The 142,786-nt window shown below is 38.9% G+C and overlaps 10 protein-coding genes and 2 non-coding genes across 13 annotated transcripts in view; 7 read left to right on the top strand and 5 right to left on the bottom strand.

The window, feature by feature from the left end:
• Window positions 1-58,984: 58,984 nt before the first annotated feature.
• Window positions 58,985-61,450, bottom strand: odam (odontogenic, ameloblast associated). Its single transcript, XM_063477241.1, has 8 exons — window positions 61,391-61,450; window positions 61,268-61,303; window positions 61,133-61,180; window positions 60,738-60,986; window positions 60,552-60,608; window positions 60,338-60,460; window positions 59,172-59,255; window positions 58,985-59,029 (listed from the first exon to the last, which is right to left on the bottom strand). Exons 1-8 carry the CDS (start codon window positions 61,448-61,450, stop codon window positions 58,994-58,996), a joined length of 693 nt encoding a protein of 230 aa, XP_063333311.1. The 3' UTR covers window positions 58,985-58,993.
• Window positions 61,451-67,735: 6,285 nt separating this feature from the next.
• Window positions 67,736-74,445, bottom strand: sparcl1 (SPARC-like 1). Its single transcript, XM_063475284.1, has 11 exons — window positions 74,423-74,445; window positions 73,315-73,370; window positions 73,114-73,179; window positions 71,974-73,011; window positions 70,875-70,983; window positions 70,061-70,182; window positions 69,459-69,579; window positions 69,220-69,356; window positions 68,984-69,132; window positions 68,091-68,239; window positions 67,736-67,831 (listed from the first exon to the last, which is right to left on the bottom strand). The coding sequence occupies exons 2-11, from the start codon at window positions 73,366-73,368 to the stop codon at window positions 67,803-67,805; spliced, it is 1,974 nt and encodes a 657-aa protein (XP_063331354.1). The 5' UTR covers window positions 73,369-73,370; window positions 74,423-74,445; the 3' UTR covers window positions 67,736-67,802.
• A 4,029-nt stretch (window positions 74,446-78,474) lies between these two features.
• Window positions 78,475-80,811, top strand: scpp1 (secretory calcium-binding phosphoprotein 1). Its single transcript, XM_063477240.1, has 8 exons — window positions 78,475-78,528; window positions 79,497-79,550; window positions 79,666-79,692; window positions 79,804-79,902; window positions 80,101-80,133; window positions 80,218-80,277; window positions 80,377-80,605; window positions 80,672-80,811. Exons 1-8 carry the CDS (start codon window positions 78,475-78,477, stop codon window positions 80,809-80,811), a joined length of 696 nt encoding a protein of 231 aa, XP_063333310.1.
• A 941-nt stretch (window positions 80,812-81,752) lies between these two features.
• trnai-aau (transfer RNA isoleucine (anticodon AAU)) lies at window positions 81,753-81,826 on the top strand. Its single transcript has one exon. It is a non-coding gene; the product is annotated as a tRNA-Ile (tRNA).
• Window positions 81,827-83,257: 1,431 nt separating this feature from the next.
• Window positions 83,258-87,343, bottom strand: aptx (aprataxin). Of its 2 annotated transcripts, XM_063475282.1 has the most exons (7): window positions 87,140-87,343; window positions 86,055-86,101; window positions 85,655-85,933; window positions 85,504-85,563; window positions 85,182-85,408; window positions 83,855-83,958; window positions 83,258-83,746 (listed from the first exon to the last, which is right to left on the bottom strand). In XM_063475282.1, exons 1-7 carry the CDS (start codon window positions 87,267-87,269, stop codon window positions 83,592-83,594), a joined length of 1,002 nt encoding a protein of 333 aa, XP_063331352.1. In that variant the 5' UTR covers window positions 87,270-87,343; the 3' UTR covers window positions 83,258-83,591. The 2 variants fall into 2 exon arrangements, with proteins under 2 accessions (XP_063331352.1, XP_063331353.1); XM_063475283.1 differs by lacking the exon at window positions 86,055-86,101 and having other exon boundaries at window positions 85,655-85,816.
• A 50-nt stretch (window positions 87,344-87,393) lies between these two features.
• On the top strand, window positions 87,394-95,338 carry dnaja1 (DnaJ heat shock protein family (Hsp40) member A1). The gene is made up of 9 exons (XM_063476218.1): window positions 87,394-87,472; window positions 88,429-88,575; window positions 88,670-88,859; window positions 90,475-90,579; window positions 90,685-90,912; window positions 91,008-91,122; window positions 91,345-91,460; window positions 92,066-92,166; window positions 92,403-95,338. The coding sequence occupies exons 2-9, from the start codon at window positions 88,444-88,446 to the stop codon at window positions 92,634-92,636; spliced, it is 1,221 nt and encodes a 406-aa protein (XP_063332288.1). The 5' UTR covers window positions 87,394-87,472; window positions 88,429-88,443; the 3' UTR covers window positions 92,637-95,338.
• Window positions 95,339-96,313: 975 nt separating this feature from the next.
• LOC134629162 (WD40 repeat-containing protein SMU1-like) lies at window positions 96,314-107,472 on the bottom strand. Its single transcript, XM_063476217.1, has 12 exons — window positions 107,362-107,472; window positions 106,093-106,303; window positions 105,862-106,014; window positions 105,665-105,781; window positions 104,486-104,608; window positions 103,031-103,150; window positions 102,791-102,907; window positions 102,521-102,648; window positions 101,068-101,194; window positions 100,760-100,921; window positions 99,328-99,477; window positions 96,314-97,553 (listed from the first exon to the last, which is right to left on the bottom strand). Exons 1-12 carry the CDS (start codon window positions 107,385-107,387, stop codon window positions 97,455-97,457), a joined length of 1,533 nt encoding a protein of 510 aa, XP_063332287.1. The 5' UTR covers window positions 107,388-107,472; the 3' UTR covers window positions 96,314-97,454.
• A 943-nt stretch (window positions 107,473-108,415) lies between these two features.
• On the top strand, window positions 108,416-108,497 carry trnas-cga (transfer RNA serine (anticodon CGA)). The gene has a single exon. It is a non-coding gene; the product is annotated as a tRNA-Ser (tRNA).
• A 386-nt stretch (window positions 108,498-108,883) lies between these two features.
• On the top strand, window positions 108,884-111,197 carry LOC134629717 (perilipin-2-like). Its single transcript, XM_063477239.1, has 6 exons — window positions 108,884-108,904; window positions 109,072-109,276; window positions 110,027-110,109; window positions 110,213-110,426; window positions 110,486-110,646; window positions 110,922-111,197. Exons 1-6 carry the CDS (start codon window positions 108,884-108,886, stop codon window positions 111,195-111,197), a joined length of 960 nt encoding a protein of 319 aa, XP_063333309.1.
• A 5,668-nt stretch (window positions 111,198-116,865) lies between these two features.
• On the bottom strand, window positions 116,866-121,684 carry rps6 (ribosomal protein S6). The gene is made up of 6 exons (XM_063475281.1): window positions 121,583-121,684; window positions 120,839-120,970; window positions 120,270-120,480; window positions 118,790-118,936; window positions 117,437-117,594; window positions 116,866-116,994 (listed from the first exon to the last, which is right to left on the bottom strand). The coding sequence occupies exons 1-6, from the start codon at window positions 121,586-121,588 to the stop codon at window positions 116,899-116,901; spliced, it is 750 nt and encodes a 249-aa protein (XP_063331351.1). The 5' UTR covers window positions 121,589-121,684; the 3' UTR covers window positions 116,866-116,898.
• A 1,844-nt stretch (window positions 121,685-123,528) lies between these two features.
• On the top strand, window positions 123,529-140,663 carry LOC134629161 (alkaline ceramidase 2-like). The gene is made up of 6 exons (XM_063476215.1): window positions 123,529-123,910; window positions 124,306-124,420; window positions 127,215-127,356; window positions 128,457-128,594; window positions 136,900-137,037; window positions 138,224-140,663. Exons 1-6 carry the CDS (start codon window positions 123,797-123,799, stop codon window positions 138,405-138,407), a joined length of 831 nt encoding a protein of 276 aa, XP_063332285.1. The 5' UTR covers window positions 123,529-123,796; the 3' UTR covers window positions 138,408-140,663.
• A 1,980-nt stretch (window positions 140,664-142,643) lies between these two features.
• The window catches only part of LOC134629160 (tetraspanin-5), an 11,280-nt gene continuing 11,137 nt past the window's right edge, over window positions 142,644-142,786 (top strand). The window contains exon 1 of the mRNA XM_063476214.2: window positions 142,644-142,786. This exon is cut by the window's right edge and continues 304 nt beyond it. The gene's annotated coding sequence lies outside the window, so the exon portion shown is untranslated.

Below are 142,786 nucleotides of genomic sequence, written 5' to 3'. Positions count from 1 at the left end.
ATTTGTCACGGGCTGCGTGGCAGACCGTGTGGATGAGGAAAATAGGACCCAAAATGCAGGACTCTTCACTGCAAACGGTGCATTTATTTACAGTGTGAAAACAGACAATAAATCCACGTGCTCTCCCTTCACTCCCGTGCCATGTCTTCTCTGAAAAGTCTGTGTCTTTGTGTTCTCCGCTCCCGTGTCTCAGCACTCCCTGTGCTGGCTGCTGTCTGGCGCTTCACACTTCTCCTGGGGAAACAACAGAAGCAGCCGTCAAGACACTTTACAACTCCGGGCATACACACACTAACTTAACTGAGTTGAAGACTAACGTGGAGTGTCACCCAATAATCCCGCGTCGAGGAGCTCTCAGCTACACCCCTACGTAGCTCCCCCGACGAGCCAGATCAGCTGCAGGTGTGTGGAATGTTCCTCTGCAGGTGTAGCCAGGCTCTTGACAGACACACCCACACACACCCACCTAGAGACAAGAACCTGGAAACAGGGAACAGCAGCACCAAAAACACACATGTCCATAACGTCTTGCAGGCCCTGGGTCACCCAGACCCAGGTCCCATGACAATATCTCCCTGCAGCAACTTCTCTCTGCCCTCCTACAAGCACCTGCTAAAACTACTACAACAGCTCCATCCACTACAAAATCGAGCCAGCATTGCATTTATTGTACTGTCGCCAAAAATGCAATGCTGGCTTGATTTTTGGTTTAATTTCAGATTTCAAGGAGTTGTAGTGGGTGCAGCTGTTGTAGCTGCTAATTCTGCGAAGAAGATTGGGCCATCCCCCAGCGATGTTAAAGACTCATTGCCTGCTATCACAAATGCTTGATTGAATTTCTTGGAGTCAAAAGTGGCACAACCAGTTATTAGGTTTAGGGTGTAATTACCTATTCACACAGGACCACATAGATTTGGATACACTTCTTCATTCTACTGTTTCTATGTCACCAAATACACCTTTTCAGATCTTTTTTTTGTTTTAGCTCAGAATGTAGTAGCATAATTTTCAAACAATAAGTAAATTATACCATTACTTAAGAATAGCACATGACTTTAACAAAATAATAACATAAGAAATCAACAGTATAAAATAACACAAAATGCTGGGTCACAGACCCACCCCTGAACAGTGGTAATATACAACACCTGATTATTTTCTAGTTTCTTTACATTTTCTAAAAAGCCAGAAGATAGATAGATAGATAGATAGGACCTGGTGACCATTACCCCTACATTTTAAAGGGTAGACAATTATACTTAAAGGAACATACACAAACAACGTTTAGTTTTGACTCATACCTGGTCAATCTCACATCACTGTGTTGCAGCAAAAAGATTAATCAGGTGTGTCCCTGATTGTTGCCCAATTGTGTTTACCCTTGTTAAGATGAGAATGTTTTCTAAGAGTTACAATTTCCCAACAGTTACGCAAATGAGATTAAATCATCTCTTGCAACTGTGTATAAAAAGCTCCACTGTCAGTACAGCATTACCACAATCATCCACATCTCTGAGACAGTCTGCTGAAGTCGGTAACATTTCTCATCAATCTCTTATTGCTTCTCTGTTTTCAGTATAATGTTGGTGGAATGGTGATTTTGCAGATGTTTTTGACCACATCTCATCTGAAATATTGTTAACAGGTTAAATCACTGAAACCATGATCAAGGTTGTGTTTCTGCTTGGATGCCTGCTGAGCCTTGCTCTGGCAAATCCTGTAAGTGTAATATGACTGTAGACTGTACTAGTCATGTTATCTGTAATATATGAATATATCTTGCACTGTGTGTGTAACTGTGTAACCAGAGACTGTATCGGTGCTCCTATCCTATCATATCCAAACAATTCACTTGCATGTTTTTTTAAACAGGACGACTCAGCACACGAGCGCGATGCACGTTCTTCATCTAGGGAGGGGGTGAGTCTCATGTTTGTCTTTCTAGGTTTGAACATTAGACACACTTGACTCTCTATATTTACATATCTCTAAGAAGTTATTCACCAGAGAATGCATTATCACATGTAATAATATATATTACTGATTCTCTTGCAGACTACTGGGACTTCCCTAAATCGTCTTACCCTGCTACTACCTCTTCTACAGAATCCAGCACTTCTGCAGAATTCAACGCTCCTTGCTTTGCTTCTTGCTGCTATACGATAAGCTGCTCCTTAACCAACAGCTACAACTGCCACAAAGGATGAATTGAAAATGAACCAAAAATTAATAAAAACCTATGTTGAATTGCACTGGGGTTCTTTTGTCATTTATTTACAGGATTATTGAAACTCCCCGCTTATTTTTGAGTGACTCTGTCTTAAAAAAGATTAAAAATGTTGTTGTGCCAACTGTGCAGTGTAGCTAGCTGAATGCTACTTCTTCACTACGTACAACTCTGGATACTGTAGCTCTTCTGAAAAAGAAAGGCTTCAATCAGTACCTGATTCCCTGGTATACCTCTCAAATTTGCACCTTAAAGCACATAATGTTGCTTGTTTGCTTTAGTTTTTCTCTTTTCTAAACTGAATCTTGACTTTTTCTTTAGTCTTTCTGCTCACTGTTGTGTTTGGTAGCTGCAAAATAAAGTTCATCAGTGAAAATCAGGCAGACACAAAATTTGTTTTGGGTTTTTCACAAACACCTTTTTATTGTACAGTTTGGCCCATAAGTTTTTGGACGAGGTTTTTGTCATTTTTCCTGAATTATTTCCTACTGAAAGTAGCTGTACATAATGTTACATCTGTGAGATAATTATGGGCAATTTTTTCTTCAATGTTTAAAATTTTACATGTGAAGAAATTCATAAAGTCATCACTAGTTGACGTTAAACGACTGTTGGCTCAACAGAGCCCCGGGTTTTCTCAGTCTGGCTAGAGTGTTATAGAGAAACCTAGTGATGTAAACTGGCTTTCCAGGCTAAACGATAATCTTCTAAATTAGTAAGTCGCAATTTCCTCTGCAGCATACGAGTTACAGCGGTCCCTTGCTATAATGTGGTTCACCTTTCGCGGCCTCGCTGTTTGGCAAATGTTTTCTGGTGCAATTTTGCATAGTTTGTTTTTGTTTTTGTTTGCACAGCGCATTGTGTTCTGCATCCAATCTTGTGCCGGGTTTCCTGTACAGTACAGAATGCGTTCAGTTTGTCAAATTTACAAAAATCTTCGATTGCTAGCAGTGTGACTCTGAAGTGCTGTACTATATGTTTGTAAGTTTTCTCCCCAACAAACACAACAATGTTGGCGAAACATTTTGCACCGTCAAAGGCACCTGCGGTAGCACCCAAAAGGCGGAGGAAGCTGCTAACCATCGCACAAAAAGTTGGATTTCTGGATATGCTAACGGAAAGACATCTACTATGATGAAATATATTCCCCACTGCTGTGTAATCCATTATTGTATATTTAAATGTTATTGGGTAATGATCAGAAAAAGGTGGGGGGTTTTTTTAGGAAATACTGTTGAATGTTATGTTTCTATAACATATGGTTGAACAAGGTCTAGAGTGGGATTAAAGTGGTGTGTCGGTGTCTGAAAAAAACAGGTTTTTGACTTTTCCAGCTAGGGTGGAAGGCTAAGTAAGCATATTTACTGATGTAAGCATATTTCAAGTTCAATAGTATTTGCATTGTGAATTAAGTTACATTTGCTTGTAAGCCTTAAGGATGAATGTCGCTCATTGCTATGACTGTTTATATTACTGTTTAAGCTGCTGATGTTCTTTATTGTGATATAATTTTGATAAAATAGTTGATACTGGTACAAACAAGTTACTGTAACTCTTGTAACTTGGTATAGCTAAAGGGATTGCCAATTGTTATTAATACATTTGGAAAAGAAGTTAATGAGCTCATGTTAAGAACACAAGATGGGAAAGAAATTCATTGTTCTGCACTGTTTGTGTAGATTGGTTTTTTGAACTACCAGAAAGGATTTGGAGAACCACTGACGGCGAGAACAGCCCAAATGAGATCCTGGATGATCGTGAAATGGTGTGGCCAGCCATGCGATTGTATTGTGGAACTTGCCTGAGAGACTGATTCAAGCAACCCTGGATTTCAGATAAGCCCTATGCACTACTTTTCCTACCCAGATAATAGGGTCTGCACACTGACAATTCCCCTACAGTACACCTGTTTGGGTTTCAACAACTTTAAAGGACAATTCAGACTGGACAATTCAAACTTCACAACGGGAACACTTTAATCTGTTTCATTCATTAAAAAGAGCTCTGATACAGTTCAGTATAAGTCTTCCATTTAAGTGTCTTTATTTTATTTTGTTCTGTTTTACATCTATTCACCTTTAAAATGCACTATTAGTGTGCAATTTGGTTTATTGTGTTGTACATGTTTATGAATGGTATTGAGGCAATAAAGGTCCCAGTTATTCACTTCCAAGCCAACTCCTTTTGTGAGTCTCCAAAACAAAACCTCCTTCTGAACCTAGTAAGATGTCTAGGGTCTCTATTTGAAGTGAAAGTGTACTGGTCCTAGAGGCGCTACATATAGTATATATAGTATTGTATCGTACTCTGGTTCTCAAACTGTGCTACGCGTACCACTAGTGGTACTTGAGCTCTCTCTGGTGGTACGCAGGAAAGCTCCAGTTTTTTTTAAAGTTAAATAATATACCATTATAGAGTTATGCAAAGACAACACAAGAGTTCCCGAGGGTCTTCTGGGAGCCGGAGTCGACCAGGAAACGTCTCCCCGAGCATGAGTCCTCTATGAAGAGCGGCCTTTCCTTATCGCTAGCGGTCGCGGCCGCTACAGAGTGCTGGCGGGCTTGTTTCCTGGGCCTTAAAACTGCAAAGGCGGAGGACAGCGCCTTGCTGCGGCACCAAAATGCTGATGGTAAAAACACAGCCATTTTCCTCAACGATTGTGGTTGGGATTGCGGTGCCGCTGTGCCGCGATGCCAGACACCATGAGTTGGATGAGTTATAGGCCCCCACGAGAATCGGTGGGGGCACGGGAGATGCTGTCGTTAAGTCAGGAAGTATCGCCTGGATGCCGAAGCTCCTGGTAACCAGGAGAATGCGATCCGCTTCTTCTGCAAGTGAGCGGTAATCCTTCACGGCCAGAAGCGGGGAGTTGGCGTGGCCAGCTCACACCAGCAACTGTCGGAGGAAGATGAGAGTAAAGAGAAATCAGACGTCATCTGTTCCTAGCAAGGACAGCGTGCTCTCTGTGAGCTCGAGAGCGGTACCATCATCCAGACCAGAGAGAGAGAGGAGTTTCTCAGCCGGCTCTGCATCGGAGAGGCAGCAGCGGCTTCAGTATGATGTATTTCCCTTGGGTGGGAGGATGTTGCGAAAATACAATTAGCAGCAAATCTACTATTTCGCGCAAGGTAATCAGTGCCATACCGGACAACTGTAGTTTTAGTAAAACTCTATATTTTATATATTTTCTCACAATTAATGTTTTTTTTTTTTTGAAGAAAATATCTTAGCCTTGCCATCTAAAACAAGCTGTTTCTGTATTCTCTTTCTTCTGGACTGGAGGGATGATGAATGATACTGCAAAACATCTGTGCCCTCTCCAGGCAAGCATTAATCTAATCTCTACTTGTATGGTTTTTAACAAACATAGGTATCTATAAATATGCTACATATTCTGTGATAATGCATACTGAATTATTTGGTTGATTTGGAAGAAACTGCATGAACAAGGAGATATTGTTTATATTGACTAGAATAATCTGTTTGTTTGTTTTTTTTTTTTAACTCTTTGTACGACCGAATCACTCAGAAATAAGCGGGGAGTTTCAATAATCGTGTAAATAAATAAAAAAAATCCCAGTGCAATTTAATAAAGGTTTTTATTCATTGTTTGTTTGTTTTCAATTCATCCTACATATCAGTAATAGCTGTTGGTTAAGGAGCAGCTTATCGTATAGCAGCAAGAAGCAAAGCAAGGAGCGTTGAATTCTGCAGAAGTGCTGGATTCTGTAGAAGAGGTAGTAGCAGGGTAAGACGATTTAGGGAAGTCCCAGTAGTCTGCAAGAGAATCAGTAATATATATTATTACATGTGATAATGCATTCTCTGGTGAATAACTTCTTAGAGATATGTAAATATAGAGAGTCAAGTGTGTCTAATGTTCAAACCTAGAAAGACAAACATGAGACTCACCCCCTCCCTAGATGAAGAACGTGCATCGCGCTCGTGTGCTGAGTCGTCCTGTTTAAAAACAAACATGCAAATGAATTGTTTGGATAGGATAGGATAGGAGCACTGATACAGTCTCTGGTTACACAGTTACACACACAGTGCAAGATATATTCATATATTACAGATAACATCACTAGTACAGTCTACAGTCATATTACACTTACAGGATTTGCCAGAGCAAGGCTCAGCAGGCATCCAAGCAGAAACACAACCTTGATCATGGTTTCAGTGATTTTACCTGTTGACAATAATTCAGATGAGAATGTGATCTAAACCATCTGCAAAATCACTATCCCACCAACATTATACTGAAAACACATAAGCAATGAAAGATTGATGAGAAATGTTACCGTCAGGTCTTCACAACTTCAGCAGACTGTCTCAGAGATGTGGATGATTGTGGTAATGCTGTACTGACAGCAGAGCTTTTTATACACAGTTGCAAGAGATGATTTAACCTCATTTGCGTAACTGTTGGGAAATTGTAACTCTTAGAAAACATTCTCATCTTCACAAGGGTAAACACAATTGGGTAACAATCAGGGACACACCTGATTAATCTTTTTGCTGCAACACAGTGATGTGAGATTGACCAGGTATGAGTCAAAACTAAACGTTGTTTGTGTATGTTCCTTTAAGTATAATTGTCTACCCTTTAAAATGTAGGAGTAATGGTCACCAGGTCCTTTCTATCTATCTATCTATCTATCTATCTATCTATCTATTGTAATATTTAAAGAAATTAGGTCACTGCTGAACTGTATATAACCATCATCCTTAACATTACATTAATTATCATTTCATCAAAGTGTTTATTGAAGCTGCTGGCATTATGTTATAAGTTATATTATAGGGGTTATCATAATCAAATATTAACATGTTTATGACAGGTGCAGTTATAACCACTTTAAAATGATTGAGTTAATATATATATATATCATAACTCAGAGCCTGAGTATATTGTTACAGTAAAATAGTAGCTGAGCAAAGGCCTGAATGTATTCAGCTTCTTGTGGTATTTGAGTTTGCTTAGTTACAGGTGACACAAGGAGGACAAGTCCATGGAGACCTCAAAGGCCTGAGATCATCACCATATTTTGATGGATGCCAGAAAGGGGAATTTCTGTGTTTGCAGTTATCTCTTAAAATACATGAATGTTCTGTATATGCAAATTATGTGACTGTAAACGCATGAGGGGGCGTCATAATACCCTGATGTTATAAAAGCAATCTAGAGTGTATTTTGGGCAGAGATGTACAACTGATGTTTTGCAGTTTACACCTCTCCACGCTGCGTGCATTCATTAAAATCAATTGTTTGACCGACCTCTTCTGGACCATCATTGTTTTACTCTCGTCCTCAATTTCGAACCCGTAACACTATCTATCTATCTATCTATCTATCTATCTATCTACTGGCTTTTTAAAAACATGTAAAGAAACTAGAAAATAATCAGATGTTGTATATTACCACCGTTCAGGGGTGGGTCTGTGACCCAGCGTTTTGTGTTATTTTGTACTGTTGATTACTTACGTTAATATTATGTTAAAGTCATGTGCTATTCTTAAGTAAGGGTATAGTTGAGTTATTTTCTATTTTGTATTACTTATGAGACAATGTTAAGTTCTAGTAGTATTATTATTAGTTGGTCTTTGTTGGGTTTGGTCTGGTTTATGTTTTTTCTATGCTTCCTCGTCTATGTAGGTCCCCTTGTGTCTCTCTCCTCTGTGTCCCTCTGCCTCTCTCGCTCCCTCTCTCTGTTTTGTCAAGCTTTCATGTCCCAGTTCATGTCTGTCGATATTTCCTGTTTCATTTTGAAAGTCTTGTTTCTGTGGTTAATGTGCTTAGTTTTACTTACCCCCTGTGGCGTCATGGTCATTTGTGTCAGATGTTTCTCCCCAGGTGTTTACACTTCCCTTATTACCCTTCTGTGTATTTACGTCCTCAGTCTCTTTCTGTTCTTTGTCGGGTCATCTGTGTGTTCATGTTCATGTTCATGTTCATGTTTCATGTCAGTGATTTGCATGGTCCTGTCCAGATGTGATAGCAGGCAATGAGCCTTTAACATCTCTGGAGGATGGCCCACTCTTCTTTGCAGAAGGTTGGAGTAGAAGGTTAATCAGTGTTCCAACTTTTCTCCATTTGCGGCTTACTGTTCTTTAATTGATGTTTTTTTTTTCTTTTAAAAAAAAAACTCACCTGGGTGTTGTCTGTTAACTGCTTAAGCTGCTAAGTCTTCTGATTTGTAATCATAGCAAGGTATTTCCATCTGTTTACCAGTTTGCAAACACTAAAGGGTGGAGACCGACATTACAGTGCATATGCAATGTTTTCTGATGACATAAAGATTAATGTTTACTTTAACTACTGGACAAATCTATTAAAATGTGTTATTTCTGATACTTGTGCTTAAATGAGTGCAGCATAATCATATCAGCTTTGACCACAAAATAATTGCCAGAAATGTCTACGTTTTGAAAATTGAGTGTTTGTTGAACCTTCTCATGAAAGGTTTTCAAAAACACATTAAATGTTAATTTGCATACGTATTTTCATTTGTATTATATTTGACAAATCTATTTTTGTTTTGTTTGTGAGCGGGGTTTCAATTTCTGGCTTAAAAACTATTTATTTAGGGGCTTTTTTGGCAGGGGGTCAAAGTAATAATGTTGAGGATGGACATAGAGGACCATTTCTAAACAAAGCTGATCCAGTAAGTGTATATAAAAAGCACTCAACATTTGGAACATCACTACAACAACCTCTTTCTCTCTCTTTTTTTTTTTTTTTAGGAAATACTGTTAAATGTTATGTTTCTATGACATATGTTAGAACAAGATCTAGATTGTGATTAAAGTGGTGTGTTGGTTCTTTTACATTTTGAGAAAAGCCAATTGAGTCTAATGATACATTAAATGCCATGTTAAGGCTGTCATTTTTAGCATCTACATAAATAGTCAAATCCCCCACAATAATTACTTTATCTGAGCTGAGTACTAAATGATATAAAAAGTCTAAGAATTCAAACAGAAACTTTGAGTAAAGGCCAGGTGGATGATAGATAAGACCAAATAAAACAGGTTTTTGACTTTTCCAGCTAGGGTGGAAGGCCAAACATCAAGTTTTGAAATCAGTTTAAACTCTGTCTGGGTTTTGAGAAATAATGATTAAAAAAAAAATCCAGCAAGACCTGACAAAGGTCTTTAACAGACATTGTCCGGTAACAGGTAGCCCTGACACTTACTCTCTCTGATAAGCATTAGAGACCATTCATGTTATGCATTCACTTAAATCTCAGGAAAAATTCTATACTGATTGCTAGTTAGGTGCTTAAGGGTAGACAGTACTAGATCTAGCATGCTAGCTAGATAATGTCATACAATTCACCTTCATAGCTGTTGATACAACTGGTTATATATATATATATATATATATATATATATATATATATATCTCAAACCTTTTGCCCTTTTGGAGCTGATCTAGGAACTTGTACTAGACTATGTACATCACTAGTCAAGTCAAGTGGCTTTTATTGTAATTTCAACCATGTAAAGTGGTACAGTACAGAGTGAAATGAGACAACGTTCCTCCAAGACCCTGGTGCTACATATGAAATATGTAATAATGGACAAAGACAGGACTACGTAAAGTGCAATGTGCAAGAATTGCAAAAAAAAAAAGAAAAAAAAAGACAAGGCAGTGCAACACTAGACAGATCAGGACGGTACAGACAAAAGACAGTGCAATGGAAGTGTGCAAAATACTGAGTATTGTTCAAAAGTAACTTGGTGTCTGAAGGTGTGTGAGTGTGAGATATTGCACATAAGTGCTTGGTAGTGACGTGTATGAAGGTGTGTGTGTCTGTGTGTCATTCTACTCACTGAGTGTTCAAGAGTCTGACGGCTTGGGGGAAGAAACTGTTCCGTAATCTGGCAGTGAGGGTTCAGATGCTCTGGTACCTCTTTCCAGAAGGCGGCAGGGTGAAGTGTGTGTGAGGCCTCTGTGGGGTCCTCCGCAATGCTGGTAGCTTTGCGGATGGAGCAGGTGCTAATATAACTGGAAATATCTGGTATCTGGTAAGCTTTAAATTAACCAAGGGTTAATAATAATAATAATAATAATAATAGTAATACATTTTATTTAAAACACTCAAGAACACTGTCCACAAGCAATAACAACAACAAACATAACAATTTACAAAATAATAAGGATAGAGCAAATAAATAAAATAAATTACAGTAGCAGGATGGAAAAGTTTATGTGGAATAGGCTATTGTGAACAGGTGAGTTTTGAGTCTGGACTTAAAAAGAGGGAGGGAAGTGATGTTTCTTATCTCAGGAGGAAGGGAGTTCCAAAGACGGGGGCAGAGCAGCAGAAAGCCCTGCGCCCCATGGTGGTTAGCCGGGGGGAAGGGACGGAAAGAGAAAGAGAGGAGGAGGATCTGAGACACCGAGAAGGAATGGTGATTTGAACCAGGTCAGAGAGGTATGAAGGCGAGAGATGATGGATAGCCTTGAATGTGTACAAAAGTATCTTGAAATTGATGCGGTATTCAACCGGAAGCCAGTGAAGCTGCTGCAGGGCAGGGGTGATGTGGTGCATAGAAGGGGTCCTGGTGATAATACAGGCAGCAGAGTTCTGGACACGTTGAAGCTTATGGATAGATTTTTAATTAAGACCAAAAAGAAGAGAGTTGAGATTAAGACGGTTAATGTTACGGAGATTGGAAATATGCAGGCCGAGTGATGTTATTGATGTGTGAGTTAAAAGATAGAGTACTATCAAGGATGACACCCAGACTTTTCACACATGGGGAAAGGGAGGTCGACGAGTTATTGTTATAGAAAAGCTACTAGTTCTGGATAGTGTTTGTTTAGTGCCTACCAGGAGAAGCTCAGATTTGTTACTGAGCTTGAGAAAATTGGAAGAGAACCATGAATTTTGTTCGGCTAAACAGAGGGTGAGAGAGGACGGGGGGAGAGCAGAATCAGGTTTAGTGGACAAATAAAGCTGGGTATCATCAGAATAACAGTGACAATGAATATTGTATTGTATTTATGAAAAATGTAGAAGGTAGATAATGAAAAGAAGAGGCCCCAGGACAGATCCCTGGTGCACGCCTGCGACCAGAGGAAAGGGCTGAGAAGTGAAGGATTTAAGTCGAATAAACTGAGTGCGATCAGACAAGTATGATTTAAACCAGGCTAGTAGGATGTGGGAGAGACTGATGGAGGCTAGCCTACTGAGGAGAATTGAATGAGAAATAGTATCAAAAGCGGCCGTCAGATCAAGAAGAATAAGAATGGAGAGTAAACCAGAGTCAGCAGCCATGAGAAGATCATTGATTATTTTTATTAGCGCAGTTTCAGTGCTATGGAAAGGGCGAAAACCAGACTGGAACTGTTCGTACAGATTATTATTAGTTAAGTATGAGTGGAGCTGTGCGGCAACTATCTTTTCAAGAGTTTTTGATAGAAATTGTAAATTGGAGATAGGACAAAAATTATCAAGGTTATTGGTATCTGAGCATTTTTTGTTTTTCAGTATTGGGGTGATTACCGCAACTTTGAAGGGAGCAGGAATAGTTCCAGTGGTAAGTGAGGAGTAGATGATAGCAGATATGAGGGGAAGCAGAGAGGGTAGACCTCAATCCATATAGAAGTGAAAAAAGAAATCAAAATAGAAAAGACTGACTGTCAAGTGTTCTCTGTCTGTGAGGTGCCCACACTTGAAAAGACCAGACTTTGAATTTCACTCAATTTTTGACCAGTTTCAGGTTCATTCAGTCAATCAGGTAGTTAGCTAGCTGTTTTGCTAGGTAGGTAGGTGAAAAACCTTTAAACAAAAAAGAACATTTCATTAATCATTCAGATAAATTAAATGCATTATACAGAATACAAACAACAATATATACACTTCAGTAAAGCCATTTAACAGACAAAAGTTCAATATAATTTTTTAAACTTAAATGCAGTAACTATTTCCCAAAGCATAAACACATTTCCACAATTGAGCTTCCATAGTTCCCAAACATATAAGCAACAAATATGAGTCCAAGAGCTTACGGATAGCCCGTCTAGCTCAAAATCCTCCTCACAGTGGAAAGTGGATTGTGCTTTGTTTGCTGTCCTCTCAGTATGTCGCACCCGGGTCAAATGACTGCTGCATGCATTTTAAGGTCTACTGGGCACGCCAGCCCTTGATTGCTCTAATTCAGCTCACCTGGCGGAGTGGCGCGCACCAGGCCGCGCTTAGTTGTAGATTGCACACAAGGTCTAATCAGCGGCCACGCGCAAGTAGCAGCACAGAGCAGGTAGTGGACAGGAGGAGGAAGAGAAGAGTAACAGCCACACCTACTAGGTCAGCGCGACAATGACAGTGAGTCAACGTGTCAAAGCAAGGGATTTCCTTCGGGATTCCCTAATTTCCTTCGGGATTAATAAAGTGTTCTGATTCTGATTCTGATTAGACAGGCTTTGACCAAAACTGTAGGAATGGGGTCTAGCTGACAAGTAGAAGATTTCGTCTTACAGATGAGATCTGAAATATCAGTGACAGAGGGAAGTTGGAAAGCAGAAAAACAGTGTGATGGGAGAGGAATTACAGAGGGAGAACTACAGGCAACTTCAGAGGCCAGGACTTGGTGTATTTTGTGGATTTTCTCAGATAAAAATAACATTAGAGAGTCGCAAAAGGAAGATGAGTAAAGGTGAACAGGGAGAGGATCTGGTGCTCTAAAAGAGGAGTTAAACAGTGAAAACAGTATCTTAGGGGAATCTTTGTTCGAACAAATAATGGTAAAGTAGTATGCAGATTTTGTTTGACTGATACATTCCTTATAATGCAAAACATGATTATTAAACATTTCCTTGTGGACAGAGAGACCAGTTTTCTTATAGAGACGCTCAAGCTGTCGACCTTGTGCTTTCAGACGCCTGAGTTCAGATGTAAACCAGGGTGCTGAGTGGGAAAATGATACAGATCTGTTTTTTAGTGGAGTAACAGAGTTTAAAATATTATTGAGACTGTGGTTACAATAGAAAACCAAATCCTCTAGGGTGAGCACGTTATTAAAATGCAAACAACCAGAGAAGGCAGTAGAAAGGGTATCAGGGTTAATTTTCTCAATATTCCGGAAAGAGATGGAGCAAGGATTTTTGGTTATAGAAAGTGTCATTTTAATATTGAAAGAGAGAAGCAAATGGTCAGATTTGGTACTTCATCAGCTTTGCAGTTGGAAGGAGTAAGTCCAATAGCACAAGAACAATAGCAACAATACTATATAATAAAACATGGCAAAATAAAATTTAGACATAAGGTAAATAAGAGAGAAAAAAAAAGCATGAAAGTATAAAAGCAAGTATAAAAGCTGAGCAACGTAAAAATGGACTAAGACAGAATCAGGTGTATGCAATTTTGAATAGATGGGTTTTGAGACGTGATTTAAAAGTGGTCAGAGAGTTTGTGGTCCGGAGATCTGGTGGAAGTGCATTCCAAAGTCTTGGGGCAGAACAACTAAAGGCTCTGAGTCCTATGGTAGTCAGGCAAGCACAGATGTACTATGAAAAAATATACAAATGTGCTACGTATATACAGATGTATCGATGTGTGGTAAACAGATCTACAGAGTGCTATTAATATATTTACAGTAGTGGAAGCGTAGTGCTCTGAATAGACTATAACAGTGAACAGTGTGCGTACTATAACAGAGACTATGCTACGTCAGTGTCCTAAACTGTGTCCTAATATATAGTATAGTATTTAATAAATATAGTATAGGAAAGCAGTGTAGTATCAGCATACTGCGTACTATCTTACAGAATTAAGTGGACTGTAGCAATATTGTGGTGTTGTTCTGAGCTTTTCGTAAACTGTAATCTAGTTAGCATAATGCATTCTTTTGGGGAAAATATATCTAGTACCAAATCTACTATTTCTACTATCTACAGAAATGAAGCAGTGGGTAGAGCCATGACTACTCACACTGTGTTTATTGAACACAATATGGATAAAATCATGGAAAAACCCATGACTCTACAACATGAAATAAATTGATCTGGGGACCAGTGATGGACATTAGATCAACTGCGAAATTGGAATGCAGTTTTTCGCCCTAAATCCAACCCGAACAACCACTATCTGAATGCAGTCCCCCCTTGCCAGCTGGAAGCCAAGGCCAAGGCCGAAGCAGGAACAACCCTATCCTCCTACTTCCTCAAGGTCACCTGTGTCGGCTAGGGGATTGTTGACTTTCGCTTAAAACTGGGTGAAAGGACACTCTCTCTCGAGATGGAGTGTCCACCCTCCCCCCCAATGCTTAAACCCACCCGATGCAGTCTGTGGCCAGCGCCTCACTGCCTACCTGTCCAGGCAAGCCTTAATCTTTTCTCTACACTTTGGTTTATAAGAAACATAGGTATCTATTAACACGCTACATATTCTGTGATAATGCATACTCTGGTTGATTTGGGAGAAGCTGCAATGAACAAGGAGGTTTTATTCATATTGACAAGAATAATCTGTCTTACAAAGAGTTAAAAAAAAAAGAGTCACTCAGAAATAAGCGGCAATTTTCAATAACCCTGTAAATAAATTGTAAAAGATCCAAGTGCAATTCAACAAAGGTTTTTATTCATTGTTTGTTCATTTTCAATTCATCTTTTGTGGTGTAATAGCTGTTGGTTAAGGAGCAGCTTATCGTATAGCAGCAAGAATAGCTGCAAGGAGCGTTGAATTCTGCAGAAGTGTTGGATTCTGTAGAAGAGGTAGTAGCAGGGTAAGACGATTTAGGGTCCCAATAGACTGCAAGAGAATCAGTAATATATATTATTACATGTGATAATGCATTCTCTGGTGAATAACTTCTTAGAGATATGTAAATATTAGAGGGCAAAGTGTGTCTAATGTTCAAACCTAGAAAGACAAACATGAGACTCACCCCCTCCCCAGATGAAGAACGTGCATCACGCTCGTGTGCTGAGTCATTCTGTTTAAAAACAAACATACAAATGTGTTGTTTGGATATGACAGTACAGGAACACTGATACAGTCTCTGGTTACACAGTTACACACACAGTGCAAGATTTATTCATATATTACAGATAACATCACTAGTACAGTCTACAGTCATATTACACTTACAGGATTTGCCAGAGCAAGGCTCAGCAGGCATCCAAGCAGAAACACAACCTTGATCATGGTTTCAGTGATTTTACCTGTTGACAATAATTCTGATGAGATGTGGTCAAAAACATCTGCAAAATCACCATTCCACCAACATTATACTGAAAACAGAGAAGCAATAAGAGATTGATGAGAAATGTTACCGTCAGGTCTTCACAACTTCAGCAGACTGTCTCAGAGATGTGGATGATTCTGGTAATGCTGTACTGACAGTGGAGCTTTTTATACACAGTTGCAAGAGATGATTTAATCTCATTTGCGTAACTGTTGGGAAATTGGAATTCTTAGAAACCATCCTCATCTTAATATAAGAGGAAACACTATTAGGCAATATTTAACCTGATTAAATCCTTTTGCTACAACACACTTAAATAGCAACAAGCTGCAGCAATGCTGAGTCTCCATTTCAACTCCGTTGTTGTTGAAAGTTCCGATTTCAAACTATGTGCCAGTTTTTAAATTTTTCTGATAGGCCACTAAAACCAGAGTTTTGATTAAAAACAAAAAACGGGATACTTTTTTCTGAATACTATCGTCACGTTCAGTGTGTGAAGAAACTGTAAAAAAAGGCATCTTCTAAGGACATTGAAAAAAAATCCCAACCCTTTCCTATTGGTTGATTTGTATCCTGTCAACCAATCAAAAGATTATATGGCAACACGTGATATTTGTTTTTTTTAGGAACCCCTGAAAATTTTGGAGGTGACGGCAGTGAAAGAGAGAAAGAAATTACCAGAGAGATTAAAAGAGCGATAACAATAGCGAGCGGATTCCATAAACCAGGACCTGCTCTTGATGTTCTTTTAATTGATTTTTGTCTTCTTATCTATTAGATAAACTTAATTTACCTTTGTGCTATAACAGCAACTCATTTAAAAAAAAAGAAAAAGAAAAACACTGTCAGACTGGGTGTTGTCTGTTAACTGCTTAAGCCGCTAAAGCTCCTGATTTATAATCATAGCGAGGTATTTCCATCTGTTTACCAGTTTGCAAACACTATAGGGTGGACACCTACATTACAGTGGTAATATGCATTGCTTTCTAGTTATATGAAGCAGTGTTTCCCAAACTTTTGGAGCCACGGTCCATATTTCACATTAGAAAAATCACACAGCACACCACCAAACAAAAATGTCACAAAAAGCATATTGATAATTTTCCCAGGAGCACCCGTAGCGGAAAGTATTCGGTTCGTCCCTAGTTCGTCACTAGTCATGTTATGGCCTTCATCTTTGTCAGAATTTTCTCCAGGACCCAGGTCAGATTGACTACTTTTTCTTTTCAAATATTCATCTATTGCTATGTAATTGTAATTTCTTCTCCCTGTCCTTCTGTTTTACTGGGAGTTGACAGCCTATTTAATTAGAGCAGGTAGTTGTACTGCCCTCTAGTGGAAGAGAAAGTAATTGTTCTGCCTGTTACTCATGCCCATTGCTTAGAGTACTAATCAGGTGGAACCAGATAATCTTCCAGGGCACACCTGATCATTTCTCCAGTGGTTGGCAAACACTGATATTGTCAAGGGAAACGGGGTGAGCCGTGTAGAGGAATAAATGAGGACCCAAGAACAGGCATTCGCTGAGATGTGAAGGAGGTTTATTGCAAAATAAAACACAAGGAGAGAATGGCAAAATAGTACTAAACATAAACTAAACTGGGAGAAACTAAACTACAAAACAGCAAAGCAGAACATGAAGGAAGGTGGGCGAAGGGACACACGGTAGATACACCGACGGACCAGCAATCAGCACACAAGTAGACACGACTTAAATACACACTGAAGAACACAGGGAGAGTACACACATGTGGGGAACACAGCTGGACCTGATGAGCCTGATGAGACAGGGGGAAGCAAAACTGAATACATTGATGTAAAACATGGACCTTCAAAGTAAAACAGGAAACAAGAAACAGTTCACAAAGACGCAGACTTGACACTAAACTAAAGCTACACTAAACACGAGGGCACAAGACACAAACCCTAAGAACAAAACCCTAAACCAGAATAAACTGAAACATAGAATTATAGTATTCAAAACAGGATAACTAAAGAATCATGTTGGCGACTGTCAAACCTTTGAGTCGCTGAGCAGCTGAATAGGGGAATAATGTTGACGTGCCCTCTCTTTAAAACGTAAGTCAAAGTTCCAGTTTAAAAACTCCTTTATTTGTTATTCAAATCCTTAAATTCCATAGAAAAAACAGTGATCAAAACAGCAAAAGTCGACTTCCCCCATCACCCACTCATTCACAGAAATTCCCTTGGGCCGCGAACAGTTGATATAGCAATCACTACTACTATTACCGACACCACGTGACCCAAAGCTACGCCTATCCACAACATTCCGGCCCCTAATTATTACATCCTTACAGTAATAATTACACATTGACACCATAACTCAAGACATACACTACATCACATCACATCACAGGCACCCAGTGAAACAGCATAACATAGTCAAAAGTCCACCAAAGTTATTTTCTCCTTTCTTCTCTTCTGTCTGCACATGGTCAGTCATTCATAGGCCAGAGGTTACCAGCACTTAGCCTAAATATAGTCAGTCTGTGATGTACATCTCATAACGTTAAAATCAATTCAAAGTTAGTTATGTCACGCTGTGTCAAAATGTCATCGTCATGGGTCAGAGGCCTCCTGAAGAAGGCATATCTTTGTGATGGATCTGCACTCATGGCTGGTTGGGGTCTTAATCCAGACCTGACATACAAGCCCCCTTTTGTCTGGCACAGCTCCTCTGACTCTGCCAATGATCCACAAACCGTGTGGTTCAGAGTCATCCACTATGAGAACCACATCTCCAGGAACAAAGCTGCGTTTAATCCTTCCCCATTTCTGGCGCTGCTGAAGTTGTGGCGAGTATTCTTTAGTTCATCTTTTCCAAAACGGGTCAGATATATATTGGACTTGTCTCCATCGTTTACATGCGTAGACATCATCTTTCTGGAACTGACCAGGTGGTAAACACGGGTTGGATTTGAGAAGGAGGTGGTGGTTTGGTGTCAAGGCTTCTAAATCACATGGATCGGTGGATTCCAGCGTAATTGGTCTACTGTTGAGGATTGACTCCACTTCACAAAGAGCAGTTTGGAGCCTTTCTTTGTCCAAATGCTGTGTTTGCACAGTGGAATTAAGGACCTTTCTGACAGAACAAATCAACCGCTCCCATGCTCCACCATGATGCAATCCAGTTGGAGGATTAAAGATCCATTTCACTTTCATTCAAAGATAGTGCATCAGAGATCTTTTCCTGATTCCACTCTTCCATAGCTTGTCTCAGCTCGCGCTCTGCGCCTACAAAGTTGGTCCCATTGTCAGAGCCCAGTTCTTGTACCTGCCCATATGGAAAAGATATATATAAATCTTACAAAGTTTGTATCTGTCTTGTGTGAAACTTATATGAAAAGCATACAAGAGTGAAAACAGATATAAGATCCCTTGAAAAATTATATAAATGAAACTTGTATGTTTTGGATACTTACTAAAACAATATATGAAAGTATTGAGAAAGTGGCCACTTTCATATAAGCCTTATATGATTCACTATATGAAGTAAGCCAAATCTTAATGAAAGAGTCAGTGTCAACAGATGAGGCAACCTCAATATGTACTGCTCTAATCACCAAACAAGTAAAAATAACACCATACCACTTCACAAGACTTCTCCCACGCTTCACTTCAAATGGACCAAAATAGTCCACTCCAACAAAGCTAAATGGGGGTTTCTCAGGGGTCACTCTGCTTTCAGGCAAGTCAGCCATATGCTGCTGGCCTGCAGCTCCATGAAACCTTCTACAGGTCACACACCTCGACATAATGTTTCGAATCAAAGTACCAGCACCAGGAATCCAGTATTTTTGATGCAGCTTCGACAGTATGTGGTTCCTTCCACCATGACCCACCTCTTTATGAATATGCTGTAGAATGAGATTAGAAATGTGAAGCTCTTTAGCGATTATGACAGGATGCTTGGAATCTTCTGACATGACAGCCCTACTGAGACGTCCGCCAACCCGCAGCACATCATCCTCCAGAACAGGATACAACTTATATATGTGGCTGCTTTGTTTCACAGACTCTCCCCTTTGGAGACAGGAAATTTCTTCAGCATATCTCTTCCTGTGACAGAACTTGATTACTTGCATTTCAGCATCCTCAATCTCTCCAAATGAAAGAAAGCCATGCCAGAACTCAACCTTATGTTAAGCACCTTCAGACTGAATTGTATCAGATGCAGACTGGAAATGTATCTTCCTACGATGCAATAGCAATGTCTTGAACTTCAAAATCCAACCCATCACCCTGATGAGACGAGTCCAGGATGAGGCACGATGGATTAAAAGGGTCAGAGGATGATCATCATGTGCTTGTGAGACATCGATAGCAGCAGACACCTTGTCTTCAGGATCTTCATGTTCTTGCAAGTTCTCTGGATTCACAGGCCAATTGTCCTCTGGCTGTGTAAGAAATGCACGACCAGATATCCATTCAGTGTCGCATAGAAAGGTCTCTGCCTTCATACCTCTGGAGGCGAGGGCTGCAGGGTTATGTGTGGTGTTCACATACCTCCATTGGGAGGCACCTTGAGGATTTCTGACACTCTGTTCGCCACAAAAACACAGAACCTGGAAGTCTCATTGTTTATATATTTCAACACTGCCGTGCTGTACGTCCAAAACACAGTTTAGGAGAGGTAGTCTCAACTCCCTCCTCCACATTCTATCCATGCGAACTGCTACCACTGCTGCTGTCAATTCCGTGCGAGGGATTGTGACTGGTTTTAAAGGTGCCACCCTGGAATTTTCCATTATGAAGGAACTGTGTGTCTGTGAGCGACTTTTGTGCAGCAACAGGTAGGTAACAACGCCATAGCCCTTCCCACTCGCATCTGCAAAGTGGTGCAACTGAGAAGTGGTCGTCTATCCAAAATCAGGAGGTTTTAAACATTGTCTGATGCTGATGTTGTCCAACAGATGCAATTCTTTTACCCAGCTTTTCCATTCTTGAGCAACTGCTGATGGTATAGCATCATCCCATCCTATCCCCCTCTGGCACAAATCTTGAAGGTTCCTTTTGGCTGTGAAGATAACAGGAGCAAGGAACCCCAGAGGGTCATAGAAGGAGCTTACTGTGGATAGGATCCCTCTCCGAGTCAATGGCCTGTTTGGGATGGATATGCAGAACTTAAATGCATCTGACTGTAGGCACCACCTCACTCCCAATGCTCGCTCAACAGGTAAAAGATCACAATCCAGGTCTACGTCCTTAACTTCATTTGCTCTTTCCTCCTCAGGTATAACTGCCAGAACGCTGCGGCTATTACATATCCTCTTTGTTAAGTGGAAGCCACCCCTGGCACAAATGTCTCCGAGGTCCAAATAAAGATTGATGGCTTCTTCTTCAGAGCCTATTGAAGCAAGGCAGTCATCCACATAAAAACTATACAGAATGATGTCAATCACCTGCTGGCTGAAGTATGCTTTGTTGTTCTCTGCGCATTTCCACAGGGCATAGTTAGCACAGATTGGAGAGGACGTTGCCCCAAACAACTGAACACCCATCCTGTACTCTTGCATGCTCTGATTGAAGTCACAACTGGGCAACCGGAGAATTCTCAATAGGTCAGCATCTTCCTCTGGCACATGCACCTGGTGAAACACAGCCTCGATGTCAGACATCAAAACAATAGGCTCTTTTCGGAACCTCCTCAGTATGCCAACCAAACTATTTGTTAAGTCAGGACCACTCAGGAGCTGCGCATTAAGAGAGACACCCTGGAATAATGCTGCACAGTCGAAGACGACCCGCATCTTCCCCTTGGTAGGATGGTAAACCCCGTGGTGAGGGATCACTCCGCTCTAATTCTGCGACTGGCACTCTCTTCGCGTATCCTCTAGATATGAGATCTCGCATGAAGACAGTGTAGTCTTTGTGAAAGTCTTTATCTCTGATGAACCTTTTCTTCAAACCTTGCTCAGCAATTGCATGGTTATCAGGCATTCTTATGTCTCGGTCTTTCAATGGCAGGGCAATGCTGTAGTGCCCATCCCGCAAGGTCACTGTCTTGCCGGCCAACTCCAGGAACTTTAAATCCTCCTTTGACAGCCCCATCTGCTCATCATGGCTGCTCTCAGGAAAGTCCATCTTGACCTGCTGTTTCCATAGCTTGTCCAGTTTGAAAGCAGAAACTCTGTTAGCAGTAACTTTTGCCAAACATTCTGGCCTTCCACAGCATTCTCAATTAAGTGGCCCATTCACTGTCCAGCCAAGCACAGTCTTAACCCCATGGGGTCAACGGAAGTGCCGGCACGTCAAAATCACATGACCCATTTAAGACGACACAGCAACAAGATGCAGCAACCCAGAATCTCCATTTCAACTTGGGTCGAAATTGTGGACTTCAAACTATATACCAGTCAGTGTTGGGTAAGTTACTTTAAAAAAGTAATTAATTACTAATTACTAATTACTTAGTCAATATTGTATTTAAAATACTTATCTAATTACTGTGTCAGAAAAGTAACTTAATTACTCAATAAGTAATTTAACTAAATACTTCTTAAAAATCCCTATAAACCTTGAGTGGACAAACAATAGAAATTAAACTCTTTAAATAATAAATATTTTTTTTAAAGACGGAGACGCTACCCCATATGGAAAAGATATATATAAATCTTATAAAGTTTGTATCTGTCTTGTGTGAAACTTGTATGAAAAGCATACAAGAGTGAAAACAGATATAAGATCCCTTGAAAAATTATATAAATGAAACTTGTATGTTTTGGATACTTACTAAAACAATATATGAAAGTAATGAGAAAGTGGCCACTTTCATGAGTAAATCATATAAGTTTTTACTATTTCTTTTCCATATGGGACAGTACGCAGCGGTAGCATCTCTTCCAAAATGTAGCCTGCAATCATTTTTTTAAGCTCACCTTCAGATACTTTCTATGCTGCTGAAGTAAAATCAAGTTTTGCCTGCTTAGCAGGAGTTGCCGCGGTGTTATCCATGGATGATGAACAAGGATCACTCAGAAGTGATCGTCTATGCTCTCGTGTCAGGCGCTTCAGTAGATTACTTGCGCTATTAACAGCAGCCGATAGTTTTTTCTCCCCAGGACATAGCTTACATGTTACTGTAATGTTCTTGTCTGCTTGTTTCAGAAACGTGAAGAGACAGGAATATGTCCACTTCATAAAACAGCCACTCGCTTCAGCCAATCCGACATCTTCCGCTTTAGAATACGACTATGCAGCAAACTGGCGCAAAATGACGTGCAGCTGCACTACAGCGACGTTAAAGCGGCAGAGTTTACTTCTATGTTTAGAAGATAAATTATTGAAATTAAATAATGATATTCAGCGAGTTTAATTATTTTACAATGTACTTAGTAACGCATTACACCCAACACTGATACCAGTTTTTAAATTGTGCTGATAGGCCACTTAAAACCAGAGTTATGATAAAAAAAATACATGCAATGTTTTTTTCTGAACAAAACAGTGGTGTTTACAGCGGGAAGAAACGGTAAAAACACTCTCTGCTAGCCAGTGAAAAAAGAAAAAGAAAAAACACCCCTTCCCTATTGGTGATAAAGCTTACCATGTCAGCCAATCAAAAAAATGATATGGCAACATGTGGCATTTGGTTGTTTAGGAAGAGGGGGCAGTTTCAGGAGTGACAAAAGAAAGAGAGAGAGAGCGAGTTTTCACAAGTGAGACATTAGTGACATTTAGCGTGTTTGCAGGCTATAGTTAGTGGCATTGAAAGGCTGCTTCAACAGAACTTATGCCACATTCACCCATATTAACTTTCCTAGCTAACATTCACACTTGGGCCAAGTATTTTGCATGCAGACTGGGGAAGCCAGGGATTCAACCACTAACCTTCCTAATCAGTAGATGACCTGTGCTGCCTCCTAAGCTACAGCCACCCCTTTTTCAGTCTGTTTTTGCACTGTGACACATTAATCAGCTGAGCAAGAGTAGAGAGTAAGACATTTTTCATTGAAAATGGTCTGCTTTCTGAAAATAATTCAGAATTTCAAAAGATTTTTGTTTTTCTGTTAAGCCACAACACTGACCTATGAATCGTGCAAGCTTTTTTAAACTCTCTATAAGACCAAGTCATTCAAAAATAAGTGGAGATTTTCAATAATCTGTGTGAATAAATTATGAAAAACAACAATGCCATTCAACATAGGTTTTTATTCATTGTTGGTTCATTTTCAATTCATTCTTTGTAACAGTAGTAGCTGTTGGTGAAGGAGCAGCTTATCGTATAGTGGCAAGAAGCGCTGCAAGGAGCGTTGGATTCTGCAGAAGTGTTGGATTCTGTAGAAGAGCTGTTAGCAGGGCAAGAGAACTTGTGGTAGTCCCAGTAGTCTGCAAGAAAATAAGTAATAAATATTATTACATGTGATAATGCATTCTCTGTTAAATGGCTTCAGTGAGTCCAGTGTGTCTAATGTTCAAACCTAGAAAAACAAACATGAGACTCACCCCCTTCTCAGATGAACGTGCATCGCGCTCGTGTGCTGAGTCATTCTGTTTAAAAAATAAACATGCAAATGCGTTGTTTGGATATAATAGAATAGGAACACTGATACAGTCTCTGGTGACACGATTACACACACAGTACAAGATATATTCATATATTACAGATGACATCACTAGTACATTCTACAGTCATATTACACTTACAGGATTTGCCAGAGCAAGGCTCAGCAGGCATCCAAGCAGAAACACAACCTTGATCATGGTTTCAGTGATTTCACCTGTTAACAATAACTCAGATGAGAATGTAATCTAAACCATCTGCAAAATCACCATTCCACCAACATTATACTGAAAACACAAAAACAAAGTTTGATGAGAAATGTTACCGTCAGGTCTTTACAACTTCAGCAGACTGTCTCAGAGATGTGGATGATTCTGGTAATGCTGTACTGACAGTGGAGCTTTTTATACACAGTTGCAAGTGATGGTTTAACCTCATTTGCGCAACTGTTGGGAAATTGGAATTCTTAGAAACCATCCTCATCTTAATATAAGAGGAAACACTATTAGGCAATATTTAAGGACACACCTGATTAAATCCTTTTGCTACAACACACTTAAATAGCAACAAGCTGCAGCAATCCTGAGTCTCCATTTCAACTCCGTTGTTGTTGAAAGTTCCGATTTCAAACTATGTGCCAGTTTTTAAATTTTTCTGATAGGCCACTAAAACCAGAGTTTTGATTAAAAACAAAAAACGGGATACTTTTTTCTGAATACTATCGTCACGTTCAATGTGTGAAGAAACTGTAAAAAACAGCATCTTCTAAGGACATTGAAAAAAAATCCCAACCCTTTCCTATTGGTTGATTTGTATCCTGTCAACCAATCAAAAGATTATATGGCAACACGTGATATTTGTTTTTTTAGGAACCTCTGAAAATTTTGGAGGTGACGGCAGTGAAAGAGAGAAAGAAATTACCAGAGAGATTAAAAGAGCGATAACAATAGCGAGCGGATTCCATAAATCAGGACCTGCTCTTGATGTTCTTTTAATTGATTTTTGTCTTCTTATCTATTAGATAAACTTAATGTACCTTTGTGCTATAACAGCAACTCATTTAAAAAAAAAGAAAAAGAAAAACACTGTCAGACTGGGTGTTGTCTGTTAACTGCTTAAGCCGCTAAAGCTCCTGATTTGTAATCATAGCGAGGTATTTCCATCTGTTTACCAGTTTGCAAACACTATAGGGTGGACACCTACATTACAGTGGTAATATGCATTGCTTTCTAGTTATATGAAGCAGTGTTTCCCAAACTTTTGGAGCCACGGTCCATATTTCACATTAGAAAAATCACACAGCACACCACCAAACAAAAATGTCACAAAAAGCATATTGATAATTTTCCCTGGAGCACCCGTAGCGGAAAGTATTCGGTTCGTCCCTAGTTCGTCACTAGTCATGTTATGGCCTTCATCTTTGTCAGAATTTTCTCCAGGACCCAGGTCAGATTGACTACTTTTTCTTTTCAAATATTCATCTATTGCTATGTAATTGTAATTTCTTCTCCCTGTCCTTCTGTTTTACTGGGAGTTGACAACCTATTTAATTAGAGCAGGTAGTTGTACTGCCCTCTAGTGGAAGAGAAAGTAATTGTTCTGCCTGTTACTCATGCCCATTGCTTAGAGTACTAATCAGGTGGAACCAGATAATCTTCCAGGGCACACCTGATCATTTCTCCAGTGGTTGGCAAACACTGATATTGTCACGGGAAACGGGGTGAGCCGTGTAGAGGAATAAATGAGGACCCAAGAACAGGCATTCGCTGAGATGTGAAGGAGGTTTATTGCAAAATAAAACACAAGGAGAGAATGGCAAAATAGTACTAAACATAAACTAAACTGGGAGAAACTAAACTACAAAACAGCAAAGCAGAACATGAAGGAAGGTGGGCGAAGGGACAGGAAGGTTGACAGCAGGGAGAACACACGGTAGATACACCGACGGACCAGCGATCAGCACACAAGTAGACACGACTTAAATACACACTGAAGAACACAGGGAGAGTACACACATGTGGGGAACACAGCTGGACCTGATGAGCCTGATGAGACAGGGGGAAGCAAAACTGAATACATTTATTTAAGACATGGACCTTCAAAGTAAAACAGGAAACAAGAAACAGTTCACAAAGACGCAGACGTGACACTGAACTAAAGCTACACTAAAAACGAGGGCACAAGACACAGACCCTAAGAACAAAACCCTAAACCAGAATAAACTGAAACATAGAATTATAATATTCAAAACAGGATAACTAAACAATCAGAACATAAACCATAATAAAATTTCATCTAATCTAATCTGATACATGTAAATACCAAAATACAAGAAACTGAAAATGCTGGATCAAATGACCCAGGACTGTGACAGATATAAAAATTAATGTTTACATTGAAGTATTGGACAAATCTATTGACCTGTATTATTTCATCAAGAACATCCAGAACACCACTACAACAGCCTCCTTCTCTCTGAGGCAGGTAATTAAATCTTTACACTCAGTGTTTCTCATGTAAGGATTGTGAAAGATAATTGTTTCTTTGATTTGATGTATTTGTCATTTTAGTATATCTTATTGTCTTTAATGTATTTATTATCTTTTTTTCAACAGGTATAATAACTGAAACCATGCTGAAGGTATTTCTGCTTGGATGCTTCCTGCACTGAACATTCAATATGTCACTACAACAACCTCCTTCTCTCTGAGACTGTCACAGTCCTGGGTCGGTGACCCAGTGTTTTGTATCTGTTTAATTTGCGTTTCTTGACAATTTGTTATTCATGGCTTTCACTGTTAGTGTTTTGGTTTCTGTCCTAGTATTTCTAGCTCCCTAGTTCAGTAGCGTTTCCTGAGTTCTAGTTCTTAGGTTTTGTTATTTGGCTTCCCTGTGTTCTGTGTTGTCTACTCTGTGCCTTCCCATCCCACGTTTCACGTTCCTGTGTTCTCTGTCTCCCCGGTCTCTTTGTTAAGTTTACGTATCTTGGATTCAGTCGCTATGTTTCCTGTTTTACTTTGAAGGTCTGTGTCTTATGTCATTGTATTCAGTTTTCCTTCCTCCCTGTCTCGTCATGTTAATTAGGTTCAGCCATATCTCCTTCCTGTGTTACCTCTGCATGTCTTTCCGCATGTCTCTCTACAGATGACCAACAACAACAACTTCTCCCTGCAGCAGCTTCTCTCTGCTTTCCTACAAGCACTTGCTACAACTACTACAACAGCTGCACCCACTATAACTCCCTGAAATCATAAAGGAAACTAAAAAAAACAAAGAGTGGTTTTAAGCCAGCATTGCATGTATGACGCCAGCACAATGTTGCTTGTTTTGCTTTACTTTTTCTCTTTTCTAAATTGAATCTTGACTTTTGACTTTCTGATCACTGTTGTTGATAGGTTTGTAGCTTGAACCTATTCGCTGGAACGTTGAAGGCAATGTAATTACACAGCAAGCAAGACACGAGTAGGCAACATTCTTTATGTTTCACGTGCACGGGAGAGAACTGGACAGGCGCCGTTCCTTCGCTTGACCCCAGTTGCTCTCGTCCGCTCCCCCGTAACACTGCTCTTTTATTGTGGTTACATGAATATGCATAGCTTCATTAACATATGACATCTTATATAGGTATGCATGTGAACAAAGAATACCTTGTGTGTGTGTGTGTGTGTGTGTGTGTGTGTGTGTGTGTGTGTGTGTGTGTGTGTGTGTGTGGGGTCAAAATGTGACCCCGTGAAGACTCCCCAAAGCTGGTGCCAGGAGTCTAACGGTACATCTGAACAAAAGGCTCTTAGACTCAAACAGATATACGTGTGTTTGCTATACCATATATCAGCAAGAGAAGATACGACCTCTCCTAGGAGGTGTGTGATCTATGCCAGAACACTCTGAAGAGGAGTGAACACACTCCCCTCTTCATGCTACACAGAGTTGTTACAGACCTCCTAGGATGAGACATTCTTTCAATCTACAAATGATTATATACTTCTAAGCATATATGAGTAAATATCTCTAAGCATAAATGACAATCACAATACAAATCTAACAGTTGTGTTTAGTAGTTGCCAAATAAAGTTCATCACTGAAAATCAGTTAGACTCAAAATGTGTTTTTTTTTTTTGTTTGTTTTTCACAAACACCATTGTATTGTATGGTTAGGCAATAGTTTTTGTACACAGATTTTGCCATTTTTTTCTCTGTACACAATCACAGGGAATTATAAATCAAACAATTGAGTTAATATTGCAGAATTACAGATGTTCACCTTTAATGTGGGTGGGTCTTTACAAAAATATGGAATCAACTGTTTAAGTATTACAAACATTTGTATCTTTAGTGCCCAATTTTCAGCAGTTCAGTAGTAATTGGATGGCCTGACATCATTTTATATACATTTTATACACAAACATCACTTTTTATGACTGAAATACTTAAATCTATACACTATGAACATCACGAATACTGTGTTTTCTCCCTTCAGATGTTCTTCTTGGCATTTACTACAGGGTCTTCGGTTGCTGCTTCTCTTTGGTTCTCTTTATCTTCAGTTTTGTCTTTAATAGCTGCTGTATTGCTTTGGTAAGTGGACTGATTCTTATATAGTGCATTTCTACTCTCCCTGCTTTATACAACATGCCACATTCACCCATATTAACTTTCCTAGCTAACATTCACACATGTTCATACTCCAATGGATGCATCAGGGTAACTTGGGGTTACTAACTTGGGCCAAGTATTTTGCATGCAGACTGGGGAAGCCAGGGATTCAACCACTAACCTTCCTAATCAGTAGATGACCTGTGCTGCCTCCTAAGCTACAGCCACCCCTTTTTCAGTCTGTTTTTGCACTGTGACGCATTAATCAGCTGAGCAAGAGTAGAGAGTAAGACATTTTTCATTGAAAATGGTCTGCTTTCTGAAAATAATTCAGAATTTCAAAAGATTTTTGTTTTTCTGTTAAGCCACAACACTGACCTATGAATCGTGCAAACTTTTTTAAACTCTCTATAAGACCAAGTCATTCAAAAATAAGTGGAGATTTTCAATAATCTGTGTGAATAAATTATGAAAAACAACAATGCCATTCAACATAGGTTTTTATTCATTGTTGGTTCATTTTCAATTCATTCTTCGTAACAGTAGTAGCTGTTGGTGAAGGAGCAGCTTATCGTATAGTGGCAAGAAGCGCTGCAAGGAGCGTTGGATTCTGCAGAAGTGTTGGATTCTGTAGAAGAGCTGTTAGCAGGGCAAGAGAACTTGTGGTAGTCCCAGTAGTCTGCAAGAAAATAAGTAATAAATATTATTACATGGGATAATGCATTCTCTGTTAAATGGCTTTCTGTAGATATGATAATATCAGAGAGTCCAGTGTGTCTAATGTTCAAACGTAGAAAAACAAACATGAGACTCACCCCCTTCTCAGAAGAACGTGCATCGCGCTCATGTGCAGAGTCAATCTGTTTAAAGAACAAACATGCAAATGCGTTGTTTGGATATAATAGAATAGGAACACTGATACAGTCTCTGGTGATACGATTACACACACAGTACAAGATATAGTGTACATTATATATTAAAACATTAATACAGCCTACAGTCATATTACACTTACAGGATTTGCCAGAGCAAGGCTCAGCAGGCATCCAAGCAGAAACACAACCTTGATCATGGTTTCAGTGATTTTACCTGTTAACAATAACTCAGATGAGAATGTAATCTAAACCATCTGCAAAATCACTATCCCATCAACATTATACTGAAAACACAAAAACAAAGTTTGATGAGAAATGTTACCGTCAGGTCTTCACTACTTCAGCAGACTGTCTCAGAGATGTGGATGATTGTGGTAATGTTGTACTGGCAGTGGAGTTTTTTATACACAGTTGCAAGTGATGATTTAACCTCATTTGCGTAACTGTTGGGAAATTGTAATTCTTAGTAAACATCCAAATCTTAATAAGGAGAAACACCATTCCATAATAATCAGGGACACACCTGAATTACACCTAACTCATAGCAGGTATGATTTCTGTCAGAAATTATATACCATGGTTGGTTTTGTCTAACATTCAAAGGTGAAACTGTGGTGTACATTGTCCTTACTTGATGTCAATTTTTGTCTGACATACTTAAAACTAAAGGGTTAAGTACCGGTCTTCCAGTCAGCATTCAGTGATATTTTCTTTTGTCCTAGAGGTCTTGAATGTGAAGAAATGTTGTATTTCATAGAATAATACTGGGGATTTGTGGTCTGTTGTGTATGCAAGAGCTAATCTTGTTGCTGCACCACAGTGATATGAGATTTGCCAGGTATGATTCACATACAGAACTAAAATATGTTTGTGAATGTTCCTTAAAGTACAACTGTCTACACGTAAAAATATATGAAGAATGGTCACCATGTCCTCTCTATCTTTATATCTTCTATATAATAATGCTTTGTGTATTACCACTGCAGTTTCAATTAAAAGAATTTTTAAAAATGCAAGTATCCATGACCATTTTTAGTTATCTTCTAACATCCAGGGATCCTCATGATGTGTTTCACAGTGTCTAACAAGCTTTGTAAAGTATCTTGATGCATGCTCAATCATCCTGGTAAGGAAGTCCAAAAACTGAATCTGTTCATCTTGATGTGGCGTTTAGAGTAGGAGAGCGCAGTGTTTAGAGAAAATGCTTCTCAGCTGTTCCGATGCTCGTAACACCTAAGCAATCAGTAAGGACTTTCACTTGAAAAAAAGTAGTTGTCCTACTCTCCTGTCTTGCCTGGGGCATTCTTTAATGAAAATCAATGGAGTTTGAGGACATGAACTAATAACTTTCTCCTTCAGGATTTTATGGTAGAGAGAAAAGAAGTCACTACCACTGTCACAGTTTTATCACTGTCACTGTTTTACTTTTGCACCAAAGGGACTGGCCTAATGCCTCAAACCTCTCAAAAAGGTCAACCTTTGTCTCATCAGTCCAAAGAAGATTTTACCAAAAGTTAGACGCAACAAGTCCGATACAACTTTATGAAGCTCACTTCTGTGTGATGACAGCGATACTGCGGTGGGTTGTTGAAGATATCCTGAACTTTTGTCTTTGTAACTGCTGCTGATTTTAGCTGTTAACTGATGTTAGCCAGCATTAGTGAAACTTTCTCTGAAGTTGATGTAACAGTGTTGGACTCAGCCTCTTGACAAATAAACTCTCATACAATGTGAGAATGTAATGAAACTGCTTATCAGCGGGAAAGTGTGATATATGTAGTGTGATAGGGTATTCGAACCTAATCCTAGCAAAATGTTAGCTTATGACCTGGCTGTTTTTGTTGTTTAGTCAGCTCTTTTTTGGTGTGGTATAGCTCTAATTTCAAAAACACAAGCAAGGACCCACCTTTCCTGTTCTTTAATTAATAATAATAATGGATTGCATTTATATAGCGCTTTTCAAGACCCTCAAAGCACTTTACAATTCCACTATTCATTCACACACTGGTGGAGGCAAGCTACAGTTGTAGCCACAGCTGCCCTGGGGCAGACTGACAGAAGCGAGGCTGCCATATCGCGCCATCAGCCCCTCTGACCATCACCAGCAGGTGAAGTGTCTTGCCCAAGGACACAGCAACCAAGACAGACAGAGCTGGGGATCGAACCGGCAACCTTCCGGTTACAAGATGAGCTTCCCAACCCCCTGAAACACGGTCACCCAAATTGATTAACTTTTAAGTTTTATGTCTTCTTATCTATTAAATAAACTCAAAGCTATAACAGCGACTCATTTCCCAACAAACCCTGATGCCACACTGGGTGTTGTCTGTTAACTGCCTAAGCAGGTAAAGCTCCTGATTTGTAATCATAGCGAGGAATTTCCATCTGTTTACCAGTTTGCAACCACTACAGGGTGGAGACCTACATTACCATACTTTGGATGATGGTGAGTGCACACGGACACTATGGTGACTCTCACCACAGCTCACATGAGGCGAGTGCTTTCTTTCGCCTCCACATTCAAATCACAGATGAACTGTAAAAGCTTTGGGGGGGTTTTCTCTCTACAGATGACCAACAACAACAATATCTCCCTGCAGCAGCTTCTCTCTGCTCTCCCACAAGCACTTGCTACAACTACTAAAACAGCTGCACCCACTATAACTCCCTGAAATCGTAAAGGAAACTAAAATTCAATGGGTGGTTTTAAGCCAGCATTGCTTTTATGATGCCAGCACAATGTTGCTTGTTTTGCATTAGATTTTCTCTTTTCCAAATTGAATCTCGATTTTTTTATTAAATCTTTCTGCTCACTATTGTGTTAAGTCACTGCCAAATAAAGTTCATCACTGAAAATCAGACTCAAATTGTTTGTATTTATTTTTTACATACACCTTTCTATTTTTAAGCCCACAAGTTTTTGTACACAGATCTTTTTCATTTTTCTCTGTACACAATCACAGTGAATTTTCAAACAAACCATCAAGATAATGTTGAATAGCAGACTTTAAGCTTTAGTTCAAGAGTCTTTAGAAAAATACTGCATTTACTGCGTAAGAACTACAAACCTTTTGTCTGTAGACCCAAATTTTCAGCAGCTCAAAAATAGCTGGATGAATTGACATCATTTTATATACAAACATTATTTTTTTATACTTTGATGGAAATAACACAAACCATAAGCATCAAAAATACTGTTTCCTCTCTTCAGATGCTTTTTAGGCCTTTACGACAGAGTCTTCAGGTGCTGCTTCTTTGTGGGTCTCTTTTTCTTCAGTTTTGTCTTCAGTATCTGCTGTGTGGGTTTGTGTCGGGTGACTGACTTGGCCATTGATGAATATCCCATTTCTCTGTATTGAGAAAATCTTTTCAGTATGTGTTTGCACTGTGAGAGAGGAAGAAAAAAATTCTGGCATTGGCTGCTTTCTGAAATGAATTCAAAATTTCAAAAGATTTTTGTTTCAAGCCACAACACTGAACTGTAAATCATGCAAGCATGAAAACACACCTCAATAAACGGACGAACCAGTGCTGTGTCTACTCATTACCAACAAATGTGCAAAGAACTAACGATTAAATTGTATCTATAGGCACTTTGTTACTAGCAGTCTAGCACAGATACAGTTCATTTGTACTATACTGCTATGGTAGCCAATGTTTCAAATGCAGGTTTAACAGGTTTGTGAGTGTACACTTTATCCAAAACCTAGTGACAGTTTACTCATTTTTGCCAGTGGGTGGCTGTAGCTCAGGAGGTAGAGCAGGTCACCTACTGATCGGAAGATTAGTGGTTCAATCACTGGCTCCTCCAGTCTGCATGTCAAGAGTATGAATGTAGTTAGGAAGCACTCAGTTTAGAGAAAGCGTGTGATTTGTGAATGGGGCATGTTGTATAGGGCACTCTGAGAAATCTGGGAGAGTAGAAAAGCGCTGTATAAGAGTCAGTCCATTCACTGTCTGAACAGAGTCTCGTCGTGTTACTTTTGCACTATTATGTTCCGGCACATGTTGTTATTACATGGCTTGACTGAGGTACACATTAGGCTGACATCTGGGGCCAGAGCTGAAACTGTTCTGGGCCAGCACAGGGCCAGCAGTGTGTCTGCAACTGGCCCGTGGTCGCACACAACTTACACATGGCCCACATACCGCAAAGAATGACGGCCCTTTGGTGGCCCAGATCAGTTTTGCCAGAGGTAATCCACACATGGGTCAGCACAGGACCACCAGTGTGTCTGCAACTGGCCTTGTGCTGGCCCATGTGTGGAGGGTCGTCCATCTGCCAAAACCGGTTGGGGTAAGGGGAGGAAGACAGGAAAGGCTGAAGGCTCTGCCTCCAATTCTACATGCTAGCTTACCATAAGTAAGCCTGCAGTCTAACAGCGAAGTCCTCTAATTAGGTGATACAATTCTATGAGATAAAATGGCGCCTAATTATTTAACACTTTGTATGAGACGAGCAAGATTTTGAATTCGATTTTGGATTTAGAAGGGCACTAATAAAGAGAAGCCAATATAGGAGAAATATGCGCTCTCTTTCTAGTCCCTGTAAGTACCCTTGCTACAGCATTTTGGATTAACTGAAGGCTTTTCAGGGAGTTTTTTTAGGACATCCTGATAATAACAAATTACAGTAGTCCAGCCTAGAAGTAATAAATGCATGAACTAGTATTTCAGTTTCACTCTGAAAGAGGATATTTCTAAATATAGGCATATTGTGCAAATGGAAGAAAGCAGTCCTACATACAGTGACTTGCAAAAGTATTCGGCCCCATTGAATTTTTCCACATTTTGTCACATTACAGCCACAAACATGAATCAATTTTATTGGAATTCCACGTGAAAGACCAATACAAAGTGGTGTACACGTGAGAAGTGGAAAATCATACATGATTCCAAACATTTTTTACAAATAAATAACTGCAAAGTGGGGTGTGCGTAATTATTCAGCCCCCTTTGGTCTGAGTGCAGTCAGTTGCCCATAGACATTGCCTGATGAGTGCTAATGACTAAATAGAGTGCACCTGTGTGTAATCTAATGTCAGTACAAATACAGCTGCTCTGTGACGGCCTCAGAGGTTGTCTAAGAGAATATTGGGAGCAACAACACCATGAAGTCAAAGAACACACCAGACAGGTCAGGGATAAAGTTATTGAGAAATTTAAAGCAGGCTTAGGCTACAAAAAGATTTCCCAAGCCTTGAACATCCCACGGAGCACTGTTCAAGCCATCATTCAGAAATGGAAGGAGTATGGCACAACTGTAAACCTACCAAGACAAGGCCGTCCACCTAAACTCACAGGCCGAACAAGGAGAGTGCTGACCAGAAATGCAGCCAAGAGGCCAATGGTGACTCTGGACGAGCTGCAGAGATCTACAGCTCAGGTGGGGGAATCTGTCCATAGGACAACTATTAGTCGTGCACTGCACAAAGTTGGCCTTTATGGAAGAGTGGCAAGAAGAAAGCCACTGTTAACAGAAAACCATGAGAAGTCCCGTTTGCAGTTTGCCACAAGCCATGTGGAGGACACAGCAAATGTGGAAGAAGGTGCTCTGGTCAGATGAGACCAAAATGGAACTTTTTGGCCAAAATGCAAAACGCTATGTGTGGCGGAAAACTAACACTGCACATCACTCTGAACACACCATCCCCACTGTCAAATATGGTGGTGGCAGCATCATGCTCTGGGGGTGCTTCTCTTCAGCAGGGACAGGGAAGCTGGTCAGAGTTGATGGGAAGATGGATGGAGCCAAATACAGGGCAATCTTGGAAGAAAACCTCTTGGAGTCTGCAAAAGACTTGAGACTGGGGCGGAGGTTCACCTTCCAGCAGGACAACGACCCTAAACATAAAGCCAGGGCAACAATGGAATGGTTTAAAACAAAACATATCCATGTGTTAGAATGGCCCAGTCAAAGTCCAGATCTAAATCCAATCGAGAATCTGTGGCAAGATCTGAAAACTGCTGTTCACAAACTGCTGTCCATCTAATCTGACTGAGCTGGAGCTGTTTTGCAAAGAAGAATGGGCAAGAATTTCAGTCTCTGGATGTGCAAATCTGGTAGAGACATACCCTAAAAGACTGGCAGCTGTAATTGCAGCAAAAGGTGGTTCTACAAAGTATTGACTCAGGGGGCTGAATAATTACGCACACCCCACTTTGCAGTTATTTATTTGTAAAAAATGTTTGGAATCATGTATGATTTTCGTTCCACTTCTCACGTGTACACCACTTTGTATTGGTCTTTCACGTGGAATTCCAATAAAATTGATTCATGTTTGTGGCTGTAATGTGACAAAATGTGGAAAAGTTCAAGGGGGCCGAATACTTTTGCAAGCCACTGTATGTGTTTAATATGTCCATTGAAAGGCTTTTTCTGGTCAAAAATGAATAAGATATTATGGTCAACAGTATCGAACTGTTGTGCTTGTCCTGAGGTCTAGCAGGACAAGCACAAAGATGAGTCCACTGTCAGAGGCCAGAGCTAATGGTAAAGGAGATATTAAAAATTGTGAGATATTTAGATTTCTGAGTATCACAACAAAGCATAAAAAGAGTTACTCAAGCCTAGTTTTAGCACCTTAATATTTCAAACAAACTGTGAGCCACTTATAAGGCTTGTGGTCATGATGAGCCAGAGTGAGAATTCATCTTATATATACACACAAACACACATTTCACTTTGAAAGCTTTTTGAATGATCTGAAGGATAAAAATTTACTATGCAAAAGAAATAGGTCAAGAGTTAATACAGATCTTTCTGGGTGTGACACACCACACCAATTATAATCTAAAATCTTTCACTCAGTGCTAATGGACTATTTTTGTTTAACTCCTTGAATTAAAGGTGAAAGTCTGCACTTCAATCACATTTGATTGTTTGATTTAAAATTCACTGTTGTCGCTCATAGGGGGAATATAAATTGTGTCATTGTCCAAATATGTGTAAATTTGGACTTAGAGTAACACAGAGGTAGAGAGAGAAAAAACAAAAAGACAAAAAACGAAATCTGAATCTACGTGATTTTCACATATGAACTTTATTTGACAGCTAAAGACAATAGTGACCATAAAGACTGATTAAGAAGTCATGATTAAATTTTTTTAAACAAAAAACAAAAACATAACAGGCAAACACAACATGGTGCCTATGTCAGAAATTCGACACAAATGCAAAGGCTTAAAACCACTCTTTGATCTTTGGTGTCCTTTTATGTAGTGGCTGCAACTATTGTAGTTGTAGTGGGTGCAGCTGTTATAGTAGTTGTAGCAAGTGGTTGTAGAAGGGCAAGCTAGAGCTGCAGGAAATCAATAAAATTGTTGTTCACCTGTAAAAAAAAAAATGTTTTAGAGAAAGTGACGCTCCTGTGTGATTTAAATGCGGAGGATAAAGAAAACACTCACCTCATTTGAACTGGAGCCAGAGCGGACCAGGCATTCATGTGCCTTGTCCATCTGTAGAAGATTCAAAAGCATGGTATTACTTGTACATACTTATACTCTTATAGTGTCTGCATATAGTTTCCCTTATAATGTAATTGAATCATGCCTAATGATAATACTTACAGCCTGAGGCAGAGTGAAGCACAGGAGGCATACAAGCAGAAATACCTTCATCATTGTTTCAATGATTGTAAATGTTGAAAAAGATAATGAGGATAATAAAGATGCAAAATGAAAACACTCTTCTACAATCCTGACGCAGAAAATACTGAGAATAAAGATTTAATTACCTGAATCTGTACAGCTGCAGCAGACTGTCTCACAGTGAACGAGGTTGTTTTAGTGATGCTCTGGATGTTGAGTGCTTCTTATATACAGTTACTGGATCAGCTTTGTTAAGAAATCCTCCTCCTCCCCATTTGAAGGTGTGGCTGATGATTAGAGACAGAAATCCCACTTAGACAGGATTATATGAAACTGTTGCACTAATTTCATCACAAACATCAGAAATAATAGAGTTTAATTGATTTGTCTAAGGTTTTTCTTTATGAGTGTTAATTTTTACACAATCAGAAAACATTTTATATTACTACTTTAATGTACGTCTCCACCTTCTCGTGTTGTCAGACAGGTAAACCAATGAAAAAGTTGGCTATGATTAAAAGTCAAAAGACTTAGTGGCTTAGGCATTTAAAAGGTAACACCCAGTGAAGTTTGTATTTCTGTCTGACTTTTCTCTTAGGAAATGAGTTGCTATTATGGGCTTAAGCTACTGCACTGTACCTTGTACAGTAAAGTCATGTAACAGGACATTTTTAGATCTATCTATCTCTCTATCTATCTCAAAAACAGTTTTATTTGTTGTTATCTATCGTCTACCTGGGCCTTACACAGAGATTCGGACTGAATTCTCAGACTTTTTATCTGATTTAGTGCTCAGCTCAGAAAAGATAATTATTATGGGTGATTTGAACATGCACATAGATGCTAAAAATGACAGCCTAAACTCAGCATTTAATCAGTTATTAGACTCAAATGACCTCTCAAAATGTTAAAGAAACTACACAACACTTTAATCACACTCAAGATCTGTGTTTGCTAATAGCATTTAAATTTACAATAATGGATTACACAGCAGTGGGGAGTAGATTTCATCACAGCAGATATCTTTCTGTCTCTAATCATCAGCCACACCTTAAAATGTGGAGGAGGAGGATTTCTTCTTTCTATGTTTTCTGACTGTGTAAAAATTAACACTCCAACCAGCAGGACATGACCTGCCGCAACACCTTACTCAGGAGGCGACAGCTTTGGGCTACATCCACACTGGCCCGGATAGATTTGAAAACGGCGTTTTCATCTGAAAACGCTCCGTGTCCACACTAGCGTTTTCAGTCGTTTTCACAGAGTTGTGCGTCCACATTGAAACGGCCGAAAACGCTTACGTTCCAGTACTGCGCATGCGTGAAACGCAAGAAGATTCGACCTGCCTCATTTCTGTCTGCCGTTTATTTACTTTCCAGCTCTTTGAAAGGTTGCAGCAAAATGTTGAGGAAAAGCACAGAGTTTTTTAAATGGACTAACAATGAGCTGGAGTTGCTGCTGCGAGTAACACAAAAGTATAAAGTTGCAAAAGCGAGTGAGAATTAAAGAATTTGAAGAAAAGTTAACTGAAGCATGTACAAACTGATATTAATCGTTAATAGGGCTGTCAAAATTGAGAGCAAACAAAACAACTGCTGTATAATGCCCTCCGCTATCTTTGTTTAATTGGTCACATGACTGCATCACATGACTAACATACGTCATTGTTTTTGAAAGTCTCCGTTTTCGCTGTCCACACTATGACGAATAAGCACCGTATTCAAATGTATGCGTTTTCGAGAGCGTTTTGAAAACGCTGCATTTTCCTTCAGGGAAAATCCCATTTCAGTGTGGACGGGAGGCCAAAATGGAGAGAAAACGATGGGTTTTCAAATGAAAACGCATTAGTGTGGATGTAGCCTTAGCCATCTCCTTTCGATGTGGATGGTAGCTACTTTTGGAGTGAGTTAATTTCCACCACTCCACATGTAGGTGATTTAAAATGTTATCTGAATCTGAAATCTTAATCTTAAACTCTTTCCAGTATATAAACGGTCTTAAATAACGAGGCATACTGACACTTTTATGTCCTAACTTGCCCCTTGACCCTCCATTGCTAAACTGTTTGACTATGAATGTTCCTACTGAAAAAAAACCGCCAGGAATATAACTTTCATGTTAATGCTACCAACCTCGGCAGCAGCTTCTAAATATTAGGGAAGCACAGTCTACTCAATTTTAGAAAACTTAAGAAAGTTTATTATGTAATATCGTTGATGTACCATAATTTAAACTCTATTTTAGATCAACAGTGTTCATTAGTAAACACCTAAATAGCTGCTCACATCACATGTGATGTAAACTCTTGATTGAAAGGGGAATATAATGGTTAGCTGAGGGACTTAAATTTCTTACAAACAGAAAAACACACATTTTCTATTCATAAATTTTATTTGGTAGACACTGCTATGTCTCATTAAAATATCACAAATTGACAGTTGCACCGCATGCTAACTTTCATTCAATAGTTAAATGTCAGTTTTTAACCAGTTACAGCTGGAGCAGGGGTGGTTGCAGCTGTTGTAGTGGTTGCAGCTGTAGTAGTGGTTGTTGATGCTAGGCTGGCAAGTAGTAATTGCATGAGTAGCTGCAGCTGTTGATTGTTTAACTGTGGCAGTTGATTGGCTTCCTGAAAAACCACAAATAAAAATATTTATTATCAAATGCAGAGAAACGTTACATCTGAAAAACTAAAAACTTAGATATTTAGGAGGTTTGATAAATCACAAAGCAATAATCCACAATCTAATTCAAATCACAGTACTCTGACTTGTGCATCAAAAATCATTTGTCATTTTGTAATGGCAAAAAATAAGAAAAGCACTCACCCCTGACCCAGAGTAAGATTCAGAGCTTGAGCGGACAAGTCTTTTGCGCGCCATACCCATCTGTAGACAATGATCAAGTTCAATACTGCCTTCATTTTATTGTATTACAGTATTATTAATGGTATCTGAATGCATAAGTGCAAATAAATACGTAAAAATATGTGATAATGTCAGACTTACAGGTTGAGTCAAAGTGAGGCTCAGGAGGCATCCAAGCACAAATGCTACCTTCAGCATGGTTTCAGTGATCGTACCTGTTGAAATAAAAATGGTAATAAAGATTTAATCAAATCAAATATCCTATCCTGGCAAAGAAAATTTTGACAACAAAGACTCATGTAATTACGTCTAGTCCACTGCTGCAGCAGTCAGTCTCAGAGTGAAGGAAGTTGTTGTAGTGATATTCAGAAAGTTGAGCTCTTCTTATATACAGCTACCAGAGCACCTTTGTTAAGAAATGTCCCACCTCCACAAGGTGTAACTAATGATTAGAGCCAGAAACCACATAATAATCTTGTCAGCACCCAGACACGGTAAACAAAAAGCAAAAAAACAAAACACTATGCTATATGAATTATAACTGGATCAGATTATTAGGAACCAAACTGTCAGTCAGTAATTAAACAACACACCCTGAAATTGTTCAAGTTTGTGCTCAAATATTGCACTGAAAATGAAGAAAAGCACAGAATAATCTGCCAAATTGTATTCAGAGGTTGTTTGAAATTAGAGCGGTACAGTATGACTCAAGCATGTTTAAAAAGGTATGCTGTGAATTAAAATCTTCTCTTCTTGTTCAGTATGTAAATGAAAAAAACAATTGCGATAGTAAACAATCAGAATACTTTATTAATCCCTAAGGAAATTATGAAAATAAACTGAAATCTGATAGTTATTGCTTAAGAGACAATACTTTTTGTCTTTATTTGTTGAGAACATGATGTATGTGAAAAGGTGTAATATATTAAAGGTCATTCATTATGACTGGCACTTTTTACTAAGTTGTTCTTGTTGTTTTTTTTGTTTTTAAATATCATCATTAAAATTATCATGTGAATATGTTGCACTTATTTTACATTCACCTGCATCAGAATAATGCATTTTCTTAGACTGAAATATGAACATAATGGAAAGATTACAGGATTTCAGGAAATTAATTGCCGTTATGAATCAAGCTAGTCAATCAAGTTTAAACAGTAAACCTACTTAGGTATTAGCAAACACCTTGTCAAACTGTAATCGTAACTAAAACCACAGAGAAGACTTTGGTAAGGCATTAAGTCCAAAATAGCAATTATTGTTTTACTGCAAGAGGGGCTGTTAGAATCATTAGGAAATATGTGTTTCTTAATATGTCTGATACAAGTATCAACACATGATATCACCAGATTGGCTTAAAAAATATTTTTGTATTTTACTTTGCTTGTTCTCATGTCTTTATTAAGCTGTTGCTTGTGCTCAATATTAAAGAATATATTAGATAATTAATGTTGCAGTGGATATGCTGAAGATTGCAACAGCATGTTAAATTGTATTCATTATATTAGTTGATTTGACTTACCGTATTTTTCTGACCATGAGGCACACCGGCTTATAAGGCGTGCTGTCAATGAATGGGTCTGTTTTATACATAAGGCGTAGCGGATTATAAGGCGCATTAAGCGAAACAAAACAGTCAGATAAGTCAAACTTTACTGAACTCATTCTTCTTGCTTTCTCCATTTCCGTACCATTGATTCATTAATGTTGAACTCTCTCACAGCTGCTCTATTCCCATGTTGTAGCAGTATATTAATGACTAACCTCGTATTGTGGATGGATTATCTCAGTTGTTCTCCTAACTGAAGTTTGGTCCATTTACAGCAGCGGTCCACAACCTTTTTTGCACCAGGAACCGGTTTATGTCCGACAAGACTTTCATGAACTGGCCTTTAAGGTGTTGCAGCTAAATACAACAAAATAAAACCAGTACCAGCTAGTCCAACTTAGTAACCCTACAAACGTCACTGCTGTTTAGTTTTCTCTCTTCATTTATGTTGGAAGTGATAGCAGAGCTGCTGTACGTTTTAATTTTTCTGAACATGGTATATCATGTTTGGGTGGAAACTAGCAAGCTAACTTTCTGCTAACTTCTAGCTCCGTTAATTTAATAAATTCTGTTTTCATGGACACCTGGATGTTAAACTTAATTGTTACACCTGGTTAAGCAACAACGCTGATCATGATATTAAAGATGAAAGAATTTAGACAGTTTTTAACTCTCAGTGGCGCTGCAGTGTTCGTTTGACTTTGGGACCTGAAGCAGACAGAGGCTGTATCCCAATTCAGGGTCTGCAGCCTTAAAGTACGCAGCCTCAACGATCCTCAAAGGCCGCGTACTCAAAGACCGCTAAGCCGGAAGTGCGAGGCTTGTGAAATGGGACGGTCTAGCCTCCGTCGCGCTGCCCAGGTTGCCTAGCAACCATAACACCAACCGCTGGAAACGTTTCATACAGCTTTGACGGAAATGAAGGAGAACATATTTTGTTCGTGTGTTTGTTTCTACACGAGCTTTGTGTGATTTAATAAGTATCTGAGGCTGAGACCACAGGACTGTAAAATATGATTGTTGGCCTTCATATGTGTACTGAACAGTCATTTAAGATTAGCTAGTAAATAACAATTAGCTAATGTTGTTCATGAGACTAAAGTCAGTGTAAATATGATATGGCCAATATTATAGTTATTATATTAATCATTATAAGTTATTACAGCAGTGAGTTTGAACTCTCAAATCAAATCACTTCTACTGTCACATCACATGTGCAGGTACACTGGTACAGCACATGTGAGTGAAATTCATGTGAGTGAACTCTGTGTCAAATACTGAGCTTCAGTAAAGATTCAAGTTGCAGTTATTTATATTTCCTATCACCTTAAATCTTCACTCAAAGACAAGTATCTTTGACAGTGTATATGTAGATGTATTATATATAAGAGACAAATATTGTCCGTGTAATATGTTGGCATTACTAAATTTGGCTCAATGCTTACATATATGTGTAAAAAGGAAAATGTACGAGCTGTGAAAACTGTTTCTGATAAACAAAGAGTAGACTGATATATTAAATATTCCTTTATTGGGTGAGAAAATCAGACCATGTCATAACTGCTTTAAGTCATGCAGAATAGATATCAGAGCCTTAAACAGGCTGACTTCTGCTAAATGGGTCAAACTGGGCAGAAAGTACACAAACACATAACATCCTTATAGAATATGATGTAACACTATAGATCAACTTACCTTAGAATATATAAAGCATATAAACAATTACAGCAATATGATGCAACAAACACAGCAGTACTACTAATCCAAAATACTCAAAGCTTCATAGAACTGAAACAAACATTTATTTTTAGCTCCATTCTGCTGCTGATACATACTTTAGGTTTCTGAATATTAAACTTGTTGCTGCCTTTCATAGTGTGTAACTTGAAGGCCCTGAGTACTTTCTCCCACACTGAAAACACTGAAATGATCAAATTATCTGAACATTACCTAATAATGATTCAGGACAGATAATTAGTTATTTTAAATTTTTCTAGCAGTCCTTTACAAACAAGGAACAGTCTGTCTTTACTCTCCATCTGTCAGCTGCTGCTGGCTCTTCCTCCTCCTCTTCCTCACACACTGCTGAGTTTGTCCTGGTGGATCATCAGGGTTGCAAAGCCTCACAGATGATGTGCAGCAGTGGGTCCCTCAGTCTGTCCTCACTCTGGACACTTGCAGTTGTCACACATGGAAATCAAATGTGTGATAAGCTGCAGGATTCAAACACAAGTGTAACTTATAAATACATGTTCATACTTTTATTCCACAATCAGAGAGAAAGAAACAGAGAGAGAGTGCAGGACAGACAGACAGGTGACAGTCTCAGGTGTATACACTGCTACAAAACAGCACAAGAGAAGTAGGATTTAGTGTTTGTGTTATTACAGGTGCTAAACAAGAAGAGTTCCAGATGGTCCAGTGGACACATGTGTGACTCCTGTGATTAAACCATCTTTCTTTCAGCTTAACGAGTGAACCGTCAGCTCGTTCAAACACACGTTAAAGTCCGTTTGTCTCGACACCACCGAACAGAGGCAGCAATATAACATAGCTAACATTAACAGTGCAGTGAATCCTGCTTGTGCCGTGATATCCAGGACTGCAAACCGAGCAGCATCACTGACTTTCAGCTTGTTGTGTTTGTGGATATATGACTGACTTTAATTATCCATAAAATCATCACATTCTCTGTAAGATTAAGGTCAGCTATTGTATTATTATATTTTAAATGCTTTAAAACCAAGTAAACGCTGAAAGTACAAACATCGCTAATGGCAAATAACTTTGCCGACATGTGGCCAACAGTAATGTTTTAATGTTCCTCATTATTAAACATTTGCACATAAAAAAGTGACATAATATTCAGTACTTACGTTTAACAGTTTACTCTTCAGCCGCTACGCTTCTGCGGCAAAATTATCCACAGTGACTGCCGCGCTATGAATTGTGGGATATGTTGGGCCACGAAGTCTACACCGCCACAGCCTTAAAATTCAGGGAAATGAAGGCCGCATTTGAGTGCCGCATTTCGAGCAGCCTTTGAATTGGGACAGCCTTCGGCGCGCCGCTGTGACGTAATCGGCCTTAAAATGCAGCCTTTAAGGCTGCAGACCCTGAATTGGGATACAGCCAGAGTTTTGGACCCAGATTACTCTGTGAGGCTCCAGACTACGGTAGCCGTAATGCTCCAACAATCCACCAAGTTGTGCGACTTTGTAGCTTACCAAAGTCGTACTAAAGCATTTTTGGACAGATTTTTGAGCGTACCACATAAAATCAGTTCGAGGTCAGGAAGCACAACCAGAATTCATACGTAAGGCACATCGATGTCAATTTTTGAGTCTGTGAAGGTACATATAAAATAAAGTTTGTGCCAGAAAACAACATTTTTCCCTGTAAAATTAACTATCAAAAAAAATAATAAAATACAATTTTATTCTGTAAAAATTGTATTTTATTATGATACAGAACCGTTTTTAGACTAGAGTGCTTTTAAGTGTTCTACTCTGTAAGCTTAATACACAAACCATGATTTTATTCAAATTATTAAATGTAACACAAAAATGTCCACCTTAAATTTCCAAAAAAGTATTTTATTTAACATCTTTGATGTTTTGAACATCAAACATTTACATTTTTACTCAACAAATCACAAATAAGTTATCTCCATGACAGTAACAGTGAGGAATCACAGAATTCTTACAAGTTCTGTTCAAACTGTGCAAAACCAGTGCTGTAAGTTGAGCACACATTATATTTCACATTACCTTTAGCAGAAAATTCAGACACCTTTAAGTGTTTTTGGTGCTGTTCTCACTACATAAATGTCAGTACACGTAGAATCATGACTTTTCAAATTATCCAAATACAAATATAGAGAATGAAACATTTTTTCTATAATTGAAAGAAAATCTGAATTGAAGAAATTACAGGAACAAGTTTACACCCACATATTTTGCACACAGAACTGAGCAGTAAAGCTGAAAATGTACATCTTCAAACTGCATCAGGTAACAAACAAAAACTTTACACTTGTTTTGAGAACTTCAACTGCAAATTTTTGGATAACTACAAAATGCCAGCAATGTACATGCAGCATACTTTTACACTATTGGAATACAAATATCTTTAAAACTGGGAAAATTAAAATCCAAGAAACAAAATCGCAGGTTTACCACATTTTTACCAGATACATTTTTCATATATAAAACAGTGAATCAAAAGTAGAACATGTACTTTTAGAAATTGTGTCTAGTAAAACTTCACATTGTTAAAAACTTCCCACTCACAATCAGAAATGTAACAATGTTTCAAAAACAGAACATCTGTAGAGTATGTAACATAGTATACCTTTATCACTTTGTCTCAAACAAGAGGGGTAGGACTAGATCCACTCATGGTCAGCAATGTCTGAGATGAGAGTGAGGACTCTGGGATTGACTGAGAACACTTTTTTCTTCTTGGATTCAACCTTGGTGCCTCTCTCAGGATTTATGGAAAAGAAACACCTTCATGAAAAAAAAGGGCAAGAGAGATTGAGGAAATTAACAACCTGAGGTGGGATATCAAATGGCCAAGTTTGATAAGCACAAAAATAAATCCATAATAAAATAAATTTTATCGTTGAAGGAACTCCAGTGTTGATCGTAGTTCCACAGGGTAGTGTATGTTAAAGCAGTAGTAACTGCCAAACATTAGGCAGATAGCAGAGGTGAAGGTTGTGATGCGGTCGTTGACAATCTTCTTGTCAATGCTCAACATGAATGTCTCAGCAGCAAAGCAGGAGGAACCTGAGAATTAAAACAACAACAACAACAACAAATTAAAAACTTTAATAACAAGAGCTTTAATGTCAGTCATATATACAAATACAGAGATACTTGTTACATGGATCATAGGATGAGTTATGTTACTAGCTGAACTTATATGGTTGTGTTATCCAGTGTATTAGTGTGGAAATGAAACTAAACAAGCCAAGAGTACAAGAACGTAGCAGTTACAACAGGAAAAAAAAAAAAAAAAAAAAAAAAAAAAAAAAGTTGAATTTTGCTCTTCCGGCTTACCGCAAACAATGATGAAGGGCGTTGGTGGCACTTTCTCCATCTGAACATCTTCTGCAAGGCTTGTCATCTCAACGCAGCAGAACAGAAGCTCTCCCTTCTCGTCAAAATGAGCCAGTAAAAGAAGCATCATCTCAATGACTTCTTGCAAGCAACCACTGTGTCACGGCCTTTTATGTTCCAAACACCAAAAAAGTCCAAGAAAAGGCCGTGGGTGGCAACGGGAGGTTTGTTTTAGAACGCACTTCTGACTCCATTGTTTAAAAATCATATGCCATTTATTTCGTGGAAAATTATAAACAAAAATCAGCCAACTAACTTCTTAAAACTTAAAATTAAACGAAAGTTAACTTAATTTGCTTTAACAACCTCAAAAGTGGTCAAAAAATCATTTTCTAACCCTCCCGTCTTCCCATCTGACATTTGGCAAACAAAAAACAAAACATCTTTACCACACCCATCCAGGGTGCTCTTAATCTCTTGATTAATGGGAGGGTCCATAAGCTAATAAACCAATGACCTTCCAAAACCTTTTCCAACAATTAATTACAAATTTACATAACAAAACTATATTCTATCAGTATACATCCTATTCAGTATATTCTTACAACTTTAAAGAAAAAACTAAAATGAATACAAATTGCATTTTGTAAACAATCAACAAAAATGGCCACAACATTCCGGCCCCTAATTCCTGTGTAACATGAATTATTTCTGTCTAAGTGGCCATCACAAAATGCAATACCAATAATTTTCTTCAGTAGTCCATATAGGTCTTCTTAAAAAACAAACAAAAAGAAAGGTCAATGTTCTAAGATTTCAAGTCTGTTGTTCATGTGTTTGCTTTGTTTGTATTGAAAAAAGGTGTATGATGCATAGTTGAGTGTAGAGCAAAGTGAGTGTCAGTGTAAATGTAGAGCCAGAGGTTCCAGAACTTGGCTCAGTTGGAGGCAAACATTCATTGTTTCCTCTAAATGGCCTCCACCAGGAGACATATTTTGTTAATTGGCCTCTCCAGCTCATTTGTTCGTGTCTTAACTCTAACACGGCGAACTACTCCGTGTGCATCGGCCATGGTTTCAGTGATGCGGCCAATGGGCCAAGAATTTCTTGGTGCAGGCTCCATCAACAATAAGCACAACATCACCAATGCAAAAGTTCCTATGAATCTTGTTCCATTTCTGTCGTTCCTGGAACATAGGAAGGTATTCTTTCACCCACCTTTTCCAGAATAGATCCACAATATACTGGGTTTGTTTCCATCGTCTTCGCAGGTACAGATCCTCTTTTTTGAATAAACCTGGTGGCAGCACAGGTTTGCCTTTTAATTGGAGCAAATGATTTGGAGTAAGAGCTTCTACATCATTGGGATCATCAGATGAAGGTGTGATTGGGTGGTCATTCAGTATAGCCTCCACTTCACACAAAGCTGTATGTAAGGTTTCATCATCTAGTACTTGCTGGCTTGTGATAGAGCATAATATTCTTTTTATTTCTTGCACCAAGCGCTCCCATACTCCACCATGATGGGCCCCATAAGGTGGGTTAAAAGTCCACTTTATGCCATCCTGTGCTAAACCTTTTTGGATTTTACTTTGGTTTAGCTCTAACATAGCTTGTTTTAACTCACGATTTGAGCTGACAAAGTTGGTTCCATTGTCTGACCGGATTTCCCTGACTTGTCCTCTGCGGCAGATGAATCTCCTGATGGCATTAATGCAGGAACCTGTATCAAGAGAATGTGCAACCTCAAGGTGAACTGCACGACAGGTTAGGCATCTGAAAAGAACTCCATACCTCTTAACAAGACTCCTGCCTCTCTTTACTAATATTGGTCCAAAATAATCAACACCAACATAAGTAAATGGTGGAAGATCAGCTGATATTCTGTCAATAGGAAGATCAGACATTTTCTGCTCACCTGGCTTTTGCCGTTGTCTTTGACACACTATACAGTCTCTGATTATTTTTCTAGCTGCTGAATTAGCATGAGGGATCCAGTATTGACGGCGAAGGGTTGAAAGCATGTGATTTCTTCCTCTGCGACCAATCTTTTTGTGAATATGCTGAAGAATAAGCTTTGAAACATGGCTTTCTTTTGGCAAAATTGCAGGATGTTTTGTTTCCTCAGGTAAATCTGCTTTGCTCAGTCTTCCACCCACTCTCAAGACACCATTAGTAACTACAGGATCAAGCTTATACAGATGACTTGACTTCCTTACATTGCCAGAGTTTAGGGCAGTCATTTCATCGGCATAATGTTTTCTCTGCACAAAGTTCACTATAGCTTCCTCAGCCATGGACAAATCATCAGTTTTGAGGAGAGTGTTCCATTTATCATCTTGTTTAGCACATATTTGACTTCCACAGTGCGTGTCCAGCAACTTCTGTCTTTTCTTTGTTTGCAGTTTAAGTCTTTATTTTACTTTCAGGATCCATGCCACACACCTTTTTAATTTTGTCCAGCTGGAGAAGTACATCAGCAGCTTAGTAGTGGGACACACATCTTCTTTCAGCACAGCTGCACACATCAGGCCCTCCCCTTTTATTTCTGGGTCAGCTTCCAAATGGACAGATACATAATTCTTGCCTACAGGCCAGTGAACAACAGGTTTACTGAGAAATTCTGGACCACTGATCCAGGTGGAAGATTTCAGGAAACAGCTAACAGTCATTCCTCGAGAGGCTGCATCAGCTGGATTCAGCTTTGAGCTAATGTACCTCCACTGCTCAACTTTTGTCAAAGCATGAATGATGGAAACTCTATTAGCTACATACGTTTTGAACCGTGTGGTTGTGTTTGCAATGTACTGTAGCACAGTTGTGCTGTCAGACCAAAAGACTGATTCACTCAGATTAAGCTTAAGTTCAACTGATAGCATTTTGTCCAAGCGCACAGCTAAAACTGCAGCAGCCAGCTCAAGACGTGGGATGGTGACTTGTTTTAACGGCGCCACCAATAATACCAATAATAAAGGAAACACACACTTCCTGCTTGCTATTAGATAGCCTAAGATATGATACAGCACCATACCCAGTTTCACTGGCATCACAAAAGTGATGCAGCTGTGCACTTTTTATCTCCCCAAATCCTTTGGGTGTGACACATCTACTAATACTAAACTTGTTTAGAAGAACTAAATCCTCAACCCATTTTTGCCAAGTTTGTGCCATTTCTGCTGGTATTGTCTCATCCCAGCCAAACCTCAGTTTACATAGATGTTGCAGAATTTGTTTTGCAGGCAGAATGACTGGAGCTAAGAAACCCAAAGGGTCGTAAATGGAACTGACATTGGACAGAATACCACGTCTTGTAAGTGGTTTGTCCTTGTTCACAATACTGAATGTGAAAACATCATGTTCAATATCCCATTGCACACTGATGGCTCTTTCTGTGGGTAGCTGATCCCGACTAAGGTCCAGCATCTTTACACCTGTGGCTCTATTTTCCTCCAGGATCTGACAGAGGACAGAGCGATCACTACATACCCACTTACTGAGCTTAAATCCCCCCTTGGCACACACCTTAGTAAGCTGCTGATAAAGTGAGATGGCCTGCTCAACAGACTGGGTAGATTTAAGACAGTCATCTACATAAAAACTGTGCCTGATTGTATGTAAAACCTCCTCTGGGTACAGATGTTGGTTGTCATCAGCAGTCTTTAGTAGTGCATAGGTGGCACAGCTGGGGGAGGATACTGCACCAAAAATGTGGACTAACATTCTATGTTCCACCAGCTGTTTTGTGATGTCACCATCGGGCCACCAGAGAAAACGTAAAAAGTTTACTTGTTCCTCAGCTACTCTGACCTGATGAAACATCCCTTTAATGTCTGTCATAAGCGCTATTGGACCCTGCCGAAAGCGAATCAGCACTCCTAATAAAATGCTAGTCAAATCTGGGCCTTGTAATAACTCTTTGTTCAGTGATGTTCCAGCAAATGTTGAAGCACAATCATACACAACACGCAGTGTTTTCTTGCGGGGGTGGTAGACCCCATGATGAGGTATATACCACACCTTTCCTTCCTCATGCTTCAACTGTTCTTGTGGTATGATTTCTGAATGTCCCTCCATACTAACATTGTGCATGAATTCTTTGTATTCTTCGAAGAATAACTGATCCTTCTGAAACCGTTTTAGCAGATATTGCGCCCTCTGCTGAGCCACCTGCTTGTTGTTTGGCATTCTTACTTCAGGTTTACGAAAGGGTAATTTCAAGTAATAATGACCATCTTTAAGTACAGCTGACTCTGACATTATGTTCATGAACTGTTTATCTTCTACAGACATTTCTGCACACTCATTACACTGGTTCTCCACAAAATCTTGATTATACTGCTTAACCAGCATTTCCTCTAAACTACTTATAGAAATGCGGTTTACCTGGACAAAACTAGCATCATGCTCATCCTTTTCACTACCCTGATTGAGTGGCCCATTGACAACCCAACCAAGACGAGTTAGCACAGCATAGGGTCCATTACCCTCACTGTTAATGATTCTCCAAGGTTCCAGCGCTTTGGGAGAATTTACACCAATAAGCAGCCCAATGCCAGCATTTATCAGTGTCAACTCAACATCTTTTAAGTAAGGCCATTTTCTTAAGTTTTCTTCTTTAGGGATATTTTCTTTTGTGACAGGAATAGACTTTTCAGCGTACACATCAGGCAACCTCAAATACTCATTCTGTTTTAAAGCAGCTACTTCCATACCAAAAAGTTTATAGCTACTTACTGGCCTTTCCTGTCCCATAGTCTTTAACATGATTTCCACTTTCTTTCCAGATGCATTTAACTGCATCATCAACGCCTCAGTGCAAAAAGTTGCAGAGCTGCCGGGATCGAGAAAGGCGTACGTCTCCACAACCTTCGTCCCATTTTCCAACTTCACTTTTACTGGAACAACTGACAAGGCATATTCATTAGACCCGGCCCCAGTATGGCTACCAAAGTTCAAAGAAACAAGAGCATTTGAGACTGATGATTCTTTACATTCAGCTTTAGCTGCTTGCCACTGCCTTTCTTTTGAATCTATGTGGAGAACAGTAGGGTGATTTTTATTACAGGTGTGGCACGTCAAACGATGTGGACAAACTTTACTCATGTGGCCTCTCTGTAAGCAACCAAAGCATAAACCTTTACTCTTAAGGAATGTCACCTTTTCTTTGTTGGCTTTTAGTTTGAATGAGTCACATACGTCCAAAAAATGATTTTGGTCACAAAACAAGCACTGAGTTTGATCTAACCCTTTATCTTCATGGCTTATTTGAATCCGTTCCAGTTTGTGTTTGTCATTGTTCTGTTCTGAAACTACAGCAACAGAAGTAGCAAAGCTACTGCTTTTAGTTTTAAACGGTGCCTTTGAAGGTTTTGAAGCCATCTTTTCTTTTGTGTTTTGACTCTCTCCAAAAACAGGATCTAATCCAGCTCTTGTTTGCTTTTCAAGAAAATCAAGAAGATCTTTAAATCTTGCTCTGCGATTGCACTTTTCTGTTATATCAATAACTATTAGTCGCCATTTATCACGAAGTCTAAAAGGCAACTTTGAAACAAGAATCCTCATATTGGTTGAATTTTCCAGCTCATCAAGAAACCCAGCTTCATCCATTGTGTTGAAGCAGCTTCTTAGAAAGAATGTGTAAGCTCGTAATGCTGAAGCATCATCAGACTTTAAAACTGACCAGTTAAGAGCCTTGTCTATAAATGCAGATGTTATCTTTGCTCTGTTACCAAAGTTCCACTCAAGCTGCTTTTTTGCCTCAACATAAGCTGTCTGTGGACTCATATGCATGCAACTTCTCACTAAAATTCTGGGCTGTCCTGTAGTAAACTGTTCTAAATAATAAAGCCTATCCTGCATATTATCAGTCTTGGATTCTATTCCTTGCTCAAACGCCTTAAGAAAGGATCTAAAATGCAAAGGATCACCACCAAAAACAGGAATTTCTATAGCTGGAAGCAGTGACAACCTCTGTTGTTTTAGAGCATCTGAGTAATCTCATTTTGCTTTCTCATAATCTCTGTTAGGGCACTGCTGTGAACATCAACCTGAGAAGAGATTGGCCTTGGGCTTTCCCCTTCTGGTTTAACCTTAGCAGGTGCATGTGTCTCTAGGGGCATTGGCAAAGGTGAATGAACTAAAGGGGCTTTCTTTGTTCTTGGAGCCTTTTAAACTGTAGCAGCAGGTATGAACTCAGTAGATGTTCCAGAAGGAGCTGTATTCCCGCTGTCTGATTCAACCTCATCCCTGGAACCAAAGCTCTGCCGATCCTGAGCAGAGGTGAAAATTTGCATTTTTGCATCAGCTTTAACCAACTTAGTTCTTAGAGCCAATGCTTCTTTTCTTGCTTTTAACTGAACTTCTTCCAGTTCGAGCGCATGTTTTTCTTGCAGTGCGTCCACCTCCACTTTCAAAGCGGCTCTTTCCACTTCAGCTTCCATCAGTGCCATTGAAGCCGCACGCGAGCTTTTACTCCTTAAACTTAAGGCTGCAGTAACATTACTGGGCGCTTTACTAGAGCCCTTGCTGACAGGTTTAGCAACTCGTTCAGAAATCATGTCGCTCGTTTCTTGCGCTACTTGTGAGACACTATCATGCGGCGCAATGTCACTGTCATGAGATGCTACCTTTGATTCAACATTAGAGGCTGCAACTTCATCCTTTTGTGGATCAGGGTCTGCATTTATCCAAGTGTCGATTTCATGCAGAAAGTCTTTAAAACCGATCAACTTAGGTTCATACCAATCGCTGTGATCTGTTTCCTTTTCATCATCGTTCAGCAATCTTTGAACTGAAGTCTGTAAGTCCATAAACCCTCCCAAATAATCATTAAATGTTTTCATGTGTTCATCTATGGAGGCTTCTGATTCTCCAGCATCAATGAGAGCATTAATGTCATTTCGTTTTCTTGTCAGAACGCCAAGCTTCGCTCTGCGTTTTTTAATTAAATTAAAAAGCTCTCTTTCTTGTTCCTCCATTTTAACCAGAAAATTCATTTCACAAGGTCCAAAAGATAATTGTTTAATACAAATGTTTCATGTTGCAGCTCAGCATCTCGGCTCATCCAAACAAAGTTTTGCATTTACTCACGAACTTTGCGTCATTTTTTCAGTCCATTCCGCGAAGATCCAATCTTCCAAGTCCAATCTTCCAAGTTTTCCCAGCTTCCAAGTTGACATCCAAGCGAGTCAAAATGATTTTTTGACATAAATGTCATGGCCTTTTATGTTCCAAACACCAAAAAAGTCCAAGAAAAGACCGTGGGTGGCAACGGGAGGTTTGTTTTAGAACGCACTTCTGACTCCATTGTTTAAAAATCATATGCCATTTATTTCGTGGAAAATTATAAACAAAAATCAGCCAACTAACTTCTTAAAACTTAAAATTAAACGAAAGTTAACTTAATTTGCTTTAAAAACCTCAAAGTGGTCAAAAAATCATTTTCTAACCCTCCCGTCTTCCCATCTGACATTTGGCAAACAAAAAACAAAACATCTTTACCACACCCATCCAGGGTGCTCTTAATCTCTTGATTAATGGGAGGGTCCATAAGCTAATAAACCAATGACCTTCCAAAACCTTTTCCAACAATTAATTACAAATTTACATAACAAAACTATATTCTATCAGTATACATCCTATTCAGTATATTCTTACAACTTTACAGAAAAAACTAAAATGAATACAAATTGCATTTTGCAAACAATCAACAAAAATGGCCACAACACACTGGACTGACCTCTGGTAGATGCTGGCAGAAGATGCTGTCCCTGTAGTTTAATGTAAAACATGCATACATTTCTGAGATACAGGTCACTGAAATTAGACCCATCCATACCAGGGTCTTCTGTATCTGATACACTGGCACCTTCCTGTATGGTGGCACTTGTAGATGGACTCTCTGAGTATCTTTGTTTAAACCACAAATCACATTTTCCAAACGTTTGTGTTTTCTAGACATATGGGAGGTAAATGTAGATTTTACAGAGAACACACTTTGGCATCCTCTCACTGGACAAGTTACATGCCGTCCCTCTTCTATGTGTTCCTTTAAGTGAGCAATCAAAGCTTTAGTTCCCTCACATTGGCGTTCACAAAGTGAGACAGTGCCAACCCATTAAGGTAGCATTCTGAGAAACAGTTGCGGTACCAGTGTGGTGGCGGTAGAAGTGAGACTTTAAAGCAGCATATCCAGAAAACACCTGCTTACAACTTACTTCAACACATTTAAAAATACACCGGGGTTCATTACGATGCAGTCTGCAATGCAAAACATAAGCTTTCACGGACTGAACCGATTCTCCACATATACTGCAAAAATACATAGTCAATATGACACAGCTGCGAGGCTAGCTAACTTAAAGCTTCAGCCAGATGTCAAACAAGGCGGGAAAATCCAGGCCGCATTTAGACAAAGCATTCAAATATAGCTATACTAATTAGACGGTTTCCATTAATACACCCGTCTCCAAAACACGTCTCAAAAAGCACACTGCTGGTTTTGCAAGGCTCTTTTCAGCCTAATGTAGATAACGCTAATGCTAGAAACGAGCTAAAGCTAACGTAAATTTATCATTTGCGCCTTCACTGCCTGCAACACAATGCTGTCGATAAATAAACCAAGTTGGCTTATTTTCTTACCGTAGTAACTGAAGACGAGCTGTGGCAGACGTTAAATGAAAGAAAAATGAGAAACAAGTCCACGAAAATGAAGATAGCGTGCTGCCGTAGTCCAAAGCAAAACTTGTGTGGAGCTGTACAGACGTTGTCTGCGGTGGAGCCTGATGCAGTGCGCTGATTGGCCCGTTTGAAATCAGGCGCCTTGATGTGAAACGGTGCTCTAAACTTCAGGGGAAAACGCCTAGTTTTGGGAGGAGGTGCTTTTAAAATCTTTTTTCTTCATATGATAATTAACTATGAATAAATAGAACAGACAACAGATTATTATTTTAACACTTTTGGGATTATATGAATTCACTCAATAATATAGTATGTCTATCATTAGCTGTAGGTCTCTCAAGTTGTTGTTGGCTTTTACATTTTAAGCTCATGGTTTATTGAGTTCAACAGAATGTAGATTTAACAGCTACATCCCATATTCTTTACAAAAACTACATCCAAAAATTGCCCTAATACATTTCTAGTATAAAGATCTTGGGACATTTACCTGTTATATTACAATTTGAGGAAGAATATGCTGTATTAAATGTGCTATGAATCAAGAATGGATTTAATGTAAAGTGCTTTGGGCTTCTTGAAAACCGCTATCTAATCCATTATTATTATTATGCGAAATTAATGCAAAAATCACAAAATCATATTACAGCATGTATCCATTACCAGCACAACCATGCTTACATTCAGCAATTAAAACCTGTATTTTTTTCAATAAATAAATGTAAAAAAAATTGTGTTTGCCTGTTCTAAACTTAATTGGAATCTTCCGTTAAAAAAACTATGCAAGAGTGATTTACAGTAGGTTTATGTATTTTTTTTCAGAGAAAAAATGTACATATTACGGTTTTTCCACATTACTTTATTTACAGCAATTTCACATCAAATCAACAGTTTTAAACTGTTTTATACTTAACAGGTTTTTCCTGTCGTATTTTTACTGTCTTTCACTGTTAAATATACGGATTTTTTTTACAGTGTACGTGACTTCCTGGTTACAACTGTTTAACATCTCTAGTCATAAAAAAGGGTAATCTCAATCCTATAGAGCACCTTTGAGATGTGGTGGAATGGAAGATTCACATCACTGATGTGCAACCAAATTTGCAGTAATTGTGTGATGCTATCATGGCAGTGTGGACCAAATACTCTCAGGAATATTTCCAGCACTGTGTGGAATCTGCACCGTAAACATTTAAAGCAGTTGTGAAGACAAAGGTAGGTCCAATTCATTACTAGGAAGGAATACCTAATAATGTATATTGTCCTTCACTTAAATTTTTTCTAACACATATTAATGTTATATTGGGCTGTGACATTTTAATTGTTGGTGCAGTGCTGTCATAGAAATGCATTATTTAAAAAAACCTAATTTAACTTTTGGTTGTTTTTGTGGCGTCATCTTTAATGAGAGTCTTAGTAAAAATACTCATACTCCTCTATGGGGAAACTTTGCCCCTCCCCTTTCATCCGTCCTCCTGGCTTCAGAAAATAAATAAATAAATCAGCATTACCAGGATAAACTGATCCTGGTTCATCCAGTTTATTGTGCATATTTTCTAGGACATACAGAGAACAGGCACCAGGAACCCTAAATCCAGTGTAAGGTCTTCACAGCTACCTGTTTAATATTTTTGATAGTCTTATTAAGAGAAGTAGAAAATACTTCTAGTGTCTGATTCATCAACAGTATGGTGAAAAAAGACCTCACATAGCCCACAGAAAGGCTACATCTGTCAATCTGTAGAACCAGCAACGAATACAGGAAGTCTGGATCGGCTCTTTGTTGAAAAAGTCCAGTCGCTGATAATATGAGTATTACCCAGTAGGCAGTGCAGAGCTTGGATGAGGACGATGGGTGAGGGGACTCATCCAGTTCTAACTGCCTCTATCCTCTGGATGTCTACCCTGCCTTTTGTACTTTAACACAACTTATTAGTAATTCCATCACATATGAATGTTCAGTCACATATGAATTCATTTCCCTTGATGTTTCATTCATTTTATAGCATTTTACTTCAATTGTCTCAATCTCACATGAACATCCATTTATAACATGATACCTTTTTAACTAATTTAAAAGAGTACTTTTCCTCACTTTTTCTCTTCAAACCTCTGTGTTTATTAATCACAATATATTAGCTGTAGCTGTATGTCTTAGTGAGGCTTTAGTCTAGTTAATGTTATCACCATGCTTCCTTGTTTAGTTGTAATTTCCGGTTTCCTGTGTAAGTCTGTCTTGTCTTCAATGCATGACTTTTAGTTATGCCCATGCCTCGTCTTCCTTATGCGTTCCCACGTTCCTCTCCTTATGTTCCGTTCCTTTCCATCTCCCCAGTCTGTCATGTGTTTCATGTCTGTGTTTTTTTCATGTCCTATTGTCAAGCTCATGTTGTCACAGTCTTCATCTCATTATGTTTCTTGTTTTATTTTAAGCAGTCTCATGTTTCCATGTTCAGTGTATTTAGTTTTGCTTCCCCTGTGGTGTCATGTTCATTTGTGTCAGCTGTGTTCCCCAGGTGTTCTACTTTCCTCATTACCTTTCTGTGTATATAGGTCCTCTGTCTCCCTTTGTTCAGTGTTGTGTTATTTGTTTATCTCGTCTCATTGCTATAGATTTTTATGTCACTTCAGGTCTCAGGTTTTTCATGCTCCTGTTATGGTTTCTTCACGTCTTTGTTTTTGCATGCTCCTGTTCAGGTTTATGTTCATGTTCATGTCTAGTTCTAACTGTTCCCATTTTAGGCTATCATTTATTCTTTGCCTCTGTTTGTCTTTGCCTTTGTTTTTGTTTTTTTTCTCTACCAGCCTAAATAAACAGCTTGTTTTTTGTTGCACTTCAGTTTTGCCTCCCGTGCGTTCTGCTTTTGGATCCACACCAAAACACACCAGCTACTCAGCTGGGACAATAGCTTATTTTATTAAATTATACATGTCAAAATCAGACATTCTCTGAATGTTTCCTTAGTCATTTTGACCGAACACTAATAGCCTCAGACAAGATCTGGGCTGTGTGCCATGTTTGCATTCCCCACTGGTTCAAACAATCCCAGCCCAGAAACACACACACAGAAAAAAACACAGTAAAAGGCCAGGAAGTCAGGTGTTAGAAACATTTCACTACTCAAACTGCATTTCTCATTAATCACATTAATCAGACTTACATTTTTATATATTTGATCAAGAATATAGACCTTTTACTTTTTGCAAAAGCACATAAACTCTGTGATCGCACTCTTTAGTCATTTTGTACCTAAAAGGCTAGTTGATAAGTCTTTTTAAGTCCTTTCTCAGATGTAATGAGAGGTAAACCACAGCACTTCACTGTCTTGCGATCCCACCTTTCTCGACACCCCATAATGGTCCTAGTTGGATAAGCCATGGTGAAAATGGATAGATGGCATTTCACTGAATTAGAAATGACCAGTTCTCTTGTTCTCATGCTGCCATTCACCAAGGCTTTCTGTCACCATGTGCATCTTACCAAACAATTTTGCTATCTTAGACCTTAGAGCAGAACCTGAGTCAGAATTTACTGACTAATATTAACTATGTTGCTTGTTTAGCATTTTCCTCACAAAAAAGTTTGATTGTTAACCTTTTTAAAATCTTTGTTTTTTGTGATATATTCATAAAATTATTCCTGCAATTCAAGCTTTTATTTCTGTGTACAACAATGAACTTTCTGACACAAATTTATCTGACAAACGTTTTTATTTAACATGGTATGAAAGCACTGGAAAAAAAAACAGTAGAATTTCTGCAAGTTTCAGTCAGGCTGTGGCCAAATACAGAGTATCTCATTTGTTGCCTAATGATCTTACGGCTGTGACATCTAAGGCTCAAACAGGAATGGGAAGTTAACCTGGCCCTAGAGAAATTAGAAAAAGGTATATTACTGAAAATCAAATTTCCCAAATGACATCAATGAAGGACTCTATGAATATGCAACATGCATTAATTCCTGTGCATGTGAAGCCTTTAAAGGGTCTGTACTTGTATAAAAATCATACCTCATCAACCCCAGGGCCAGATGCATCACCACGAGGATCCGGAGGAACTGTGGCAGACTCTTTCTTTGACCCCAGTGGCCATGTCTGTCACAGAGCAAAGTACAAACATGAAGCAGTTAAACAAAATGTTATCTTTTTTTTTCTTTTTTTTTTTTAAATTCTAATGTCTAATTTAGGTGAAATAAATAGCAGAGAACACTCACATTTTCTGTCTGTGGCTTTGGCTTGGAAGCCTGCTGAAATTAGATGATAAGCATAAACATTAGATTACAAGCTTCAAAAGTCATAGCAGAACATACCATAAACAGTAATTAAGTAGCAGCATTATTTTTTTTAAATACCCATTAAACTGTCCATGAATTATATGCATCATTTGCATAAAAGTAGCAGGAAATGAGCTCTGCCATGAAACAAAATAAACTTACATAAGTTGCACTGATAAATAATTACATGTGTGACCCAGCACTGAAGTGCTGATGTGCCACTGCGCTGGCATGAATTCAGCAGTTATCTGCTAAGACAGACTGACAGTGTGGTCAGTATGCCAGACAGCAGTCATTGAATAACAGCTAATGTACCCACACAGTCATGATTCATCTGCAGCTATGTTATTACAAGCCTTGCCTTTGACTCATCATTGTCTGTACGTCTTAAACTTCAAAGTAGTACAGATGCTTGGAGCAGCATTTTTCATCATTTTGGTTTGTTTTACTAGTGGCTGTTTTTGCTGAATACATTTGCGCAAAGTCAGTAGAGTGAGAAGGTGTGTTTGGTCTTATATCAGGTAAAAATGTTGGTCCAGTTTTTCCTAAGATGCTTATAGTAAGAGTAGAAACATTAGAATGATTTAAGTACAAGTACACACTGCAATAGTTGTACACCCTTAATATCTGCATGTCCTTTTCCAGAGAAAACAATTTTATGTTTTATATAGATAGATAGATGTAGATATTGTATTATTTAATACTGTTGGTACTTTAACCTTTTCGCTACTGTCCTTACTGCCTTGGAGCAACTGTGACCACATAACTTCTCCTGGTTTTAATAAAATATTATTCCTCAAAATGTAATTTTTCTTAAAAATGGGATTCCTTCAGTTTGTTTTTGATCATTTTACAAAGAGCATGTGCCTTTCTGTACTCCAGCTTGTATTTATCATGTCTGACCTGCAGAGGGAGCTGTGGTCTCTGTGTCGTTCTTTCCAGGTTCTGCTGGCCGTTGTTGGGCTGCAGCCCTGCATTATTCCTCTGCTGGGGATAGCCATAAGCTGGTACAAAGTAAGGGAAACCCTGTGGACGACAGAAACAATTTAAATCTCCACTGAGCATGTAAATAAATGTATTAACTCTTGCAAAGAGGGCAGGATGTTTGATTTCATACCTGAGGCCTATGAAACTGAGGAAATCTGTAAGATGGATACTGAAACTGTGGAAACATCTGAAAATAAAAGTTTAAAAGGAATGGTTAATTCCTAATTTTTAGACTGAAAATAAATTTCAGCACATCCAATCACATCACAAATCAATGATAAAAACAGAAATGTGTTTTTAGCCTGCCATATTCTACCTGCATAGGGTTTTGTGCCTGCTGAGGAATGTTAGGATTGTTGGGGTCCGGTTGAGGTCCAAGCTGCTCTTGTTGACCATTGGGGAAAAGCATGGGTGTAAACTGGTTGCCCTGGTTGGGGACCAGTAGTTGGGGTCCCTGTGGACCAAAAGGGCCTGCTACTTGAGGGTTTAAGTTCACCACCTGTGGGGTAAGCAGCACCTCAGGCTGCTGCTGCTGCAGCACAAACTGGGGCAATATTGAAGAGCCCTGCAGAAAGAGTGTCTGCTCATGTCAATGTCAATGGGTTTTTTTAAAAATGCAGATATTTTAACATTTTACTGAAGAAGGCACAGAGTTATTCAAGGCAACAAAGAGCTGCATGGTAATTGGCATCTCATAAGCATGATGCATACCTGCGCTTGTCCCATAGCTGCAAGAGCTAATGCATTCAGTCTCAGGATCTGAATATACAAGAAGAGCAGAATTATTATGACTAATGTTGTTTCTTTAGCTGCCCAGCACATAGAAAGGCTTTAGAAGCTCATTACCTCATTGCTATTGCTCGCAATAATTCCAATCTGGACCTATTGTCAAAGAAACAGTTGTCAAAACATTAAATGTGATGTTTAACACAGCACTTTATGTAGATACACTATAAAGCTATAACTTACTGGCAGAGCAAAGCTTGTCCTAAACAGACAAATCAGCAGTAGAGCAGTGTGCAGCTTCATGATGTCCTGCAGTGTGTACAGACAAACTCAGTGAAAGCACAGAAGTTTGCTGAGCATCATACAACCACATACATTTCACAAAGAATATGTCCACAGAAGCAATGAGTACCAAAAGCTCATGTTACCTTTTCTCTGGTTCTGTGTCCTCTTTCTGTGTCTGCCTCCCGACCTTCTCTGCATCACGTTTAAATTCCTCCCACCTGAGCTGATATAGTCCACCACCGACCCATCCAAACAATATGCGGTCAGTGTGACAGACATTTCTCATGGCAACAGACTCAGACACTTACAACACAGAGCAGGTAAGTGTGTAATTAGGTGTAAGTCATGTCTCTAAATACCATGACACATTCTGTTTCAAGTTGTTAAAAAGAGTCCAAATAATCTCAGTTTAAAACTTTATGCAAATACAGAAATTACAAAATCACCAGAGCTGCATGTTGAGGTCATCGCTGTAGCGTCCAGGTGTACTGTGTACATTCTGCACTTTGGTGCATGTGGAGATGTGGAGCTTGTGTAAAGTGTAACACTGCATAATTATTATAATTCCAAAAGGAACTTTTGCATGTCATGAGAAAAAGAAAAGAAAAGCAGAAAGTTTGAGCATATATTCAAACATTTGTCACATCCCACTCAGTCTGATGTTGGCATCTAATTGGTGAATCATTTGTACTAATGGTTGAGTGTACTCAGTGTTATGTTCACCATGTTTCGCTTACACCAGCCATTATACCAGCCTATTTTTTTATACATTGTGCTCACTAATATTTTATTACAGTTAAAGAAGTCTTCAAATTTTCCTGGTGCAATCTCACATGTTAAAGTGTTCTTGGGAAAGATTCACAACCCCAAATTTCCCCTCATGGACCCATTTCTGTGTGTGCACAGAATAAAAGTGGGTGTGAATATCACTTGTTTTGTAAAGAATTATATTAAAGCGCGACATAATTGCAATCCAATCCATTTGCATGGTTTAAATGGCTCCGTTTTATTCATTTGGCCACACCAGTGTGACTGTGAACCAACTTGCACAATCCTGAAAGTGAAGCAGCTTGCTTGAACTGAACCATCATTAGTTTTTTGCGCACCTTTACATAATGCCAGTAACTAACGCTTTTTTATGCCGCACCAGCACATCTTGTGTTCTAAGTTCTGGGAATTTGCTGATAGTGCAGAGACATAACTGTCTCTGTATGTCTGTATATGCTGAAAGGCTGTAGGAGGAGCTGTTTGAAAGAACTTCAGAACTGCATCATGTTTGCTGTATCATGTGTGTTCACTCATTCTTCTTGACATCAGTATATCTGTATTATCTTTATCAATGGAATTAGTGGCAAGTGGGTTGGTAGTCATTTTTGTTATTTTGATCTTTGTTAAAATCTTATTTTATATTATTTTTGATAACATTTTATGGATGTCCGCTTCACTATCGAACATGAGTTGTAGTTTTATGAAACTATTATTATATATGTCCTTTAGATGGCAGCACAGATCCACTGTATGACTAATGGTCTATGGCATAAAACTCATACAAGACACATTTTATTTAGAGTATGATTAATTTTATTAGAAAGTGAACACACTGTAACAAACCACTTTAACAAGATTAATCAATTTATGAATAATCACAGGAGTTTACTTTTATTGTTATATTATTCAATATCTCTTGTAGATTCAATTCAAAGCTAATGTTACAGTAATGGTGTCAGCTTAATTATCCTTGTTGCAGGGTGCTGCTGTTGGTGATGCAGAAGGAGTGGAAGAAGGAATCTGAGGAAATAATAAGAGAAAAAATAATAATTTTTCTAGCAGAATATGGTTTTTACAAACTGTGAGTAACTTTTTTAAAAATTGTTTTTATTGTTTATTTTGCGCCATCTCACCTGAGTGTCCACAGTACTCTTCACGGTGTTTTCCGCTTTCATAATCTGGCGCTGTGGAGTCACAGAGCAACATTTATCCAGTCTAGTTTTCATTCATATTGCACAGCCTATGAGACTAAAGTTTCATTGTTTCCTACCCTGAATCTTCCAAGAGGATCAGGCTGAACTGGAAGCTGCTGTGGAGCAGCACCAGCAGGGTTCCCCTAAACAAAAACAGGAAATGTAACATTTCTGCAAACAATAACCACTGATACACTGAAGGTAAAGGTTGATTACCATCGCAGGTTGCTGAGGAGCATTCATTGGTGCCATTTGGGGTACTCCCATGAAAGGAACCTGGTACTAAAGAAGCAAGACAGATGATGCTCTTAAACCTGCAACAATTTGTGTTGTTAACACCACAACAGTAAGTGCCTCACTAACCGCATTGACTGCAGGGACAGCAGGGAAAGGGTACACATTGCCGACCTGAGCTGGAACGACAAAAGCAGGAACTCGAGGAACAAACTGTGAGAAGGAAAAATAAGTGTTACTTAGATTTACTGCAAAATATCTGTGAAAAGTCACATTGTCGCTCTAACTTAAATCCAGTGGACTGACCTGAGCAAACTGGGGCTGCCCTATAACGCCTGCTCCACCGCCAGCTACAATGGGTGGATTCAGACCACCAACCAGCATCCCGGGGTTTGCTCCATTTAAGAGTCCTCCATTTAAGAGTCCTCCATTCAACATCCCTGCATTCATAGCTGCCAGCAGCCTTGCAGTCTGCATGGAGCAGGAAAAAGACTTATCGACTGTGGCCTAATTTCCATTATTGTGCAAAGTATGCATACATCCATAGTCTGACTGTATCTTACCTTGCCTGCATTGACCTGAAATAAATTTAGATGAGATATACACATTAGTATAGATATATACACGGATGGATAGATGGATAGATAGATTGACTACTCACATAGCTGAAGGTTGCTACAAATGCTGCGAAGAGAAAAAGCTTCATTTTGCACCTTGAATCGTGTAAAAACACACAGACCTTGTACGTTTTTGCTCTGGCTTCAACTGTTATGTGCCCAGAAAGCTGACAGTAACTCTCTGTTTCAAAGACGCCTTTTATCAGTCAAAGAGATTATTATGAGCCAATTAGAGAGGAGAACACTGCCTTATTCACATGCTATATTTGTTACCTGTGTGTCATGGGAAGTTGCAATATGGCATCTGGTTTCTCTACAATACAAGATTTAAAGAAATGTAATGCAGCAAAGTCCCTGTTTTCAAAGAAACTTCAGCCAGTTGACACACTGACATTGTTCTTGACAGAGCTGAGTGACCACAAAAAAATAACGCAGTGATTCATTGTCGCGGGAAGGGTTTCCAGAGGCTTCTGGAAGCTGACTTAAACCCAGCATGGACCTCGTTAATGTTGTGGGTTGTGGTTACAAGAGGCAAACAACTGACATCATAGTCATCAAGAGCTTTTGTAGATCACACTGTAAAAAATATGTGCATGTGTGTGTTCAGGCTTTACCCCGTTAAGCCTGAACAACAACATAATTGCCAGAAAATTCTCATTTTGTCTTAAGAGTGTTTATTGAACCTTCTTTCTATTTTGAAAGAAATAAAATATCAATTTGCATGTATGAGTTTTAATTTTTTTTATCATTTTTTGCTGCGTCCAGCATTTTTGTGCAATTTGTTGGTCACAGTTGATGAATTTTAAACAAAAAGAAGTACAAATTCGGTTTTGGGATTGTTTTTTTAAATCACACTGATGATGTAGAGGTATCAGAACCACATGTATCTAAAACAATACGTTATAGTGTTAAATTTAATCGAACATTTCACCTTTACTGTGTCAAGCTGCATGCAGACTGTTTATGAGAAGATGTTTGTGACTTCATGAAAACACCCGGGCATAAATGGCATCTTGTGATTTGATTCATGTCTAGAGGTATAAATGGCATGTTGCCTGCTGCTGTTTTATAATTAAAAGTTAAAATAAGTGCCTCAGACATGGCTGGGTGCCTTACTGTAATTTGTGATGACTTTATAACAGTGACAAACTTTTTATTTGCCCACCCACACGCCACACTCTCAACCAATGTACACACTCACTCACAGTGGCCCTCGGGAAATCAGTTAATCAGTAATAAAATTCTGAAATTTAACAAGAAAATGAAAACAGAAAGCCTATAGCTTGTTTCATGAGCACATGTTCAGAGCCATTACATACATTACTGTTTGGTTGGATGGTTACTTTGTCATATACCGAAGCAGTCTGGGAATGTTTTTCCTTCTGCTGACTCTGCAGCTGACAGCAGACCAGGTAAACACCCTCTGTGGAAGTTTGGTCTGGAGCTAATTACACACTGTCATGCAGTTACAATTAAGAAACTATTTTTTTCTGTTTTCAGTTTTAAAGGACAAAAGGTTCTCTCTAATGCAAATGCAGTTGTTCATCTGATTTATATTATTTTACTGTTTTATGTCACAGGTACTGTTTTTTTCCCAAAAGAAAACAAGCTGTACCAGGAATTTCATGCTGATGTGACGGATTTATGGTTTTCAAATGTTCAAGTGAGACCATCTGGAAGTAGCTTGAAGCCGTGTATTGTAAACAGAAGGCTGTGTGTATTTTTATCAGCCTCTTATATGAAAATAACAGCCATCAGATGGAGGCACACCCATGACCCTGCTGAATTTATTCAGTGTTTTGTTCAAGACAGATTTGACAGATTTGTTTTGTGCAATAGGAGTTCAATCATTTATTGGTCATTAGTTACAGTGATCTACAACAGTAAAATGTCAACAGGTATTAAGGAGAACCACAATCAGTGTTTAGCAATGAATCTGTGAGAAATGCTTCGTCTCATTCCACTTGCTTCTCCTCAGTATCTACCCCAGAGCATTCTTCCTCATCTTCAGCTGGCGTAGTCTTCATCACCGGAGACTGCGTCCTCCTGAGGCGAGCTGCGACTGACCGTCGAAACCTCAGCTTGCCGCTCAGCTTTGCAGCACCAACAACACCGCCCAAGGGTTGTGGGTTATTTTGCCCGACTGCTGACATCAGCTGCACTTGGCCAGGGGTCAACACGACACTCTGAGGCCCTCCGCCGACATTTCTCTGTGGCAGCACCGCAAACAGCCCACCTCCAGCTTGCTGCGTCCCTGGCCCTTGCAGATTCATGGTGGCTCCTCCTGCCTGGCCCATGAGAAAAGCTCCACCTTGTGGGAGAACTGCAACTGGAATTAGTTGTTGCGGTGGAGCCTGACCTACAGGGTTCCCAAGTGGCTGGATAAACAAAGTATTACCAACTTGGACTACTTGTGCCACAAAGGGCTGACCAGTCAGTGGAACCCCATTTTGAGCACCAGCGTTTGCACCGTTGGCAGCTCCTGGTCCTCCATTGTTGTTCACTCCCCTATTGGCAAGTGCCTCAGCACTCCCTGAAGACACACCACTCTCCACCACGAGGGCCAGGCTCTGAAAGATAACCCACAGCATGCAGTACATGTTTTAGCTCAGTGCAAGCAGCAGATGATCAGCAGGTGAAGCGCCGCTTCTTTCTTTACTTATATAGAAGGCGTCAGACTCGGCGATCACCAGAAAAGGTCCAATCAGAGTGCTTTATCTCATAAAAACGAGATGCCGTAATCATCATGACCAAGCAGCAGGTTATTTTTTGCTTTGTCGCCTTACAGCAGGCCATTATTTAGGATCAAGCGGCAAACCAAAATCAACTACCAGTGACTTGCATTCTTAAAAACCATTGTTGAAGAGCTATTCATCTCATGAAGTAACACAAACACACGCAAAAAAGAAAAGGAATGAAGAAAAGATATCAGAACATGAAATGATATTTACCAGGGTCTTTTTGTAGGAGACTTTATTTCAGCACAAACATCAATAAGCAACAGAGTTTACTGAAATATTCTGAAATTGTGAATTTCTTTGCTGTCTATTGCCTTTAGTTAGCAGTGTAAGGAAACATAATATATGAGGACAAACATGTACACATTTGCTACTAAGTTAGCCAATACAGGTGCTATTTTACATTTGCTAGTATCAAACAGGAATCTGCAATTGTCTGCTACTAATTGTGGTACTACCTGGCACTGTATACTGCACAATGTTTTTTCTACCATCAAGCTGCAATAACGTTGCCCCAGTTTGGAATGCATTGTAGTAAAGATTTTGAACGCAGCCAGCAAAAAAATAACTACTTCTTTCTTCTAATAGACGGTTCTAGCAGCTCAGTCTAAATTACAGATCAGTGAGTTAAATGTCCATGCTTAGCCTTACACAAAGCTTTGTTTATAGCGGGAGGTAACATGGGTTTGTTTCATCTGTACTTGTCAGAGCGTGTACTGTATCATTTTGAATAGACAAAACTTCAACAGCCAGATGTTCAAGCTACAACACTGGAGCAGCTTTTGCAAGCTTATGTAGTAGATGAGGAACAAAGCGAAGCTCAGAAAAGCAGGTTGGCATCCATGTCCTCTGCAGAGAGACAAGTTACAAAGAGTTAGAGTTTGCATTTAAATTATCAACTAACAGTACCAGAAAACATCAAATTCTGAACATATTTTAGAGCAACATGCTGGGTTTTCATCTTAAATCTTGGAAGATGTATTCAGATTGGAGCATCACATTTCTGAAACCTCTACTATCTATGCAATTATATAGGCCTTGACCATGAACGTACTACATCATTTATGGGAAGGTTTCTCACAATTATAAGAAACGATGAACCTCTCACCATTCCTGATATCAAAACAGGTGATCCACTCCTTAAATGATACCAGTTTGTCTTTGTCAGCATCGCACTCCTGAAAGAAGCGAGAGGTGCAGTGCTCCATTGGCACCAGGGGGACCCTGAGAGGGGCCAGCTCTGAGTGGGACAAAACCCTGTGGAGGAAAAAAAAACTGTTTTTGATCACTGTGAGCAAACAGAGTGCGCATGATGACTAAGTGTTTTCCTGACATACTAGTTATTGCTATTGTTGTTACAGGTCATTGAAGCCTTTAGACCAAAAATCGTTTGTGGGTCCTTGTTCTGGACTGAAAACTAAAGGACACCACTACATTTGAGATCTGTGCATGAAACTTTTAAAGAGCAGCTCACAACATATTTTTATAAGCTTGCTTTTAACTAGTAGATATTATTAATGTGTTTTAATAGATGTGTTTCTGTTTGTTGATTGTTATTGTGAAGCACTTTGCTATTCTAGACAGGTGCTATATGAATACTTTTGATTTACTTTTGCTTACTTGTTACAGTTATTTTTGCCTATTCAATTATTATTTATAATATACTTTTGTCAACAGCGTCTCCATAGCATAGTGGTTTACACATTCACCTGACATGTGCAAGGTCTCTGGTTAGAGACCAGGAAGAGGCGCAAATGCCCTTTGGTGTTGAAACAGGAGGGTATCTGGTGGAAAAAGCTGACAAATCAAGTGGAGCTATCTGCTGTGGGGACCCCGTGTGAAAAGGGAGCAGCCAAAAGAAGCGTCTTCTTATAACTGTGTGATTAAGGATGTGTTTTTTACAGCCTGTCGGTCATCTATGACATAACCAATAACTCCCCTATCTAGCTAGGTTTTTTTTAAAGAAGATACCATATGCAAAAACAGTGTATAAAAATGTACCTATCAGATGGGTGCTGGTCCAGCTGAGCAAACTGCCAGTGTACTGGGTAGATGTACATGTTGTAGTTCTTCTCAAAATCCTGTGCGAGAAGCTCAACAGAGTGATCGCCTGCATGAAGGCGCCTCTCACTCTCAAAGATTTTCTTCACCTGAAGAATACAGGAGACCACACTTTAACTGGTTTCAGTCACTTAAACATAGTATGTGTAAAGAGCTGTTGGAGTAGTAAGCCTTACTCTGAAACGCTGTTTAGGAGTGAGGAAGCCAGGAGTTATGGAGTCATGTTCGTAGAGCTGGAGCAGCACGTTTTTGAGCCAATCTCTCATTCGTAGAGGAAACTGCACCAGCTCAGTGTCCACACATGGAGGTATCACTGAGGCAGAGAGGACAGAAAAAAAGCACCAGATGTTTTAATTAATTCTTTCTTCACCATACTAAATTATACAGTTTGTACAGTGTTTAAATACAGTCTCACATTTGCATGGCCCAGTGTAGTCTAGGTGAAGTCTGTGTCCTTTCTTAGTGCCCTCTAAGTTGCATTTAGTAGCAAAGAGTTCACATGATGTGTCATACGTTTTGTTGTCTGTCCCACAAACCTAAACAAAAACAAAAGTGTTTAAATAAATGAAGAGAGAAGATCAACTTTTAGCCAATGTCCTCGAAGAGTTTATGCAGGCAGGACTTGTGAGGACATGAAGACACAATACAAAGATAAAATTCCAAATTTGTGGTTTACAGCTCACCTTCAGCCTACTATCAGACCCTTGACCTTCTCACAACAAGCAATCTGGGTCAAATAATATGAAAAGAAAACCTGCTGGCTCACCATAACAGGCAGGGTAGTTAGAGCTAATATTAAAACAAAAGTGTTCTCTGCTTTGTCTTTCAATTAAGTAAAAATACCCACAATGACATCTGTACTTTTTCCTTTTTCTCCTCAATAAACAATATGAAAGCTTCACAAGGCTGCTGCAGACAAGTTTGTCACAACCACAGAGCATCACATAAAACGTATGAGTATAAATGAATAACAATCAGTAAATGTGACATTTCTTTTATAGGCATCAACATACTTACATAGTCAAACTCATTCACACTGGGAGGACACTCTGACGGTTCTTGACACACACAACCTGGCTTATTGTCCGCATCAAGTTTGCATGTTTTTCCACGTTTGCAACGGAAGTTTTCACATGGATCTGGAAGAAAACGCAAACACTGGTTGGATCTCTGACCCATAATTCACCTGATTTCTAGAAACAGAGAGATAAATGATTTATTTTCCTAGCTTGTTTTAAAGTTTTTCTTGCAATAGAACCCAGTACGCTACAATAAGCTCACATCATCCTCTACATTCCTTTAGTATAGAGTTGGTATAGCGATTAAATTCGACTTGATCTCTCTTATTCACTCTTAAGCCTGCAGAGCTGTGTTTTGGTAGTGACTGTGAAGCAGAGAGGCACTATTCATGCGGAAGTTTGAGCAAAATGATTCAGTCAGCAGATTCCCCATGTGAGACTATTCGGATGGTGTATTAGTCAGTAGATAGTGAATGCTGCTGCTGACCAGACACTCAGCAGTTCTATACTGTAAGAATAACATGTTATATGAACGACACCATTAAATTTAAAAAAAATTTAAAACTTCCTTGAATTGGAGCCTTTCACCATTCTGTATTATTTACATTTATTTCTGACTTGTGTTAAATTAGAGATGTTGTTAATTCCTTTTATCTTTATCATATAATCATGTTGTCATCTTTTGCTTACATAACTGTCAACTTACAGAAAGTATCTGGCTTTATTAATGGACCTAGAAATACCAGTAATTATGTCACAGAAGGCTAAGGAGGAAGCCTTCAACAGAAACAATCAACAGAAAAAAAAACAACCAGTAGGGGTTTCTGGGAGATGTATGCCTCCGCCAAGAGAGGGCCTGGACCTTGGGTACAGATCGGCTGCGGCTCTTATCTGCACCGGATTCACACCAACTAAAGGACCCTGGGAAAGTACAAAAAGACATGTAAAGGCAGAATCATGCATGTATAAAGTCCTTCTCCTTTTCCTCCTCCTAGTACTAATAATATTAGTAATAACGTGAAGGTAATATAGAAAGAGGAAAAATAAAGGTCAAGTTGCCCCAATGAAAACTGCAATATCAGCTTTTTTTGTAAACTTTGGGCTGATTACTGCTGCTAAATGTTGCCAATGCTGTCAATGGTTAGCCGTAAACTTGCAGAGAGCTTTAAAAGCCTTAAACTTGCAAGTGAAATCTTCTTTTTCACTTGCACTGCACTGATCTCTAGCAGGCTAATTAGCTGGGTCAGTTTCACAAATGAAAAAAAGCCCACTGACAGGGAGATATATCTCCTTTAACCACTTCAAGATATTCACAGGTGATTTGTAGATGCCGTGTGCAGAGCAGATTATGTCCTCTGTTACCTCCTTACCAAGGAATATTATTCCAGCTTAAACGCAATAGTTAATTTTAACTATCAGTTCTTAAAACATTTTCGCTGTGGGCTGATTTTAAAATGGCACCAAGACGGAACCGGTTCCACAGAAGCACTAGCACGGAGTTGGTGGAAAAGATGTACCGCGGAGTGGTGAGACTAAAAAACTGGAAAATTGTGGCCTGCAAAACCAATATAATCAGCAGAATCATTTTTTATAACTGAGGGTCACTGAGATTGGCCAGTAACTCTTTGTGTATTCATGACTAAAGGCAACAGATTATAAATTATCTTAACCTTTGTAAGTTTAAAATAATGATAAGCAGGGTGCTGGTTTAGCTCAATGGGTGACCAGGTAAACATATGCCATATAGCTGGAGAGCAGTAGGCCTGAGTGTGAGTCTAAACTTGTCTTCCTCTCTTTCTCTTTCCCTGCTTTCCTGTCTTTCTATCTTTATCCAATGATGCCTAAAAGGCCAAAATAATAATAATGATAATCTACTGTAAAGAAAGAAAATATAGGTAATATAAGCATTACCCATTTTCCTGCCCTTCTCCTCTTTGTCTTTTGGTCTGTATTGTCAGTGCTGCTGCTCTCAGACTCAGGATCCTGTCGGCCCTCTTCTTGTCCGGGTTGTGTTTCCTCCCTGTCCGGAGAGTGCTTCCTTGACCTTTGGTTTTTCTTTTGCTTCCTCGTTTTCCCCTTAGTGTGACTTCCACCCACATTCTTGCTCTTCTCTTCCTCCTTTCCAGATAGAGTGGCCCTCAATTCAAGCTCTGCATCGCCCTTTGGCTCTGGATGATCCACATTTGCTTCAGGTTCTTTCTTGGCGCTTACGTCTTGGTCTGAGGAATCTTTGTCCTGTGTCTGATCAGACACCTCCTCACTGTGTGCTGCCTCTGTGTTTTGCATTCCTTGTTCATAGTCATCAGCGATATTGGCCATTTCTTTCCCACTGGTTTCTTTCTCTCTGATGTCTGTTTTTGAAGTAGGCTTGGTGTCATCAGAGTGGGTTTTGTCGTTAGCTGATGCAGTCTGTAGAGGTTGTAGGAGGCTGCTATCAGCAGCATAGTCCAGATCAACTGGAATCACTGATGCTGTGCTGCCATCTTCCTCTAGCAGTGCTTCAGTAGGCTCTTCCTTCCTTTCTGAATGGGTCATCTTCTGCACCTTCTCCTCTATCACATCTTCCACACTGTCTTCTTTCACTTCTTCCTCATCCAGCAAATGTTTCTTTGTCTCTGAATTCTCATCCAACTTCTCCTGATCCTCAGCGACCTCAACCACCTCACTAGACTCAACCTTGGCTTTGTCAGCTTCTACTTCTTCCTCCTCCAGCTCTCTTACTTCAGCTTCATCTTCCTCTTCAGCCTCTTTCGTCAGGAGGTCTACCAGTTCTTCTTCACTCAACAGAACTGCAGTGCTTTTCTCTCGCTTTTCAGCCCTCTCTCCATCTTCCTTGTTAGCGTTGTCTTCGGAACTCAGTTCCTCGTCTTCCTGCTCCTGGCTGCTGGCCTCAAATGTGACTAGAGTGGGTAAGAGCTTTGGCTTATTGGCTTCCACTGTGATAGCATCCTGAAGCAGGAGAAAAGGAAAAATATTTATTGACTGTATAAAATGACACGATACATTTAGTATTAGAATTTAAAACTCTAGAGGAAGAAGATGTTACTGTACCTTTTCTTTGGTTGTGTGCAAACTCTTATGCAACCCATGATGCTTTCCATGAGGTTTACTTTTCACCTGAAGATAATGAGAAACATCTGTAATATTTATTGTATGGTGAACACATTATCATATTGTGTTTTTTGACATAAATTCTAGTCTTTGATCATTTTTACTCATTGATTTAAGAAGAAGAATATCTTTACTACTCACAGACAGAGCAAATGTTGCTGCCAGTAAGCAAAGGAATACTAAGCAGGCCTTCATACCTGTAAGATCAAAGTGAATCATTTAAACCTTGGATAAATTGTCTAAAAATGGATAACATGTAAGTTTTTAGATTTTGAAACCACTACAGAATTGAATATTTCAGAAAAATATTACACTAAAGGCTAAAAAGCTGTTCATAAGCTATCAATACACTCTACTCTGGCTTTTCCATTTTCACAACAAAGATGTGAACTTGGCACATCTTTCAAAGTGGAAACAACTGAATGCATCTGTATGCTGCCAGCACATTCATGACGAGCAGAGCTGTGGGCCCAGCCTCCACTATCGCCAAGGTTACAGGCCTCTGATATGCACCTCGCTCTCAAAAGTCACATTCAGAGCTAAAGTAAACACCAGAAGCTACCAGACTGGAAAAATTTGACTAAGTCCACAAACTTTTTGTGTCTCTGGAGCCCAACGACACAGATATTAATGGGTCTGTCTGGTAAAATAGCTCTCAGCACAGTTCTCAGATGTGAAAGTTATGCAGGCGAGAGGGTGTACACACCAAAGCGATAAATTAGTCTTTATACTTTGAATAATTTAAAAGTTACCAAAGACTCTACTATAACTACTCTATTACATGATTGCTCCATCTTTAATAAAAATTAATAGACATTATAAAAACATTTAGATATGATATTTCTCCAAATTATATGCACCAAATTAGTACTTCCAAATATGGAGCGTACATTAACTAGTGCCACCACTTTCTACAAAAGTAACAAAGCATCGCCATCAATAGCTCCCCTAAGTAATCAAGCCAGCAGTCGCCACATACAGCAAGCAATAGTTTAAATGCAGTAACTAGTTAGTGAACAAGATGAATGTCAAACGCACATTACTGTTTTGCTACATATAAATCGAGTTGCAAAGCACTATTACTTTTAGCTATTTTATTGGTTCTTTTATTGCTGTAATTTTAATATGTGTGTCCGAAACAGGTCTGTCTTGTAAAGGAGACATTGAGCCTCAGTACAACTACCTGTATAAATAAAGGTAAAATAAATGAGAAATGAAACTCTGTGTGTGTCGGAAATTAAGATTTTACCTGAGGCTGGCAGTCGCAAGAAAAATGAGTATCCCGCACAAACAGCAGCGTTCCTGTGCTGAACCTGTGAAGATGTCCTTTTGTATTCAAGACAGTGCACACTCTGTCCACACAAACTAAGCATTCAACACACACACACAGACACACATACAGGTTTTTTTTTCAGGGTTTAGGATGCCACTGCTAACTTTGGGAGGGCCTTTGGGAAACAGAGATAAAGAGAGAGGCGGACAAAGGGATCCCACTCCCACACTGAGCTTCTGTTGGGCGATATACTTTAAAAAAAAATAGTGTGTCTGTTTCCCAAGAAATGAAAATAAGTTTAAAAAAGAATGCTCCAGGGTTCATAACAGATTTTGACAGGTTTCATTTTTGTTACTGAAGATAATTTGCATGCATGTATAGAGGAGTTCAGGAGAGTGGGGCAACAGAGTCTACAGCCATCTGTTAAACACTACTCTTTTATGGTTTGGGCAGCATTTCAGCCAGTGGTGTTGGGGATCTTGTAAAAATTAATTTATTTACAAGCACAGAAAAGTGCTGTCAGATTTTGATCTACCATCCAGTACCATCTGGTTCATTTTTCAGCAAATGATCCCAAAAGCACTACTGCAGTAAAAGCATATCTGTATAGAAAAACATGCTGTAGAACACTGGACATATGGATTGTCCTCCCCACAACCCAGACCTCAACATTATTGAAGCAGTGTGAGCTCATCCTGACAGAGAACAGAACAAAAGGCAGCCAACATCAAATAAAGAGTTTTGAATGTTCTTCATGAAGCCTGGAGTACTATTCCCAAAGACTGCTTAAAGAAATGACAAGAAAGGTTGTCTAAGACAGTTTAGGCTCTGCTGAGGAATAAAGAAGGTCAAACCAAATATTGACTTTAAAGCTTTTTAGAATTGTACAGACTCTGTTTTTGCAATGATTTTATCATCTACTGAAAAGCAGCACCAGTACAGGGCTTGGCATGATGCTGATCCTGAGAGAAGGGCTTCATATTCATATGTGTCCTGTCAGTAATGTTTCTTTGTTTGTCAGCTGTATTCATCCTTGATGACATCAGCCAACAGAAAATCCATTATCAAACTCAAACTTCAGATTTCCATATGAGTTAGACCAGGGGTGGGCAATTCCAGGCCCCGAGGGCCGGTGTCCTGCAGGTTTTAGATCTCACCTTGGGTCAACACACCTGAATCACATGATTAGTTCATTACCAGGCCTCTGGAGAACTTCAGGACATGTTGAGCTAATTTAGCCATTTAAATCAGCTGTGTTGGTTCAAGGACACATCTAAAACCTGCAGGGACACCGGCCCTCGGGGCCTGGAGTTGCCCACTCCTGAGTTAGACAGAAAACCTCAAATCCCTGGTGAATAGACTCAATAAACCAGGGGTGGGGTCCAGGCCTTGAGGGCCGATGTCCTGCAGGTTTTAGATGTGTTCTTGATCCAACACAGCTGATTTAAACGGCTAAATGACCTCCTCAGCATGTCTTAAAGTTCTCCAGAGGCCTGGTAATAAATTAATCATTTGATTCAGGTGTCTTGACCCAGGGTGAGATCTAAAACCTGCAGGACACCGGCCCTTGAGGCCTAGAATCCCCCACCCCTGCAATAAACAAACGCGTTTGTTCAGATGTGTAGTATTTCTTCATTGACACATTTTTGTGTATTACACCACTGACAAAATAACGAATTCAATTTTATTTATATAGATGTAAATCAAATCAAATGTTTACTTTCAGTTGAATATTTCAGCAATCATTGGAGCATTCATTATGCTTTCTATTGAATGGATTTTGCACACTTTTGGGTATGCTGTGGAAACAATTGGATTATTTAACAAACAAGTGTAAGTGTAACAAAAAATGTACCCCTGATAATGGATGGATAAGCCTCGTAATGAACATAATTTCTGGTTACTGTTGTTTGTGAAAATTTGAAAAGTACTATGGGCAGGTTGTTTATGGCAGAATGAACCCAGTCCAAACCAACATGACCACATTGTTTTAGGACAGAAACAATACATAATTTTGGCCACTAGATGTCACAAAAACTAAAGTCTGTACTCTTAAAGAGGCTAAGAAACTGCAGTATAATGAGGGTAAATGATGAGAGTAGCAAGGACATGACAAAATCGCTCAAAAACTGCAGTTTTACCTTAATTAATTGATATTCAAAGAATCAACACACCAGCTTTAAACACAAGCCTCTTCATTGAAAAAATACACTGCTTTGTAACACTGTTCATCAAAGCTGGGAAGTACAAGCTTTGATTTACATTACATAATGTTGTAAATCAATCAGTCAATTCCACGAGGCATTGATGGAAAGATGCTATCTTATTTTATACAATGCAGAGTACAAAAAATACACGATGTGGCATCAATCATGGTGTTGTTTTTAGTAAAATCATATTTCACTATTCATCACTAACTTGCATTACTGCACTGTTTCCCTTTAATTAGCAACTAATTCAAACATATTTAGGCAAAAAAAAAATAGAAGAAAATGATTACACTGCACGCAATCTCAAGGATCACACTGGTGATGCACCAGTCTGACAAATGCCTAGTTTCATTAAGAATATTAATACCACAGATGCATCCAACGCCTGGCTGACAAAGATAATTACATTATTAAACCTTAAGTAACGTTAGGGTGAACGTACAGACACTGTTGACTGTCTGCGTATCACAACAAGCATCAATCATCTTCTCCTCCACTCCTACCCTGTGGTTTTGGTGGAGAGCGCTGGACTGGTGAACATTCAGTCTAATTACAGGTTTCTTTTGCTTAGCTGAAATCCAAAGTGAGGTTAAACAAAGAATTCTGTAAGCTTATTTTGGGCCTGGCCATATAAGTATATCCAGGAAGCGATTATATGCCACAGGATGGAAATATATAGAAGCCTTTACTTGTACATACTGTACATGCTTAATGTTCCAAAAACACAATTTCCAATAACATCGTTTAGCAGTGAAGGCAAAATATGGTTTGTTTTTGTTTTAATAGACTGAATTAATATTGTACTTTGTCACAGTGTGCATGTATATGTGTGGGCGTGTGTGTGTATCTGAAGTTAATCCAGTTATGTGAAGTTGCCACAAGTTTTATAAAAGGCAGTGTTTAATTTTCTCAATTTAAACCAACCTTATATTGAAAACTTTATAGCCCTTGCAGTTGTACTACTTGTAACCTGTTCCATGTAATCCATCATCTGACAAAAACAAAATTCCAAATAGAAAGGGAAGGAGGGGAAAAGGAAAAGAAAAAAAAGTTTCACCGGAAACAAGCATGAAACTGTCTAGCCCTCTTTTCCCTTCTGAGTGGGTGAGTTTATTTTTTCAACAGGCCACAAACCCTATAGTTTAGTGAGCTAAATTATATTTCACTAAAGACGTGAGAGGGGGTGTAGGAAATTTTGTGACTGAATAAAAGAGCACACAGTATCTATGTGTGTGTGTGTGTGTGTGTGTACAATCATCATCACGCCACTGTGTGTTTTCTGAACTCCCTCTCCGGAACAAATACACCTTCGCATGACGACAAAAAAGACACATCCGGAAGGAAGTGATGCAATCACCTTAAATGAGAATACTTATATACAGTAGTCCTTGGAGTTCCCTCCAGTATATCCACACATCGTGCTTTTACTTCAACTGCAAGCTTCCATTCGAGGTTCAGGACAGACTCCGGATTCTCCTGTTTGCTGCCTTATAGACTAAACGAGGAGCACCAGCTGCATCTTTTTTTATTATCTCTGAAACTAACTGAGGTAGAGTAAATGATTATGTAGTATTATTATCATTATTACTTTTGATCACAACTCTTACTTTAGTGATTACAGCTTTGAAAGATTTGAATTGTCGGTTTGGTTTGTAGTAACTTAACATCTAGAAGTTTAAACCCAAGAGCAAATGGATGTGACCCTATTTTGGGGGGAGTTTTTTTTTTTTTTTTTGCTAATGCACCATAGTAGTTACTCTTACACTGAACTGAACTTAATGAGAATGATAATTACGTACTTTTTTTTTTTTTTACAGAATGAAGGTTCCCATCATTACATTTTGCCTGATTGGAGCAGTCTTTTCCAACCCGGTGAGTATGAAAGCAGAAAACAACAATAAATTATTAAAAAGGTCTCAATTTTGAAATATTTTTTCACCGTAATTTTTTTTTCACATAACTTTCAGATAGACTAAATATTCTCCCATCTACCATGCTGTGTATTTTTGTTTATTTGAAAGTATTACTGAGGTTCAAGGACACAGTTACAACAATAAAAAATCAATAATACTAGGTACAAATAAGCATAATATTACTTGCTATTAGTAAAATAATAGGTGACATGGATCTAAGGCATGTCATAACTATATGTATTTTTAGAAATAATAATAATAAAGTGTCCTTTAAATAACCATCTGTTCCATTTTCATTCTGACAGATTTTACACACTGTTGTTTCACTATCAAGCGAGGTTGCATCAAACTCAGTAAGTAGCATTTTCAAATCACAAATCATTTTTTAATATTTTTTTCCAAATGCTAAATCACAGTTGTATTGGACCTTGTTTCTGGTACTGGGAAAGAGAGAGAGAAAAAAAGTAAATAATTCCACAATAATTCAAAGCTTAATTTAATAATTTAAAATTTCAAGTTGGTTTTTTTTTATTATAGATGTTTAAATTAGTAAGTTTAAATTTTGGCAATGATTTTCTTTTCATATATTTGAGCTTCTATACGTTTGAGTATATTTCAGGAACTATACATAAACTACTAAACTATATAGTCTGCCTGCAGTAAAGCTGAATTCCTCTAACACAGTCAGCAGGAAAAGCTAACAATGGGCGTGGGTACTGGAAGTTTCTCCAGACCTCAAGATGATTCCCATTTCAGAAACTATTGTTTACTATACTTTATGTCTGCACCCATTCAGGCAGTAATAGCTTGCCCAAGCAAGGGTTGACAAGAATGAAATCTTAAATGAATGATGATTGTTGATGTGGCAGTTAAAGCATATAATTAAAATAAATTTTTCTCTGTGCTTACTTTGTTTTGTTTTCCCAGACTGAAAGTGTGTCTGTTTCACAATCGTCTGAAAATGACACCTCAGAGCTTCAGGTAATGTGTACATTTATTTCAGTAATGAGTAAATGGTTATTTTTCCTGACTCTTTCCATCACATTTGATTGCTGAGTTTCATCCATGTGACTCTTTGTTCCTGTCTGTGTTGCAGAGCCCAGAGGAAAACACCTCAAATCAGGTGAGTTATTTTGGTTCTGAAATGTCTTCAGAAAACCTTTATCCTAACACACAGATCAAAATCATTTTTCTGTTTACTGAAAATGTCTCTGTTTTTTTTTTTTTTATACAGAGCTCAGAGTCAGAATCATTAGAATCCACAGAGAACACATTGGAGGACACATCAGAGGACACTTCAGAGGACACATCAGAGGACACATCAGAGGACACGGTGGGTCCTATTAGCAATCCGTGTAATGCTTTACTGTTATCCTTCAACAAAGTTGCTATTTCCGATTCATAATCTTTAAACCATTAGCAAATTGTTAGGATTTCTGGGTGTAACCTTGAATATCAGATGATGCAAATGAATAAACCTGGAATAAAACTGATATTTGCATCCTTAAATGGGTTTCATTTCCACAAACAGACTTCAGAAGAGAGTGACAGTCAGTCGAATGAGGTAAGATGAAGTAAAACCACTTCTTTTACTTACTGTATTATGTGTAGTACAAAATTACACTGTTTCTTCACCTCTCTTTCACAGATGGACTCCATGCTTGACACCAAAGATGATAGTATGGGCAGTGAAGAGAATGTCAGAAAGGTGCGATAAATCTTTTACGTTATCAAATTATTTCATTTAACCTGCTCAAGTAGAGGTTACAGTTAGTTAACACAGTGCTCTCTTTATTCTCTGCTTTAGAGCTGGGTGCGAGTGTTTACAAATACAGTGAAAGCCCTTAGCGCAGAGGACAGCAATGAGCTGCCCAACACAAACCTGCTGGTGAACCCCACAGACAGCAGTGACAGCACCAGTGACAGCATAGAAACCACAACTGCCACCAATGACAGCAATGAAAGCAAAGACAGCTCCAGCAGCGAGAGCAGCGAGAGCAACGAGAGCAACGAGACCAAAGACAGCAGCGACAGCAGTGACGCCAGCATGAGTACAGAGGACAGCAATGCCAGTGACAGCACCGAGCTGAAACAACTGAAAGCCAGGGACTGTGTGAATGGCACTCAGAGCTGCGAAAGTGAGGAGCGTTTCTTCCAGAGTGTAGGAGATGATGCTCATTTCTCAGTGGATAATCTGATGGTGCCAGATGAGGATGACAGGGAGTTAATGCTGCGAAGATGATGACATGCTCTTGTGCAGCCTCTCATTTCCCTCTATGAACTCTAGCACTATGACTAGCCTGAACACTTCAGGATGATAGATTTTGTTTTATAGATTGCTTTATGTTTATAATGACATAATGTTACATGCAGCTGATTTTTGTGTGAAAATTATCGAGGTGATATTATCCTAAGTGTTTACTTTGTTTTTATAATAATAAATAAATAATATAATCATGGATTTGGGGCTTGTGGTGTGTTGGCATACCATTTTAATCAAGGATTTATCCATCATGCAATTTTATAACAGGCCAATACATATTCCTGCACTCTATACTATATAAAATATTTAGAAAATTATAGTAAAGTACATATAATAACTGCCTTGCAAATTCATATTTTGCATGCACAATATGTAGCTTTTAAAATTACAATTAGCTACTGAAAAATAGTGGCAGGACAGCTGAATAAATAAAGAATAAAAATTTTAAGCTGAGTCCACTTCTACAGTAATACATTTTTAAGCAAAATGCAGTCCTGCATATTAGAGGTGGGCGAATCGATCCAAATATCGATAGTATGATAACAACTTTTTGTGTTTACTATCACGTCTATTTTATTAATAGTCTATAACACATTTAAACCACAGAATCATTACAGCCATTTAGAGGTAATTAAAATATGTTCCGAATTTGGCAAATGGATGATGATTAGGCTAATCTCACAGCCTAAATCACGAGGTACTGTTCTCCCCTACATAAGCTCTCTTTATAGGTTAAAAGTATTGTTATTGGTATCGGATCATTAGCAAAGACAGCATTATCGCAGAGTACTGCTGTTTATTACTGAGACTTCTTAAATGAAATACTAGCACATAATACTTGCCTTGTAGTCGAATGTGAAACTATGACGTGTGATATGTATGACTCTCTATATAAATCGTACTTTCTCACTTTCAATTATGGCCGGTTAGCTCAGTTGGTTAGAGCGTGGTGCTAATAACGCCAAGGTCGCGGGTTCGATCCCCGTACGGGCCACAGTCGCCTTTTTGTTTAATTTATTTTTACATTTCTATTGTACTGGTTGATGACGATATCGCCCTATAAATACTGAATACCGTGTGCAGAAGTAGTTCGTCATTAGACAAATCCCGAAAACTGTCGCGGCTTATATGAAAAGTCCCCACTAGATGGTACCAAATCTTCATGTTGTATTGTGTACTAATGCAAATTACTTTTTTATAATCTTTCTTGAGGAAAAGGGCGAAACCGTATACAACAATCTGAATATACACCAGGAAAAACAAATACAATATAAAATTTGATATACTGCACAGAATCAGTCACGAAGCATAGTTTAGACTAAAGGAAATTTCCAGATGATTCACATTGTCCACCAGCAAAATAAGTCTGCCAATGTCCAGGAGACAATTCATCCATATTTATGGTCTAAATATGTTCTCCTCATCAAGAAGGTCACCAATAATCTGTTTAATGACAATGTCAACAGAACTGTCTGATTCAGTATCATAGTACACCTGGTTTTCCATAATGTACTGAGCTAACCGGCCATGCTACAGGTTAATTTACAACGAACTGTGAGGCAAAAAGCGCTTTTTGATTTTCTGGCAGACAGTTTCATTACAAATTTTATAAGATGGTAGTGAGACCTGCTATTATGTGTGGTTTGGAAAAAAAAGACAAGAGGTGGAGCTGAAGATGCTGAGATTTTCATCGGACCAGGATGGACGGGATTAGAAATGATCATCAGAGGGACAGCTCAGGTCAAGCAGTCCAGAGAGTCAAGGATAAGATGGTTTGGACATGTGAAGAGGAGGGAGATGTATTGTACAAAGCATGTTGAATATGGAGCTTCGAGGCAGGAGACCACGAAGGAAGGCCACAGAAGTGGTTCTTGAATGTAATGAAGGAGGATATGCAAATGATTGGTGTGACTAGAGATACTGCGAGTGTGCTGGTGTAAAGAGGCTGTGCTCTGGTAATGGTTTAAACAGATTTCTCAATCACATAATTAGAATGAGAATCAGAATAGGAAGACGTAGGTATTAGCAGTAGGTGGCTGAGCAAGCTTTATCTGTTATTTGCTAAAGGAGTACTGTAATAGCAGCAAAGAAAAAGTACACCAAGTTCTCCCAAGTACCAATGTGTTTTTGACTGTCTGCTACTATTTCAACACATCAAAGCAGTACAGTTTTTTTTCCAGCAAGCTATTTTCCTTATATAAAATACTGTGTAAGTTCGAAAGTTTCCATTAAAACTTTTTGAAACAAATGTTGATTTCTGCGGCAGCTGTGTCGGCTCTGAAAGCGAGTTAATGCATTCACAGTGCAATACATCGACAGCTTCCTTTGTTTTCTGTAAATCTGCATTAAAAATCAGTCTAAATTGATGCACTGCAGGACTTAAAAGATGCAACTTTAATTGAAAAGATACAGGCAGTATTTAGTTCTTAGAAAATATTTATTGAAAAATATTTTAACATGTTTGAAATGGTATTAACACTAAATGAAATCCTGACACCTTGCATTACACTGATGGCATTTACCTTGAAGGTTTTGTAGCTTGACACTCAATTTCCTCTTAAACTGGAAAACCCTAAAAAGCTGAAAAAGCAACAAACATTGAAGACCTTTGGAATTTGTATTCAGGCCAATAATTATGGAACCTACAGGAACTTAACATTGTACAAAAGAATGAATCTATAATAAAAATAAAAAAAAGTTAACATGAGATATGTGATCAATGAAAACCCAAAGCACGAGGATGAGTTATAGTCACATTGTTATCTAGAAAAATGAGACTTCAGGTGTTCCTTCAGTGCCGGTATAGTGGGAAGCTCTTTGCGACACACGTGGCAGCGGAGAGGTAGCTTCAACAACTCACTGGTGCCTTCTTTCACAGTGACCTTTCCATCAATTTCAAGCATCTGAATGACATCTGCAGGAAGAAAAACACAAAGTGTTTTGACTCCACAGTATAAATAATTTGCTCTAAAGCCAAATTATTTCTAAGCAGGTGTTAAAAATAAACTAGAACTGTTCTCACCCTTAGACTCAATGAAGTAATCTGTTGTAAACGAGTTCCAATGCTTTTTGTTCTTTAAACAAGGTGAGTCAAAGTCTTGGCTGATCACGTGGAGGTGAACATGGCTGAAAGGGAGAATTGAACATTTCAAAGCCACATTAAAAACCTGTTTAAGATTAAAAAGTAAAGTCTGAAGCGTTTACATTTCAGATCTTAGCCACAAGATGGCAGCAGATGCCCAAAACAGCTTCTGTGCTCCAAGTTTCGTGGCACTTTTATTCCAAAATAATGTGGGAAGAATCTAGACACTGGCGCAGTATGTAGTAGTTATTTTAAGGTAATGATCGTTGTTTATGTGTCAGACGTTGGGACCACACCACAATTTATTAGATTTATTTTTTAAATACAATAATACATCTGCATCAAATTTCCCTTTAATGGTTTTAAAGACGTTTTACGTGTATTTGAAGTCCTTTATATGAAAAATTAAAGCCAGATCAGAAGAACGGGATAAAACATTAAAAACTCAAATTTGAAAAATCAGAGCCTTTGTAAATGAAAACATAAAAAACAGACATAAATAAAAGTAAATGTTCAATGCAGAAATGATGAGTAATTAAGGTTCATTTAAACTAAGCGTAAACATGAAATGTACTTATTTTAAGCTTAGAGAAGTCTGCATATTTTTTTAAATTAACTTTTATTCCCAGAAAGTTAGGATATCCTTTCAAAATTGCTTCCAAATGTATTCTGTTGACACTTTTGTTTTTTAGCTTTTAACGACTACGTGACTGATTTCACAAGCTTTTGGGTCAAATTGAAAATCCTTAACCCTAACCTCTTAAACTCATTAACTTCAGAGCTTCTTTGACCTTGAGTACCACATTAACTGGAGCTCGGTGTCTACCTGGTAAACAAACAAAATTTAAAAAAAAAAGATGTTTACTTTGATTTTTAATTGACTTCGAGCTGTCTTTTATTTCCTGAATTTCTCTCTACAATTTATTGGTCTTAATTTTCATTTTATTCTGCCCTGTACTTCTTTATTTCATTCAGACTTTATTTTGCTGCTCTCTGAAGCACTTTTTAAGGTAGATTTTGAAAAATTCTCTATAAAATCAACAATTATTATCATTATTATTACTATTCTTATTCTAATTTAAAACTATATGTTTTTTGTTGTTTTTAATTGTTTGTTATAGCAGTCTCAATAAACACGTCCACTAAAGCCTCATCAGTCAAATTGTAGTAAAAGGACTAAGTCTAAGCATATTACCTCCATATTTTTATTTTAGTTTAGTTACTCTCCCAAGTTCACAAAATTATTTCATATAGTCTAAATTTTTACCTCATGCTTGGGATGGCGTGGTATCCCGTGCGGAACCGCACTGAACTACAATCTGGGTGCTGTTGAATCATTTGGTCAGCAACTTTCTGCATGTGTTTCAACAGATCACAGTGCTCAGTGTGCAAAGCCTTCAGGCTGGGAATTGACTGCCACGGGAGCACAAGCCAGTGGTGGCGAGCTTTGGGGTATTTATCTTTAATAACGACCACTTTATCATCCTTGTACACCTAGTTTAAAAAAGTTAAAAATTGGATATTAGAGACAAAATCCAGTTCTATACCAGTCAACATCACATCGTGAATCTCTTTTATAGAACGGCTACCTGCATGTTGGGGTCTTGCATTGATGTCTTAAGACCTTGGCTCCAATGTCCAGCATTTTCCTGCAACCGATATTAGGGGACATGTTTCTTCTGGATAATGTATTCATTCAAACTCAAAACATGAAAACAATCCAAACTTTTTTTTTCTTACATTTGTTTTTGGGGAATCAGTGTGACTGACTGACACTGAGATCCTTTCTGTTTGTTTGGCTGCTTTCATACTCTGAGCGTCCCTCTGATTCTCTCGGTCCTCTGAAGTGGACTCTCGCTGCCTTTTTGTTCCACTTTGGCTGCCAGCGGGATCCTCTTTGAACTGTACAGTGTAGGGGTAAAGCTGATTGACAATATGAAGGCGCTGCCCAGGCTTTATTTTGACCTCACTGTCTTTACCGACCACCACGGAGTCTACAGAGGTGGGGTTTAAGCCCAGCTTTGGAATAAAAATGGGGATATAAAAGACAGATTGTAAGATTATATAGTAAAAAGTGGAAGATGGGAAAAAGTTTAACCTCTTTATAGATATTCAAATTATGAATGTGTAAGTATCTTACCTGTTTAACTTTGACATAACCTTTGTTGCATTCTGCTTTCAGCTCCACTGGTTGGAAAAGGATAACATTTGCAAAAGTCACACTTTCCACATATTAATGATAAAATCTTTGGGACATTTATAATAGTTTAGAAAGTCGATTAAAAATGCTGTAAATGGGTTTGGGTTTCCTCTGGGTCCTCCAGCTTCCTCCCACAGTCCAAAGATATACATGTTAGTGGTGATTCTAATATACCCATGGATGTGAGGCAGATACGCTGTTTGTAGTGGATAGTTTAATGTATGGTTTTGGCTTTGTGTATGGTTTTGTCTTAGCTTTTGTGGCTAAGACAAAAAAGTGCCTAAACCTCAATATTACAGAAATGCATTCGGCCCTTCAGTTGATCCATCAACTGTTAATCAAAGCCTCATCATAAATGGTGTCACTGGAGAGGTGACAGTCATGAAAGAAAGAAGGGAAATGGGGAGAAAGGGTTTCAGTTCAGGTTGAGAACTGGAATGAAAACTCAAGGGCGACGGGTTTTATGTAGTGTTAAATCCAAATTTAAACATTTTGGTTCAATTTGCTGCTAATATGTAAGAAGGAGGTCAGGAGAAGCACAACAGTAAATGTCTACAGGCATATGTAAAACACAGTGGAGGCTCGGTCTGGTTTCAGCCAGTGTTGCTGAGATCTTACCAAAATTGATTGAATTATGAATGCAGAGAAGTACCATCACATTTTGATTCACCTTGCATCTGGAAAGCACCTGATTGGCAACAGCTAAATTTTTCAGCATCAGCTATCATCCTTGTTAAAGCAGTCTGTGATCACCTTGATTGAGAACGAAACAAAAGGCGGCCAACATCTAAAGAAGAGCTTTGAATGTCATTCAAGAAGCCTGGAATAGTTCTCCAGGCTTCTTGAAGATCGCTTAAACAGATTACAAGAACACCTGCCTAAGAGAGCTCAGGCTGTGTTGACGTGGCCATAGCCTTAGCGGTCATACAATACATCTCTTTTTATTTTGATTAAAAAAAATTAATTACTTCAATAGTTGATCTAATTGTTAACACTGCTAGTGTTTCAGACTGAGATGCTGTTACCTTGTTGCCGAGAGCATTTTTTGTCTTTGATGGTTGTTTCTGGCCCTCGCCCCAACACAACAGTGTGTAAATGAGGGAGCTGGATGGGTTTATGATTCCCCTCTTCGCTGATAAGCCAACAGAGTGGCATTTTATCATCGTTTGTCTTCGGCCTCGCAACCAGGGTTTCTGTTTCCAACAGTTCACGCTTGTTTGGGTGACTGGGGGCATCGTCGCAGGAAATAAACGTCACCGGACGCGACTTTCATTTACGATAGAGGCGGGTTAGAAGAACCTTCCAGAAGAGTTTCTGTGAGCGGAGGTTGCGAGGCGACATCATTGTCTTCATATAAGGTTGGAAAACAGTAATTATCTGTACACACGGTGTTTATCACAAGTGTCGTGTATTTTTTGGTCGGTGTTTAAGTTGAGAAAACAACAAAGCTAACCTTTTTTTTTTCCTTAGCCGGGCTAAGTAGCTCAAATAGCCTCGTAGGGCCCGAGCAGCCCCAGTTTGTGCCCCTCATGTAACAGCATACATTTAACCACTGGATTATGTAAAACTTAAGTAACTGGAGATGTCTGAAAAATACAAAAAAGAGCGTTTGACAACAGTACGAGTTGTTTTTATTGATTTATAAACACCTCTGAAACCAACTGGATACAAACATCTTGTCCAAATATACTGTGATCGCAACCTTCCCACTAATAAAAGATTACAAATAGTTGAGTCGCCAAGTTTTACTATCGCTTCTAAAACAAATATGGCAGCGTTGAGTAAAGCGAAGGCACTACTGGTCTGTGCTCCTTTTTGTAATAGAAAAGGTATGTTATGTAGGACTTGCTAATTATCTGGCTGTTTTTAAAAGGGCTGGATTTAAGTCATTGAGTGTCTGGTAATTATTTTGTTAACAGAAATTGTATTAGATGGTGAAAAAACAGGAACGTTTTTGTTATTTAGTTCTTTACTTACTACTTTGACGTACTATAAATGGCCATGAACGTATGAAAATACAATTAGAAGTCCAAAATTAACGTCTGTGTGCACATTTTCTAAAGCTCTCCGGTGGGCTAAATTGGAGTCTTTGCTGGGCTGATTGTGGCCCACAGGCTTTTATGTTTGAGTCATCACCTTCCATCTAATCACGAAATAATTCCAGGTTGATAGTTTAGGTTGACAGTGTCCATGCAGATCACATGCAATGCCCTCTGTGGTCACAAGATCTCAGCCCAGCTCAGCTCAGATTCACCAGAAGCTGAACATTTATGAACTTTATTTTATTTATGAATTATTTATTTATTTATTTCAGTTTCTCAAGGCAAACATGGTCAAAGAAACAGGTTTTTATGACACTTTGGGTGTGCCACCCAGCGCAACTCCAGATGAGCTGAAAAAGGCCTATCGCAAACTGGCTTTGAAATATCACCCCGATAAAAATCCCACAGAAGGAGAGAAGGTGTGTACTATTTTCTTACTCTCATTAACATCAACAGGTGAGGCACACATGTCTTCTGACACTGTTTGTCTTCTCTTTTTTTCTTTTCTTCAAGTTCAAGCAGATCTCACAGGCCTATGAGATTTTGTCAGATCCAAAGAAGAGAGAGATTTATGACCGGGGAGGTGAAAAGGCTATAAAAGAAGGAGGAACTGGCGGTGGAGGTGGTGGGGGCTTTGCATCACCCATGGATATCTTTGACTTGTTTTTTGGTGGAGGCAGCCGGATGCACAGAGAGCGAAAAGGTAGGCAAATGTTGAGATAATATGGCTGTGAAATAATATGTAAAGCTGTTTAGTTTGCCTGTGTTAAATATGTTCTCTGATGCCATGTCATATGAAAGAAAACTGGTGCTAAAGACTCAGACACAGAGTTTGAATCTGTTAAATCTTACCGTGGCTTGGTGCTGTATGATCTTTAATACACCCCACCCCCCCACCCCTAATTGTGATGTAGAGGGTTTTTTTTTTTTTACAAGGGTTACCACTAGAGGTCAGTCATGATACAGATAACACAGGTCTGCAACCTAAAAACGGCACAGGATTCTTTGACTGTTTCTTATAGATTTTTACTCACTGAAACCGGGGAAAATATTTTTAAAATTCAATCTCGTCAGGTTTTCTTGCAAAACTTGTGTTTTTAGTGTAATTAAGCGTACAATTTCATTTTTTAAACTGAAAGCTGGTATCCTATACTTGAGTCAAAAAAACATATCTAATAATGATTTCTTACATTCATTTAATATTTCTAAGAGTGAGACTCAAGAGAAATACAAATAGAAAATACGAGGAATTGAGGGAGGTAAGTGGGGGTTATTTTCTTCATGGCGAAAGGTAAGGAATCTTAAAAAAATATGCATAGTTAATTGTAATAAAACATTTTAATTGATTTTTTTTATTACTGTTGTGCTTTTTTTATGTAAACTCCTCATGTTTTGCAAAAAATCTGTACATGACGGAGGGAAATGGAGATCGTTTTTGGATTCAGCACTCTAAAAACAATAACATTTACCAAAAATATCCCATGCAACTGAAAAATCTTTTTTTTTTTTTTTTTGCAGACTTGTGTAATTGGCAGAGCCAGAGAAGGCCAAGCAAACAAAGATTGTATCTGCACTCATAGTTTTAGCTGAGATAAAGTAGAACAATCTTTAAAAGCTGGAAAGTTCATGCTCATACCGTAAGAGACTTGTTAGTCACGGGTACACGTGCTCTAAAAGCATGCCTGATTTATGCTCTAGATGGGACCATGCTTTGCAAAGTTAACATCCTTCTGTTTTTGGTGAAGTTTTACAGAGGAAATGGTAGTAGGGGCATCTTCCTCTTAAATCTCTTTAACTTAAACAAACAACTTTAAAAAAATCTGTGCTGACAGGTGTTTACAGGTTTAATAGAGGAGAGTGACAGATTACCAAAAAAAGTACCAACAGTCTAATAAACTGAACAGAAAAACAGTTTTATTGAAGATAAAGTACAAAGGCCAGAGCAGATATACATAACCATAGGAAATGTACTAGATTTCTTAAATCACAGTGTGACCCAGAGGTTTTCCCATCTCATATCAGAATAGTGATGTCTTTACTGCAGAAGATTTGCAGATTTGTCTCTTTAGAATTACAAAGAGACAGTGTGAGAAATGCTTTCTGAAAAAATGTCTCACTCTCCGAGCGTAGAGAGTGTGAATGTTTGAGTTTTGGAATTTTTTTTCTACTTATTACTGCATTTCAAATGTCACATATACAGCAAAATGAATGAATTAATGAAAGCTTGTCTTAGTGGTTTCTCTGGGAGACCTCTCAGGCTTAAGTGTTACTGCTGAAATATGTGATATAACTAACTGTGCAATATTGTTGCCCCCCAGGGAAGAATATTGTTCATCAGATTACAGTGACGCTAGAAGAGCTTTATAATGGAGCAACAAGAAAACTTGCTGTCCAAAAGAATACCATTTGTGACAGATGTGAAGGTATGTTTCTCTTAAAAAGTTGCTTAGATGTTAGTGAGATGTGTCACATCAGTCCGGTGCAAGTTATCTAACCAAACGGTTTCTCCTGCATTTCTCATTTGGCAGGTCGTGGAGGTCGTAAAGGAGCGGTACAGGTGTGCATGTCTTGTCATGGCACAGGGATGCAAGTCCGCGTACACCAGTTACTTCCAGGTATGGTACAGCAGATGTCCACAGTGTGCCACAGCTGCCAAGGACAGGGAAAAAGAATCAGCCAAAAGGACCGCTGCAAAGCATGCGGAGGCCGGAAGATCCTACGACAGAAGAAGATCTTGGAGGTCCACATTGACAAAGGTGAGAGAAATGGAAAACTTTTTTTGTGTCTGTTTGGTGTGCAAACAAGGAAAACAGTAAACCTGTACATATGTTACCCGGTGACATTTGCACAGGAATGAGAGATGGCCAGAAAATTGTTTTACATGGAGAGGGAGACCAGGAGCCGGGACTCGAGCCAGGCGACATCATCATTGTTTTAGATCAGCGAGACCATGCACAATTCACCAGGTAAAAAGAAGCCGCTCTTAAGTGTCTTTTTGTTGTTTTGAACAACAAAACGTTGTTAACGTTGATGATAAACCAAAGTTTGTGCTTTACCATCACCCTCTCATCCTTTTGTGCAATAAAAATAAAAGTAATTTCCATGTCCATGCTGTAGGCTTAGTTTGACTTTCTTTTTGCTTTTCTTTTCTTTTTTCTTTTTTTTGGTCTTGATTTTTGTCTAACCAGGAAAGGAGAGGACCTCATCATGTCCATGGAGTTGCAGCTGGTTGAGGCTTTATGTGGTTTCAAGAAGCCCATTCAGACACTGGACAACAGAACTCTCCTCATCACATCACATCCAGGTAAATCAAAGTGGGAAATGCTTTTCGGGAGTTGCTTTGATTGGCAACCAGATTAGTGTATGAAAATATTCTTATGCATAATGAGGTAACATCAGCAGGTTCAGGTCTATTTTTCTTTGGTTTTTTTATTATCCTGCTTTAGAGGATATGAATATATTATTGAAAAATGCATCCAATGAATAACACTAGTATCTCACGCTACCCTTGCATATTGAATTTAGAAACTGTCATAGTGCTTTTTAAAATAAATTCCAGGTCATGTTTGAAAGATTTCTCTATGAGATGTGAACCGTGTTTTAGATGTGTTGTGTCATTGTGATGTCCTCCTTTTCCAGAACAGTTAAAATCGTTTTATTTGAAAAATATGAATAAACAGTGATGATTTTTTTTGTTTAGATTGACTTAATTTGTAATGGGCCTAATGTTATTGTCAGCCAAGCAAGCTACATTTGGTGTGGCTTGTACTTCACAGTGAAACTTGGCCACCTTGTCAAGACCACTGGACCTCTACTGTACAGTAGTTAAAATAAACTACAAACTCATTCTTACTCAGTTCATTTATTTTGATGTCGTATATATATATTTGTTTGTTTTTTAAATTACAGGGGAGTTGATCAGGCCTGGCGACACTAAGTGTGTCCTGAATGAAGGGATGCCCACGTATCGCAGGCCGTTTGAGAAGGGGCGTCTCATTATTCACTTCTCGGTAAGAATCTCTTTGACATTTATTGTTTTTTTTGTTTTGTTTTTTTTAATGTCTTTGTCTTTTATATTTTTATGACTACATTACACATAAATAAGCAAAGCACCTGATAAGGCCCATATTTGCAAACATTGACACCATTAAAATAACATAAAGTGTTAGCATTTTTCTGTATTATAATATGCGTGTATGGTCTATTGTGGAGCTGCAACTGAATCTATTTACGGATGTTTCATTAGGTGGTGTTCCCAAAAGCTAATTTCCTCCCCGAACATAAACTGAAGGAGCTCGAGCGCTATCTCCCAGAAAAGATGGATGCAGAGCAGCCAGACAGTATGGACGATGACCTCTACATCTATGCTGACCTGGAGGACTGTGACTTTGAGAACAGGAGAAGATACAGAAATGAGTGCTACTACATGGACGAAGACGACTACGCCACCACTGGTGGTGTTCAGTGCCAGACATCTTAAGCAACAGCTGGCCTTTGTCTATTCCAGAAGCTCAGATCCTCATCTCCAATGCAAAGCACCTTTTTTTTTATCTGTGCACTTTTAACTTTATTTTCCTTAAAAATCAATTAGTCTCTTTAGCTTGTTTGAAGTTGGTTCATAAAACTGTTTCCCAGTGCCCTGTGAATGTTAAAATTGCAGGACTTGAACTTAGTGAAATTCCTCGTCATCTGGGACCTTTTTTTTTTTTTTTTTCTTTCTTTTTTTTTTTTTCTTTCTTCTTCTTCTGTCATTCACACTGTGATTAAAGACGAGGGCTGGTATAACAGAGGCTTCAGGGAAAAGCGTGACAGCCTGCTTTTTGTGCAGTTACACTAAAACTGATGACAATAATAGGTAAATAACCTATATATATATATATAGAGAGAGAAAGAGAGAGAGTTGTTAAATCAGGCGTTGAAAACCACTTTTTGAAGACTCATCCATTTTTGGTGTCTGTAGCCCTTTCAGACATGAAACTTGTAACAGCGCTGAATCTGTCACTCTTAAAGTAACAGCATACTGTTGTTCAGTCAATGTTCCTCATGCCTTCATTCAGACATCCCTGTGACTGTGACAGAGAGAGCCACGGTATGTGCACGATATCAGCTTTATTTGTAAAAGTCTTTGTATTTACGGGGACGTGCATTGTCAGTATTGACTCTAGCAAAGTCTAATGACAATTGTCATTAAGAGCAGGGACATCATCCCCAACCCTTTTCACAGAGGCTAGAAAACTTTATCACAGAGGAAATTTTTCTCTCTGAGCAGTTTAGAAACTGAGCTGGTGTTTTGCGTTCTATAGTGAGCTGATCGACCCACAGAGCTACAACAGAGACGTGCACGCTTGTAATAGTGTGGGTGTCTCTCTGTTGTGACTGCATGCAGTCAGCCAAATACACATATTTTCTAACCTAGTGAGTTTGCTGCTGTAACTTTAACTCTTTAACTTTTAAAGCCTACTAGGAGTAACCCTTGAAGTTCTTTTGTGAAGAGTGGTCACATTTCAGGCCTGGTTACAGTACAGAATCACAGCAACACTTCAGAAAAACAGGAAACTATTTTAATGGTTGTAAAACCACATCTTAATTGATATACAGTGAGATGTCAAGACTCGTTGTTAAGGGAACAGGTGAGGTCATCAGATGTCGTCTTTATGGGGGAAAGAGTTAATGAAAAAGCGATCAGAGTGCTGATTTATACAGCTCATGCGTGCGTGTCTGAAAGGGGCTCACGAGGACCAGATGGTGGTGGAGGTGCTTGGAAACTTAATTTAAAACATTAAAGCTGTTGTACCCTTTCAAGGGCTATTTTTTCAGACTTTTTATGAAAAAACATGTGACAGGTTTGAAATCAGTGTAGTCATGATTAAGACAGGGAAACGTGAAGTTCAAGCCACTTAATTTCCAACTAATGTTTGAGTTTAGTGTTTTGTTTAGTTTTTTCCTGAGCTGCAGTGAGTTGTCTGTGACGATGCCGCGCACGTCTAGTATAGTGTAAGTGTGAGAGTGTGTGCAAAGGTATGTGCAATCACCTTATATTTTGAAAGGCTATTTATGATTCTTGTTATACTCATTTACATTTCATAATTCTTTTTTTTTTTTTAAACTAGAATAGGTTTACATGCTAATATTAAAAAACAAAACAAAACATATTCTTCCTGAAATGCTCATCCTGAAAGGTCCAGCCTGCTCTGATTGGTCAGAAAAAGCTGTCTGTGGATTAAGTCTCAAGTTTCTCAGGAGCTGGGAGTGCATGAAGACTCCTGCATTCAGTCATTGTGACAGTAACAGAACATTTTGTGTGCTTTGCCTATGGCTGAGACATTTTAGAGACATTTCTTTCTGTGGAAAGAAGAGAGTAACTTCCTTTTTGTCCTTCTCTTTCTTACCCTTGTGTGTTCCCTGACATTTTTTTCCCTATCACTGCTGGACCCGTTTTCATTTTATAAAATAATAAAGCATAACCAGGGCTATTTTGAATAGGTATGATTTTTCTTGGGAAACAGTGGCATGGTTGTGGCAACATTGTACTCGAAAAGGTTTCTAATGTCTGCCTGTTTAGTTTTGTTGTGGGTTTAAAATCATTAGAAGACAATGAGATCAGACTCCAAAATCTGGAGTTTAAATGACAAATGAAACCAGATATTAATATTTTTCCATATTCCTTGTGAACCTTGTAACAGCCAAAATGAGTAATGGGAGTTTATGGATGGGCTTTTAAAATAGATAAACCTGCAAACTTTATACCTCATTAAAGTGTCTGCCTGTTTGAAAGCCTTTTCATAACTTAACTTGAAGTTACTTGATAATGCAGTTTTATTTTTCTTTCTTTTTTCTCAATGGTGTTTGCCTTGGATGTTGTAAAACAGTCATGCTCACAGAAGCAAGGGTCTCCTTAAATAATGTAAGTAGTTCTTGAATGCAGATGTGAATTTGAGTGCTCATAATGTAAGGGGATTTCCTTGCAAAGAGTAATTCAAGTAAATGTTGCCAAGGTTTTAAATTAACTTGATGCATGTTTGGACCAGTGGTCTACTTGTTTGTGCTCATGTTTTCTAAATAAATGTGATTTAATGGTCTTTCTAAGTTTCTGTGTAACAGTGCTTGATATCTTTTAGAAAATCTGTCTCTACTGTTTTTCATTAAACTGGATTTTTATACCAAGATATTAAAATTCAGACACCCTGTTACAATCTAAACCACTGACTCAAAGTATTTTTTTCCTCTTTCCCTGTACATCTCACACTCTAGTGATTATTCAGTTGGATGTAAATTAATATAAAAATAGTTTGTTTTTTTTCTAAAATTGAATATTTACTGGGTTTTAATCTACAGTGACCATATATCAGATACAGTCGCGATAGCGCGCCCTTTTTTTCTCCCCAGTTCAAAGATTTTACATATGAGGGGGGGGTTTGTTGTTGTTGTTTTGTTTGTTTTTTTTAATCTCCTGGTCCTTAGTGGGTTCTGAAATTAGGTAAATACAACCTTTAAAATTCCAAATTATTTAATCAAAACTAAAACAAAACACAAAAATGGTGTGTGAAAGATGAGGTATACGCCATGATTCAGTAGTTTGTACAACCACATGTAGCAGCTTTGACTCATTTGTTTATGCACAGCTGTCTCAGGTTTTTATCCCTTCTGTTGTAGATTTGCTGCTGTGTTTAGGATCATTGTCCTGTTGCATGAAGTAATCTGGGGCAAGTTTGAGCTGTCATACAGATATCCTCACATTTGAATCTAGATATACAGAGGAGTTTATGGTTGACTCATTGACTGCAAGGTCCTGTCCATTATGTTGTTCATCATTTGTAGTTAAATAATGTTAGAATCTGCTGAGGAACAGATGATTGTAATTATGTTTTGATATGTGAAACATTAGAACTGAAAGAGAATGTACTCTCTTTTTACTATATATATAATTACACAGGAAAAAAATGGATGATATTCTTTTGGACTTTGAAAATATTTTTTTTTCTTCTGTTTCACAAAAATTTTGACTACAAGAACATGGCAACAAAAAGCGGCTTAGGAAGATATAACAGTTCATACTTTGTAATACAACTTACAAACCCGTCGGGTTCTACAACCAATCCTGTTACTTTCAGTTTTATTAATTCTTCCACATCTAGGACCTTGTTAGTGCCGAGCAGCAAAAGATTCAAATTAACTGCCCTTTAAAAAAAAAAAAAATGTTGCAGATGCAGTACTTGGATAAATTGCCATGTCGAACAAATCTAGCACTAAAGCGTATTATTATGAAATAACAGAAACACCAGATTTTGAATTTTATTATCATTTGTCATGTGGTTGGAGATGTTATGTACAGCATAATGAATATACCAAAAATAAATAATTTAGTTGCTAAACAATATCTCGCAGTGATAAATGACGACAGTACCAGGTAGTACGAACAGTTACCGCTAGAGGGAGTCTGTTGCAGGTATATGTACCTATCTATGCACAGGAACATCAGACACAAGACAATAAATGTGTAAAATACATTTGTTGTTTATGCACAGGATACAGAATGTGTCACTGGAGCTCTGTACAGGGTTATCAGTCATCATGCATATTTTAAAGGACTACAAAAATTACTGTAGAGACATGTAGGCAGTGCACTGAGGTAGCATGCAGGGAACGCAGAGAACAAATAAATCATGACATCAGAATCGTTATTTGGATAAAATCTAAAAATTAAGAATAAAAAAACATTATTATAAACCAAAGCAAATCAATCATATACCTGATATTGTTTGTTTATGCCCAAACAAGAGGCGATTTCTATTATAACTATTTTCACAACAGTTCACCATCATGCATTTTCATGTCTAATAAAGACAGAAGAGATGAAAATGGGGATTCAAACTGGTGAAGTTGGATTCATGAGGAAGAAGGTGTAAGGTATGGAGGACCTAAACAGCGTTGCAAATGCTAATGAATTACAAATAGATTACCCCATAAATAAATAAATCAAAATATGGAAGGAAAAAACATGTTTAAAGTGCAGCTGCTTTAGATTATTTTTTTGTTGAGAATTTGCTGACTTAAAGAAAACATGAATATTGGCATTCTTACCTTAAATTTTCCACAAGGAATTTAAAAAAAAGAAACCAACATACAGAATCCTTTAAAGTGGGGGGAAAAACTTTGATTGGTAAATTTATTTATAATTTAAAGGTGGTTTTTCATATTCATTGATTGTTTTTTCAAAGCATTTTCATGGCACAAATAGATTTTAATACACCATGTCAACAGCTGTGTAGGTCCTCCACAATATAATGCAGGTGACACTTTAAGGCTTCCATAGCCTCAGCAGACCGTCTTCACTGTACGTGGCAATCAGATTCTCATGTGGGTGGTGAGTGATGCCAATTACGTCTTTCTCGTGAACCTGTGAGTGCAGGGAAGACAGATCAGCACACATTCTCCATCACCCATCAGTTGCTCCCACCCACCCCTTACCCTGTTATTGTTACTCAGCAGCAGTGATATAGCTAAACAACACTTAAAAAAAAAACCTGCTGCGAAGATCGTGGAAATTATTTACAGTAATATAATGCCACTTTGATGCTACAGATGGGCAATTTTACACATTACTAGGTGATTTCTAGACATCAGTGTACCACGCCTGGTTGGAAACTAACAGAGATTTAGTGTATTAAGGTAAGATTTTGTGTTTAGACTGTGATTGATATGGATGTGTAATGGGTTTTTTCCTCTAGTGGATTGCCTAGGAACACCTTTAAAGTTTAGCCAGCATGGTGATTTATTACATCTGGCCAGCATTCACCTTAGACTAGTTGTGAAAATCCATTTCTCTAAATGTGCAGTAAGAAGAGTAAGTAATATGCAACAGAGCTAAATGCTTGTAACACCTCAAGAAAGGCAAAAAATAATTGTTAACAACTTGCAACAAGATGCACTGGCAAAGATGTGCAGCTATATTTTACGGTGATAAACTGTTTTAGGAGGTCACAGTAGAAACACTGAAATAACAGTGATAACTGGTTGAGACCAACAGCTGACAGCAGAGCAGGGCGATATGACCAAAAATATTTATCACGATATACATTTGAAAATTTGCGATAACGATATAACTGACGATATAATTGGCACTAGACAAAATACTTTACAACTCCACAACTTTATTAGTGCAAAAAAAAATACCATCAATGTATTTTCACTTAAACAAGCAGCTGTTTTTATGTGCATTAAAGTTCTATAAAAATTTAACAGTGCAAATGCAAAATCCTTGCTGACAGTTTAACCAAAAGGCATTTCCAGTGGAAATTGGCTGACATATCCTGAGCATAACCATGTATAATATTCACAAAACTTAAAAAGAGGTTATACACACACAATACGGTAATATTATGTTGAAGCACAATATGTATCACTCCGCGAGGCTCCTGCCTACAGTAGCCGTAATGCTCCAACAATCCATCAAGCGGTGCGGGTTCGTAGCTTAGCAAAGTCGTACTGAAACATTTGGCAGATTTTTGAGCACCGTGTACCACATAAAATCGTTTCGAGGTCAGTAAACACAACCAGAATTCATACATAAGGCAGACGGGATTATAAGGGGCACTGTCGATTTTTCAGAAAAATCAAAGGATTGATTTTAAGTGTGCCGTATTTTCCAAAAAACACGGTAATAACGACGGCCCGCTAGCATGCTCTACCAAAAATAGTGCTTTGTTGTGTATCTGACGGACGAAAGCTAAGCTAGTTCCACACCACTGAAGTTGCAGCATTTTTACAAACCAATTCTGATTCATCCGTTTCTTCCGCTTTCACCCTTCTCATTCTCCGTCGCCACCATGCTTTTTCCGCCATGTGCGTATGAAAACAAAGGCACTGCGCATGCGCGTTTTACCCATATTCTATCGTGATATTTCATTTTCTTATCGTTGCCCAACATTATACCGGTATTACCGTGAAAGGTATGATATGGCCCAGCCCTAGCTGACAGTATGCAGTAAAGCTCATTTTCTACACAGCATGTTTTGGACAGTAAGTAAATAAAAGTTTCAAGCTGCCAAATCTACTTTTTTGTAACCTAACATGGAAGCTTATTAGAGTGTAGATGAAAAACACTAGCAGCCCAAATTTTAATAGATGCGAAACAGTTTTAATAATAAGTGAATATTAGCAGCAGAGCTTACAGTCAGCGTTTTCTCCAGCCTTCCTGTTGTATAGCTGAAGCAGTAGAGCACTAAGTCCTCCCCCACACAGTAAATCCACTCCCCGCGGGGTGACAGGGTGCAACACACAAAGTCTGCTCCTTTTCTGTCTGAACTGAAGGTCTTCACAGTCTGAGGAGATGAGAGAGAGAGAGAAAGAGATGTTAAGCTTCCACAAATATATTCAAGTGTGAATCTAAAACACCAACAAAAGGTTGAGATAAACAATACATTGTAAGTAACTTTGAAAATGCATTGTCTTTTCAGTTAAAAGAACCATTTGGGGGTGATTGTTTTGGAGGGAAATGCACCAAAATGTGCATTCTTTCCAAATATTACATACCACTGTCCTTTCTTTACGTGGACTTAAAACCTGAAGTCAGTCAAACTTTGCCTTCAATTCAGATTTGCTCATTCATTTTAAGGAGCTAATATGCAGGTTTTGTTACATTTTGACAAAGACTAGAGAGCTTTTCTTACATTTCCTGTCATAGACTAGTGGATTTGTCCACTAGCGATGTTATTCACTTTTTGCAAACTACTTTTCTGAAGTCTTCAATTGAGTGTGTAAGCCATCATCTGCTGTTTTGTAGTACATTTTACTGCTAAAAGTACCACAAATTACAAAATGAGATGTATTTGAAGCAGACTTAAAACTGCTAACGAAGATCATAAACGGATTAGGAAAGTGTTTACTGAGACCGAATAAGTCACCCCACACTGGCCATTAGAGAAAATTTAGGTTTATGACATCTCCACAGAGGAGCAGCATCTTGGCCACCAGTGGTTCCCCTCAGCATCCTAGTAGACACACCTATGATGTCAGTTTCACAACCCTATGTCACCTTGTTCTGAAGTTATCGAATTCAAAAGGTTTTGACTAAACTTGACCTTGAGGTCAGAGGCCACTTAGATTCAAACTCATCCAAGATTTTGAGTAGTTACAACTATGGTCTCAATTTGAAAGTCTTACATCACTTTGTTCTCGATTTTTATCACAGTCACAAACTTGAGTATCAACGCTGCCCGCCCTCCTGGTGGGCTGATGACAATACCCAATCAGCCTTTTATGGCTGAGGGGCTAAAATGCCTGTAATTTTTTTATCTAATGATTATTTATTATCTAATTAGCTGATTTTTTTATAGTTGATGTATGATTTTAGTCATTCTGCAACAAAAATGTATGTAATGTAATTTGTGTACTGTAAGTCAAACAACTATTGATAAGTCATCACCTTTAGTCATACATTTTTTTTTTTACAATTTTCTGATGACTAATTGAAAATTGATTAGTAGATGAAACAGTAATAATAACACTGTTTAATGCAGCTGCAATTGCATTAATAATAAGCATAGCAAAGTCTCGTTCTTTAGATTTAAATAAGATTCTATGAGAAGAGTAAGTTGCTCTCACCTGGCCATGCATGCTCATGACGACCACAGCGTTGGAGTGGTTACAAACCACAAAGTGCTCTGGATTTTGGGGGAGAGGGATCACGTTGTTGACGGGGACATCCAGTGTCCTCGACAGACATTTAAAAGTGTGGATGCACTCACAGGACTTTGTGTTCCAAATCTGAACAATACACGAGGAAAAATCTCAGATTTTAGAGTAGCTCAGCACTTTCTCAGCTGTCGTGTGTAATGACACCAATCAGAACAGATCTGAATGACTTTATAGAGTCGACTGATGTGGCTCCACGCTGTTAATGCAAATTGTACCTTCACAGTGCCATCTGATGAGGCGCTGATGATGTGAAATCCATCTTGAGTGAAGAACGCATCGTTTACGAATGATGAATGGCCACTTAACTCCTTTAGCGTCTTGCCTGACTTCAGCTCATGGACTCTGGAGATGACATTGTTGAGGAATTGATTGAGATAAAGGACACTGAAATGAATTAAAAGGGCAGTGCTGAGTCATTCTAACAATCCCCTCTTCAACTCAAAGAGGGGATTTTACTCGACAGCGGATGAAATGTGCCACTGAGCTGCTGATGTGCTATTTTTAGCTCCTCTGTGCGGCTGGGTGCAGATTTACTTAAACCGTGACAAAACGCCTAATGCCTACTGATTCGCTTCCTGTCCTGCAGGACGATATATCATTTGTAAACAATCCACCCCGCGTGTGGAATTTCAAGCAGAGGAACACGTTGCAGCTTTGTGCCTGAGCACATGGTTCCTCGGCTACACCCACACAGCACATGTGCTTCCAACACTGCGGAGAGGTTCAGCCCACACCCCCAGGAGTCAGAAATAACATTCAGCTCCACAACGGTGAAGGGGATTCAGTTCGTGCATGAGGGTGGGAGCGAAAGGAAGACATCTTTGTGCTTTGTAGGCACTGCGTATTTACAGGTGCACAATGTATGTGAACAACATGTGAGGCCAGGCATCGACTGCTGCCAGTAACGAACTGCCTTCACCTTTCACTGGCATCTTGCACTTTTAGTTGAGCATGTTTTTTTATGACTTTTTGGGGGAAAAGTATGATTTCCAAACACGGATTTTGTAGCTAAAGTGGAAAAATGCTGAGTCACTGTAGGCACAATTTCCAAAATGTGCTCTAGCAGACAGTTTAGAAAGCATTAAAGGATTTAAACTGCCAAATATCCAATCTACTTTTCAGTTTTTTGCTAATCAGCTGTGGGATGTAGAAAGAGAGCGCTGCTTTCCTCCTGCTGAACTGACGCCCATGTGTGCACCTTCAAAACTTTTGTGAATCATGTCTGAGGGCAGTCAGATCTCTCGCTTGCCTCCCACGGTAGACGAGGCAACTCTTGCCACAAGGCTCTCAATTTAAATGGTTTCCTCTTTGCTTTTGTTATGTCTCTAAATGTTTTTTTTTTTTTAATGAAAGCAGATTTTATTTTTCATTTCATTTTCAAATTAGTACAATTTTAAGCTATTTGTGTGGAGGGCTTTACATCAACCACTTAAAATCTACATTCAAATATATTTTCAAATGTGAATATATTACTTATGTGAATACAGTCAGTGTTAACCCTGCAAATTTAAACTTAGAATTTTAACAATGTTACATGTAAGTTATGTTAATAATGTAATAAAATATAAACACACACACACAAATTCTCTACATTATGTTGTGCAAGAGGAATAGCTGCAGTCTGCAGCGTGTTCACTACACAGAAACCATGACAACATCGAATCCCACCTGATGGTGTGGTCGAAGGAGGCACTGAGGATCTGGTTGCCGTCTTTGGAAAAGCCCAGACAAGCCACGCCTTTGTTGTGAGCATGCTCAAACCTACGCAAACACAAGCCACTCTGGATCTTCCACACCTTCCCCAACAACACACACACATTTCAAAAGAAAAATCAAAAAATAGATTACGTCAGCAATATATTCATAAATCGTATGGATACAGTTATTGATCGTTTATTTTATCTGGAAAGTACACACACAAATATGAACCCATCCAACCTTTATTTTGCCATTTTGAGCTCCAGTAGCCAGTAGATCTGTATCCTGACTGAAGCACATACACAGCACAGCATCATCCATCATCATGAAGCTGTCTTGGGCCTGATATTTTAAATCCTGGTTCATTCATTCAGCAATGAAAACACAAAATTAGGAAAATGTGGTATTACACAGTATGTAGGAGGTGATGTGTTTAATAAATCTTAGTATTTTTAGTTTCCTGATTTGAAATATATTCACCTTGCTAATTTTTCCACTGTTGAAGTTCCAGACCTCAATAAAGCCATCTACTGACCCCGTAATTAAATACTTTCCATCGGGTGAGAAACGGGCACATTCCACGTGCGACCGCCGCCCAAACTGCACACACAGAAAAGCTTATTAACGCTCGCAGCACACGTGCTTTCCTGTTTGATTTGCAGCCTGAGATTCACACTCAGACAAGGAAATAAGGCACTAATTAATATTAGGAGACTCCAGGGAGACATAAAGTTTTTCAATAGCCTGCTGTTGTGTGGGCTGACTATTCTCACTTAATAACCTTGGGCAGAGAATAAGCATGGATGAGCAACTCAGGATAGAAGGATGCTCCATCTGGATAGAAGTGATGAGAGCACAGCCAGAGACTAGATGAAATGCCTTCAGGTGTACAAAGTAATTAGTTTGCAGTGTTTGTGTGTGTGTGTGTGTATTGGGATAATAACCAAGGAAGTAACAACCTCTTCTTTAACCTTCAAATGATGGACAATCATTTGTACAGTTATGATATATTCGATCATACAAATGTGTCCTATTATTCATTTTTCTGCCTACTTCTCCAACCACTTGTTGTGAGGCTGTTGGGTTTTTTTTTATTATAGGTGTTAATTTTATTTTCATTCTCCATTTTTAATCAGTATATTGTAATGTTTTGCAGTGAAAGATCCAATTCAGTTAGTACATGTTGTTTAACAACAACTGAGTAGACAAGCAGGTAAGCCTGCTTCTTTCAGGGATATTTGGACAATGTTTGTAGGCTTGTTGCCCAGATAATATATTGTCGGAGGCGATCTTTGTGTGGATGAACAGCTGGCAGCGTGCAGAGGCAGGTGCACTTTCATGTAGTACATCCCTTCCAAACCAACCAAGCATAAAGATCTGGTGAAGCTGTGATGCCAAAATTCCTTTGGAATGGATGATTAGGACTAATGAGTTTTGGGGTCTTTTAGAATTCTGAAAAAAGTCACATTTCTGGCAAAATCAGTCAGTATTCTGAAAAAAGAATTCAGTTTTTGAGAACAATTTGAAATTATAAGAAGAAAGTCTGTATTTTGATTTTAAAAAGTCAGAATTTGGGTGCGGAGGGGGTTTCAGAATTCTGAGAAAAAAGTCCAAATTATGATTTTTCCCCCTTCAGAATTAAAAAAAGCCATGACCTCACGTATTTTTTTCCAGTGGCCCTAATCAGCTTCCATGATTTTTGCCTAGAAAATACTGAAAATTGTCACTAATTATATTATAACATGTTAGAGTATCTGCACATAAAGGAAACAGTGTCTGAATGATAAACACAAAAAGAGCCATAAAAAAGTTCTCCTTTATAAAACGTAACAGTGTCATAAATCACCCCAATGGATCATTTAGTTGTTAAAATAAATTTGGTCACTTGAGTGCTCTGCTAGAAAACAAAATCATTTTCCAAGTGCCATTACAGACCTTGATGTGGCGATACAGCTGGTTTGGAAAGGTCTCTTTCTCCACATATTTCTCTTTGCTGGCAGATGTATCAATGGTCATATCAGGGGAGAGGTGATCTGTATACTGCTGTAGTTTCATAGACTGAAAGACGGTGAAAAAGAGTCAGCAGAAAAAATAAAACAGTGACAATCTCAATAAAATCAAGAATATTAAGAACTACCAACTTTATTTTTTTATTTTCATGCTGTGTCCAATAATGTAATGCAACTTCTGGCAGCAAGAACACAAGTTTCCCACTTTGATATATTGTCCAAGTCCAGTTTCTTTCTTGTTTTTTCCCTTATTTTTAACATGACTGTTATTAGCCTCCTGGATTAGACAAGTTATAACTTAAAGTGAATGGAGGCTATTCAGAACTTTGCTGTTGCTGGCAGCACTTGTGTAACAGCTCACTAACAAAAATAGCATCTTGCACAGGAGGATGTACAGTAAAGTATGTCTTTGAGAATGTAGAAACTCAGTTTTGAGAAACTCACTATGTTGCCACGTCAATCACTCAAATTAAAGAAAATAACTGAGCTTGTTAATATGTCAGGGATGAAACTGCTAAAGAAAATGTAAAAGAAAAAAAAAAGTTAAATATAAATACAAATGAGGGCCTTGCTCTTGTTTTACGACTGGTGTACTGTTCTTTTGTTTTTGTAGCTTACCTGCATCCTTTAAACTTTAAATCTCTCAAAAAATGGTTTCAAATTTACATTACGTTTTGACTAAATGTGCAGAATTTGGAGGTATAAAAACGTTAATACATTTTTCAGTATTTCACACGGAAAGAACTCTGTTAAAGGTCCTGATCAGAAGACACAAAAGTGTGTGTGTGATCTATTTCACCTGGAAAGCAAACAGCCCAGTGACTGTTATGTTTTATTGGGATTTAACCAAAACTGTCTGTTTAAAGTGAAATTCTGTGTCCGTGTAAGACAGTCGGAAAGTTGGAAGGACTGCAGAAAAGTGTTTGTTGCCCTCAGGAAACCCTAATTAAAGTGGGGCTGTTGTATAAAAAATACATAAAACCGAGGTCATTTGTTTGGTATCTTTGACAAACTATCGCACAGTGTTGTCTCCATCGATTAAGAAGTGTTACTTGCCCTGTAATTAAAGCGGGTTTTTCAGAAGGATATCAATCGGTGCACTTACACCGACTTGTTCCAGGAGTCCTATGAGGCGGGAGGGGGGCACCACGCTGACCTCCCTCACCAGAGACTCAGCTATGGCTCTGCGCCGCTTCTCCTTGCTGCTTCCTTTTGGGTACGCCTGCAGTGGGATTGAAAGGATGTTAGCTATACCTATGAAGCGCTCTCTGACGCAGCTGTCCGAGCACTTTGCTTTCTTACCTCACGAGGGTCAAAGTAGGAGCAGGTTAGCAGGTTCTCCAGGTGGCCGTACCTTTCTGGCTGGGTCTGCTTCAACATGATCATCGGGTCGGTTTGCCTGAGGAGCGAGCGAGCTGCGCCCACCTCCCTCATTTCAATGAGCTCCATAACAACCTGTTGGAGAGAACGTGATCAATTGAGAATAAACAAATAAAGCCAAGGAAAGCATTAGCTGAACATCCAAAGACTTACCTGCTCATAAAGGTCAATAAGTATGTTGTCAGGCAACTTGAGAGATTCAATAGCCAGCAGGACAGAGTCCCAGTGACCCTTGTTTATATCTGCAATAAAGCTTTCGATGCTTTCCACTGTGTTGAGGGAGACGGTGGTTTCCTCCTGTAATGTGGTCAGCGTCCGGTAGAGGTTGTTCTCTTTGAGGTACTGCATTATCAGGCGGATCACACTACGGAGAAAAAGGGGAAATGTTCACAGAAACAATATCTGATTTGGGATGGTGCCACACGTGGGCACAGCCTTAAAAGGAAGAGGTCGCAGCACAAAAGGCCTGTCTCATGTGGACTTTTGTTCCACTTTAGAGCCACCTGCTGGGCATAACGCTGTCCTATCCACAATCAGAATCAGGATATTTGATCAATCCCAGAGGAAACTGTGTGGTCACAGTTGCTCCAAGACAGTAAGAACAGTAACTAAGTAAACTAAATTAAATAATACAATATACAACAAAGCTACAAAACAAATATACTAACTACAAATAACTCTAATTATAAATATCCCAGTATATTACAAATTTAAATTTCTACAATTGACAGTCAAGGTGCCCCTTTTATCTTCCTCTCTGCTGGACGTTCATTTTTATGGTTTCACGTGCACCAGTGGCACCTGCAGATTAAACGAACCTCACCCACTGATTCCACGAGCCAGTGCTTTTGTACTAAATTAACTCCACTTTAAGCAACACAAAAATTTGACATTCCTGCAGTTGTCTATTCCTGCACTCCCCACAGGAATGACTAACCACCACCAACAACAACAACAACAACAAGCACACCCACACCTTTACCAGGGGGGCGGAGAGCATCTTAGATCAACAGGCACATGTGGAGGAAGCAGCAGCCCCTGACTGCAAAACAGTCCGAACCCCCCTCACACACACACACGCACACAGCACGACTACAACCATTTGAGCAGCCTCACGTGTCAAATTAACCATACTGGTCGCAATAAACTGGATATCAATAACACTGGAGGTTTCACAGCAGACAGGACAGCAAAAAACAGCGCAGTTTCGAACACAAACTCTAAAGGCTCCGTTTACGCGGCTTATTTTAAAAGGGGAAATAAGCAACGATCCCACACACAGACGCAAAGATATGTCACCTAATAAGCGATGAGTGCATGACAGCAGATAAACCTTATTATTTTCTCTTAAAGTCAAACAGGTGGTACAGTCCGATCACTTTTTTGTGCACACAAACAAAGGCAAACAGAGAGCGCACTTACTCCGCGGGCTCCATCTCCACAGCCATACTGATGCTGATGTTGTCTCCCTGCTGCTGCAGCACCGGACTGACTGTTGTGGCGGCTCAGCTCTCCTCTATAAGCCACGTGAAAGCCGTGTGCTGAGGACCACCCACTCCACGTGCTTCTCCTGTGTCTCCCATTATTTTATTTTATTATTATTTATTTATTTTTGCGGTAGGCACCATTCCCAAACCCTGTGATACACCCCCCACCACCACCCAACACACTCCCTCCCTAGGAGTTGGGGGGGGGGGTGACTGAAAAAAAACGGTTTCGGAGCACGTCGCGTGCAGGAGACGCGTCTGCCGCAGCCACAGCAGCAGCAGCGCTACAGACAGAACCTCGTGGCTCAGAGCGTGCTCCTCTGTGGGGGCCAAAACATCACTCTTCATCACTCTGGCCGTCCTCTAACGGAAACCGCCTTTTTGTCCTCAGCTCATCGGTATGCGCACACAGACCTGAGTGCGCATTACGAGCATCTTTACAGTATCAGTCCCCGTAGAGCACACGCGGTGATTAACTTGCCTTCCCTATAATTAGGCGCTACGGTTATAAAGATTTTCCCTGGCAGTGGGTGTAAATCAGCCGCGACATTTGCTTTGTTTAAACGTTTAGTTTTTTACAGCCTGCTTTTCGGCATATAGGCACACATTGCACAGATCTGCGAAACAAACCCGTCGGAAAGCCTCGTTAATCCATAATTGGGTGTTTACCCTCATTAATTCTGCGGCGCATTGGGAAAACTAATAACCTCCCAGAGCTCGATTATCAAACAAGCAATCTGTGGCAGCTCACACCTAATTCTTCTCACATTTACGTAATATTGTAAGTATTTAGGCCTTTATTTCACTCTCTTATTTTGACAGCAGGCCTGTGTGAGGTGATTAAAGCAATAAATGAATCCCATAATATGAGTATTGGCTAATATTTAGAGTTAGGTATGAACATGCGGCTACTGCTGACTCCCGTTGTCAGCCCCATGTGGCATTCTTCTTCTTCCTCTTTAATTGGTTGACCTTTTTGTTGATATATAGCTGTGATGGCCGAGTGGTTAAGGCGTTGGACTCGAAATCCAATGGGGTTTCCCCGCGCAGGTTCAAATCCTGCTCACAGCGTTAGGGTCCTCCACCGGACAGGTGAAGTATTGCAACGTCACCCTTTAATGTCGGAGGTCAATAAAAAAAGAGGCATTATTATTCTCTGTAACAACATTAATTAAAAATCCTGCGGGTGATTTTCACACTTATGGAGCTTAGACCAGTATGGCTATTGTAAGCAGACGTTTAATTTGTGACCTTATTCTTGCTATGAAATCACGCGAGATTACGAGGAGAGTTAAGAACAGGTGGGCCACTAATTGACTCTCCCACGCTATTTGAGCGGAGGTTTTCGCTCTGGTTGCTTTATTTCATTTTAGCCTTTACACTGAATATGTGAAGTTGCCGAAAAAGATTTATATTTTAAATTGTTTTTGTTCTTGTTTTCTCAAAGTGTACAAAAGATGACAGTAAACAACAACCAGGTGAGTACAATCAAACACTCTTAGTCCCTGAGTCCTATACTTTTACTCAAACACCAAATGTTTTTTATGCTCATTTGGCATTTAAACGCGAAAGAAATGAAAACACTTCTTTCACCATGGCTTTCACACCAACTTGGCTTTCCGACTCTCTGCTATCTCTTTTGCAGAAAGCACCCAGTGCAGCTGCCAGGCTGGCGAATCTGCCCGTTGTTCGTTCGGCTTGTGCCAGACTATCGGTCTTGTACACGGGCACAAAATCCAGGCATCCCGGCCTGAAGTCTGCGTGTGAAGTGCTGGAGAGCAGCGTGACAGCTGTAGGCAGAGCAGCTTGTTACAGAGCGTCACCTGTCATTGTTAAACTAGAGCCCCAGAGTAAGTAGCTACTGTTAGGACTCTTCCATAAAGATGTAGGAAATGACATTAGAGCATCTGGTTTTCTCCGTCTTTCAACTACCTTAATCTGTACAGAAACTGGTGTAAACACCCAGATCCTTCTGCAATGCAAAGGGTTTTTGTGAACATTTTAAAAATATTTTTATTCGGATTGTCTCGCACAACGAGCTGTCTAAAGTCGGGTTTGGAGTTGGAGAAGTTTTAACCAGCACTCACTGCCACTTTAAGTACTGCTGTAGCCCAGCTGCTTCAAGGTCCAATGTAGTGTATTTCAGATGATTGTTTGCATATTTTGATTGTAACAAGTGGTTATTTGTGTTACTGTCCTCTTCCTGTGGCATTAACAAGGCATTTTCATCCAGAGTTGTTTCTTTTTTCTATTCACTGTTGTGTGGGGAAAAATCCCAGTAGTTCAGCAGTTTCTGAAATACCCAGACCAGCCCGCCAGGCACTACCATCATGCCATATTCAAAGTAATTTCAATCATCTTTCATGCTGGGTTTGAACTTCAGCAGATCGTACTGACATGCCTGAATTTATTGTTTTGCTGCCATGTTGGACTGATTAGGCATTAGTTTACAAGCAGTTGAACACGTGAACCTGACAGATTGCAGCATCAGGATACAATGCATTACATTAAAGATGAGACTGAAATGACATTTTTCATTGACCATCAGGTCAAAGTTGCTTTTTGGATAAACCCCAACACTATTCATGGGTATATTTCAGTTTCCTATGCAAATGATGTTGCCTGCAAGAGTCTCGACTGGCTGGAGGCTTCATTCTCTGTAATTCTGTCATCCACAGAAAAGGTAACACTTCCTTTCCTCGTTTAAGTCCTTATAAGTCACAACAGGTCTACAAAGTCTGGAATAATAAAATATTTTATGTTATGATTTAATTTTCTTTGCTCAGATTGTTATCCCTGCCAAAAACAAAATGAATGAGATTCAGGCTGGGATGAGCACTGCAGCCAATCAAACCATTGACTGGGTGATGAGGAGGATGAATGATGGCATTAACCAATCACCTCTGAAGAGGGTCGTTGGTGTGACAGCTGTGGGACTGGACACAGCTCTGAGCTTGTCAGAGGCTCTGGCGGACCAAATGCTTCCCCCAACACAAGAAGGTAACCTAAAATTCATTCATTAGCTTTCTGTGTGATTTTTGCCATTTAGTTCCATTTAGATGCCTTTCTTTTCTTCGTATCTCTAGAAGAAGCTCGCTTGATGGAAGGTTTTGAAGTGGTCACGCTCAGGGGCCGTTACCCTGAGCGACTGTGCTCACTCACTGCTAAAATGTGTAGAAGGCTTTACCATGAAACTGGATCCAAGATTCAAGCTGTTCAGGTGTGCTGTTAGCTGTTCTTGATGTGTTTAGCACAGAAAATGTACATAAAACATTAACCTAAGTATCTGTACCTCCCACTCTGCATGTATGTTTTTACTTCCCACTGTCTCCAAAGTGCTTGCTCATAGGGGGTTGTCTGATTGTTAGGGTTTTCTCTCTATTATTGTAGGGCCTTTACCTTACAATATAAAGTGCCTTGAGGCGACTGTTATTGTGATGTGGCTCTGTACAAATAAAATTGAATTGAACTTGCTGAAATTTGTTTTTTACTCAGGAGGTAATGAGGAGTTCACCTGGGCCTTCAGCTCTGGTTCAGAACTTGCAGACCAGCTGGCTGGCCCTGGTATGGAGTGTCCAACGGCTGCCTCAGTACCTGCAGAATCAGGCGTTCTCTGGGTTTTTCTTCATCATTCAGATGTACAACTTAAACTCCTTGCCAACCCAGAAGAAGCAATCTAATCAAGGCAGAGGTTATCTTCGTACCTCCGTGCCTCAAAGGGGTGTAGCCCAGAAGGGGAGGGCTACCAAGAGGTCTGGATTTGACAGCTAATGTAACATTAAGTAATGCATGCGTCATTGATGTCATTTACTGTAACTTTTTGATATATGTGAGTATATGTGAGCTGAATTTGTCATCTTACTGGTCTAAAATAAATATCTGAAGATTCATAGACTTTGATCTTGTCCTTTCAGTTGGATAGCTGCTCTGCAAACAATCACTCAGTGGCATATTCTCCAGTTGCTAAGCTTATAAATGACTCTGTTCTTGGCATTTAAAGTGCTTATAAACTAAGGCACCTTAATTGGCACAGACTGAGACCATAATTAACTGGAGGACATCCTCCCAAAGCCCTGTTCATACAAACCAGCTGACTGCCGATTTGGGAGGCAGTCGGATATATTTCTAATCTTTCCAACTTTCTTGCTGAGTAAATACAATAATAGTAAAAGGAAGCTGAAGTTTGTTATTATGGTTGCACGCAATAGTCCTTATATATTCATGTAGTCTGTTATTTCTGCTGCTGTTCTGTCTGGTAGCAGTCTTTATGGATGCATCCCTACTGAAACCCAGACTGGCACACTTGTTTTAGCCCATATCTGACAATTCCAGCTATTTTTAGCAAGTTATGACACTTGCTATGTCACTTCACATTTTCTCTTGTACAAGATTTTTAAAAAACAAATAGCTGGCAAAAAAAACCCCTCTTTCTCAAAACATACTGAAGCTTCATTTTCTTTGTAGTTTTGATGATGATCACCAAAATCTGCAAAATGTGACTTTTTGACAGTGTGTAACTTTTACTGATGGACATAGTGTTAGACATACTAACCTCATTTGACTATATTGAAAAGCTTTCCTTCACATGCACTCGATAAAACCAGACTCCAGAAAAGAGTGTTTCCTGCAGAGCCAGTGAAAATGTGGAACAGTTGGGTAAGGAATATGAATTGTGTGCAGAACACACCATCGCAGCATGTGCAAATTACTAAGCCAGGCATAGACATTAAATCTGTTGTGTATGCCTATACTCATTAAAGAGATGTAAAAGAAGCATCAAGTAAAATAAACTACACACTAAAAGTGATCGTAAGCAACAATAATGATGATGATACTGTTGTTTACTGACACCTCTCAGCATTTGGCTGATTGTTTTTTCTGTCCCTCTCTGCTACACATTTACTTTTTATCTGCTCTGCGTGTCTGATAATACTGCTTTCCTGTCAAAAGAGAAGGGCTACATGGCCGCTTATTTACTCGCCATGGAGACTGGAGAGGCAGGAAGTAGTCTGTGATGAGTCGTGCCAGGCTCAGGTCCTTTGGGGTGTGGAGAACCTTAACATGTCACAGTGATGGCTTGTGCAATCTTTTGTTTGTATCAGCTGTAGAGGTGGTAACACGGAGAGAGACAAAAAGCAGTTTTAATAGAAGGTGAAGAGGGCCAGCTCTCCCCCTACACCCATAGAGGAGTTTCGTGAGAGGAGGATGTTAGCCAAGCACATGTCCATTATGGACAGTACCTGTCACCCACTGCATGAAACCGTAGAGGCTGGGAGCAGCTCCTTCAGCATTACTGTCCTTCATCCAGACTGTATGTATGTATTATCAGTCCCACTGAACTTTGTGCACAGAGGAAAAAAAATCATAACTGGAATTTCCCCAGTGAGAGATTAATAAAGTCTACATCATGTTGTAAGTGGCAATTTAGCACATGACCCAGTTTAATCATTGAAGAGGTTAAACTTTTCCTACCCAGCATGAAACAAAACATTACCGGTAGTAACATTACTTATTTTGATCCAGCTTGTTAAAACACAAGACAGCGTTGCAGACAGCCTAATTTCAATCCAGCCCCTACACACCTCCAGCCTGTTTGCAGCCAGTCTCTGGTGGGGGTAGGGTATGAAGCCCTCCACCATAGTGAGCCTGCATCAGTGTAAACTTTACCCACAATCAATGAGGATTCAGCACTGACACACACAGCAGATATTTTGAAAATATTCTGTTTATTCATTTGAGATTCTTAAGGTTAGATATTTAAGATACATAATTCCACTCTTCCGGTGATTTACAGAATATGAGCTTTCAATATTCATTCAGATGTGTTCTAGTTCTAAATTTTCTAGATACCTGTCTAATGACCTTTTGTCATTAGACAGTTTTTCTTATGTAACTTTTCAAGATGTTCAGTATCTTGAATATCAGAGAAAAATATTAGAGATTTGCAGACATTCAGAAGTAGGTTCTTCATTGCGAGGAACATCAAACAATGATGAACGTTCAGAAGGAGGTTCTTCATTTGGAAGAACATCTGACATTGGCAGACTTGAAGGGGCTTGAAGATCTTATATATGTGGTTCTTTGCTACATCGGAAACTGTCTTGAGCAGCACTGGTGCAAAGTTTGCAATGTTGTTAAGTAGAATTTCTTGAGGATATTTCCCTCTGATTTTTGTCAGGATGCTCTGGACCATGTCATCTCTGATGGAACGGAAGCCTGACTTTCCATCGCTGTGAGAGTTTTGGAGACGCGATCCAAAGTGGCCTTGGTAACACTTTTTGGAGAGTATGCTCAGACTCTGGGAGGCCATGTTCAAGAGGGGGTGAAGAGGAAGCTCCCAGAATGCAGGGAACTACCTCTATCACCACTTCCTGTGTGGTGAGCAGTTTGGCCCTTTGTGGTTCCTGCTGCTTCTCTTTAAGGATTTCAAGATAATCCTTCATCTGAGGAGTTTAGGCATTCAGTGTAGCTGGACTGTTATAAACTGTATGTCAGATGTGAGTCAATGAAATTTAGGAGGTATGGCCTCTGGAAATTTAAGGAACATCTGAGCTTGAAATTTCAAGTTCTTCAAAATCTTCTAATTCAAACTCCCAAAGTCTTCAAAAGAAAACACATCACAAAAAGTCTTTCATTTGTCACTGCTCTCTGAGTGTCTCTTTGCTCTTTGCCAAAAGATCTCTCAGATCTTCAGCAGTGATGCCTAAGGAACTCCATCATTATTGCAACCTAAAAATAAAAGGAGACATTTAATGACCACCACTCTCAGGTCCTCAGATTATATGATATTTTATGTCAGTTTTGGTTTGCATGGATCTGGGTCTTACTTGAGCCCCATAGCCAGGAAGATGCCAGCAGATCTTCACAGCTATGTCATAAACGGATGTGTTGAACAACACCTGTCAAAGAAATAACAAGTTACTCATTGTTACTTAAATTTATTCTCAGTTAGCTTTTAAAATTACATCAAATTCTTTAAACTGTTGAAATGCAGTAAAAACAAAAACTGTGACATACCCAGATGGGTTTGTAGATTCCTCTACTTGCTTCCATTGAAATGTTGTAGTTGTATCACAGTCGGGAACAAAAACTGTCAAATGCTCTCCAACGATTGCATAAGGTATATTATCTGCCTGCTTATCTCCGTTTTCTTACTCTAGATGCGAACTTAAGCAGTAGAGCAATGGCTTACAACACAGTGGACTGTGGAGGGGACTGATGCATATATTTGAAGCCTGACACCATCCAGTTTATACACAGCTTTGGTCATTTGGATAAACTGGCCCTTTAATCCGCCCAGAGGAAGAGACCTCTGTGTAATCGGTAGAGTCCAAAGTCCCAAGCACAATACTACTACTACTACTACTACTACTACTACTAATAATAATAATACCCCAAATAATTAAGTCACTAATTACTAGGATGCCTTCTGATATGTTTTCTTAGTTACTGTTTAGAGGCCACACTCGTTATGGTTAACAGGAGTTCAGGGGTGAGCGATGAAAGTGATACTACATTAGAGTCTGTCTCTGGACTGGTTGTTTGACTTCAGCAGGAGGTGGTTAACCCACAGTTGCCAATGGTTCCCTGGTGGGTGGGAGGATCATACTTCAGGTTCAGTATTATAGTTAGGTTCTTCCTGGTCTGAACCTCAGGCAAGAACTGAGTCAGTTTTTTAAAGTTCTGGTACCGAAAGACAACTAAGACAGCCACACCATCACCTGTATCTGACCACTCACCGTTAATGATTTGTCTTCTCAGTGCTGCCATAATATTTTCAGTTGCTAAATACAACTAGAGCAGAAAATTCACTTTTGAAAATTCAATACTAAAGTCCCACATTATGAAAAGTTACTCCAAACAGTCTACAAAGGTTTTATTTCTGTCTACCAAAGCACATATAATTGAAGAGATTTTTGTAACTTCACTTGCCCAAAAAGCAAATAAAGAGATTAAACAAATTTACTCAACGACAGTCAGAATTACCAGAGTTAGCAGAGCTACTGTAGCTCGGTTTATGGACTTTAATTAGGAGGCATAAGAATGGTGAGATTTTACATGGTGTAACTTTAATGATGCTTGAAAATAGGCAGGGACTGCACTGCTTCTGTCTGAGCCTGTTCAGTCAGCACACAGTCTGTGTAATATGTGAATAATAAATATGACTTTTCCTCCCTTTCCTAATTAAAAGTTCCCAGTAGGGTTTTTGAACTTTGGGACCATGGAGCTGTGGTTTAAAAAAAAAAACAACCCAAAAACCTTGCACTGTGATTACTATACTTCTAATTTGTGAAGAATTACTCTAAAGCTTTTAGCAATGTGGACAAGACAACCATTAACTGAAGTATAAAATTATGCGCACCAAGGTTCACATCTCGACCAATGGGGTCAGGAGTAAATTGGAGTTAATCACTGTGGCAAATAAATTCAATTTACCACCAGAAAAAGACAGAAATGGCAGTAATACTTTTTAAAACGCCTAATGACCCAAATCAGGTAACTTAGGTACCTGCTTAACTGCTCAGTAATACAAATATCTATATCTATCACAAAATGGCCTCTGTGCGATGAAGTATTAAGTTCTAATAGTGACTAGGAGAAAACCACCACACTCACACTGAAAATAGGGTACACAAGATGTTTTTCCGCCAAAGCAGACTAGAGGCAGAAGACATTTCTGTCCTGCAATCCAAGGCCCAAAGCCACCACGTTCAGAACTGTTAGTCTCATCAGGCCTTGTGTTGTTAGGGAGTGGGTTTCCACACCAGATCCTAGGACTTCAAGTTCTCAAGCTCTTCCTCTCGAAGTCTTGAGCAATTTCCTCTCATTGGTTACCTCCTTTTTTGTTTTGGCAGTTGTCAAACAATGATGTGGTGCATTACCACCACCAACTGGCTTGGAGTGTGGACCAGAATTCACTTACACCAAATAATAAAAATACTATTGCAGTACAGTATAATAGCAACCACTGATCTGAGGCTGTATCATGCACGACTGTAGGCTCAGTGTAGACCAATTTCTAATTTCCACAAAGTTTATTCATCAAACTTGAAGGATGGTAAACTTTTCTCCCCACACTTGTCACCCTGCTAAATCAAGGCCTCGATAGCCCCTAGTGTTTGATCTCCAGTGTGTCTGCTTTTCTAAATTGTTCCATTTAAATTGTTTCTTACTTTCATATACTTTTGTTAATACTTCTGTGTAGTTTCCTTGACTACCTCTCATTAAGTCAGAAAAAAACAGTTATTTATACATTGGACTTCCATATAGTCTAACTCAAGAGTTAAAACTCTTCAGGCCAGATTATCCACCACTAACTAAAATTTCTTGTTGCATCCGCATGCATGTAGGTACGCAAGGGACTGACAAAAATAGTCTAATGCGTCACTTCATAGGCAGATATCTGGAAGAGAAAATAAGTGACAACTGCACAACACCGTTTCAGCAAAACATGACTTTATTTGATTCCATTTTACTTCTGGCTGGACTCTGACTTGGATGTGGATGCCCTCAGAGAGGAGAGGCGGCGCCTCTTGGCAATCTGTTCCTGGCGCTTCTCCTTGGCCTCCTGTTTACAAGAACAAATGCGTGTCAAACAGTTTCCACATGTCCTACTTTATGTCTCTTTAACATTTCACCATCACGTGCTCGAATGTTTTTCAGAAGCAAACCTGCTGAATGCCATTACAGCTATATCATGTAAGGCAACTCAAAACGATAAAAAACACAATCCTATACTTTAAATTTCAAGTGAATAAAGATTAAATCATAACTTAAAGTGCATTTAAGGACATTTATTACAATATGTTGTTAGACACAATGTAGTTGATGTAATACAGCCGCTCCAACACTAGTGGAAATATCACACCTGCCAGAAATTATTTGTCACATTATATTCATTGATCTAAACCACTAGAAAAAATTTTTTTGTGTTCAGCTACACGACAAAAGCAAAGTAGTGTGATCTTTGATGCTGGTTAAGGATAATAAAGGCCTAGATTAACACATACCTTCATCCTCTTGGCCAGCAGCTTTGCATACTCTGAGGCCTCCTCCTTGTTCTTCTGGGTGCGCTGTCTCTTCAGTGCGATGCGGCGGCGCTTGTGCTGCAGCACACGAGGAGTCACCAGTCTCTGGATCTTGGGAGCCTTAGTTCTGGGCTTCTTACCTACCAAAGCGAGAGGATTGAAAGAGTCAGTACTGACACAGTTCAAGGTCAAGTGTGGTAATGAGAAAGAAGCTTAATGTACCTAATTTCTATGTCTGTACACACAACTCGTACTGTACTACCTCAAAGGAAGCACATTACTTACTTTCCAATTCTACAAAAGAACAGTAACTTTGATCTGTCTGCATGCTGGCACCCTGCATTAATCAAAGCCTTGCTGATGATTCATTACTAGGCAGAACACAATTCACACAAACTGAATATTTCCAATACAGCACACCTGGGAGTTACCTGCAGTCTCCACTTCTGCTGAATCAAGTTTATTATCATAAAATTCATTTTTCAGCTTGTTCCTGATCCCAGCTCTTTTACACCAAATTTGAATAACCATGTGAGCTCATCAACAAGACTATATTTAATGGCACTCTCTTTTTAGTGATGAGTTTAAATGGCTTTACCACAAACACAATCTTACAAGCACAGACATCACACAAACTCCAGAACAAACAAATGCTTACACAAGGAAAATAATGTTTATTACTTCTTTACATACACTGGTCAGAATCCATACAGAAACTTCCACAACTCAGTTTTAGTCTGCCTCATGCTTGTTACATACAACACGTCTATCTTCTTCATCTCACCAAGGTTGTGTTTACATAATGGAGTCCTAAAAAAGTCTACAGATGCACTCACTGGCGGATGAGCATCAAAGACCTGTTTTTATAACTGTTCCCGCTCTTACGCTTCAAAAAATAGGAAGGAATTAAAAAAGACCTCCTACTGCACCACTGTTGAGTTTGTCAGGAGTTAAACTCTACAAGAGCCAAAGTGGGAAAAGAAAGCACTTACACCTCCAAAAATCCCAGAAAACTAAGTACTGACCACCCCAGCTAAACCCCACCTCCACAAATTTTAGTCAAAAGACATTTATGTAGGACCTTAAGCTCACTTTTAGTTTATTCTGAATGCTACAGTAATTGCCAATATAGATGTGCCGTTTCAATTTTCTGGAAAACCTTTAACATTAAAGATGTGCTCCATACTATCATTATCATTAGACTGGTCAACATTTACATATACAGTCAGCATTATAGTGCCACCTGCTGGTCTGGCATGCTTCTGGCAGCGCTTTACATCATAATTTTGTTTCCACATGGAGGGAGACATTTCTCAAAATGAAAAAGTGTCTTACCTTCTTTAGTAAGGGGTCTCCTCACAACATACTGCCTAACATCATCCTCCTTGGACAAGTTGAAGAGCTTGCGGATCTTGCTGGCCCTCTTGGGACCAAGGCGGCGAGGGACAGTGCTGTCGGTCAGCCCGGGAATGTCCTTCTCACCTGTGAGTTACAAAGATAAGGATGGTCAATCAATCAAGTCTGAAGAATTCTTAAAAGTATTTCTAGCACCAACAGAACAGGATTGTAACAGTCCTAAATACTACGAGTGTCAAATGGCTGAACTTACTATTCAGTTCACTGTTTAACAAACTAATACTTGCAAAGCAGTGAAGCTTAGTTTTGACAGAACGAGAGAAAAGCCTCAACAATTTGGGAAGTGTTGAGGCATAAAATGCTCAAAGTATACACGTCAGAGTCTTATTTTCCTACCATGTACCAGAATTTGGGTGTCTTAGCAGTTACAGAAAGATATGAGGTTTTATCTAAATAAATTACAAATGATTTGTCCACCAATGCAGAAGAACAGAGACAGCAAACCTCATCAGTCAGATTATGGAAAACCCTCCTAGCCAAATTTAATGAAGCTTAGTGTAGCATTGGTGAAAAAACAACCCACTTAAATTGAGTTACTTTAAAATGAGCACTTGAAGTTTATGCATTTGTTTAGTTTTGTCTTCTGAGCATCACACCAAACCAAAAGCTAACTTATGACAGTTAAAGAGACTCAAATAGAGAAAGCTTAAAATACTATATCTGTATATGTTCTCAGTCATCAAGGTCATGGTAGTCTAAGGAGCTTGGAAAGGAAGTGACAGGAGTTCTTTATGCTTCACCTCATCCAAGACGCTTGTAGTTCTCCATTTTAAGAAACCTTTTTAACCTCCTAGGACCTGGCGTCCACATATGTGGACATCACATTTTGGGTTATTTAGACCAAAATACTCAATTTTGCTTTAAAAGGGCCCGATATCCACTTACAAGGACATTATACTGCTACTGTTCTATCAAAATTTTAAATGAATATCCTCATATGTGGCTCATTTTTCTTAGAAACAAAAATTAGGTAAAAAAAAAATAAAAAATCTGGTAATTCTTTGTTTTTATATTCATCAGGTCCCAATCAGCCCAAATATCAAAGAGAAATTAAAAATGCATGCCATGAAAGAGTTCGGGTCTTAGGAGGTTAAGTCAAGTCGCTTTCTTTCCAAGCTTCTTAAACTTTAAAAATACTAGTTTCATTTTTACCACATTATTATGGCAGCAGTTAAAACAATGGGAGAGCATTGCAGTTCAACCAGCCACTGTTACTAGGACTGGTCGCATCTGGTGAGCAGCTTCACAGTTACTCTGGCAACACACACTGTCCCCCCTTAATGAATACAGGAAAATCCAAAAGGGTCTGCTGGCGTGCCATCATGCATCATTTATACACGACTCCAAAGAGATAATCAAAATTATGTGACATATAATGCGCGCACACTAAGCATGTTACCTTTCTTGACGATGACCAAGTTGAGAACGCTGAGGTTGGCATCAACGATGCAGCCACGCACAGACTTGCGCTTGCGCTCACCAGTCCTGCGGGGACGGTAGCAGGAGTGGCCCTTGCTGAGGAGCAGGCGCACACGGCCGGTGGTCAGCACACCTTGCTTCATGGGGAAACCCTGCTTGTCGTTTCCTCCGCTGATGCGCACTACATAGCCCTGCAAAAGCATAGATATGTTGCTTCACATCCTTTCTAGGAATTTCATTTCATAGCAAATCTGCCAAGATGATTAAGGTCAAATTCTCACTGAATACTCACAAGCAAACCAGACTTTTGGCAGGGTCATATCTAGCTTTTCTTTCCACATAATCACTCACATATAATCCAAGTTAACTGCATTAAAAATTGAGGGAGCACAGCTGTTTCAATCATCCATGGTTATATGGGCTGGTTGCATCTGAAAGCAGCTCCACTGTTCCTCTGGCAACACGCCGTCCCCCCTTAACGACTACGGGTCAGTCAGAAAGGGTCTGCTGGTGTGCCACATATTTACCAAACATCACACAAAAACTCACCTTCCACTCATCTCCCAGAGGGTCAGCAGCCACCTCAGTGGCCATTCGCTTCTCATAGAAGGTACGCAGCTTTCGCTCATCATCAACTTCAATCAGCTTCTGGCAGCCAGTAGCGGGAAATGAGATGTTCAGCTGAAAAAAAAAAAGGAGCAATTACCACGTTACTGGATGTGCACACAGGTAACCGCGAGTCAATGTGCATCTGAATGTTGCGAACTGAGCTGCTAAAGCTTTCAATGATTTTTGTTTGTTTGTTTGCTAAAAACAAACAAACAAAAACATTGCTGACGAGAAGCAGCGGTTACCGACATCGTGAGCCTGTCTGGCGTGAGCTAATGTTTGAATCAGGGGGTGAGAAGGTGGCTCGGGGGCCTGTTAGCTTCTCTGCCGGCTCAAAGCTCAGAAAACTCCGGCTTTAACTTTTGACACAGCCGGCTCAGTGGGTAACATTATCACAGTGCAGGGGAGAGGACGTAAAGGTATAACTACGTTTCATTTGAGTAAAACGAGACTTAAACTGGACCCACATTTCGCTCAGAGTGCGGCCATGTTTCCACAGCGTTCTCCGACAGGCTCGTCAGCTAGCTCCCATTTTCATAATCAAAGCTCATCCTGAGCGGCCGAGCCACCATTCCTGCTTTAAATCAGCCCGCTTTAAAGTTTACATTGTCAGCTTTCATCATATCGTAATATTTAACAGAAAGCAACAACACGAAGAGAAACACAGTTAAAGAAATACGTTACCTTCATTTTGCCAAACCGACCCTCCGACGGTCCGCCACGGAAAAGAGACCGGATATCCGCCTCGTGGTCTCACATAGACCTGAAATGCTATCGCGATAACTGGTTCGCTGAAAATTTTAGGGTTATTAAAATGTTATACTATTAACTTATGTTATACAAGAATTGATATGTTATACTATAAAGTATTGTGTAACTGTGTTCATTTCCTAATTATGTGTGTCTATCTATCTATCTATCTATCTATCTATCTATCTATCTATCTATATATATATCTATCTATATATATATATATATATATATATATATAACAGCCAAAAATCTCAAAGAAAGGCACAGAAATGACAAAGAATAGAATATGTATTAATCCTTGTTACAGTGGAGGTGTTGTGGATTTAAAACAATCTGCATATTGAGGGGATTATTATTGAGCCACGGAGCATGCGTCGGCCAGAGGGTGCCAGAGAGTGCATAAGGAGCTGAGATGTTAAGATAATTCCCATCCCAGTCTGGCGAGAGATACGTTCTTTGAATACTGGCCTAATCAGCTTCAAAATAAACAGACTGTATCTGTTTGAAAAACACTTAGCCAGTTTGATAAAGGCTACCATAATTAACTGCTCACTTGTACAACACCCTTAGAAAAATACTGATAAAAATAGGCATGCAGCTATGTTAGCTGTTGATGCAGCTTTTGAACAAAGTTACTCATTTTTATTATGAGATGACAGGCCTTTTTTACTCTTTACTGAAAACTTGATATTATCAATTAATACAGCAAAGGTGTTTTTTTTTAAAGAGGTGCAATCTAAAGGCAAGTCAAGAAGTCAAGAAAACCAGATAAATTAAAGTAGTTAATCGTTCCTATTTCTGGAATAGTAAGTTTTAAACTAAATATTATCACTACAATGTAAAAGACAGCTTTCTTTTGCATGTATCAACCAGTGTCAATACATGTGAGTGCACAATAACAGGGCTGTCCCACACAAAATTGAGCAGAAAGAATAGACCAGAAGTCTCAAACATATTGCACAGAGGTTGGACAGGGCCTGCTAATTTACTCAGTCATAGCTTTTGATAGTAAAAAATGTGTGTACATTTTGGATTTGTAACTGTATTTAGATCAGATTTAAAGTCTTACAAAGACATCACCCACTTTTCACACCAAATGTATTAAGTAATAGTTATGTCATTTTTGTTAGTATTCTGTTATTTTTATTTATTTAACAGGGTCAACGCATATGAATGGACACTAGTAGATGAAAATACAACATGTAAACATTACATTTTAGCAAAACGTCTAATTTCCAGGCACATTACATAAAATTTACACAAAAAACATACAGATATAGAAAATATAGCATATCATGAAAACACTAGTTATTTTATTGTATTTTTTATTTTGTTTTTGTTTTTCTTACTTGGGTCTACTTTTAAAGAACAATAAAACTGTGGATTTGGTTCAGTTTGGTATGGAAGCTTGTTGCTAATAAAAAACAAAACAGATAGAAATAAGTCAAAATTAAAAAAAATAATTGTGACTTAAAAAAGAAAGCTCGATTTGTTTATGGAAGGGAAAAGGGTAGAAATGTATTATTGTCATTCATTATTCTCGAGAAAATCGAAATTTGGAGATATTAACCGTAATTCTGTTTTAGAGACAGCAAAAAAAAAAAAGAAAGAAAGAAAGAAAGAAAAAAGCTGCTGAACTTCCATACACTGGGCAACATGTGGCTCACTTCATATAAAAGTCTGCTAGAAAATATAAAGCATCAGTATTCTTTGACTACTGCTGACTTGAACATACAAACTTTAAGTATCTCACCCCCCACCACCACTACTCTTTTTTTAAATTACCATGACAAAAATAAGTAAACTCTTCCTTCCTGACCTACGTTTGACCGAAGAAGGAAGCAGGCGGGAGCGAGTTCTCTTGCAGCCTGAGCACTCTTTGAGTCGCAGACCGAGCAGCTGTCAGTGGACGAGGCAGAGCGTCACGACGAGCAGGAGGCTTTGTGGAAGAAGGACGTGCTCAAAATGCAGCTCCATAACGATTTCCCCAGTGTGTCACAGGCTCGGGTGGCCGATACGTGCCAGGACTCAGACGTTAGGATCTAGCGTGCAGCCAGCGAGCCGACGGATAGCGACTTTCCCCTCCTCGGTTGTTTTTATGTGCTGTCTGCTCGGCGCTGTCCATCCGACAGAACTAGTTCAGACATGAGTAACGTTAATGTGATGTTTTGGGACCAGTTGCAGGCTGGTAGCTCCGAGGTGGACTGGTGTGAAGGCAATTACCTTATTTACCCCAGCATCGCTGAGTTTTACAACACGGTCGGTTCTGAGAACGGGGCTTTTTGTAGTTGTTGTTGTTCTCGCTGTTTTGCATGTTACAGTTTTGTTTACAGTCAAAGCCTTTCTGCATTTCCTCTTCTCGCTGTTGTCTCTGTTGCACTGCTTGTTTTGTTTTACTCCCCTTTCCTTTCTTTCTTTTGTAGTTTAATGGCTCTTTTGCTTTACTTCCCAGGTTAACGACTGTTTAGCTGAGCAGTCTGGCTGCTTTTCAGCTTCAGCATCATGATATTTATTGTTAGTAGCAGTTTACAGGTTTTGCATGCCAGTCTCTGAACAGCCACCGAGGCCCGCACACTGATCAACTTTTGACGGGCATTGCTGGCTCTTTGCTGCGGGATCAGTGACAAAGACTTTTCTGTTGTTTATCATTTCAGATCAGCAACATTTTGTTTTTTGTTTTGCCGCCGATATTAATGTGCTTGTTCCGCCAATATGCAAAACATTTCAACAGTGGGATTTACCTCATATGGATACTGCTAGTTGTGGTCGGTAAGTTGGCTGCTGACCTCTCTCAACCCTTCATTTTTATTTATTTATTTTTCATTTCTTATCTGTACACGTGGTACATAAAGCAAGCGTCAGATAGGGAGGCTTCAAATAAATAAATAAATAAAAATAGTGGATGTCATACAGATCACCAGTTGTCAGGCATCTTGGGAAGATTTGCCAGTTTTCTGTTGTTTAGTCTGTCTCTTCCTTTAATCTCAGACTAACTCTGAGATGTTGAGATCAAGGATCTGCGTGGGGGCCTGACCATCTGTTGCAGGGCTCCTTGTTTGATCGTTGTCATTTTTGGGCTTTATATGTGGGTTTGTTGATAGAGGTAGTGCACTGCACTTTTTGCATACATAAGGAGACTCACTAGAAAACCACATCAGCATAATTCAGTCTAGTACATAAGTGCCACTAACACTGCTATGACTGTAAAAAGAAACTGAGCATTATAGGATTCATAAAGGAGGCCTTTATAGCTGGGCTGCTACATCAGATTGCATTAGATCAAGTGTTAAGTTGTTAACCCTAACATACTGTTCATATTCACTGTCTGCATAGTATAAATATAGTATTTGGCATTAATAAATGTATGACTAATCCGTACTTTGTGGATTAGAGAGCAGACAGTGTTTTTTTTATTTATTTATTATTTTTTTGTTTAGGTTTTACAACATTTGTTTATGGAGAAAAATATATAATATCTTACACTCTCATGTCAAGTTTTACCCAAGACACGAAAATGTAACAGCCATATTCATCTAAATATATTTGAACTGAGTTGATCATCGTTACTGTCATTGTGCAGATGCCAAAAGTTATCAAATTTGAAGCTAAAAAAGGCCATTTGAGGTATTTTTACTGCTGTCAAAACGGGTCAAATGAGTGTGTAAGTAAGGGTTAAGGGACTGAGTAAATAGTCCACAAACCAATTAAAAAAAAAAAAATAGTGTATTCCTGTAGGACTTTATTCATAGCAAAAAAATATTATTTTTTTCCTTTATTTTTCATGAGAGTAAGCAAAGTATCTGAGGGGTTTGCACTGTTAACTAGTACAAACCAGAAGGTTAAAGTATGTCGACTTGGTCTCTAGGCGGTTACGATGGACATTTAATTTGAACTAGTTTCCAGGCTTTAGACCAAAGGAGTGATCTGTATACGCTTGTACCGCAGTGGCACTGTTGGGGTGCACAGTTTCTCAGCTGTGGCCTCTATCACCATCTTTAGATTGATTTTGAATTCATTATGTCTCATTCAATATTTAGGCCTTTAATGGTGCTTCTTCATGTACACAGTTCAATAGAGAGCCTTTTCCCATCGATGCTGTTTTGCAAACGCTCGGGTTGCCCTGTCAGCAAAGATAACCCGAGAGCGACCCCACCTCTGTTCCAAGGAGGTAACCTTGGTGGGTGTTGGGAAAAAAAAGTAGTTGAACAAGATTTGCATAACTGACTGAGTAGCAGGATCTATGGGTCAGATTTAAAGAACTCGAGCTGGGTGTTTTCCTCTGTGGCCCATGTGTGGTCCAATGTAAAGGGAAATAAACGCAGTCTCCTTGCTTTGTTGGAGCCTCTCAGACAGTTGAACATTCTTGGTCCATACCATAAATCCTTATCTGTGTATCTTGGACTGCATCCATTTTCTTTTCTTTGATTCTGGAGGCTTTTTAAAACAAAGCCAGTGCCAGCAACGGGTCACATGGTTTCATGTCTTTTCCTCTGTTTCAGCAGTTGTGGTGAACTTTGACTCGAATAGAAAAGCAAGCCTATAGTTTCTAGTTCAAAAACAACATCCAGCTTCTTTTTATTTCGCCTTAGCCTCAGCAGTGTGTGCACATATAGTTTGGCTACTTTGCATCCATATTTTGATCTGTCAGCAGATCAAAAATAAGAACGTGTAAATTAAGGCTTTGAATTAAGAAATTACACCCCTCACTGAGCTGAAGGCAACATATTCATATCCTGTCAAGTCACAAAGAACCTGGATTCTACTTTTAGTTTTAATGGAAAAAAGGACCAGTCTTAAAAAAAGAGCTATTTTTGCTTTTTTAACCATTTCATCTTTACGCATATCTGTTATATCCAACTAGCACTCCTTAGTTAGCCATTTTTTTCTTTGCCTGACTGATTATGAAGGAGCTGCTGATTCATTTACATGAATGCTTCTTTAAGTCTTTTATTGAATGGCTCATTCTCATGCCTAGGTTGAGAACCATGACAGGTTTTCACGATTAGTAACAACTGAGTGGGAGCAACATTTGATAAGAAGTCTGCTGAAATGTTGCACCTGATAATAAAAAGTCTGTTCTACCGTAATAAACAAGGAGGGGAAAGTGACTGCTGCATCTCTCTGCAGCATTTCAAGGCTTCATTTCTAAATAACTGTTTGCAAATTAAAGGCCAACAAAAGAGGCCTTTACATTCACTGTAACACAATGACTGCCTTTCCTCATAAAATATTTGGCAAACATTTGCACAATAACGTGAAACCCACATGTTTAGCAGCTTGAAAACGGCTTCCAAAGTTTCCATCGTAGATAACAGCCGGTCCTGTTCGATGTGTGATGATTGTGGCGTTCCAACTGTGCTCTGTTTTTCGGTTATCGTTTTGAACTCGTCGTTTTAGAGGGGGAACATTTTAACTCTACGTTTGCTATTCTCAGTTATGTTCTGATGTTATAAAAGAGAGAGGGAGCATGTAACAAAACACAGACTGTCTCATTTATCCTGCCCTTTGAATACAAAACTTAAACATCTATCACTGTCCTTCTGTGTCTCTTCCTTTCTCCAAGGTATTGGATCGACTTATTTTCATGCCACCCTCAGCTTTCTTGGCCAAATGCTGGACGAGCTAGCCATATTATGGGTGCTCATGTGTGCCATAGCCATGTGGTTTCCAAAGAGGTATTTACCCAGGATATTCAGGAGGGATCGGTATGTTGATAACAACAACTATTACTATTATTTATTATTATTATTATTGTAAAAAAAGAGCTTCAGCTATGTGCATGTGTAGATATGTAGTCCTGTGAAAAACTATTTACCCCTTTCCTAATTGGGTTTTCTTTTTCTGCAATATTTGCCACAATAAAATGTTTCCCATCATTAAACAAAGTTACAGTCTTTTACATCACTTTGGAGGAATTTTGGCCCTCTCTTCTTTGCAGAATTGTTTTAATTCAGGCACACTGGAGGATTTTCGAGCATGGTTTAAGGTCATGTCAAAGCAACTCAATCAGATTTAAGGTGCAGACCTTGACCTGGTCACTCCAAAACCTTCATTTTGGGGTTGTTTGAGACATTCAGAGGTGAACTTGCTGGTGTGTTTTAGATTATTGTTCTGCTGCTTTTGAGCTCATTTAGCCTACCGGTACTTCATTTTGTCAGACAGGTTCTGTTTAAGTGATTTCTTAATTCAGAAGCTCTACCAGTAATCAGGCCCGAGGCCTATCCTTCATGCTCTTAACTCTTAATTATCATTCAAGCAGCTAAAAGTGTTTAGCTCTGACTGGAATTATTCACAGCTGGTGGCATCTGATGGTAGTGTCTGTGTTACACATACTTATAATGCAATAATTAAGAATAAACACTAAAGCAGATACAGTGTAGGTTTGTCCCGTGCAAGGCGGGGCAAACATTTTTTTCTTCACATGGTCAAATATGTAGCATATGCATTTAGTACATTACTGTATTAGAGCTCACTGTTGTCACATGATATCTCAGCTGCTGTGACACTCCTGTTTAATAATAGGCCTTTCTAAGATAGCTGACACCAGTAAAAGCTGCATCACATGTCTTTACTTCTCCTTGTATTGTCACCAAGCTGCCACGGCTGCTTGCTCTCACTTCAGGCTGCTACTTGTTTTGCCCAGCCTTTTGATTAGAGCTGAGCGTGTTTGTTATGTGCACCTTAAGTGGGTCATAATAATTTCTGGAGCACATCTGAGTCATCCAAACACTCCCTCTGTATTTTACAATTGTGTTCATGGAGTATTGCAGCAATATCTGTCTGTTTTGTTCATTAATCCATCTAGGTCGAGATTCAAAGTGGTCATCGGCATCTTATCAGGGATCACCACGGGGCTGGCCTTTGTGAAACCTGTTGTCAACTCACTGTCACTCATGACTCTGGGAATCCCATGTACCGTGCTGCTCATTACTGAGCTGAAAAGGTAAGACGGAAGAGTATGACTGTGTGTGTTTGTTTAAACAGCACAGATGAGTGTAAGTAGCCGAGTAGGTCTGAGCCAGAAGTGGCACACTGAGTAAACTACATGGACTATGTATCAAATGTGGACATGCTCTGAGCGTCAAAAGAGGGAAGACGATGCAGAACTTTTTAAACCTAAAGTAAGTAAAGTAAAAGTTTATTTTTATAAACCCCTTATAGGAAGCAGGTGGTGAATCTGTTGGCTGATTTATAAAAAGATGTGTGATTGTGCAGAAGTCTGTGAGAAAATTATCTTACTGCTCACGCAACTTATGACCACATGTTCCTAATGGGTTTATGGTCTCAGCCACTAGTTTGAAGTCTTCTTTAACACAGCTTGATGTTTATTTAGATAATTATGGTGCCTTCCTGAGTGTCACTGATGATAAAGCAGAGTATTTCTAAGGGCCTAGTTATGTGTGCAATGTCACAGTCATATTCTCAATCAAATCTAACCCTTATTAGTCATGTCCAGTTGAAAAACACTTAAAAACATGCACTCACACACAAAAGATCACTGCCAAAAGGCTTAAAATGTCACTAAGGGCCACATTTGCTCAGTGGGGATAGTATCACAAAAACAAACCCCTGGAAGTGGAAAGCTTTGCTCTCTCTCTCTCCACTTTGAAATCCTGTCTCAGGCTACGTCCACACTAATGCGTTTGAAAACGCATCGTTTTCTCTCCGTTTTGGCCTCCCGTCCACACTGAGACGGCGTTTTCGCTCATGGAAAACGCAGCATTTTGGAAACGCTCTCAAAAACGCATACATTTGAAAACGGTGCTTTCGCATCGCAGTGTGGACAGCGAAAATGGAGACTTTCTAAAATGATGACGCATGTTAGTCATGTGATGCAGTCATGTGACCAATTAAACTAAGATAGTGTAGGGCATTCTACAGCAGTTGTTTTGTTTGCTCTCAATTTTGACAGCCCTATTAAAGATTAATATCAGTCTGTACATGCTCCAGATAACTTTTCTTCAAATTTTTTAACTCTCACTCGCAGTTGCAACTTTATACTTTTGTGTTACTCGCAGCAGCAACTCCAGCTCATTGTTAGTCCATTTAAAAAACTCGGTGCTTTTCCTCAACATTTTGCTGCAACGTTTCAAAGAGCCGGAAAGTAAATAAGCGGCAGACAGAAATGAGGCAGGTCGAATCTTCTTGCGTTGCACGTATGCGCAGTACTGGAACGTAAGTATTTTCGGCTGTTTCAATGTAGGCACGCAACTCTGTGAAAATGACTGAAAACGCTAGTGTGGACGCGGAGCGTTTTCAGATGAAAACGCCGTTTTCAAATCTATCCGGGCTAGTGTGGACGTAGCCTCAATCTCAAAACCTCCTGAAATTTACTCACTCTGATTGTCTTCCAGCTTAATAGGTATTTTGGTTTATTCTTAATTTTTTTATTCTTTTATCCTTCTTGTAACCAAAATAATTTCCTTAAGAATTATTAAAGTATTCAGATTCTGATAACTCTTCTGTTTGGGTGGTTTCGAGTGCACACTACTTCAGCTGCAGGAAAGTTGATAGCCTGTATAGTGACATTCTAACTTTTCTGTTAGGAATTTATGGGGATTTCTAAAATATGTGTGTTAAAAGCTGAAAACTGCTCTGCGTTGCTGGAAAACGTAACTGCCTGTGGCATGCGCTGTATGCGTCTTGTACTGGGCAGCTATTGTCCCCCTCCCTCTGACAGCCTGCTTTGTTAGAATAAAACTGTAACTTTCACTAACAGAAATATCAGTGGCTCGGCTCTAAAGCAGCTTTCTGTGGTGATGAAGACTCTTTTTCCGTGAAAGTTAACGCAAACCATGTGAAGTCAATGATGTAGTTCTCGTTCACCAACATAATTGAGTCTCACTTAGAAGTGAGAAAGTCCAGCAGTGCTGAAACTTTGGATTGTTTTATATGTTTTGGTTTTATGCGATCACGTTACTTAGCACCCACCTAAATGTTGTCGTCTTCTATAGTGACTCACAGGATGGCTGTAGATCAGGGCTATTGACAGAGGTTTGTTTGGCGGAAACGTCTGGCATGCGCCCAACTGGAAATAACATTGGCTGTAAATAAGAAGCGACTGCAGCATCAAAGGATGTAGCATAAATCACAAAGAATGAATTTTTATCAGCCCCAAATAATGTAAACCAGCAGTCCTCTATGAAGTCTCCGGCTTTGTTTCAGTCATGCCTTTATAGGCAGGGAAATGTGTTCCAGAGTTGATGCATGGGAAGTATGATAACCTGACTTATCAACAATGTGCTTTATCACCTCTTTAAGTCTTGAACTGTTTAAATAACAGAAGTCAAATAGTGAAGTCGGTGCATTGTTAACATGCCACCTTTCACCTTTTTGTACTGTCTGGTGTGTCTGTTCCAAACTTATTATGTGGAAGAAAGTTCCTGAAAGCACAACAAGCCTTTCACTCTGTTTTTCTGCGTGTTTGTGTCCTTAATGCTTCCTAGCCGTCACAGTAACGTGGATGTATGTTCCGTTGCTTCCGTTTCCCATAACCCTTACTCACCACCATCAGTCCCCAAAATTCATCTATTGTTCAACCTGTTAGTAATTCTTCACATTACTGCCAGTGCCAGTCATCCATTGAAACTGCTTGTTTTTGTTGTTCCAAGTGTGAGAGAGTTCCTGTTGCCCCGACTGATGGACTTTTGCCCTCACAAAGGACAGAAAACTTAGTTGTTGGTTTCAATCCAAGTCAGCTTTCAGGCCAGCAAGAACAACATGTTCTGTGAGTCAATTGTGAGCATGCAGAGGGTTTCTGAAATGAAAAGTATATAAAATTACAAACCTGGAATACTTTAATACTATTATAACTAGCCTGCAGCGTTTTTTCAGAGTGGTGTGTAGAAGAAAATTCCATCATGGACACAATTTTTAGTGACTGCAAAGTTATGTACGCAATGTACACTGAGCGTGATGCATGAAACCAATGCAAATGGAGAACATTGTTAGTATTATAGTAAGTTTTAAGATCTTATTATGAATTTGATGTATGTGAAACAGCTCATGGAACATATCACAGATAATAAGGTTAAATAGTAACATGCTTGGGGGAGGAAATAAAAGCATCCTGTTTCTGTTACAAGATGGATGTAGGCACCGTGAAGTCACCCACTGGTGTTTTGACTCCACATATTGAAGCTTCAGTGTTATTTATGACCACTTTATTAGGTATACCTTTCTAATAACCGTTTTCTTTCAAGCAGAGGTTCCGCCCTGTACTAGAGAGGTTTTATTTTTATTTATTTAACCTTTAGTCCCATTGAGACTGAACGTCTCATTAACATGAAAGACCTATTTTATTTGTGGCAAAGATTCAACAAGGTTCAACCAAGCAATTTTGGTCCGTATTTAGGAAAAAAAATAGTTGTTCATCAGCTTTGAAACGATCCACAGGAATGGGAGTCGCTGAAACTTGAGTGATAAATTTAATTAGTGTCCAGCTTTGTGTCACGTATGCCACAGACCTCTGTTTTGTACAGTCGAGTGCGAGGAGAGTCACATCAGGGCTCCACCCTTATCTTTGCCTCCCACAATTATACTCCTCAGATTCCCCAGCACTTTCTCTCAAAGCAGAAGCACTAATCTAATGTCATGTATCTTATCTCACATCCTTCTATAATCTCCTGGCTGATGGGCGGAGGTTTCCAGATATCCGGCTATGTGGTGACGTTTTTGTCAACATATATTTGCTGGCAGGAAAGGGCGTTGGCTTGATAAGAGTAATTTATGTAAAATATTTCAGGCCAACTGACTTGATGTATAAGGTTTACAACAGAAGTAGTAATAATTCTGTGCATATGATGAAGTAAGCAGTTCAATATTTACTTATTTAAGTGTTTATTGGGGATTTCTTAGAGATGATTCTCATAGCTGCTCTTTGCTGCTGCTTTATTGCTCCATGTTTATGATTAAAATGCCACAATTTTTTTTTACCTGTTTACTGAAGCATATTCCAAGTACAGTTATATGATGGGCATGGACATAATGTGTAGACTCACAGCTTTCATTTGAGGGTATCCACATTCAGATTGGATGTAGGGTTTAGGAGTTTCAGCTCCTCAACATGTGCCACCCTTTTTTCTTTTTTCTTTTTTTAAAAGGGGGCAAAAGTAATTGGACAATTGACTCAATTTCATCGGGAGGTGTGGGCAGTTACTGGAGTTGATTTGAGGTGTAGTTCTTGTATTTAGAAGATTTTGCTGTGACCAGACAGTAGACAGTGGAGAGCTACTTGGCCTTTGTTTTCAAAGGAGCTCTCCATGGAGGTGAAACAAGCCATCCTTAAGCTGCGAAAACAGAAAAAAAAACCATCTCAGAAATTGCTACAATAGTAGAACATTGGTGAATGATCGCAGAATCATTTCCATGGTGAAGAGAAACTCCTTCACAACAGCCAACCAGGTGTACAATACTCTTCAGGAGATTGTCTTTTTGATATCCAAGTATACCATAGAGAGAAGACTGTGTGCAAGTAAATACAGAGGGTTCACTGCAAGGTGCAAGCCACTCATCACCCCCAGAAAGGCCAGATTGGGCATTGCTAAAAATCATCTAAAAAGCCAGCACAGTTCTGGAAAAACATTCTTTGGACAGATGAAACCAAGATCAGAATGGAGTGGTGAGAATGATGACAAGAAAAAACTATGGAGAAGGTGTGGAACAGCTCATGATCCAAAGCATACCACATCATCTGTAAAACACAGCGGAGGCAGTGTGATAGCTTGGGCGTGCATGACTGCCAGCTGCACTGGGACTCTAGTGTTTATTGATGATGTGACACAGGACAGAAGCAGCCAAATGAATTCTGAGGTGTTCAGAGACAAGCTGTCTGCTCAAATCCAGCTGAATCCAGTCAAGTTGGTTGGTTGGTGTTTCGTAATACAGATGGACCATGACCCAAAACATATAGCCAAAGAAACCCAAGAGTTTATTCAAGCAAAGAAGTGGAATATTTTTGAAGAGCCAAGTCAGTCACCTGATCTTAACCCAATTGAGCATGCATTACACTTGTTGAAGACTAAATTTTGGACAGAAAGGCCCACAAACAAACAGCAACTGAAAGTCGCTGCAGTAAAGGCCTGCCAGAGCACTAAAACGGAGGGAACCAGCATCTGGTGATGTCCATGATTTCAAGACTTCTGGCTGTCATTGCCAGCAAAGGGTTTTCAACTAAGTATTAGAAATAAACATTTTATTTTCAGTTATTTAATTTGTCAAGGGAGTGTGTTAATAATGTATGTCATTTGAAAGCGCTTTCCCCCATTGTTCAGTAAATTTCTTCTTGTGTTTTTGTTTCATGTTTTTGGTTTTGGTTTTTTTTGGTTTTTTTAATCTTGCCAGACAGCGAGTTTTTCTTCTTTTTTTTTTTAAATGACGCTATCCACAGAGGTTGTTGTTGGGGTTTTTTTGCACTGCATGTCATAATCTCTAATCTGCCAAGTCTGAAGGGCACGCCTGTCTGTCTTTCAGAGGCTTGTTATTCAACTGAAGCACTATGTGCAGCATAATTTCTATTAGGATGTCACAGTGGCTCTAATAGCAGTGTTGTCTCCCCCTGTACTTCCTGATTACTAGCCCATCTGTGCTTCTTCTAAGTTTTAATCGGTTACTGATCTTCCTGTAGCTCATTTTTCATCGTTACAAAGTCTCAGAATAAGATTTCTTAAATTCCTTTGGTAATTCTTTTCCATAGGGAACCAAATCGTGCAGATATACGGATAGAAACTCCCATTCTAAGGTCATTTTATGAACAAATTCATGCAGCTGAAGAGAAATAATCATTTTCCCCCAGTTTTGATTCAATGAATCAGAAGGGTTTTTTTCTACCTTTGCCAGCAGTGCTCACAGGTGTTTTTCAAGTCTGTTTCATTGACTTTCTGTTTTGAGGCCTGTGCATTTTTAATGCATAAGCCCCATATTAAGCTTTCTTTTCTTGCTTTCACATATCTTGTCTTCACATCTTCACAGTTATCGATTAGTTTATATTTTTTTAAGCACTTTGACACTTAAATTGTAACATAAAGAGGTATAGCCACTCTTTTTGTGTTCTGTGATTAACTGGAACAATCAGTATTTTACAGTATTGATGACAATTTAATGACCCACTTCCCAGTGGGAAGATGCATCACTGGCCATCTATTTTTGTACTTCCTGTTGCGGTTTCATAGCTGTGACACCCTTTTTCCCTGCCTCTCTCTGGGCAAGTTATGTAATAGAGACAGTTTACCAGTTCAGTTCACCAGCACACTTACTTTAAAATAAGAAATCTTTAATTCTGGTGTGATGAGTAAGTTTTGCAATTTCTGTAGCTGTTATTATTTTTAAATAAAAGATGTAGAAAAATAAAGATGTAGCACTATTTCTCACTGCTTCCAGGGAGTCATCCACTTCTGAACATACAGTATGCAGATAAATGTACGGGTCCACCGACGTGTTACATCTACAGGAATTGCTTGGCCATGGAGCTCCCAGCACACAGTTTTTGGGCTGATGTTAATGCCAGAGAAAGTCTGGAGCTCTGCAGTTAATGAGTCAGCAGAGCGTTTGCGACTTTTGCACTCTATGCCCCCTAGCACTCGTCGTGCTCCGTAACTGAGTTGACTTAATCCAGCGGTGGCATCCTATTACAGTTTCATGCTGAAATACAGTGAGTTCTTTAGAATAACCCATTCTTTCACCAATCTTTACAAAGTGTAAAGGCAGATTGAATGGCCAGGTGCTTGATTTTATACACCTATGACAGTGGGACTGAATGAAATGCCTGAATTCAAAGGTTAAGAGGTGTGGTCTAGTACTTTTGTCCATATAATGCAATGCTGGCAACCTTAGTATTCCTTACTGGCCAAATTCCACATTTCCACAGGCTTATGATTACAGTGCAAATTATCTTAAATTAATTAAATAGGAAAGGTGTCTTTTTGTTTAAATAAAAATAAGTCAGCTGAGTATTCTCCACATGGATTTGGGGCTCTGAAGGTCAGTGACAAATGTTACATTCATGGTGTCAGAGCTTTCGGAGCTTTTTCGCTTGAATGACTCCCACATTCCCAGAGACCAGATCGCCTTTATCAGTCAGTGTGATCGCAACTGACTGCTAATTAATCTAATCTCTGCTTTCACTGTCAGTGTAAAGTCGTTCACCTCTGCTTAAAAAGATTCCTGAGCCTCTGCGTGAGAGTGATGTTTGCCGTTTAGCTCAATCCGGTTATGTTGCTGAGCTGGAAAGGTTCTATGCCATCCAGGGATTCGTGTCACCTTGAAACAATGGTGACTCAAAGGTAGAGGCTTCTTAAATGGTTTGACTTCATCAAATGCACTGACTTAAGGGCAGGTGACAAACTGCCAGTCCTGTATCGTCAGCACCATTTAGTCACAGTCAGGCTTCTGTGTCCCCCTCTTTGTCTCTGCACTCAGTGTTTGGCCTGGCTCTGACTGGTGTGCCTAAGGAGGGTAAGACTAAGAATAGTTTGGCAGTGGCACTCTGGATTAGCACATCTCTCTAGGTCAGAGGTGTATCCATGAGGAAATTTGTGCAGATAAATCTAGCTGGAGCAATCATCTGTGCCATTAAAATTGCTAAATTCCTCCTGCTTTTAGAGCACCAAAATTGGGCAAAAAGGCCAGTACGTCCTGGAAGCGACCGCGTATGATGAGGAGGAGGCTCAGAGGTTTAAGATTCTTTAGGCAAGAAATAAGATTTTCAGAAGTATTTTATTGATAAAAAGAAATGTAAACATGAGGATCAATGTTTTAATGTTAGTGTGCTAAAACTGAGAAAATTTCCACTATGATTTTGTAGTATTTTTATATTACAGTGGATTAAATGATTATGTAAGTGAATGTCACTGGGAGAGTTGGCAGCTGAAGAGCTAGATATTAGATAATGGAGTTATTTTAAGACAAAAATGCGAACGTGTGCCTCAAAATAAATGTGGTAAAATAAATGTTAATGTTTGTCTGTATAGTCTGGATGTGAAAGAGGAAGAGGAATAAATGATGAATATATATGCTGCCCACAAGTGGCCAACATGGGTTTAGCAGCAGTGTACTTTACATATATGATTAATTGCATTTATTTTGTAAATATTTCAGATTGTTTCGAGAAAATCAGTATGATCTGTAATTCTAGGAAGTGTATTGCTATTTTAACAAAATTGAACTGTTTCTATTTATATGCTGAATAAATCATCAAGTTGGTTGCATTTGTATTTTCACAGCTCACATTGTTCTTCACTGTGTCATCGCAGGTGTGAAAACCCACGTGTGTTCAAGCTGGGCCTGATCTCAGGGATCTGGTGGGCGCTGGCTCTGCTTTGCTGGATCAGTGACAGGATATTCTGCGAAGTGTGGTCATCTGTCAACTTTCCCTACCTACACTGTGCTTGGTAAGCTCAAAGTCGACTCTGAAAACTCAGTGCTGTATAAGGTGTTAATGGTATCACTTAATCACAATGTGTATTTTATCCTGTGAGACTAAAAGGCAAAATAAGTGTTACAAGACAGTTACAGTTGCACTGTATACTTTTTTTCTTAAAACAAATGAATAAAAAATGTCAACCAGTTTTCATTTCAGGTGATTTATGTTTTTTATATGAGGAGGAAGGGGGGAGGGGAACTAGGCAGTAGCTTCAATAGACTGAAGTTAAATTAAACAGAAAAGAGGAATTTGAGAAATTACGTCACGTAAAATAGAAAAACCACCTTTCAGCATTAACTTGAATAACTGGTTTTCCGTATGACTTTATCAGCCTCTCACATCATTGTGGGGGAACTTTGGCCTAGCGTTCTTTACAGTGTTGCTTTATTTAATTGAGGTTTGTGGGTATTTATGCACAGCTCTCTTAAGATCATGCCACAGCATGCTGTCATGGTCTTTTTTGAGATAAGGGGCTTTCTGCTTCACAGAGTGAATGGGTTAAATGCAGAGAGGAATTTCCCTACGGGGATCAATAAAGTATACATTATTATTATTGTTATTATTATTATTATTATAATGTCTTGAACTTTAACATGTGACATGCTAAATGCGGTTCTGAGATGTAGCTGTTGTTATTTTTTTTTTGTTTGCTTTTTTGCAATTTCTCTGCATAGTCTCAGGTGAATTGGCTGTCATTGTGAGAACCAATACCTGAATGTTTTAGACCAGCAAACTGTCAAAACTTCTGGTTTTGTAGAAGTGTTCACACTTACTGGTAATTAGTTAATCAAGTGCAAATGTTTAGCAGAACCTGACTGTTACTTACCCTCTTAATTCCTATGAAAGCCATACAAGTTTGCTTATCTTAATTTTTTATTTTTCAAACTGCATAGAGTCCTGTGAAAACTTTCTTTTTTCACATGGCTGCAGAAGTAGTTGGAAAAATCCCAAAAAGTTGATTCTGTTCATCTGGATGTAGCGTTTTCAGTGGGAGAAACCTTTTGTCACTCATCCAAGTGACTTCTTCAGTCTCAGCTGACTGCAGGCTTCCCCAGATTTGTTTTAGGGAAAACAAGACACTGTTAAACTTTTACAGCTGTGCCTGCAAATCATTTCAGAGGTTAGGCTTATTCATGATCATTTTGCTCTTACAGGCACATCCTCATCTGTCTGGCTTCCTATTTGGGTTGCGTTTGCTTCGCCTACTTTGATGTTGCTACCGAGGCACCAGAGCGAGGTCCCGTCATCATGTTCTGGCCCAGTGAGAAATGGGCCTTCATTGGTGTGCCATATGTTTCCCTTCTCTGCGTCCATAAGTCTACTATAAAGGTGACTTAAAGCAACGCTGATGCTTTCACACCGAGACACACCATCTGTGACTCATCTCGCATCAACTGGTGCTCTTGTGACTTGAGGATATACGTGATGCACGTCTTGGCCGACCGAAAGGATTTTGCATTCGGCACATGTTTATGCAACTCGGTCAAAGAACAACAGGTTGTTTTATACGATACACAACTACTCTTTAATATCAAAGCCAAGAAACCTTTACAGTGTTACAAACGTATCTCAGGCTTTGCATAAGAGGTTATTAAAATCTCTTAAGAGTGTAAGTGTTAGTATTTTACATTTCATACTTCTTTAAAGAGAAGATTTTCTACATTTTCTGGGAACTGAGAAAACCTCACTGTAAAGAGTTATGTTGCCTTTACAAGAGTAAAAAAATAGCACCTCATGAGTGCAGTCATGAAACCATGTTTAGAAACAATAAAGCACTGGATTTATTAACTGTGATTAATGCCTCACGCATTAAAGCGTCACGTTCCTAATACACTCAGCAAATCAACAGCAAGCTTTATTGGTTCATAAAATGTTACTAAAGCGTTACACAAAGGTCACTTATGCAAAGCCTTGTGCTGTACGCCTGCCCGCCCGTGCTTTCAGGCTTTTTGCTGAAAAACGTCAGAAACACATGGGACATTTCTGCTACAGATCTGTTCAGTTTTACTTTAAGCATGCTACTGTAATTTTTCTTTTTTTAGAATACTAAATGAGGAAAGTGTTTAATATATACCTGTATATATTTCCTAATTAAATAGGCAATAATACGCTCAAGAAAATAATACCATTCATATATTAGTGAATGACCAGGTACCTTTTTAATATTGGCACCCAATGTAGAAACCCAAAAATCTGAATGTGATGTGCACGTAGCAATTTAAGAGATAATATCTACATTTATTTAATCAAACAATTAGCTTGCTCATGTTTAGCCTTTAATGCCGAAGGTTTTTGCTTTCAACCCAGACTTCTCAACTGACCCTCAGGGCTATTATTATTTCAAACTTTGTTTGGCCTTAAACACTAAATAATGGATTCCAAAGAAGAATGAAGGTGATTGTGCTTTGCAATTTTAGAAAATGTTTGGAAAGAAGATGCAAAGCCATCCGGTATCTGCTAGCAGTTGTAGTCTTTGGAGGTGTGATTTGTTAATTCCTCCGACCAAAAGCTAAAACTTTAATTTTATTTTTATTTTGCAAAAAAGGAATAAAAATGCATACAGGATACAAAAGGGATGTATTTTGAATGCTGCAGACCAAATCCCTGAAACACAAAGCTCTCCAAAGCATTTTTTTTTCTTTTTTACTTTGTTGGACATGTTCCTGAAATCTGCCTCTAGCCTTTTAACTAATATCATTTTACCCCTGTCCTCCCACAGAGGACTCTGGGAACTCAAACAACCAAAATAAGTTGTGCACTCATGAAAGGTCAAATGAATCATGTTTTACAAAGAAAACGAGTATTTTAGTGATATTCTGAAGCAATAGTTTTGTAACAACATGATGTATTTTCTTATTATAAACCGTTTATATTTTTCTACGTGAAGTGCAGCCAAAGGTGAAGGTGAATAATTTTGATATTGCGTTATTACTAACTTTGTTGATAAACATTTTTAATGTATCTTCATGAGAAGCCTTTTGGGAGAACTGACAATGGAAAATGTGAACAATGCAATGTGTACATAAAACTGTGCTGCAAATTATACAGGGAAACGATGACGGTGGGTTTGTTGAGTGATGATACTTGGGAAGTAAGTCAGTGAATTAGTATCAGATCAAGGACTTTGAAAGCAGCAGCCTCTTTCTGTCTGCATCATGAAGGTTGCCTTGGCTATGACTTAATGTGTTTTTATTAACCTACATGTATATAGATCTCAGCATTTCTCTGCCTGCTTTGACAGTGCAAATAAACTGCACAGAAATATTTATTTTCATTAATGATCCTTTTTTTTGTAAATGAATAGGTGTAATAGATTAGATAATTAATATATTATTTTATGCAATAAAACTCAATAAATTCCCCAAATGACTGTTTGTGTCTATTCCGTGTTTATCTTGGAATAAATAATTTATCAGAAGTGCTTGTTTCACTGTACACTTTTGCCACTGTTCTAGGTTTTCAGCAGGCTGACTTACAGTGATGCAGAACGCAATTTTAGTCACTAGGGGGCGAAATTTTCCCACATCATTGAATAAATCTATAGAACTGTCACTTTTCAATGTAAGTGAATAAAATAAATAATAAAAATTGTCACTGAATTAATCAAATATTTCTTCAATTTCATACCAAAAGTAGTACATGTGAACAGATTTTCTTTTTAAAATGACAAATCCAATAATATGCATGGCAATATAAAGTCATGTGAACAACTAAGTGCATTCTTACTTGTTCAACAACATTAGGCAGGTGCTGCTAATCAAATCCACTTGGTTAAATAAATTAACAATTGCGAGTGCCTCTATAAAAGCAGGCCTCATTTAGCATGTTAAATGATAGTAAAAAGGGGGAGTGGGGGGGGGGGGGGGTCTGGCATTGTTTGAAAGGGTTGCCTCTTCTCTGTCATATGGTAGAATGGTTTAGGTTTGCAAATTCAAGAATGCCGATTCTGTTCATTTGGATGTCCCTTTCTCTGTGAAAGAAACATTTTGTCACTCATCCAGGTGACTTCTTCAAGTCTTCTTCAGACTGAAGAATTCACTTGGATGAGTGATGAGACATTTCTCCAGCTGAAAACATAATGTTCAGATGAACAGCTTTCTGGGATTTCCTTTCCTGGATGATTGAGCATACATCTAGAGATTAGATTTGCAGTTTTGTAAGTTTTCATCTGAGAAAAGTGCAAGACTTCTCCTTTGGATAGAGGAGGCTAGCTAGTTAAAGCTTGGCCCAAATTGTGCACACAACAGGACAATGATCCTGAGCACAGCAGCAAATCTATAACAGAATAGCTGAAAAAGAAAAGAATCAAGGCACTGCAATGGCCCAGTCAAAGCCCAGACCTCAGCCTGAGTGTAACAGTGAGGTGGGACCTTAAGTGAGCGGTGCACAAGTCGATGCCTGCAAATTTCCATGAACTGAAGCAACGCTGTAAAGAAGAGTGGGACACAATTCCTCCACAATGCTGTGAGAGACTGATAAAGTCACATTTATTGCTGCTACAGGTGGTTGTACAAGCTACTGAATCATGAGGATTCTTATTTTTTCACATGACCACCACGTATATTTGCCCTAATCCACATGTACATTATAATAAAGGCCTAATGTATTTTAACAGTATGCCACACGGATCAACTGTAAAGTTAAATGTAATTTCTAAGAAGGTACCGATGTTTACAACAGCAAAATTACAAGTTCAAAAGAACACTGTAAATAAAATATAAAGCAGGGACAGTTACACCCTCCAAAAGGCGTAAACATCACATCCACCTTATAAAGATTAAGCCTAAGAAAGTAGAAAATTTCAGTGTGTTTTGAAAATAAACAATAAAGAAGCATCTCATCTAGGCAGTTTGTGTCTCATTAAACTGGATCTTTATTTTGTTTTTCTTTGCTGACATTTAAACACAAGAGTGAAACATGAGATCCAGCCTGCTTTATTTCTGTGTTCTCTGGAGTTCTTTCTTCATCAGGACTAAACAAGTCTGTGGAAAAGACAATGTGAGGTAAGGTGTTAAAAACATGAAATCTTAAATATTCAATACAAACCTATAAAGGAAACAATTTATATTTTATGTAACTACACTTGTAATTGTACTCTTTATACTTTCTATTTCAATTCTTGTTAATAAAAGCATAAAGTTCGCATTACAAAATGACCTGTAGTCTGGTGAAGCAACTCAATCCTATTTCTGTCTCAAAAATATATTAATTTTAATATTTAACATCAACTAAGATGTCCATATTTATTAGTCTTTGACTTATTGATTGATTTAATACCCTGCAGCCTCAAAAAACTGCATAAATGAATTATTATTTATTCCACGTCAACTTGAATGACTATTTATAGCCTTATTATTGCCTAATAGCCTGATGGTTGTGATGAAGTTTACTTATGTATTCCTGTCGTATATCATACACGTATTTAGTTAATGGGTAATAAATTACGCTATAAATGATTAACTACCTCGTAACCAGTACTATCTCCCACTGTAATGGGGCTAGAGACCCTCTCATGGAGGAAGTCCCGCCTTCTCAGATCACTAAAGGAAATCATTGGTTCCTAGACATGGCAATCAAATAACAGCCATGTCTAGATTACGGGTCAGATAGGAGACCGTCGGTTTTAATCTGGTTGACTTCAGTGTGGTTTATTTCAGCGTTACACCTCTGAGGATCCACGCAGGGTAAAAGCTGAGATCTGTAGAGGGACGCCGACG

The sequence above is a fragment of the Pelmatolapia mariae genome, linkage group LG6 (assembly GCF_036321145.2).
Source record: "Pelmatolapia mariae isolate MD_Pm_ZW linkage group LG6, Pm_UMD_F_2, whole genome shotgun sequence".
Lineage (NCBI taxonomy): Eukaryota > Metazoa > Chordata > Actinopteri > Cichliformes > Cichlidae > Pelmatolapia > Pelmatolapia mariae.
This window is presented reverse-complemented; position numbering and strand designations above follow the sequence as displayed.

Bases quoted from the DNA above. Each gene is read 5' to 3' on its own strand.
- dnaja1 (XM_063476218.1), top strand. From the start codon at position 88,444: ATGGTCAAAGAAACAGGTTTTTATGACACTTTGGGTGTGCCACCCAGC. The intron at 88,576-88,669 runs GTGTGTACTATT...CTTTTCTTCAAG, and splicing joins ATCCCACAGAAGGAGAGAAG to TTCAAGCAGATCTCACAGGC. The intron at 91,461-92,065 runs GTAAATCAAAGT...TTTAAATTACAG, and splicing joins CCTCATCACATCACATCCAG to GGGAGTTGATCAGGCCTGGC.
- LOC134629161 (XM_063476215.1), top strand. From the start codon at position 123,797: ATGAGTAACGTTAATGTGATGTTTTGGGACCAGTTGCAGGCTGGTAGC. The intron at 124,421-127,214 runs GTAAGTTGGCTG...CCTTTCTCCAAG, and splicing joins GATACTGCTAGTTGTGGTCG to GTATTGGATCGACTTATTTT. The intron at 127,357-128,456 runs GTATGTTGATAA...TAATCCATCTAG, and splicing joins AGGATATTCAGGAGGGATCG to GTCGAGATTCAAAGTGGTCA.
- sparcl1 (XM_063475284.1), bottom strand. From the start codon at position 73,368: ATGAAGGCCTGCTTAGTATTCCTTTGCTTACTGGCAGCAACATTTGCT. The intron at 73,180-73,314 runs GTGAGTAGTAAA...CATTATCTTCAG, and splicing joins CAGCAACATTTGCTCTGTCT to GTGAAAAGTAAACCTCATGG. The intron at 67,832-68,090 runs GTGAGAGGTTCA...GTCTCTCTGCAG, and splicing joins CTGTTTTGATATCAGGAATG to AGGACATGGATGCCAACCTG.
- LOC134629162 (XM_063476217.1), bottom strand. From the start codon at position 107,387: ATGGCTGTGGAGATGGAGCCCGCGGA. The intron at 103,151-104,485 runs GTCTGTAATGGC...CTGTGTGTGCAG, and splicing joins AGCTGTATCGCCACATCAAG to TTTGGGCGGCGGTCGCACGT. The intron at 99,478-100,759 runs GTGAGAGCAACT...TCATCTCCTCAG, and splicing joins TCATGAGCATGCATGGCCAG to ACTGTGAAGACCTTCAGTTC.
- scpp1 (XM_063477240.1), top strand. From the start codon at position 78,475: ATGAAGGTTCCCATCATTACATTTTGCCTGATTGGAGCAGTCTTTTCC. The intron at 79,693-79,803 runs GTGAGTTATTTT...TTTTTTATACAG, and splicing joins AGGAAAACACCTCAAATCAG to AGCTCAGAGTCAGAATCATT. The intron at 80,278-80,376 runs GTGCGATAAATC...TCTCTGCTTTAG, and splicing joins GTGAAGAGAATGTCAGAAAG to AGCTGGGTGCGAGTGTTTAC.
- odam (XM_063477241.1), bottom strand. From the start codon at position 61,450: ATGAAGCTGCACACTGCTCTACTGCTGATTTGTCTGTTTAGGACAAGC. The intron at 60,987-61,132 runs GTATGCATCATG...CTCTTTCTGCAG, and splicing joins CAGCTATGGGACAAGCGCAG to GGCTCTTCAATATTGCCCCA. The intron at 60,461-60,551 runs GTATGAAATCAA...TGTCGTCCACAG, and splicing joins CTCAGTTTCATAGGCCTCAG to GGTTTCCCTTACTTTGTACC.
- rps6 (XM_063475281.1), bottom strand. The intron at 117,595-118,789 runs GTAAGACACTTT...TCGCTTTGGTAG, and splicing joins GAGACCCCTTACTAAAGAAG to GTAAGAAGCCCAGAACTAAG. The intron at 116,995-117,436 runs GTATGTGTTAAT...TCTTGTAAACAG, and splicing joins TGCTGGCCAAGAGGATGAAG to GAGGCCAAGGAGAAGCGCCA.
- aptx (XM_063475282.1), bottom strand. From the start codon at position 87,269: ATGCCACTCTGTTGGCTTATCAGCGAAGAGGGGAATCATAAACCCATC. The intron at 86,102-87,139 runs GTAACAGCATCT...TTTTCCAACCAG, and splicing joins AAAATGCTCTCGGCAACAAG to TGGAGCTGAAAGCAGAATGC. The intron at 83,747-83,854 runs GTGAGAACAGTT...TTCTTCCTGCAG, and splicing joins TTACTTCATTGAGTCTAAGG to ATGTCATTCAGATGCTTGAA.
- LOC134629717 (XM_063477239.1), top strand. From the start codon at position 108,884: ATGACAGTAAACAACAACCAG. The intron at 108,905-109,071 runs GTGAGTACAATC...TCTCTTTTGCAG, and splicing joins TGACAGTAAACAACAACCAG to AAAGCACCCAGTGCAGCTGC. The intron at 109,277-110,026 runs GTAAGTAGCTAC...GGTATATTTCAG, and splicing joins TGTTAAACTAGAGCCCCAGA to TTTCCTATGCAAATGATGTT.